At 42.5% G+C, this 144,179-nt stretch overlaps 1 long non-coding RNA gene and 1 other non-coding gene across 2 annotated transcripts; one reads left to right on the plus strand and one right to left on the minus strand.

Moving 5' to 3' along the window:
- Positions 1-39,960: 39,960 nt before the first annotated feature.
- LOC129857102 (uncharacterized) lies at positions 39,961-94,866 on the minus strand. The gene is made up of 2 exons (XR_008759873.1): positions 94,826-94,866; positions 39,961-41,041 (listed from the first exon to the last, which is right to left on the minus strand). It is a non-coding gene; the product is annotated as an uncharacterized LOC129857102 (long non-coding RNA).
- A 46,731-nt stretch (positions 94,867-141,597) lies between these two features.
- Positions 141,598-141,652, plus strand: LOC129865599 (U7 small nuclear RNA). Its single transcript, XR_008761400.1, has one exon. It is a non-coding gene; the product is annotated as a U7 small nuclear RNA (small nuclear RNA).
- Positions 141,653-144,179: the final 2,527 nt, after the last annotated feature.

A 144,179-nucleotide genomic window follows, 5' to 3' on the forward strand; every position in this document is an offset into this window, starting at 1 on the left:
TATTGTTTGGAATCACAAGATGCCTCTCTTTCAATTGCTGCAGACTATGTATTTTTCAGAAATGTTTTATGATGAGTAATTAGCTATTTGACGTTGGTGTCTGTAAATATTATGGCTGCTTTTGGTGCAATTTCGGATTGTAGCTGAAATGTAAACAATGGTTTATACATGAAATATGCAAATTTTTCGAACAAAACATATGCTATACAATAAATATGTTATCAGACTGTCATCTGATGAATTTGTTTCTTGGTTAGTGGCTATTTATATCTTTATTTGGTCGAATTTGTGATAGCACCTGATGGAGTAAGAAACTGATGGAGTTAGAAAAAGTTGTGTCTTTTGCTAACGTGGTTAGCTAATAGATTTACATATTTTGTCTTCCCTGTAAAACATTTAAAAAATCGGACATGTTGGCTTGATTCACAAGATGTGCACTTTTCATCTGGTGTCTTGGACTTGTTAATGTGTGAAAGTTAAATATTAAAAAAAAATAGATTTTGAATTTCGCGCCGTGCACTTTGAGCTGGATGTTGTCATAAGTGTACCGGTGTCGGGCTGCCCCCGTAAAAGGTTAACCGATGTTCTGTTTCTCACAGAAGGGAAATCCTTTGTCTTACATTCATAAATCAAGCCTCAAATCCATCTTCCCTCTCCTGTTCTATTAGAAGTAGCATGAAGTGTGGCCGGCGCTTACCTCGGATGGGCACTTGAGATGCAAAGCAAGGAAAACTTCCACCCACCAACTCTCCAACACACATGCACAAGCACACCACACCAAGCCCCTGCCCTCGCCCCCCACACATCGGCTGGGTTCTAGTTAGTCTGAACCAACAGGAACTATTCTGTGGTACAATCTACTGCAGAGACAGCCTGCAGAGTTCTGTCATGCTTTCCAGGTCTGTGCCCAAACAGTTCAAGCTTCTACTTTTAAAAATCCACCTTTCCAGAAATAAGTCTCTCACTGTTGTAGCTTGTTACAGACCCCCCTCAGCCCCCAGCTGTGCCCTGGACACCATATGTGAATTAATTGCCCCCCATCTATCTTCAGAGTTTGTACTGTTATGTGACCTAAACTGGGACATGCTTAACACCCCGGCCATCCTACAATCTAAAATAGATTTCCTCAATCTCACCCAAATTATCAGGGAATCTACCAGGTACAACCCCAAATCCGTAAACACGGGCACCCTCTTAGATATCATCCTGACCAACCTGCCCTCTAAATACATCTCTGCTGTCTTCAACCAGGATCTCAGCGATCACTGCCTCATTGCCTGTGTCCGTAATGGGTCCGTGGTCAAACGACCACCCCTCATCACTGTCAAACGCTCCCTAAAAAACGAGCAGGCCTTTCTAATCCACCTGGCCCGGGTATCCTGGAAGGATATTGAACTCATTCTGTCAGTAGAGAATGCCTGGTTATTCTTTAAAAGTGATTTCCTCACTATCTTAAATAAGCATGCCCCATTCAAAAAATGTAGAACCAGGAACAGAAATAGCCCTTGGTTCACTCCAGACCTGACTGCCCTTGACCAGCACAAAAACATCCTGTGGCGTACTGCATTACTATGGAATAGCCCCCGTGATAGGCAACTTTCCAGGGAAGTTTGCAACCAATATACCCAGTCTGCTAGGAAAGCAAAGGCTAGCTTTTCAAACAGAAATTTGTATCCTGTAGCACAAACTCCAAAAAGTTCTGGGACACTGTAAAGTCCATGGAGAATAAGAGCATCTCCTCCCAGCTGCCCATTGCACTGAGGTTAGGAAACACTGTCACCACCGATAAATCCATGGTAATTGAGAATTTCAATAAGCATTTTTCTATGGCTGGCCATGCTTTCCACCTGGCTACACCTACCACGGTCAACAACTCTGCACCTCCCACAGCAACTTGCCCAAGCCTCCCCCATTTCTCTTCCACCCAAATCCAGATAGCTGATGTTCTGAAAGAGCTGCAAAATCTGGACCCCTACAAATCAGCTGGGCTAGACAATCTGGACCCTCCCTTTCTAAAATTATCCTCCGCAATTGTTGCAACCCCTATTACTAGCCTGTTCAACCTCTCTTTCGTATCGTCTGAGATCCCCAAAGATTGTAAAGCTGCCACGGTCATCCCCCTCTTCAAAGGGGTAGACACTCTAGACCCAAACTGTTACAGACCTGTATCTATCCTACCCTGCCTTTCTAAGGTCTTCCAATGCCAAGTTAACAAACAGATCACCGACCATTTCGATTCCCACCATACCTTCTCCGTTACGCAATCTGGTTTCCGAGCTGGTCATGGGTGCACCTCAGCCACGCTCAATGTCCTAAACGATATCATAACCGCCATCGATAAGAGACAGTACTGTGCAGCTGTATTCATCGACCTGGCCAAGGCATTCGACTCTGTCAATCACCACATTCTTATCGGCAGACTCAACAGCCTCGGTTTCTCAAATGACTGCCTTGCCTGGCTCACCAACTACTTTTCATACAGAGTTCAGTGTGTCAAATCGGAGGGCCTGTTGTCCGGACCACTGGCAGTCTATGGGGGTGCCACAGGGTTCAATTCTCAGGCTGACTCTTTTCTCTGTATACATCAATGATGTCGTTCTTGCTGCTGGTGATTCTCTGATCCACTTCTACGCAGACGACACCATTTTGTATACATCTGGCCCTTCTTTGGACACTGTGTTAGCTAACCTCCAGACAAGCTTCAATGCCATACAACTCTCCTTCTGTGGCCTCCAACTGCTCTTAAATGCAAGTAAAACTAAATGCATGCTCTTCAACTTATCACTGCCCGCACCTGCCCGCCCGTCTAGCATCACTACTCTGGACGGTTCTGACTTAGAATATGTGGACAACTACAAATACCTGGGTGTCTGGTTAGACTGTAAACTCTCCTTCCAGACTCACATTAAGCATCTCTAATCCAAATTAAATCTAGAATCGGCTTCCTATTTCGCAACAAAGCATCCTTCATTCATGCTGCCAATCATACCCTCGTAAAACTGACTATCTTACCTATCCTTGACTTTGGCGATGTCATTTACAAAATAGCCTCCAACACTCTATTCAGCAAATTGGATGCAGTCTATCACAGTGCCATCCGTTTTGTCACCAAAGCCCCATATACTACCCACCACTGTGACCTGTATACTCTCGTTGGCTGGCCCTCGCTTCATATTCGTCGCCAAACCCACTGGCTCTAGGTCATCTATAAGTCTTTGCTGGGTAATGCTCCCGCCTTATCTCAGCTCACTGGTCACCATAGCAGCACACACCCATAGCACGTGCTCTAGCAGGTATATTTCACTGGTCACCCCCAAAGCCAATTCGTCCTTTGGCCGCCCTTCCTTCCAGTCCTCTGGTACCAATGACTGGAATGAAGAGCAAAAATCACTGAAGCTGGAGATGCATATCTCCCTCACTAACTTTAAGCATCAACTGTCAGAGCAGCTTACAGATCATTGCACCTTTACATAGCCCATCTGTAAACAGCCCACCCAACTATCTCATCCCCATATTGTTTTTTTGGCATTTTTTGCTCCTTTGCACCCCAGTATCTCTACTTGCACATTCATCTTCTGCACATCTATCACTCCAGTGTTTAATTGCTAAATTGTAAATATTTTGCCACTATGGCCTATTTAGTGCCTTACCTCCCTAATCTTACCTCATTTGCACACACTGTATATAGACTTTTCTATTGTGTTATTGACTGTACGTTTGTTTATTGCACGCGTAACTCTGTGTTGTTGTCTGTGTAATACTGCTCTGCTTTATCTTGGCCAGGTCGCAGTTGTAAATGAGAACTTGTTCTCAACTGGCCTACCTGGTTAAATAAAGGTGAAATAAAAAAAATATAGATCGTAGAATATGCATATAATTTACAGATTACAATAGAAAACACTCCAAAGTTTCCAAAACTGTCAAAATATTGTCTGTGAGTATAACAATACTTATTCTGCAAGCGAAAACCTGAGAAAAATGTAACCTGGAAGTGATATTTTTAAAAACAAATCTGTGTTCCCTGGCCCGTCTAAGCTCCATTTAAAGGGGTATCAACCAGATTCCTTTTCCAATGGCTTCCTCAGGCTGTGACCAAGCTTTAGACATAGTTTCAGCCTTTTATTTTGAAAAATGAGCGAGTTTTTTCAAAAGTAGTCAGGTGTCCTCTGAATATTTCCTGCGCACAAGAGAGGGGCACCCCATTTTAATTTTGTCTCTTAACCTGTTGAGGATGGGGGCGCTGTTGAGACTATTTATGCTAATTGTGTAATTTTTGAAACGGCTTCCCACAAAATCCTTGATCGTACAATATGCATATTATTATTATTATTGGATAGAAAACAGTCTATAGTTTCTATAGGAGTTGAAATTTTGTCTCTAAGTGGAACAGAGCCCATTCTACAGCAATTTCCCTGACATGGAGTCAGATTTCAGAAATTTTGGCCCCTGATCTGGAGTCAGTTAAAAGGGCACTGTTATTGCTATGACTATACGGACACTGCTTACGTCTTCCCCTGGATGCCTTTACGTGATGACGATTTCAATGGGGTCGATTGCGCGTTCACAGGCACTACAAATGAAAAAACCCTGTAGGTAGGAGCTCCTTTGCAGCTGCGTAATGCGCGTGGAGGACATCGACCTGCTATTTTTCCAAGCGTTAGTTTAGCCTGTTATATTTCTCCGGTCATCTTTTTACTCGTTAAAAACATCATAAGGTAGTTAATTTAAAGCGTTTTATAGCAATTTATATCCGTTCAGTGCGATTTTGGGACATTTATTTCTTTAACGCTGTGAATGGCTGGGCACGCTTTCAGTTCATCCCGAACGCAGTTGGCATTTCCACATGGCAAGAGGACAGCTTTCCACCAAAAGACGATTACAGTAATCCCTCGTTTATCGCGGGGGTTACGTTCCGAAAATGACCCGCGATAAGTGAAATCCGCGAAATAGATTTTATTTATTTTTTTACAATTAGCAACTATTACATGTATACAAATACAGTGACTCACGTGTAGGCCGTTTCACTGCTCTTCAGACTGGGCCGCTGCATCCTGACTGCGCTCTGCAGTGTTCTCTTCTTCTGAAGCCCGCGGTGCAGGTGTGTTTGTTCGGGAGAAGAACATAGTGATAGGCAGCTGTTGTCGCTCTTTTTTCTTCTTTGCAAAAAGATCCTTGTACACCGACATGCCACCATCGATTACGTTGGAGAACTGTAATGAACGGCTCATCAAAGGGTCCCATTCCTCAGCTTTTTAGCGAATCAGAATGCAGAGCACAATGCACCAAAAAAAAAAAAAATGCATTATGAAAATCCGCGAAATAGCGAATCCGCGATAAGTGAACCGCGAAGTGGCGAGGGATCACTGTACTCCCAAGAAAGGATCCTTTGCCCAAGATACTGATGGAAGAACAGCTCAAAGTAGGACATTTTTATTATGATAAATCGTGTTTCTGTCGAAAAATGTTAGTGGCTTAGGACGCCATGTTTTTTGACGTAGCTTCGCTTGGCGCAAACTGTATTGAAAAGTAAGGATAAATTAAAAAATGTAATTCCGCAATTGTATTAAGAATTAAATTGTCTATCAATCCCTGTCCACCCTATATTTTTTAGTCACGTTTATGAGTATTTATGTATAAGAGTAGATCACTGTCTAAGTGGCGCAAGGACATTTTCTGACCAGCTGAGCTACATTTCACATTGTCTAACCATGATTTTGGTGGCTAAATATAAACATTTTCGATCAAACTCTATATGGATTGTGTAATATGATGTTACAGGAGTGTCATCTGAAGAATTCTGAGAAGGTTAGTGAAAAAATTAATATCTTTTGGCGATGTTGACTTTTATCGCTCACTTTGGCTAGAATCAATGCTGGGCTGCTATGTGCTATGTGCTATGCTAATATAACGATTTATTGTGTTTTCGCTGTAAGACACTTAGAAAATCTGAAATATTGTCTGTATTCACAGGATCTGTGTCTTTCGATTCGTGTATGCTGTGTATTTTTACGAAATGTTTGATGATTAGTAAGTAGGTAAACACGTTGCTCTAAGTAGTTTTTCTATTCCATTTGTGACGGTGGGTGCAATTGTAACCTATGCCATCTACCTGAAATATGCACTTTTTTCTAACAAAACCTATCCCATACCATAAATATGTTATCAGACTGTCATCTAATGAGTTTTTTTCTTGGTTAGGGGCTATAAATATCTTAGTTTAGCCGAATTGGTGATAGCTACTGGTGTTGGTGGACAAATAAAAGATGGTGGATTATGCTAATGTGTTTTTAGGTAATAGATGTACATCTTTACATATTGTGTCTTCCCTGTAAAACATTTTAAACATCGGACATGTTGACTGGATTCACAAGATCTGTGTCTTTCATTAGCTGTATTGGACTTTAATGTGTGAAAGTTAAATATTTAAAAAAAATATTTTTTTTGAATTTCGCGGCACTGGTTTTTCAGTGGGGGTGGGGGGGGAGTGCCGCTAGCGGCACACTCATCCTAGACAGGTTAATGAATAGGTTATGGTCCGGGTGAAATATTATCGATTATGTTTATATGATTATTAAAAACATTTGACATGTTTCTACGAACATTACGGATACTTTTTGGAATTTGTCAAACGGAACACGGCTTTGATTTTCATAATGGGCAACCCAAATGACATTTTTTTTTTGATAAAAGTAATATTTATCGAACAAAAAGAACATTTGTTGTGTAACTGGGAGTCTCGTGAGTGGAAACATCCAAAGATTATCAAAGGTAAGCAATTAATTTCATTGCTTTTCTGACTTTCGTGACAAAGCTAACCAAGCTAATATAAGGCTAACTGTTGTAGCATTGAAAGCTACACTCACAAAAGCTTGGATTTCTTTCGCTGTAAAGTATATTTTCAAAATCTGACACGATAGGTGGATTAACAACAAGCTAAACTGTGTTTTGGAATATTTCACTTGTGATTGCATGATTATAAATATTTTTAGTAATGTTTTTTAACCTGTTAGGCGGGCTGTCCCGACGTCGGTACACTTATGACAACATCCAGCTCTATTGCAGGGCGCGAAATTCAAAATCTATTTTTTTTTAATATTTAACTTTCACACATTAACAAGTCCAATACAGCATTTGAAAGATAAACATCTTGTCAATCCAGCCAACATGTCCGATTTTTTAAATGTTTTACAGAGAAAACACCACATATATTTATGTTAGCTCACCACCAAATAAAAAAGTGAACAGACAAGTAGGAGCAGCTACAAGTATGATTCAAGTAGCATGCACAAGCCAACCTAACTAACCTAGAACCAACCTAAACAACCTAGAAAAAACTACCTCAGATGACAGTCCTATAACATGTTACACAATAAATCTATGTTTTGTTCATAAAATGTGCATATTTTAGCTATAAATCAGTTTTACATTACTGCTCCCATCATAGCTACAGTCAGAAATCGCACGGGAGTAGCCAGAGAAAATACAGACACCAACGTCAACTACTAATTACACCTCATAAAACATTTCAGAAGAATATATGGTGGATAGCTAATGAAAGACAAAGATCGTGTGAATAGAGCCAATATTTCCGATTTTTGAAGTGTTTTACAGCGAAAACACAATATATCGTTATATTAGATTACAACATTAGCTAGCATACGGCAGCATTGATTCTAGTCAAACGCTAGCATAGCACAGTTCGACAGATATATGAAAAAGCATCCCAAATTGGGTCCTTATCTTTGTTGATATTCCATCAGAATGTTGTAAAGGGGTCCATTGTCCAGTACAGTCTTTAGTTGGGTTCCAGAACGAACTATTTCCCTCTTGTATTAGCATGCACACTGGCCGTGCGGCGCTAATCTCTCTTTCTTCAAACAATTCTTGCGTCGCATCACTTCTAAAGTCCAGAATAAATTTCAATAATATAATTAAACTATATTGAAAAAACATACTTTAGGATGATTTTGTGACATGTATCAAATAATATCGAAGCCAGAGATCATATTCACCTTTAACGAGCGTCGTGCAGGAGCCGAGTCCATGTTCAACTTCGTGACCAGAATTTTTTTTTAACCTGTTTGGGCTGCAAGCCCGAAATCGGACGAAAATGACAACAGCTGCAGGGCGCGAAATTCAAAATCTATTTTTTAAAAATATTTAACTTTTACACATTAACAAGTCCAATACAGCATTTGAAAGATAAACATCTTGTCAATCCAGCCAACATGTCCGATTTTTTAAATGTTTTACAGAGAAAACACCACATATATTTATGTTAGCTCACCACCAAATACAAAAGTGGACAGACACGTATGGATATGATTATGAAGTATGAATTATGATTGAAGTAGCATGCACAAGCCAACCGAAATAAACTAAAACCAACCTAAAGAGCCCAGAAAAAACTACCTCAGATGACAGTCATATAACATGTTACACAATAAATCTATGTTTTGTTCATAAAAAGTGCATATTTTAGCTATAAATCAGTTTTACATTGATGCTACCCAAAAATGCTAACACATAGCTAGAGTCTGAATCCAGACGGGAGTAGCCAGAGAAAATACATACACCAACGTCGGCTACTAATTACACCTCATAAAACATTTCAGAAAAACATATGGTGGATAACTAATGAAAGACAGATATCGTGTGAATAAAGCCAACATTTCCGATTTTTTAAGTGTTTTACAGCGAAAACACAATATATCGTTATATTAGCTAACAACATAAGCTAGCATAAGGCAGCATTGATTCTAGTCAAGCGCTAGCCTAGCACAGTTAGCACAGTTAGCATACAACAGTTCGACAGATATATGAAAAAGCATCCCAAATTGGGTCTTATCTTTGTTGGTATTCCATCAGAATGTTGTAACGGGGTCCAATGTCCAGTAGAGTCTTTAGTTGGGTTCCAGAACGAATTATTTCCCTCTTTGGTTAGCCAGCATAATAGCATTGCGGCTCTACACAGCGTTTCTTCAAAAAAAAAAAAAAATCTTCCGTCGTATCACATCTAAAGTCCAGAATAAATTGCAATAATATAATTAAAGTATATTGAAAAAACATACTTTAGAATGATTTTGTGACATGTATCAAATAATATCGTAGTCAGACATCATATTCAACGTTATCTACCTTCTTCCATAAGCCGAGACCAAATTCTGCATCGCGCCCGGAATTTTTTTTTAACTGCGCAGGTCTCACAAGAAGGTGTGTTATTCAGTCCATGGACGAGATATTCGACTCCTTTCAATTCTCACTTCCGCATTACAGCCTGACGAACGCGTGTGAAGTGTCCCTATGGTCCCAAGTCAAAGGGCCTTTTATAGAGAAGGTCTTAAAGAGACACATCGCATTTTGAAAATCTCAATTCGGCTGGGAAAATGGCTGTAAAAATATTTCTGTTAGACTTAGAGAAACAATTCAAACCTTTTTAGAAACTATAGACTGTTATCTATCCAACAGTAGTAAATATATGCATATTGGAAAATAAAAAGTTTCTTAGGAGGCCGTTTGAAAATGTGCACACATTTTCCAGTTTTTTCAATATTCAGCTTGCTTGTGATTTAATGATATTTAGATGCTACTATTTAATTGTGACGCTATGCTAGCGATGCTAATCAGTGTGGGGGGGGGGTGGGGGGTGCTCCCGGACCCGGGGTAGGTGCTCGGTAGAGGTTAAATCACAAGTCCAAGACACCTAATGAAAGATACAGATCTTGTGAATAAAGCCACCATTTCAGATTTTTAAAATGTTTTACAGGGAAGACAAAATATGTAAATCTATTAGCTAACCACGTTAGCCAAAGACACCACTTTTCTAACTCCATCAGTTTCTTACTCCATCAGGTGCTATCACCAATTCGACCAAATAAAGATATAAAAAGCCACTAACCAAGAAAAAACTTCATCAGATGATAGTCTGATAACATATTTATTGTATAGCATAGGTTTTGTTAGAAAAATGTGCATATTTCAGGTATAACTCATAGTTTGCCATTGCAGCCACCATCACAAATCTCCCCAATGCGACTAGAATTACTACAGAGAGCAACGTGTATTACCAATTTACTCATCATAAAACATTTCTTAAAAATACACAGCTCACAGCAATGGAAAGACACAGATCTTGTGAATTCAGGCAATATTTCAGATTTTCTAAGTGTTTTACAGTGAAAACACAATAAATCGTTATATTAGCATACCCCATACGCAAACGTCACCCGAGCATTGATTCAAGCCAAAGAGAGCGATATCGTTATCATCGCCAAAATATATAAATTTTTTCACTAACCTTCTCAGAATTCTTCCGATGACACTCCTGTAACATCATATTACAACATACATATAGAGTTTGTTCGAAAATGTGCATATTTAGCCACAAAAATCGTGGTTATACAATGAGAATAGTAGCAAAACTGTTCTGAAAATGTCGGGCGCCATCTTTGAGAGTGATCTAGCCTAATTGATAACTAATCATAAACTTGACTAAAAAAATACAGGGTTGACAGGAATCGAAAGACAAATTAGTTCTTAATGCAATCGCTGAATTACATTTCTAAAATTATCCTTACTGTGCAATACCGGGTCCGCCAAAGCGAAGCTACACAAAACAAAATGGCGATATATGCGTTTAACATTTTTCAACAGAACAGTGATTTATCATCATAAATAGTTCTTACTATGAGCTGTTCTTCCATCAGAATCTTGGGCAATGTATCCTTTCTTGGGTCTAATCGTCTTTTGGTCGAAAGATGTCCTCTTGTCCCGTCGAAATGGCCACTAACGTTCGACCGGTACTGGAAACGTGCCCAGCGCTTCAAAGTTCATCACAAAGAAATGCCTCAAAATCGCACTAAACGGATATAAATTGCTATAAAACGGTTTAAATTAACTACCGTATGATGTTTTTAACACCTATAACGAGTAAAAACATGACCGGCGATATAGAAGTGCCTAAACTATAGCTTGGAAGGAGGCCAGTCCCGACGTCCATCGTGCGTCAGGCGCATGAAGAAAAGAACGCTACTTCCGCCTTGTGGTCTTTTATAAAGGCCCTGATTGCGCAATCGACTCCATTCAAATTGTCACATCTTACTGATATCTAGAGGAAGGCGTGGGCAGTGTTTGTATCCTCATAGCATTTACAGGGACTTTAAAACTGACCTGGGACCAGAGGCCAAGATTTCTGAAATCTCACTCCCTGTCAGGAAAAGTGCTGTAGAATGAGTTCTGTTCCACTCAGAGACATAATTCAAACGGCTATAGAAACTAGAGACTGTTTTCTATCCAATAATAACAATAATATGCATATTGTACGAGCAAGAATTGAGTACTAGGCATTTTAATTGGAGACCAATTTTCGCTAAGTCGAAACAGCACCCCCTATATCCCCAAGAAGTTAATGCAATCGCTGAATTACATTTTTTAAATTATCGTTACTGCTCAATACAGGCGGCGATAACGCAATGCTATACTGCAAGTAATGGCGTCTCATGCATTTTACTTTTAACAACAGAACAATTACTTAACAGCATAAAGACTGCTTACTATTAGCTGAGCTTCAATCCGAATCTTGGGCAAGGTGTCCTTTCTTCAAAACAATCGTCTTTTGGCTGAAAGATGTCCTCTTGTCCAGTCGAATTAGCCGCTAAACGTTAGCCACCCACTGGAGAGGTGCCCAACAAAAGGAAGCGCGTCACAAAGAAATCCCAGAAAATCGCAATAAACTGCTATAAACTGCTATAAGTCGGTTTAAATTAACTACCTTATGATGTCTTTAACACCTATAACGAATAAAAACATGACCGGAGATATAGAAATACTAAAACGAAAGCGTTTGCAGGACGCCATTCTGATGCCTTCAGGCGTCAAGCTCACTGTTGAAAAGAACGGTACTTCCTGTTCCACGGTCTAAGATAAGGTCCCAGATTGCGCAATCGACTCCATTCAAAGTCTCACTGCTTACTGACATCTAGAGGAAGGCGTATGCAGTGCATGTACCCTCATAGCTTGCATGGGGACTTATAAACTGATCTCAGAACAGGGACCTGGATTTCTGAAATCTCACTCCCTGACAGGAAAAGTGCTGCAGAATGAGTTCTGTTTCACTCAGAGAAATAATTCAAACGGTTTTAGAAACTAGAGAGTGTTTTCTATCAAATAGTAATAATAATATGCATATTGTATGAGCAAGAATTGAGTACGAGGCAGTAATTTGGCCACTATTTTTTCCACTGGTGAAACAGCGCCCCCATATTGACAAGAAGTTAATCTGATACGTTTGGAAATTTTCCTCTTCCTTTCAGGACCGAACGAGGCTGTAGTTTTCTCAGCATAACGCGCAACCCAAATGGTGTTTTTTTGTTATAAAAGTATTATTTATCGAACAAAAAGAACATTTATTGTGTAACTGGGAGTCTCATGAGTGCAAACATCCGAAGATTATCTAAGGTAAGCGATTCATTTTATTGCTTTTCTGACTTTCGTGACCATGCTAATTTGGGGCTAGCTGTTGTAGCATTGAAAGCTACACTCACAAAAGCTTGGATTTCTTTCGCTGTAAAATATATTTTCAAAATCTGACACGATAGATGGATTAACAACAAGCTAAGTTGTGTTTTGTTATATTTCACTTGTGATTGCATGATTATAAATATTTGTAGTAATATTTTTGCATTTGGCGCCCTGCAATTCTAGCGGTTGTTTAGGAAAGGGATCCCGTAAAAGGGATGTATTTTTTGTTTCTTTGTCTTTGAAATGCAAGAGAAGGCCATAATGTACTATTCCAGGTTAGAAGAAATTTAGAATTTTACCACTAGATGGCAGCAGCGTATGTGCAAAGTTTCAGACTGATTCAATGAACCATTGTGTTTCTGTTCAAGACTGCCCAAACGTGTCAAATTGGTTTATTAATACATTTTCAAGTTCATAACTGTGCACTCTCCTCAAAAATAGCATTGTATTAGTTCACTGTAATAGCTACAGTAAAATTAACAATGCAGTTAGATGAACACGAATTTAAGCTTTCTGCCCATATCAGATGTGTCTATGTCATGGGAAAGTTACTTACAACTTCATACAACCTACGTTAGCTCAACCGTAACGTGGGATGGACACCGATCCCACTGAGGTTTTAAGGAGAAGTTTATCTAAAGTTCCATGCATAACACATGTATTTTCATCAACATGTATAATGAGTCTTTCTCTAAATTAATGTGGCTCTCTGCAAAATCACTGGATGTTTAGAAAGCAAAACATTACTGAACGTAACGCGCCATCGTAAACTGAGATTTTTGGATATAAATATGAACTTTATCGAACAAAACATACATGTATTGTGTAACATGAAGTCATATGAGTGTCATTTTATGAAGATTACCAAAGGTTAGTGATTAATTGTATCTCTATTTATGCTTTTGTGACTACTCTCTTTGGCTGGAAAAATGCCTGTGATTTTCTGTGGCTATGTACTGGCCTAACATAATCGTTTGGTGTGCTTTCGTCGTAAAGCATTTTTGAAATCTGACACATTGGCTGGATTCACAACAAGTGTAGCTTTAATTTTGTGTATTGCATGTGTGATTTCATGAAAGTAATTTTTTTTATAGTAATTTATTTGAATTTGGCACTGCTACCTGTCACAGCTTTTAGGCCATCAAGGAAAACACTATGTCTGGCGCAAACCCAACACCTCTCATCACCCTGAGGATACCATCCTGTTTCCCATCCAGAATTTCCCTGAATTCATAAATTCTGACCAGTTTCTCAGTCCCTACCGATGAAAACATCCCCACAGCATGATGATGCCACCGTCATGCTTCACTGTGGGGATGTTTTCATCGGTAGGGACTGAGGAACTGGTCAGAATTTATGAATTCAGGGAAATTCTGGATGGGAAACATGTTTCAGTCTTCCAGAGATTTGAGACTGGGATGGAGGTTCACCTTCCAGCAGGACAATGACACTAAGCATACTGCTAATTCAACACTCGAATGGTTTAAGGGGAAATATTTAAATGCCTTTCAATGGCCTAGTCAAAGCCAAGACCTCAATCCAATTGATAATCTGTGGTATGACTTAAATATTGCTGTACACCAGTGGAGCCCATCCAACTTGAAGGAGCTGGAGCAGTTTTGCCTTGAAGAATGGGAAAAAATCCCAGTGGCTAGATTTGTCAAGCTTATAGAGACATACCCTAAGAGATTTGCAGCAGTAATTGCTGCAAAAGGTGACTCCACAAAGTATTGACTTTGGGGGATTGAATAGTTATGCACGTTTAAGTTTTCTGTGTGTTTGTCCTAATTATTTTTTGTTTCACCCCAAAAAATATGTTGCATCTTCAAAGTGGTAGGCATGTTGTGTAAATCAAATGGTACAAACTCCTCCTAAATCTATTTTCATTCCAGGTTGTAAGGCAACAAAATAGGAAAAATGCCAAGGGGGGTGAATACTTTCGCAAGACACTGTAATTATATATTTCATGAGTGTGTGTGTGTTGTTAACATCTGCCTAAGTTACGGCCCAGATCTTCCAGTCTAGATAACCAGAAGACAGGTCCGGAACTGTGATCCCCAACACGGACATCCCCTGGTCATTCCTATGGTGCTTTGCAGCTTCCAGAAAACCAACCAAGGTAGACCGCCAGAGGGGGACCGAAACAGCAATTACCAACTGGACATCCGCTGCTCAGCCTTAGATTGGCCTGCTTTATTCGCAGAAACCCTATCCGGGTCAACCACAAGAGGGGGACCACAATAATGATCCACAAACAGGACAACCCACAGTCATTTTTATGTTGGTTTGCAACTTGCAGGATAATCGCAAGATCGAACCCAACAAAGGGGGACTGTCATGACATTGCCCTGTTGGGTGAGGTTTATTACCTCCGCCCCTCCATTAATACCTCAGGGACATTTGGTCACCCTAGTCCTGCCTTGTGTGTGTTTAATTTCCGCTCTACAAGGGTTCAGTTGTTATTGGCAATATGTTTTTGAAAACAGTCACTTTTATCATGTAAAGTTTTGAATTGTGATTTAAACTGAAAACGTGGATTTTTACATAACAGATTTATGTGGTGTCATGACATTGCCTTGTTGGGTGAGGTTTATGACCCCCCCCCCATAAATACCTTTCCCCCTTTTCTCTCCACTCTACAGAATGGACTTGTAAAGCCCTGTGATACCACAGAGAAAGTATAGTAACGTTAAAATGTTGGGGAATTCCCCATGTGCAATTGCAAACCGTAGTCTGGCTTTTTTATGTCGGTTTTGGAGCAGTGGCTTCTTCCTTGCTGAGAGGCCTTTCAGGTTATGTCGTTATAGGACTTGTTTTACTGTGGATATCCATATTTTTGTACCTGTTTCCTCCAGCATCTTCACAAGGTCCTTTGCTGTTATTCTGGGATTGATTTGCACTTTTCGCACCAAAGTACATTCATCTCTAGGAGACAGAACGCATCACCTTCCTGAGCGGTATGACGGCTGCATGGTCCCATGGTGTTTATACTTGCGCACTATTGTTTGTACAGATGAACCAGACTTGTGGAGGTCCACAAGGTCTTGGCTGATTTCTTTTGATTTTCCCAGGATGTCAAGCAAAGAGGCACTGAGTTTGAAGGTAGGCCTTGAAATACATCCACAGGTACACCTCCAATTGACTCAATTGATGTCAATTAGCCTATCAGAAGCTTCTAAAGCCATGACATAATTTTCTGGAATTTTCCAAGCTGTTTAAAGGCACAGTCAACTTAGTGTATGTAAACTTCTGACCCACTGGAATTGTGATACAGTGAATTATAAGTGAAATAATCTGTCTGTAAACAATTGTGGAAAAATTACTTGTGTCATGCACACAGTAGATGTCCAAACCGACTTGCCAAAACTATAGTTTGTTAACAAGAAATTGCTGGAGTGGATGAAAAACGAGTGTATGTAAACTTCCGACTTCAACTGTACTGGCCATGGTCTCACCTAAGAGAGAGCAGGTACAGTGCCTTCAAACAGTATTCACACCGCTTGACTTTTACACAATTTGTTGTCTAACAGCCTGAATTCAAAATCTATTTGATTTTGAGTCACTGGCTTACACACAATACCCCAGAATGTTAAAGTGGATGTATGTCAAAAAAACAAAAAACAAATTCATTCACAAGCTGAAATGTCTTGAGTCAATAAGTATTCAACCCTTTTGTTATGGCAAGCATAAATAGGTTCAGGAGTAAAATTTTGATTAACAAGTCACATAATAAGTATGGATTCACTCTGTGTGCAATAGTAGTGTTTAACATGATTTTTGTCCGACTACCTCATCTCTGTGCACACAATTATTAGAATTTCAAACCCAGATTCAACCACAAAGACCAGGGAGTTTTTCCAATGCCAAACAAAGGGCAACTATTGGTAGATGGGTAAAACAAATACATTGACTATCTCTTTGAACATGGTGAAGTTATTAATTACACTTTTGATGGTGTATCAATACACCCAGTCACTACAAAGTTACAGGCGTCCTTTCTAACTCAGTTACCGGAGAGGAAGGAAACCACTCAGGGATTGAGGACAACGGTGACTTTAAAACAGTTACAGAGTTCAATGGATGTGATGGGATCAACAACATTGTAATTACTCCACAATACTAACCTAAATGAAAGAGTGAAAAGAATGATGCCTGTACAGAATAAAACTATTCATCCTGTTTCTAATAAGTCACTAAAGTAAAACTGCCAAAAATGTTTCAAAGAAATGAACTTAATGTCCGAAATACAGAGCGTTATTGGTATTGATATTTTATTAGGAACCCTATTGGCTGTTGCAAAGGCAGTAGCTACTCTTCTTGGGGTCCACACAAAACATGAAACATAATACAGAATTACTGTAACGACCGTCTGAAGAAGAGGAAATGGACCAAAGTGCAGCGTGGTAAGTGTTCATGCTTTCTTTATTAAAACTGAACACTAAATAACAAAAACAACAAAGAGAACGAACAATACCGAAACAGTTCTGTCTGGTACAGACACAAAACAGAAAACAACTACCCACAAAAACCATTTGGGAAAAAGCTACCTAAGTATGGTTCTCAATCAGAGACAACGATAGACAGCTGCCTCTGATTGAGAACCACACCCGGCCAAACAACAAAGAAATACAAAACACAGCCTGGTACAGTAACTCCACTGCTGATGACCGCAAGGCTCTAAAAAGGGTGGTACGCTCAGCCAACGCACTATTGGGTGGACACTGCCTGCCCTCCAGGACACCTACAACACCAGGCATAGCAGGAAGGCCAAGAAGATCATCAAGGACCTCAGCCACGCGAGCCACGGCCTGTTCTCCCCGCCTCTATGACTCATGGCAACAACTGTCAGACTGGCCAAAAGCTTCTACCTCCAGACCATCAAGCTGCTGAATTGCCACCACTAGGCAGCTACCTGCTCCTTCTAGACAGCTAACGGCTCCCCTTAACTAGCTAGCACTATCATCTTCAAGCCAAATACACTATCATGTCAAAAATCTGCATATCTAGCTTTTGCTAGCTAACATTAGCTAGTTTAAATAAAGGCATTGGACACCTTGTGGGGTTTATGCAGTTTAGCTACATGATGCTATCGTTAGATTCCTTTGAGTAAAAAACAGTTTGAATACAGAAGATGTTAGCTATTTAAGTAGCCTTTGTTAGCTAGCTTTAACATTGAACACACTAAGGTTACCAGCTAAGACTGCTAGTAGGCTAAAAATTCAACCCAAACTTTCACTCATCCACCTTTCAAAATTAATTCCAATGTTCATCCTGTTTCTGGATTGGTAATGAACAGTCTTTTTCTTGCTTCTTTTTCTTGCTTCTTTTTCTCTTTTGGCATCGAGTTGATTCAGATCCAAGAACCAAGAATGATGCTTGTTTCTGTTGTCTATGCTATTTGGACAGTTTATCTGCGAACAAGTTGGTTGGCTTCGTCTGCTCTGTGTTTGTTTCTGGTGGCTGTAACGTTAGCTTGCAAGTGACTTTCACTTCCTTGCCCAGAAGGCCAGCCCAAGTCGGCTCTGGGCTCAAACCCTTTGTTTTCGATTAAAGTGAAAACAGTACACAAGAAGTATAGAAGTATACAAAAAATATTGTTGACCTTATTTTTTACATCATTTTGCTATTTGATTTAGAATTTTAAGACCCCTTGAAGTATTAAAAAAATATATAAAAATGTATGTTGCACTACTGCTATTAACCCATACAAATACATTAATTAACTTCTTTGGGGTACCCCCCCTTCTTCTCAATTTCCGCCTTAAGACATACCCTAATCTAACTGCCTGTAGCTCAGGCCCAGAAGCAAGGATATGCATATTCTTGGTATCATTTGAAAGGAAACACTCTGAATTTTGTGGAAATGTGAATTGAATGTAGGAGAATATAACACAATAGATCTGGTATAAGAAAATACAAGGAAATAAACATACGTTTTCTGTTTTTTATTGTTGCTGCATCATCTTTCAAATGACCAAGAACAGCCAAACATACAGATAGGATGCTGTGGATGATTCGAATGAAGAACATAAGATGGCATCAATAGCTGAGCAAAGTTCTAGACAGATAACTTCAAAAATGAGTAAGCTACATGACATTGAGGATGAAGTCACCCAGGTGTCCCACACAAATGTACCCAAATGTACCCAAGTGAACGAATTGGTACAGTGTTACATTTTGAAGGAAAGCACTATATACAAAATACATAAATGCTATTCTAACACACCCCCAAAAAATAAATATATATATATTCATAAAAAAATCGTTCAAAAAATAAATACTAATAAACAAACAAATAACAAGGGTAACTATTTACACATTTTCTATTTACAATATTGTGAAGACCCTCAGTCCTCTACACAATATTGTGCTGCTGGTGCCATGGCCCATAGCAGTCTCTTTCTGCTGTAAAGCAGAGGCTTACTGAACAGGTGGTGCAGCTGATGGGGCATTTCCTGTGACGAAGGGCACAACGTCGTCTCCCCACTGTGCCCTTTTTGCCCTGAGGCACATTCATGCCTGCAGAGATGAATCTGGGCAGGTGAACACCACTGGTTGGAGCAGAAGGTGCTGCAGTGGACTTGCTGTAGCTAGCAAGCTCCTGGATGAGCAGCTCTCTGAAGGCTAGCTGTGAGATGGGGGGCTGTCTCTAACAATTTCCTCTATAATTTGGGTTAAATATGTATACCTAGACTTTGTTTTAGCTTTTCCTGATTTATTCGCCATAATTTGAATATATAACCTTGTTGAAAATGCTGTTGAATATGTACTGCTATGCGTAACACTCGTGGGTCCGTCAAGTAGGATTTGCAATGGCGAATGAACCTCTTTTACGCCAGAGTTTACGACAAAGGCTGGTCTTCGAACGTATAACCATTACATATTGCCGTTTACCTCAGCTCATTGGCTATCTTCCAAGCTAGATTTCAAGATGATCAGTGGCCATTGGGCCAAAATACAGTCAATCAACGATAGACCGGTCCTACCATTGGTGCACAATGAGGTCATTGATTGGTGTCTTCAAATCGGTTTGTTTCGGTCAATACGTCCCGGGAAAAGAACCATCATGTATAGTTGTGTTAGTAACAACCTGAGGATTGCAATGATGGGTGGTTCTGTAACGGCTGTTCTCCTCCTCTTCGTCCGAAGAGGAGGAGTAGAGATCAGACCAACATGCAGCGGGTTTAGAAAACATAATGAATTTATTAAACGACGAAGACGAACACGAAACAACACTTGGAATAATTACAAAATAACAAAACGAACGAAGACAGACCTGAACTATATAACTTACAAATAACACGAAGAACGTACGAACAGGTATAGACTACAAACCAAAACGCTACAGTCCCGTGTGGTACAAACATACATACAGACACGGAAGACAACCACCCACAAACAAACAGTGTGAACACCCTACCTTTATATGGTTCCCAATCAGAGGAAACGACAAACACCTGTCTCTGATTGAGAACCATATAAGGCTAATTACCAATGGCCTAAACATAGAAACACAAAACATAGAATGCCCACCCCAACTCACGCCCTGACCAACTAAACACATACAAAAATAACAGACAACAGGTCAGGAACGTGACACATGACTGGATAAACGTTTGTTTAGTGTGTGTAATTACCACGAACGCTTCGTCCAAAGTTGAATGAGACGGAAATCACGACGCAACTGGTTTACAAATGTTTCGTGTTAGGCTATAAAAATTGATTTTATCAAACAAAACGAACATTCACTGTGTAGTTAGGACACTTGGCATTGCAACCAGAGGAAGATCTTCAATGGTAAGCGATTTATTATATTATTATTATTTATGACTTTTGTGACGCTAATACTTGCTAGTAATACTTGTGTGTGTGGGGCGCCGTCCTCAGAAAATCGCATGTTTGCTTTTGCAGCAAAAAAAAAATGAAATCTGACACAGCGGCTGGATTAATAAGACATTCATTTTTAAATTATGTAAAATACATGTATTTACAATAATGTTTAATACAACGAATGGTGTATTTAAAATGTTAGCTCTCTGAAGTTTCACCGGATGTTGGCCTGGTGTGACGTTAGCGTCTCACCTACCCTAGAGTTAAGAGATTTTTTATCACATATTGGATTAATTCAACCGCTGTGTAAGATTTCAAAAAAGCTTTACCGAAAAAGCACACCATGCAATAATCTGAGTACAGCGCTCAGAGCCCAAACAAGCCAAAGAGATATCCGCCATGTTGTGGAGTCAACAAAGTCAGAAATAGCATTATAAATATTCACTTACCTTTGATGATCTTCATCAGAATGTACTCCTAGGAATCCCAGTTCCACAATAAATGTTTGATTTGTTTGTTAACTTCTTGCGACTACAGGGGGTGCTGTTTTCTCATTAGCATAATTGCATTACAGATTAAACGGCTTCCTACTAAATTCTTTATGGTACAATGTGCATATTATTACTATTATTGGATAGAAAACAGTCTCTAGTTTCTATAGGCGTTCGAATTTTGTCTCTGAGTGGAACAGAACTCATTCTACAGCAATTTCCCTGACATGGAGTCAGATTTCACACATTTTGGCCCCTGATCTGGAGTCAGTTTAAAGGCCACTGTGAACGCTATCAGGATACGGACACTGCTTACGTCTTCCCCTGGATGCCTTTACGTGATGACGATTTGAATGGTATCGATTGCGCAATCACAGCCCCTATAAAACAAAAACACGTGTAGGTAGGAACTCTTTTCCAGATGCGTCAGGCGCGCGGTGGACACCGACCCTGCTCTTTTTCCAAGCATTAGTGTAGCCAGTTATATTTCTCCGGTCATGTTTCTACTCGTTATAGGAGTTAAAAACATCATAAGGTAGTTAATTTAAACCGTTTTATAGCAATTTATATCCGTTTAGTGCGATTTTGGGACATTTATTTCTGAGACACTGTGAATCTCTGGGCACGGTTCCAGTTCATGCCGAACGCAATGGGCATTTCTACATGGCAAGAGGACAGCTTTCGACCAAAAGACGATTAGACCCAAGAAAGGATTCTTTGCCCAAGATTCTGATGGAAGAACAGCTCAAAGTAGGAACAATTTATTATGATAAATCGTGTTTCTGTCGAGAAATGTTAATCGCTTATGACGCCATCTTTTTAGACGTAGCTTCGCTTGGCGCAAACTGTATTGAAAAGTAAGGATAATTTAAAAAATGTAAATCAGCGATTGTATTAAGAATTAAATTGTCTATCAATCGCTGTCCACCCTATATTTTTTAGTCACGTTTATGAGTATTTATGTGTACGACTAGATCACTGTCTAATATGGCGCACGACATTGTCTGACCAGCTGAGCAACTTTTGTCATTGTCTAACCATGATTTTGGTGGCTAAATATGCACATTTTCGAACAAACTGTATATGTATGTTGTAATGTGATGTTACAGGAGTGTCATCGGAAGAATTCTGAGAAGATTAGTGAAAGAATTAATATATTTTGGCGATGTTTACGTTATCGCTCTCTTTGGCTAGAATCAATGCTCTGGTAACGTTTGCATGTGTGGTATGCTAATATAACGATTTATTGTGTTTTCGCTGTAAGACACTTAGAAAATCTGAAATATTGTCTGTATTCACAGGATCTGTGTCTTTCGATTAGTGTATGCTGTGTATTTTTACGAAATGTTTGATGATTAGTAAATAGGTAAACATGTTGCTCTATGTATTTATTCTAGTCCATTTGTGACGGTGGGTGCAATTGTAAACTATGATATCTACCTGAAATATGCACATTTTTCTAACAAAACCTATCCTATACCATAAATATGTTATCAGACTGTCATCTGATGAGTTTTTTTCTTGGTTAGTGGCTATCAATATCTTAGTTTAGCCGAATTGGTGATAGCACCTGATGGAGTAAGAAACTGATGGAGTTAGAAAAGTGGTGTCTTTTGCTAACGTGGTTAGCTAATAGATTTACATATTTTGTCTTTCCTGTAAAACATTTTAAAAATCTGAAATGGTGGCTTTATTCACAAGATCTGTATCTTTCATTAGGTGTCTTGGACTTGTGATTTAATGATATTTAGATGCTACTATTTAATTGTGACGCTATGCTAGGCTATGCTACTCAGTGTGGGGGGGGTGGGGGGTGATCCCGGACCCGGGGTAGATACTCGTGAAAGGTTAAAGTCCATCATTTATGTCCAAACACCTCCTTTTTTGGCACGTTTAGTACACAATCCAAACTGACGACGCGCTGGCAGGTTCAGTCCTCCAGGACTGTTTCCAGGTATTGCCGTTTAGATTCTTCCTTTAGTGGACATATTTCCCACAAAGTGGAGTGGTTGTTCGCAATGATGTGATGTGCCATTTCTGTTCAAGGGGAAAGTAGATTTTGAGTGGGCTTGGTTTTCAACAAATCTTTTGACCATTTTCTTCGCAACCTTTTGTTTCAGAGTCTATAGACAAAGCCTGTGGGCTTGTTTCTTGATCAAGCGGGCTCTGGATAGGGTCTTGAGTGAGAGTGGGAGAATTAAACATTTTCAAGTCTTTGCTAAGGGTGTTAAATCACAAGGCCTAGACGGGGGATTATCTTTTACCCCTTTCCTCATATTTTTCTCGCTTTAGTTCTTCACATAGTGGAACTCCTTGAACATTGGTCTATGTTTTGATCGTCCTTTAACCCTTTGTTTCCTTTGTGCTCTGACACTTTGTGTGGGTTGGGTGCAGGAACGTAGCGAACAGGTCGATTGTAGCTGTAGTCATTTCGATGGCGACGCACTTTCCAATTATTTTGACCGCGGTGGTTATTGGATTTGTGGTTTCATGGTAGAAACCATTGTTGTGCGTCATCTCTCAATGCAACAATACCTGATAATGCACCCTCTAACTGGAGTGAGTGCTCCTGGTCAAACTTCAAAACCGAGTGGTCAGGGCTCTTAGCGTTGGGAGCTTTTGATGCCTCAAAATCTGTGCTTGCAAGCTCTCTGAGTTGTAAGATGGTAAGCCAACATGGGCTCTAGGCCCCAAGTAGGTAACAAAGGATGGATACATGTTTGACAGAAACATTTGCTTGAATGGTAACAGCTCTTCCATTCCTGCTTCAGTGAGTAAGCCAAAGTAAGCTGAACGAAGCCTATGATAGTAAGCTTGTGGGTGTTCATTCCGAGCTTGTTTGACAATGTTAGCCAGTGAGCTATCGTGTTTGCGAGTCACAAAACCACTGAATTCTAATTTCAAAGCTGTGGCAAGTTTAGCATAGTCGTTTAGCACGTGTTCCTGTTGTAGATGAATGAACCTCGTCACGTGTTTAGTCGACATTCAATTCAACAGGTAAAGCCTGTCAGAACCCAATGCGTCCTCTATGTCAGCTAGGGACGTCTCAGTATCGTTTGGCTGACCTGGAATGGGATCAAAGGTGAGGAAGTTCTTGACAAGTTGGTCAAGGTGTTCCTCGCCAAGCGGGCGGAGAGGGTTGGCTTCATCCTGTGGGGAGATTGGGGCCGAAAGGCCAAGAGGAGAAACCAAGCTTTGGCTATTTTGGCGAAGAGGCGTCATATTACTCAGTGCCGAATGGCCAAGAGGAAAAGACTGAGGGACACATGAGGGAGGCAAAGTCTGAAACCTTCTGTTGTCTTCACTCGTTTGAGTGCTGGACTCCGGTTGCTTGGTTGGGTAGTAACGCTGTAGCGTGTGACCGTTCTGGAATTCGACCAGATTGTTGAGTCCACTTCTGCTATATTGCAGAGTTTCACAGTTGCTCCTTTCGGTCACAAACTTATCTGCCATTGCAGATAGAGGTCTTGAGTACGGAGCGAGAGATTCAGTGATGAGATTTCCTCCGCTTGCATAGAAATCAATATTTCCATCTTCGTCACCTGAGTTCTCTCATCATTCATTTGGTCAGTGACTTCAATGAGTTCTGCTGATTTGTCATCCAACTTAGTCATTGTGTTCACTGATTGTCTTTGGTCTGCAGCATTTAGAGTAGAACATTGTTACTTTGAGTAACGTTCAACAAAACTGCCTGCATGTTATCAAATTGCACGCTCCTGTTTGTAGATAACTCGACAGATATATCTAGTTTATAATGGACTACATCATATTTAGATTGGGCTAAATCGAGTTGTTCCTAGAGACAACGATTTTGTTGAAGAGTTTGTGCTCGTTCATCATCATAAGTATTTGCCATTACTTTTAATTGTTCAGATTTCAAACGCATTTCCTCGGCTAGCAGAATGTTTTAATTTCCTGCTTTTGTCAATAGTTGCTCGGTTCTCTCCACATGTCCCTTCATGTCAGCCATGTCTTGCACGTGCTTCAGCTGTGCACTGAGGTATTGGACCGAAGCCAATCTTTAATGAAAATACATAATGGCTAAAGTGGAGAGAACTGTTATAATACCGCAGAAGGGCGTGTTTTATAGTTCTCAAACATTGTCTGTTCACTTCGGTGTGGCCACTGACTGGGCCTACGTTTAATATGAAACAATTATCTTATTTAGGAGACTAAAATTACATTTAATCTTTTCACAAATAGTTTCATATTTAAACATTTATATTGCACAACAATTCCATGTGAATCTGATAACTATAATATGTAGACTTTCCAAGATACAATTTATGTTGTCCTATCATCAGATATAATGTCCCAGACAACAACTGATCTGACATTATATTCTTTAAGTGCCAACGGACACTTTCAACTGTTTGAGAAAGGGAAATATTGTTCCATTCCCCAACCTTTTGACGTTACTATACTTTCTCTGTGGTAACACAGGGCTTTCCAAGAGTCCATTCTGTAGTGGAGAGAAAAGGGGGAAAGGTATTTATGGAGGGGTCATTAACCTCACCCAACAGAGCAACGTCATGACACCACATAAATCTGTTATGTAAAAATCTACATGTTTTTAGTATAAATCACAATTCAAAACTTTACATGGTAAAAGTGACTGTTTTCAAAAAAAGTCTTGACAATGACAACTGAACCTTTGTAGAGCTGAAATAAAACACACACAAGGCAAAACTAGGGTGACGAAATGTCCCGGATTTTGTGGGACAGTTCCGCATTTTGGCCCTTTGTCCCACGTCCCGCAACCAAACAATCATGGCACGCTTTTTATCAACAAATTCAAAACTAATTTAGAGAAAAAGGTTGATTTGCCTCGTATTTCAGTCAGACTTTCCAACCCATCTCTTGCAGTCACATTTTGCTTCTGGAAATATGTATCATAAGGATGTGGTACTGGTGATTGTGGTACACTTCTCCAATCGTTGTTGAGATCTGATATACTGTGCAGTGCAAGAAAATACATTTGCCTATCAACCAATATCACATTTCTCAAATCCTTTTCCACTATATTCCAGCTAAACTTGGAGAGGGTCATTGAGCCTAACTATACTGAACAAAAATATGAACGCAACTTGTAAAGTGTAGGTCCCATGTATCATAAAACGTCCCAGAAATGTTCCATACGCACAAAAAGCTTATTTCTCACACATTTTGTGCAGAAATGTGTTTACGTCCCTGTTAGTGAGAATTTCTCCGTTGCCAAGATAATCTATCAACCTGACAGGTGTGGCATATCAAGAAGCTGATTAAACAGCATGATCATTGCACAGGTGCACCTTGTGCTGGGGACAATATAAAACCACACTAAAATGCGCAGTTTTGTCACACAATACAATGTCACAGATGTCTCAAGTTTTGAGGGAGTGTGCAGAGCTGTTGCCAGAGAATTGAATGTTCATTTCAAATCAAATTGTATTAGTCACATGTGCTGAATACAACAGGTGTGGACCTTACGAGCCCTTAACCAACAATGCAGTTTTAAGAAAATAGAAATAGTTTTAAGAAAATCTTCGCTTGGTGAGTGGCAATGTTTTTTGCACCTCGCTTGCTCTTAACTGTCTGTTTGAAAATAACGTGTGTGAAACATTTTTGCATTTAAACTTTAGATTACCGGTTACTTGTGTGCTAAACATGATAAAATATGTTTGCAATAGGAAGTAATAGTTGTACATTTCGATTTGGAAATGCTTAATTATTGTGTTTATGTTAGATTGGGGGCCTACTGGCCTATAATGAATGGGTTGCTTTTACCAATATGTTGTTCGTGACTGCTCTCTTTCTATCAGCCATGTCTTTGTGTTTTACAAAAAGTGCTCTCCTACACGGAGTGTGCAGATTACGGTCACGGTCTTTTCAGCACCATGAGCCTGTCACCTTTGACGTGTCACTGTTGTCATTGGCGATAGTGTGATAGTGATGGTGTTAGGCTACCACAGGTTGTTTAAGCGGTTGTTGTTGTTGTTGCTTATCACATTATTCCAAGCCGGACGTGTGAGTGACAGCCCTTTGAGTGGCTCAGGCCTGTTTGATTCATTAATGATGTCATCAAAAAGCATAGCTACTTCTGCATTACAGCCAGATATAATGTGGTTTGCATTAAGTTATTTTTTGTTGTTGTTGTTGTTTAAAGTTTGACGATTTTGAAGATTCTTTTACGCCTGAAGGCCTAGGTCCAATAGTCACGGTTCGCCACTGAGTACATGGGATAGTTGTCATCACTAATTATGTTAGTGAAAAATAATAGGACTAATTGCAGGGGTCGGCTTGCCAAACGCAGCGGAACGGTTTCAGACGCATAATTCACTGCAATTTGGGCTGGATCGATTGAGGTGTGAAACAATTAAACAATGCAATAAACAAAGATTGTATCTAAAAGCACAAAGTAATCACACACAGTCATGACAGTTGCATTATTTAGCGTGCGGCAGCAGCTTTTTTGGTATAATGATCAGTGTCATTACATGCATTCAGCAGCATTAGCCCTATTCCCCCAGTGACTGAGGATGCACACAAACGCAAAGACACACTCACATCACATTGGTTGGTGCACCCGGGCACTAGCACCGAGCGGAGTGTGTTAACGTTGCTGGTCGTTGAGGAGAGGCGAGAGGGCAAAGGGACGTGCTGCTGTAATGCATTTACTAATAACTGTTTATTATTGCTCGATCCCCAGGGTAGCACTTTATGGAAATGACTGTTTTTGTAGGGGAAGGGTCATACAGTGTGATTTGAAAATGAGCTTTGGGGATTTTCAGCCGCTGTGTCCACCTTGCTGTTTTACATAGTGTACTGTTGTTTTGTAGTGTACGTTGATGAACAACAAACGTTTCACATTCATACGGTGGGCAACATACATGCCTTTTACTCACCGAAAAAATCTGGTCTTTGCATGTGTTTTTTTTTCCGTGGAAATATTATGTGTCTCAAAAATGGATTAGTATGTGGTTGTAACACAAAACAGGGAAAAATGAACCAACAAGTTTAAGCATTTACAAATTACGGTACTGACAGATATTCAAACAAAGTCGGTAGATATATGAGGAGTCCCTGGCTTGCTTCAACACTTTTTCTTGTTTCTGACAGTCTTGATGACTATAGTTTGTTTGATTTAGGGGAGAGAGAAGACATGCTGCAATGGTGCTTGGAAACATCAGCATAACTTGGTCAACCTCTGCATATCTTTGTGCACTTGAATGACAAGCGTTGTTAAATTCGCTGACCTCAAAGTGAGAAAATCTCTGAAGCTAATCCTTCCATTCCAGATCCAAACTCCAGTGGTTTTGGCTCAAGATATGTTTTTCTGTCTGTCTGGGGTGTCTACAGGAGAATCCATGCCATGGCCAGAGGAGAGTCTCACAAACTTCGGGACTAACCTGGCCTAACCAAGAATGGCCTCACTGGACCTCATTGGAACTGTGTGGACTGCACCAGACTACCTTGGACTCCCATAGACTTCATTGCACTACCTCAGCTCTATGGGGAACAAATACATTTCCATTGTGTGTAACTGGGAGAGAGGTAGAGAGAAATAAAAAAGTGGTATTGAGAGTAGGAAAAGAGATGATCGAGAATGGTGGGATGGAGGAAGAGAGAAAGAGACATGTAGAGAGGGAAAGAGAGGAGGAGAAAGAGATGGAGGGACAGGGAAGAGGAAGCTGGCAGGCTGGTGGGGGGAGACAGCTATGGAGAGTAGTGACGCTAGGCAGCCAGCAGAACTGTAATTAATGAACAAGTTTCTAATGATTAACTTTTATTAAGCTATACTCCTGAGTCCGCCAGCCGCCAGGTAATGAGAGTGGCCTGGAGAGGAGAAAGCACTCTCCACTCACTCCCACTGCTCCACAGCCACTCATAAAACTGCCTCACACACACCCATAAAACAGCACCCTACTTTACAAGGCCTACAGCTGTGTTATACCTGCTGCTAATGAAGGAATATTGTTCAGCACTGTATGTGTAAACACTGGTATGTTACGCCGCCAGGAACCCATTGAACATGATATGCAGTAAGGTTTTTTGTATCCTGTTGTTAAAAATGTCAAAAAGTAGAACTTCGACCAGACATGGCTTCGGTGGTGACTCAGTAAGTGATTCCAAAACAAGCATTTCTTTCCCCCTTTCTCAGTATTATAATATGTTCCGCAAGTAGGCCTACTACTTGTAGGCCTACTTGAGAAAATATTATAATACTGAGAAAGGGGGAAAGAAATGCTTGTTTTGGAATCACTTACTGAGTAATAACAAAAAAGGTCAAGGTATACAGTGCATACGGAAAGTATTCAGACCCCTTAACTTTTTTCACATTTTGTTACATTACTGCTTTATTCCAAAATGGAATAAATCTTTTTTCCCCCTCACCAATCTACACAAAATACCCCATAATGACAAAGCAAAACAGGTTTTTAGAAATGTTTGGAAGCTACAACCTTGGCATACATGTATTTGGGGAGTTTCTCCCATTCTTCTCTGCAGATCCTCTCAAGCTCTGTCAGGTTGAATGGGGAGCATCATTGCACAGCTATTTTCAGGTCTCTCCAGAGATGTTCAATCGGGTCCAAGTCTGGGCTCTGGCTGGGCCACTCAAGGACATTCAGAGACTTGTCCCAAAGCCACTCCTGCTTTGTCTTGGCTGTGTGCTTAGAGTCGTTGTCCTGTTGGAAGGTGAACCTTCAGCCCAATCAATTTGTAGAAACACAAAGGATGATCAATGGAAACAGGATGCAGCTGAGCGCAATTTCGAGTCTCATACCAAAGGGTCTGAATAGTTATGTAAATAAGTTATTTCTGTTTATTATTTTTTATAAATTTGCAAACATTTCGCTGAACCTGTTTTCACTTTGTCATTATGTGGGTATACTGATGAGGGGAAAAAACTATTAATACATTTTAGAATGAGGCTGAAACGTAACAAAATGTGGAAAAAGGGAAGGGTTCTGAATACTTTCTGAATGCACTGTAGACATGCTGTTGGACTTTTGAATCTCAACCCAGATTTTTTTTTTAACTACACTACAATACACTTTACAACTCCCCTTACAAAACTTTTAAAGGCCTGTGGCCAGGGATGCATAGACCAAATGTCGTGCTCGTCCAGGCTCAAACTCACCAGGACGCACGGCTTTTAGGAATAATTCAATCACATTTCAAAATGATCTCTTACCAAAGATAATAAAGAGAAATCCTGCCTGCTAAAACCTTTCACTAGCAATATCCGAACACCTTAAGCATACAGCATGGAGTCTCATCCAGGTGGCTTTAGGCCCAGTGTGTCAGCTAGCGTGTCGGCTGGCCAACGTTATTGTTTACATGTCCTATGCTCCATAGAATATAATACCATGACAACCACCCTCTCTCTACCTCAGCAGTTCTTAGAGTTCCTCTATGAACACTGAAGATGCCTCACTCTGGAATGAGCTGTGGATGGCTACTCACCTCACACAGGAAAACAGAGAGATATTGAGGGGAGGGGTGTGGGATAATTAGAGAGAGTTAAATATAATCAGAGCGTTAGCAAGAGCGAAGGAAAGGGAGAAAGATAGTGGTCTAAATTCAGTGCATTCTGGAAGTATTCAGACCCATTAACTTTTTCCAATTTTTTTTGCATTACATCCTTATTCTTAAATTGATTCAATCGTTTTTCCCCCTCGTCAATCTACACACAATACACCATAATGACAAAGCAAAAACAGGTTTTTAGATTTATTTGCAAAAAATGTATAAATAAATATCAAATTTATATAAGTATTCAGGCCCTTTACTCTGTATACAGCCTCAAGTCTTCTTGGGTATGACACTACAAGTGTGGCACACCTGTATTTGGGGAGTTTCTCCCATTCTTCTCTGCAGATTTTCTCAAGCTCTGTCAGGTTGATGGGGAGCATCGCTGCACATGCTTTTCAGGTCTCTCCAGAGATGTTCGATCGGGTTCAAGTCCGGGCACTGACTGGGCCACTCAAGACATTTAGAGGCTTGTCCTGACGCCACTCCTGCATTGTCTTGGCTGTGTGCTTAGGGTCATTGTCCTGTTGGAAGGTGAACCTTCAGCCCAGTCTGAGGTCCTGAGCGCTCTGGAGCAGGTTTTCATCAAGGATATCTCTGTACTTTGCTGCGTTCATCTTTCCCTCAATCCTGACTAGTCTAGCAGTCCCTGCTGCTGGAAAACATCCCCACAGCATGATGCTGTGAAGTGAAGTGACGCTTGGCATTCAGGCCAAAGTGTAAAATCTTAGTGTCATCAGACTACAGTATCTTGTTTCTCATGGTCTAAGAGTCTTTAGGTGCCTTTTGGCAAGCTCCAAGCGGGCTGTCACAGGCCTTTTGCTAAGGAGTGGCTTATGTCTGGCCACTCTTCAATAAAGGCCTGATTTGTGGAGTGCTGCAGAGATGGTTGTCCTTCTGGAAGGTTCTCCCATCTCCACAGAGGAGCTCCGGAGCTCTGTCAGAGTGACCATTGCATTCTTGGTCACCTCCCTGACCAATGCCCTTCTCCTCGATTTCTCAGTTTGGCCGGGTGGCCAGCTCTAGAAAGAGTCTTGGTGGCTCCAAACTTCTTCCATTTAATAATGATGGAGTCTATTGCGTTCTTGGTGACTTTCAATGCTGCAGACATTTTTGTTCTACCCTTCCTCAGATCTGTGCATCGACACAATCCTGTCTCGGAGCTCTACGGACAATTCCTTCGACCTCATGGCTTGGTTTTTGCTCTGACATGCACTGTCCACTGTGGGGCCTTATATAGACAGGTGTGTGCCTTTACAAGTCATGTCCAATCAATTCAATTTGCCGCAGGTGGACTCCAATCAATTTGCAGAAACAACTCAATGATGATCAATGGAAACAGGAGGCACCTGAACTCAATTTCAAGTCTCATATCTGTTTTTTTATTTTAATAAATGTCAAAAATGTCAAAAAAACTGATTTCACTTTGTCGTTTTGGGGTATTGTGTATAGATTAATGAAAAAAAATGATTTAATCAATTTTAGAATAGGGCTGTAACGTTTAAAAAAAATGTGGGAAAAAGGAAGGGGTCTGAATACTTTCCGAATACACTGTTTACCTGCATTTCTGTCTTTTGTGCTTTCTATGTCAAATCAAATCAAACTTTTTTTGTCACATGCGCCGAATACAACAAGTGTAGGCCTTACCGTGAAATGCTTACTTACAAGCCCTTAAATCAACAGTGCAGTTCAAGAACAGTTAAGAAAATATTTACCAAATACACTAAAGTAAAAAAAAATAGAAAAAGTTACACAATACAATAATAATAACGAGGCTATATACAGGGGGTACTTGTGCTGAGTCAATGTGTGGGGGTACAGGTTAGTCAAGTTAATTTGTACATGTAGGTAGGGATTAGGTGACTGTGCAGAGATAATAAACAGCGAGTAGCTGCAGTGTACAAAACAAATGGAGAGGGGGGGTCAATGTAAATAGTCCGGTGGCCATTTGATTAATTGTTCAGCAGTCTTATGGCTTGGGGGTAGAAGCTGTTAAGGAGCCTTTCCCAGTCTTTCTATCACATGACCTCTTTATCCAACTGTCCATCTTTCCATCTGTCTACTTTTACTCCTCCTGAGGCCCCACCTTCCTCTCTTTGCATATACACATAGCTTCTCTGTATAACTATATGACAATGCGGTAGACCAAGCATACGGAGCACTACAGGAACCTAACGGTAGCATCAGTTATCCAGCACCACTAAGGGGATGAGGGACTGGGGAGGGTAGAGGGTTGCATGCAGATATCACTATTGCATCAGCTGCTGTGACAAAAGATCACATCAGGAACCACTGTCTGACAGCTTAACATGAATCTGAACATGGACGCTAACACTCTGTCCGTTTCACATGATTGTGCATTGTGTATTTCCAAATGTACTGTATATCTATTTTGACATCAATGATAGACAATGGTCGAATACAATGGTGGTGGTGGAATACAATGGTGGTGGAATACAATGGTGATGTTATCGAGTGCTTCCGTACCTTTATGGACATCATCTGTTTAAGCTTTTGATTACTGTCCTAGCCTGAAATCTACCATGTATTACACATAGCTGTGGTTGGTTTGTGTTCGTTTTTCTGAATATCTACGCTCTGGAGGTACTGGACTTCTGATGGATCAACCCACGACCTCCATGGATTTGTATGACACTAGTGGGAAATTGAAAACCACAGCAATGAATGGTGCGCTGCTGCCATATCCGTGTGATGCACAAGCTAAAACCGTATTTCTCATTGATGGGTTATTCCTGTGTGTCCAACGTGGAGATATGTTAAAACATGAATGAAATCTGAATGAAATCTTAACTCGGTGTAAACGTAGCACTGCCTCCGTGGCTAACCTGAATTGCACGTGCAGCGAGGAAATCACAAAAGTGCAACGTTTTTTTTTCTTTAGGGAGCTGTTCGCCACCTAACCGGTGTCTAATATAATATCCTGGATTATTAGCATCCCCCTATGTCACTAGTGGTCTGCATACAAAACAGTACATCCACTGGGTAAGCCAAGGCAGGCTATCTGTGGCTACCGCGGAAGCATCCACCTGATAGACAAATGCAGTCGGTGTGGCTGTCAAGCACACAGTTAGTGTAATATACAGGCTAGTGGATGTCTGAGTGTTGCTATCAAGAAGAGCAGCATTATACGCACCTCTAACTGACTGCTCGGTCTAATCATCAATAAAGAGTCTCACTCCCCTGTGGCCTCCGGACAGTTCTATTTCATCAGCTGGAGCTGAGAGAGAGAGAGAGAGAGGGTCCAGTGAGTTATACACCCACAACCAACACATTTATCATTGTCATGTCATTGGTGAAGACAATCACATCATAGGAAATAGGGCAATACGTTCATGAAGTGTGTGTTATGTTATTGATAGTCTAAGAAACGGAATTAAATGACACACAAATTCAACGTTTGAACCGAAAGGTCTCTTGCATGTTGTGACGATATTGCAGCCTCTCATAGACTGTCCAGGAGAAATCTAGTTTTGTAAACCGTACGTCCAAGATTGGGCCATAAGTCCAAGTTTATTGACTGCTCTTCTCATTATCACAAATCTGCTCCTGGCTTCAACAGCTCACCACAGACATGGCGATAAAGTATCCTCTTCTGTCAGGGTTTGTTTTTCTGTCTCTTTTCTCTTTTCCTTTTTTCTCTCCATCACTCTGAGAGACGATGAAAGCAATGAACCAGACCACAAGTCACACGGCTACGCTAGCTTGGCGATGTCGCTCCCATCCTCCATATTGACAAAAACAGGGATTTACACATATTAATGAATAATACACCACGACACCTAGGAAGAGGTCTGAGGAAAGAAGGAAGGATGGGAGGGATAGGGGGGGGGGGTTCACTCGGTATCAATTTAGTTGGTATTCCTCCGGGGATATGCTAATACCTCTGAGTAGCTGTGTTCCTTCTATTTTTTGTGGCCAGTGTACCTTGTTAGGCTGTGGCCTCTTCAGTGGCAGCAAGGAGAGTGAGGGGGAAAAATAGACAAATAAATAAATAAAGGAGTGAAAAGGCAGAGAGGACGGGAGAGAGGAAGAGAGAGGGAGAGGGCTCGTACGGCAGCACCTTGACGCGGATGTACAGCTGCTTGCCGCGCGCCTGTCTCACCTTTCCCCTCGTCTGTCGTCTGACGTGTTTGATTCTCCGCATTCATACATCAATGCGCCGAGCATGCTGACACCTCATCTCACGGCCTACTTTGGGTACGAAGGCCCTGTTTTGCATATCACTACCCACCACCACCACCCCCCCCCCCTCCCTTTCTGACACCCTGCCTATCTTTAAAGAGAGATGGAGAGATGCAGAGAGAGAGTGAGCAGGAGAGGATGAGGGATGGCAAGACAGAGAAATAGTTAAGGAGAGAGGGAGAGAAAGATGCAAAGCGAGAGCGAGAGGGAGAGAGAGAGGGGGAGAGAGAGAATGGGGGACATAGAGGACGAGGGATAGAGAGAATGGGAAAGCGTCAGAGGGAAATAAACACTTCTTTATTCCTGCATCCCTTTTGAAATCGTTTTTTTGACAGCTTTAGTTTGACCACCACTGGCAGCAGAACAGAATATGACATTCCTATTTTGTGTCAAATGAAGACAACTCCTCTTAAACAGCTAATTATGACCAGCTAATTAGTGAGCATTTCTTACAGTACTCTTCAGTCATGAATCTGCATTCTATAGAGGAGCACACTTATTATAATCCTGGGCCACATAGTTAGGATGGGGAGCCTGGCACATCCTCAGGACAATATGACAGCTCCTCTGTTTTGACATGTATATTTTCTTGGGCTTATTTCTCATAGTTGCATGCTTATTAGTTTTTATGGATTTTAGGGAAATATCCTTAGCTTTGAAATCATATTGGCAAGTTCTAGAGCACATCAAGAACATTGGAGTTAACTATTGCACTGTTGACTTTGAAATTAGCCTTGCCTCTGTGTTTGATCCGTGAGGAATGAATGGTAGCCTATAATGTAGGCTGGCTAAAATTGGTGTATTAGATGGTAACAGTTACTGTATATCTTCATGTGCCTGATGTCTGTATCATTGAGTGTTCATGATGAGTGCGTCAGGAGTTGATGAGGGCGTAAACTGCTCCCGTGGCAAGTTTTCTCTGATTGGCGCTTTCATCTCCGGCACCTTACCAGCCTTCCTGCACTAATTGTAAAATAAAACCTCTCATAGAGCGAAACTAAAAATTTGGTGTGAGCAGAGGTGGCAGTAGGGGGGGGGGGGGGGGGGGGGGGGTAGTGGGTGGGCACCAGGATGAGGTGATGAAGAGACAGGGATTGGGTGTGTGTGGTGAGGGGGTAAGTATGGGGGTGGGCTCTGAGGTGTTTGAGTCTGTATAGGTATCATATGGATATCTGCCAAAGCTAATGTAATAAATTGATGTTTTCCCCAGCCTTGAGAGGGGGGGGGGGTCTGCCTTTTAAGTGGCGCAGGCTGTCATCTGTGTGCATGTGTGAGCGGGGAAGAGAGTGTGAATGTCACTTTGAACTGCACACTGCTGCACCGCTCCCCCTAATGAGAGAGAAGGGCTGCCTCCATGCCAGCCCAGGGGCCAAGGAGGCGACACCTCCCTCCTGGCGCCCACCCCCCTTCATCCTACCCCACCATCCCTCCTAGGGCCTGACAGCCTCAGATAAATCAACCACTCCACACTCCTCCGCCCCTCCACCCCCCCATCCCGCTATCCCTCCTTCTGCCACCTGCAGTGGGAGGAGAGTGCAAATTTTCCACAGGGAGAGGGAGAAACGGAAGGAAGGAGAAGAGTAAAGGAGGAGGGGGGGGGGGGTTGTACACACTGGTTCGTAGAGTTCCTCCAAACTGGTATGAAGTCAAAGTTTCTGGGAGACTTCCAGGATCTGGAACATTCCATAGCCTCAAGTCTACTTCACTGTGTGTGTGTGTGTGTGTGTGTGTGTGTGTGTGTGTGTGTGTGTGTGTGTGTGTGTGTGTGTGTGTGTGTGTGTGTGTGTGTGTGTGTGTGTGTGTGTGTGTGTGTGTGTGTGTGTGTGTGTGTGTGTGTGTGTGTGTGTGTGTGTGTGTGTGTGTGTGCGTGCGTGTGTGTGTGTGGATTGCTCAATTATCAGTTGTTTTTGTTTGTTGTCCCTGCATGCATTGTGGTGTCACCATTGTGAGATGAAATCCCTCTTCTGGATGTCTCAGATGTGCGTTGGACAAGAGGTCCGGGGGTCACTGTTCTGACGATGTTGATGCTAACGCTGTTAGCTATCTGGTGCAGAAGAGTCGCTCAGACTCCATTTCCGTACTGCTAACTGGCATGCGAGGGTAATTATACTTTTGGCTGGGTTTACATGTGCTACTCAGTGTGTGAGGGTTAGGGGCACGGACAGGGGCATGAGCACAGGCAGGGGCACAAGCAGAACACCCAGGAGTGCACTGTAATTCCCCACCCTGCCTCTCCCTCTGTCAACTGGCTTAAACACCTCTAACCTGCAGGCCAATCCCAGGATGCAGCAGTCCATCCTCCATGGGTAATTGTGTTTACACACAAAATTGCATGCACTTGAACTCCCATGGTAATTGTTGTTGCATGAGATTATATACTCATTAGTTATTTCTAACTAATTGAAAATACACTACATGACCAAAAGTATGTGCTCGCCTAACATCTCATTCCAAAATCACTGGCATTACAATATGGAGTTGGTCCCCCCTTCGCTGATATAACAGCTTCCACTCTTCTGGGAAGGCTTTCCACTAGATGTTGGAACATTGCTGCGGGGACATGCTTTCATTCAGCCAGAAGAGCATTAGTGAGGTCGGGCACTGATGTTGGGCGATTAAGCCTGTCTCGCAGTTGGCATTCCAATTCATCCCAAAGGTGTTCGATGGGGTTGCGGTCAAGGCTCTGTGCAGGCCAGTCAAATTTTTTCACACCAATCTCGACAAACCATTGCTGTATTGACCTCACTTTGTGCACGTGGGCATTGTCCCAGACCCGTATTCCTCCTCCACCAAACTGTACAGTTGAATTGGGGCAGGTAGCGTTCTTTTGTCACCTGACTGCCAGAGTGACAAGCGTGATTCATCACTCCAGAGAATGCGTTTCCACTGCTCCAATGGCGGCGAGCTTTACACCACTCCAGCCATTGCTTGGCATTGTGCATGGGGATCTTAGGCTTGTATGCGCCTGCTTTGCCATGGAAACCTATTTCATGATGCTCCTGACAAAAAGTTATTGTGCTGACGTTACTTCCCGAGACAGTTTGGAACTCTGTAGTGAGTGTTGAAACCGAGGACAGACGATTTTTATTCGCTACGCGCTTCAACACTCGCCGGTCACGTTCTGTGAGCTTGTGTGGCCTACCACTTTGCGGCTGAGGCATTTTTGCTCCTAGATGTTTCCACTTCACAATAACAGCCTATCAAATTGACGGGGGCAGCCCTAGCAGGGCAGAATTTGATGAACTGACTTGTTGAAAAGGTGGCATCCTATAACGGTGCCACGTTGAAAGTCACTGAGCTCTCCAGTAAGGCCATTCTACTGTTAATGTTTGTCTATGGAGATTGCACGGCTGTGCGCTTGGTTTTATACACCTGTCAGCAACGGGTGTGGCTAAAATAGCCGAATCCCCTAATTTTAAGGGATGTCCACATACTTTTCTATATATAGTGCAGGTAGGAGCCCTATTCTGCGCTGTTCTTAAAGGGGCTGTGCAGTAAAAAAAAAACTTTTCCCTTAAAAAACATATTTCCACACTATGGGAGCAAAATAACACTCTGAAATTGTGAACATTTTGATGTTTGAGAAGAAATCCTGGAATATTAGCCTGTTCAGGTTTGATAGAGTTTTTGGCCCAGATCATTCCATTCATAGAACATTGCAAAAGTGCTGTATATGGGACAATCTTTCGCACATTTTGACAGCGAGGAATGCGGCCCACTGGGAAAAATAGACGATCCTATTCTCTGATCAGGGCTGTATACAGTTCATTCGGAAAGTATTTAGACCATTTCCCCTTTTCCACATTTTGTTATGTTACAGCCTGACTGTAAAATGGAATAACAAAAGAAAAATCTACACACAATACCCCATAATGATGAAGCAAAAACAGTTTTTTCTAAATTTTAGCAAATTTATAAAATATTTAAAACATTATTTACAAAAGGTCTTATTTATGTAAGTATTCAGACCCTTTGCTTTGAGACACGAAATTGAGCTCGGGTGCATCCTGTTTCTATTGATCATCCTTGAGATGTTTCTACAACTTGATTGGAGCCCACCTGTGGAAAAGTCAATTGATTGAACATGATTTGGAAAGGCACACACTTGTCTATATACGGTCCCACAGTTGACAGTGCATGTCAGAGCTAAAACCAAGCCATGAGGTCGAAGGAATTGTCCTAAGACCTCCGAGAAAGGATTGTGTCGAGGCACAGATCTGGGGAATGACCAAACATTTCTGCAGAGTTGAAGGTCCCCAAGAACACATTGGCCTCTATAATTCTTAAATGGAAGAAGTTTGGAACCACCAAGACTCTTCCTAGAGCTGGCCACCCGGCCAAACCCAGCAATCAGGGAGAACGGCCTTGGTCATGGAGGTGACCAAGAACCTGATGGTCACTCTGATAGATCTTTAGAGTTCCTCTGTGGAGATGGGATAATCTTCCAGAAGGACAACCATCTCTGCAGCACTCCACCAATCAGGCTTTTATGGCAGAGTGGCCAGACATAAGCCACTCGTCAGTAAAAGAGTTTGCCAAAAGGCACCTAAAGAACTTTCAGACCATGAGAAACTAGATTCTCTGGTCTGATGAAACCAAGAATGAACTCATTGGCCTGAATGTCAAGTGTCACGTATGGAGCTAACCTGGCACCATCCCTACGGTGAAACATGGTGGTGACAGCATCATGCTGTGGGGATGTTTTTCAGCAGCAGGGACTGGGAGATGAGTCAGGATTGAGAGAAAGATGAACAGAGCGAAGTATAGAGAGATCATTGATGAAAACCTGCTCCAGAGCGCTCAGGACCTCACACTGGGGTGAAGGTTCACCTTCCAACAGGACAAAAACCCTAAAGTACAAAGCCAAGACAATGCAGGAGTGGCTTCGGGACAAGTCTCTGAATGTCCTTGAGTGGCCCAGCCAGAGCCCGGACTTGAACCCGATCAAACATCTCTGGAGAGACGTGAAAAAAGCTGTGTGAAGACACTCCACATCCAACCTGACGGAGCTTGAGAGGATCTGCAGAGAAGAATGGGAGAAACTCACCAACTACAGGTGTGCCAAGTTTGTAGCGTCATACTCAAGAAGACTTGTGGCTGTAATCGCTGCCAAAGGTGCTTCAACAAAGTACTGAGTAATGGGTCTGAATACTTATATAACTGTGATATCTCAGTTTTTTTTTTTTTATAAATTTGCAAACGTTTCTAAAAACCTGTTTTTGCTTGTCATTATGGGGTATTGTGTGTAGATTGATGATGAAAAAAAACTATTGAATCTATTTTAGAATAAGACTGTAACCTTTCCGAATGTAAACATATAACATCTTGTATCAGCGCCCACACAATCAGAATGAGCATTTCAATGGCAAAAGGAGGCTCGGGGAAATAAATGCAAAACAATATATTTTGAGTTATTTTCATGTTCTAAACAAACACAATGATTTAATAGACATACATGATTTAAAATACAATTACAAATACTGCATGAGTGTTTTATCAAACCTGATTCTTGTGTGTTGCTTTATGAACAACTTTGACAGACAAATAAGATACTGCGGGGGAGGTAGTGATGCATGTGTTTTTTTTATTATTTTAATGGCCTCTATTATAATCATAATAGCTTCTTGGGTCATATGAAAGTGGAATATATTGCAACCAGATCAACAGAAAATATGTTAATTATTTTGTTTTCAAAGGAGCTGTTTTGGGGGGGAAAAGCTATTATTATAGCAAACATTAGACAGCAGACACAGCAGTATAAAAGAGGAGCTAGACACCAAATTGAGTTTAGGGATTGTAAGCATATGTAGAGGAGCAGTTGGTTTGTATGACAGCTGGTACCGAGGGATGGAGATGGAATTTGCTAGGTGGACCAGGCATTGTGAAGAGGATACAGAGGAAAGAAGAGGAGAGGAGTGTGAACTCCAGACAGATGGTAGAAGTACAATAAAGGGGAGGAAGGGAGGACAGGAAAGAGAGAGAGAACAAGAAGAAAGAAGTACAGAATAGAAGAAAAAAATAAAACAGGAGAGAAAATCCAGGAATGTGAACCACGGCGGGAGTAAAAATTGCTTGCATTGTTGTTTTCATTATCTGGCTTCTGTCATTTCATAAGCTTTGTATCTTTGAAATGAAAGAGAGAAAAGAAAAGGGTAGGGTGAGAAAAAAAGCAATGGAGAAAAAGAAAAGAAAAAAAACTGTGAAATGAATCTTTTGTGCCTGATGGAGATGCGACATGCCGTACCAAAGCCGGACCAGGAGAAGATACTGTGATTGATGAACGAAGTAAAGGTGTCAGAAGTGTATTATGTAAATTAGCAGAGCCAGAGACCATTTCGGGAGCGAATGAGAGAGCGGACGGCCACATGTGCGTGTCATGCGGGGCGATCGTCCCCGTGCGCCGTCACCGTGCCATCTTTCATCTCAGCAGACAACCTCGGCTCGACCCGGCAATCTCTGCAGCCGCACGCCTCTACAACACCATACTATGAGCCGGAGAGAGAAAGAGAGGAAGGGGGATAGAGAAAGGAGATAGAGAAAGGTTTTGAATGAATACAGTCACACTGATTGACCACTACATAATGTCTTTCTTACCCTGTAGTAAATGTACACAGTTACAGCCAGCACACTGTTCACTTTTAGGGGGAATACTGTTATTTCACTTGGAGTCATAAAAACAACTGTAAGACTCACTGTCTCATTCCCAATGGCATTACATTATACAGGCCTAGGTTTGGAGATTGAGCTGTTGTGTGATGTGATGTTGTGACATTATACTAGTGTGTATTATTTCGATTTTTTTTGCGGTAGTGTATGTTGGTTTAGGGTACGTGTACGTGTAAGTTACAGCATGTGACATTATGAGGGTTATTGTCTATTCACATTGTCTATTCACAATAGTATTTTGTAGTGTGTGGGTACCCTCTTCACCTCTTCAGCACCACATTTCTCTCCAATACCACATTATACCATAAGCCAGTGTTGGGCCTATACACTCACAGTGTCATACAGATGTAGGATCTTAATTTGAGCCAGTTTGCTACAGCAGGAAAATAATCCTGCAGCAACATTACATTATTATTATGTGAATTATAACTAATGGACATTTTTGTAGGGAAAATAAGCCTTTTTGAACCTCAAATAACATTACCTTGTACACGTCCTGCTAAAGTTCTGCTGCAAAAGGGTGATCAAGTTCAAATCCTACATATCTATCACACACACAGACACACAGCTGGCAGAGAAACCCATGGTTCACCCACCCCAGGACCTCACCGGCAGCTTTCCGCTTCAGTCAAACGCTCACGCTTTTAATAAGATGACAAAAACAATCTATCACGCATGCACCAACACAAAACAATATTAGAGGTTAAGGGAAATTTATGAAATCTTCTGCTTTAATTTGGCACCAAACTGTGGTCCTGGGTGATTGAAATAGACAAAGATATATAGGGTTACCTTGTTGAGGAAGATGTGCTAATTCCTAGCACTTGTCGTTCCTCCTAAGCTTTGTCTCAGTCACAGAGGCTAACTAGCCAGCTCTTCCCATTGTGTTTGTTTGTTCAGTGGACAGGCTGCTGAGGAAGCTATTTTCATCAAGCAGGTCGTTATTAACGGGTTCATAAGTAAGCTGGCCCTGCTATTTCTCCGTGTTAGTGTTTATTATGGGTCCACAAAGAGCCGGGCCTGTCTCTAATGAATGAAAGAGCGCCGTGTAATTGAGCCTTATTAGGCCCCAGTCGAGCACCAGTGGCAGAGATATTGAGAGAGAGAGAGAGAGAGAGGACGAGGAGAGAGAGAAAAAAGAGAGGCAGACAGAAAGAGGGAGATAAGAGATGGGTACAGAGGGATAAAAGAGAAAGAGAGGGAGAGGGAGAGAGGATTCATGTAAAAGAGGACAGTGAGATTGAGAAGAAAGGGAAAAGAGAGGGACATAGAGAGGGAGAGAGAAGGCTGGCATTATCAAACTTGTTCCGCTTCTGTGCCTCTGTTTATTAATTTCGTCACCGAGGCACATGACGGAGTAATTTAAGATCCCTTCCACTACAGTGGTTTACATATTTACACTGTAAGTATGAATGACAGTTAAAACTATGCTGATGCCATACAGACTCGTAAACATTGGCAAGCACTTTAGCTGGCGTCGTCTTAAAGGCACTCTGTCCAGGAAATCACAACTTAGACTACACGCTTGTAAAGCCTGAGAGGAGAGGAGACACAAACAGAGGACCGTTGTCAGGCACAATGGCTACTGGATAAAGTATGCCATTATTCCAGCATGTTCGAATAGATATTTCAGATTCATTTATTTATGGTTCCATCCCATATTTTGGTTCCATGAAACAATGTTATGAACAATGTATTCAACCTGGTTAATATACAGATACTAAACAAATGAAGGTGTATAGTCATAACCTTTTAAGCCCCCTATGTCCACCTTATGCTCCTCTATAACCTTCTATGTCTCTCCACTATGACAGCAGAGGTCATTGCTCTCCTCATGCTCCTTTGCCCCGCCTCTCTCTGTGTATTCTCTCTCTTCAGGGTGTTCCAAATGGCTGAGGTAGTCAAATTCACCCACCTGGCTATTTTTCAAGTGAGACATCTCTTTATTCAGCCTAGAAAAAGCTGCAAATACACACCCCCTCTTCTTCCCCTCACTCCCATCTTTCTCTCAGCCCCCTCCTTCTCACACCACATTCCATCTTTCAACCTTCCCTCCCTCCCATCCCTCCCTCCCACCTCTCCCATCTCTCCCTCTCTCATTTGCGCCCAGTTTTTCCTCTTCTACATGCAGGACTGTCATAGTGTGTTATCCCATATCGCGCTCAAGCATGCATACGTGGGCCCTCTCTCCCCTTCATGTCCCTGCGTACACACATTACTGCCCGGAGACAATACCTCCTCCAGATAATGCCATTAATGAGGGGATTTACATACACACGTACATACGCCACACTCCTCTCGTGTATAAGGTACTCATTGTGTAAGTTTGTGTGTGCGTGTGTGTGTGTGTCCTCACTGCATGTGTGAAGTGGTGCTCCAGTGGGATCATCATTAGACAGGTTCTAGAATAATGACACAGGAAATGGACTCATGCAGAGAACTTCTCAAAAGCCCAACGTCTCTCTCTCTCACACACACATAGGAACGCATACACACAGACTAACTATTCATATTTCCTGGCAGATATGTGATGGAGGAGGGAATGGATTATATCTTTCTGCTACAATGCCCTGCAACCAAATGATTTACCAATTCTGCTGATCATTAATCTGATTGATGAGATTCCATCACCTATCACCGAGGCAAACTGTTTTCCCACATCAACATTACACCCACATTACCCAGCAAATGTAGGTGTGGATATTGGTGCCTTTGTAAGATGGTGCCATGATATTTCTGTGTGCATTTTTCTGTAGATGGATCATGCAAAGTTTGAGGTGGAGCACACCCACAGGTCTGTGTAAAATGTAACCAGCCCAGGTGACAGACCCATACCGATACTGGTCAAGTTCCTGAGGTTTAAGAACAGCATGGCTGTTCTGGATAGAGCCAAGAACTTGAAAGGAACCAACATCTTCCTCAATGAGGACTTCTCTGAAGCTGTGCACCAGAGGCGGAAATAACTTATCCCAGCGAGGAAAGCTGTCAGAGAGCATGGGAATATTGCTAACATCCAAAACGATAGGCTCGTTGTCCACCCTCCCTCTCTCCCTCTCAGGAATGATAGAGCCAAGCCTCAGGGTTAGTATTCAGCCCAACATCACACACACACACATATTTATTTTTTCTCATTATTATATCCATCTCTGATAAGCTACCAAGGAAAGGGCTAAGAATAGTCCATATTAATATATGTAGCCGTAAAAAAAGGTTAATGAAATCAGTAACTTGCTTACATCGGATAGCATTCATATACTGGCAATCTATGAAACTCAGTTAGATAATTCCTTTGTCACAGCAGTAGGGATTTCACATTAACATGAAAATACAGGAATGCCTATGGTGGAGGTGTTGACGTATATGTTCAGAGCCATATTCCTGTAAAGCTTAGAGGATTTCATGTGGAATTTAGTTGAAGTGGTTGCAAGGTCACCTGCCTCATATAAAGCCTCTTCTTTTGGGGTGCTGCTATAGACCACCAAGTGCTTACAGTCAGTATCTGGATTGGGTTATATTAGGACAGCTAGTTGCAAATATCAAATATTATGAGGTATATTTTCTGCGTGACATCAATATTGACTGGTTAGCAACTAGATGTCCTAATTTGACCTAGATGATCCCTTAACCAACATCCACCTGTATTGATCATACCTTCACTAATGCTGCAGAGCTTTGCTCAACATGGATATCTGCTTCCATTGGCTGTAGTGACCATAACATTGTGGCATGGTAAGTTGGTGGTTGAAGATATCCCTCTAGTGATTTGGGGCCTGTGGGTGGGGTTATATCCTGCCTGTTCGGCCCTGTCCGGGGGTATCTTCGGATGGGGCCACAGTGTCTCCCGACCCCTCCTGTCTCAGCCTCCAGTATTTGTGCTGCAGTAGTTTATGTGTCGGGGGGCTAGGGTCAGTCTGTTATATCTGGAGTATTTCTCCTGTCTTATCCGGTGTCCTGTGTGAATTTAAGTATGCTCTCTCTAATTCTCTCTCTCTTTCTTTCTCTCTTTCTCTCTTTATTTCTTTCTTTCTTTCTCTCTCTCTCTCTCGGAGGACCTGAGCCCTAGGACCATGCCTCAGGACTACCTGGCCTGATGACTCCTTGCTGTCCCCAGTCCAACTGGCCGTGCTGCTGGTCCAGTTTCAACTGTTCTGCCTGCGGCTATGGAACCCTTGACCTGTTCACCGGACGTGCTACCTGTCCCAGACCTGCTATTTTCAACTTTATTGAGACAGCAGGAGCGGTAGAGCTACTCTGAATGATCGGCTAGGAAAATCCAAAAATCCATTTACTCCTGAGGTGCTGACCTGTTGCACCTTCGACAACCACTGTGATTATTATTATTTGACCCTGCTGGTCATCTATGAACATTTGAACATCTTGGCCATGTTCTGTTATAATCTTCACCCGGCACAGCCAGAAGAGCACTGGCCACCCCTCATAGCCTGGTTGCTCTCTAGGTTTCTTACTAGGTTCTGGCCTTCCTAGGGTTTTTTTCCTAGCCACCGTGCTTCTACACCTGCATTGCTTGCTGTTTATGGTTTTAGGCACAGTTTCTGTACAGCACTTTCAGATATCAGCTGATGTAAGAAGGGCTTAACCTGTTGGGGATGGGGGCGCTGTTTAGACTATTTATGCTAATGTGGCTAATTTTTTAAACGGCTTCCCACAAAATCCTTGATCGTACAATATGCATATTATTATTATTATTGGATAGAAAACAGTCTATAGTTTCTATAGGAGTTGAAATTTTGTCTCTAAGTGGAACAGAGCCCATTCTACAGCAATTTCCCTGACATGGAGTCAGATTTGAGAAATGTTGGCCACTTTTCTGAAGTCATTTAAAAGGGCACTGTCGTTGCTATGACTATACGGACACTTCTTACGTCTTCCCCTGGATGCCTTTACGTGATGACGATTCCAACGGGCTCGATTGCTCGTTCACAGGCCCTACAAATGAAAAAAACCTTTAGCTAGCAAGTCTTTTCTTGCTGCGTAACGCGCGTGGAAGACACCGACCCTCTCCTGTTCCAAGCGTTAGTTTAGCCTGTTATATTTCTCCGGTCATCTTTTCACTCGTTATAGGAGTTAAAAACATCATAAGGTAGTTAATTTAAAGCGTTTTATAGCAATTTATATCCGTTTAGTGCGATTTTGGGACATTTATTTTTGCAACGATGTGAAAAGTTGGGCATGCTTTTCAGTTCATCCCGAACTCAGTTGACATTTCCACATGGCAAGAGGACAGCTTTCCACCAAAAGACGATTTCTCCCAAGAAAGGATCCTTTGCCCAAGATACTGATGGAAGAACAGCTCAAGGTAGGACATTTTTATTATGATAAATCGTGTTTCTGTCGAAACATTTTAGTGGCTTAGGACGCCATGTTTTTTGACGTAGCTTCGCTTGGCGCAAACTGTATTGAAAAGTAAGGATAAATTAAAAAATGTAATAACGCAATTGTATTAAGAATTAAATTGTCTATCAATCCCTGTCCACCCTATATTTTTTAGTCACGTTTATGAGTATTTATGTATAAGAGTAGATCACTGTCTAAGTTGCGCAAGGACATTTTCTTTACCAGCTTGTCTACATTTCACATTGTCTAACCATGATTTTGGTGGCTAAATATAAACATTTTCGATCAAACTGTATATGCATGTTGTAATGTGATGTTACAGGAGTGTCATCGGAAGAATTCTGAGAAGGTTAGTGAAAAAATTAATATCTTTTGGCGATGTTGACTTTTATCGCTCACTTTGGCTAGAATCAATGCTGGGCTGCTAATTGCTATGTGCTAAGCTAATATAACGATTTATTGTGTTTTCGCTGTAAGACACTTAGAAAATCTGAAATATTGTCTGTATTCACAGGATCTGTGTCTTTCGATTCGTGTATGCTGTGTATTTTTACGAAATGTTTGATGATTAGTAGTTAGGTAAACACGTTGCTCATTGTAATTATTCTAGTCCATTTGTGATGGTGGGTGCAATTGTAAACTATGCCATATACCTGAAATATGCACTTTTTTCTAACAAAACCTATCCCATACCATAAATATGTTATCAGACTGTCATCTAATGAGTTTTTTTGTTGGTTAGGGGCTATAAATATCTTAGTTTAGCCGAATTGGTGATGGCTACTGGTGTTGGTGGACAAATAAAAGATGGTGGATTATGCTAATGTGTTTTTAGGTAATAGATGTACATCTTTACATATTGTGTCTTCCCTGTAAAACATTTTAAAAATCGGAAATGTTGACTGGATTCATAAGATCTGTGTCTTTCATTAGCTGTATTGGACTTTAATGTGTGAAAGTTAAATATTTTAAAAAAATATTTTTTTTGAATTTCGCGGCACTGGTTTTTCAGTGGGGGGGGGGGGGGTGTGCCGCTAGCGCCACGCTGATCCTAGACAGGTTAATAAATACATTTGATTTGATTTGATAACAAGGAAAGCAAACATGCCCCCTGGATTGATGATTAACTGAAAAAATGGTATGGTTCAAATAAATTATACAAAAAAAGTGGCAAACAAGTCAGGCTGCTTAGCTGATTGGTTGACATACTGTACATTGAGAAATTATGTTACTAAACTTATCAATAAGAAGAATTTGAAAAAAAGACAATGGTAGTACAAATCCAATGCTCTAACCACTAGGCTGCCTGCCACCCCATTGTAAGATGATAGTTGCAGCTGTATTGTTAGATTTCAGTGCAGCTTTTGATGTTATTTATCATAAATTGAATTGTTTTGATAATACTCACTTGTGTATACATCACCTGTCATCACATGGTTGGAGAGTTATTTATCCAATAAAACCTAGAGAGTGTTCTTCAATGGAAGCTTCTCTAACTTCAGATATGTACAATGCGGTGTCCCCCAAGGCAGTCGCCTTGGGCCGTTACTCTTCTCTATTTTTACAAAAGTATTGCAACTGATCTTACAGGAAGCTAGAATGCATATGTGTGCAGATGATTCCACACTCTACTCCATGTCAGCACCAGTGAGCTCACTGAAATTCTATACTGATAAAAAATATACATAGGCATGAGCTGAAATAAAAGATCCCATAAATGTTGCATACACACAAAAAGCTGATTTACTCTCAAATTGTGTGCAGAAATGTGTTAACATCCCTGTTAGTGAGCATTTATCCTTTGCCAAGATAATTAACCCACCTGATAGGTGTGGCATATCAAAAAGCTGATTAAACAGCATGATCATTACACAAGAGCACCTTGTGCTGTGTACAATAAAAGGCCAATTTAAAATGTGTAGTTTTGTCACACAACGCAATGCCACTGATGTCTTAGGTTTTGAGGGAGTGTGCAATTGGCATGCTGACGGCAGGAATGTCCACCAGTTGGAGAGCATGGCCCCCAATGGGTGAACCAATGCCCTTCCAGGCCCACCCATGGCTGTGCACCTGTCCATTCATGTGAAATCCATAGAATAAAGCCTAATGAATTTATTTAAATTGGCTGAATTTCTTATATGAACTGTAACTCAGTGAAATCATTGAAATTGTTGCATGGTGCCTTTATAGTTTTTGTTCAGTATAAATAAGGAGTAGCAGTCAGTATCAGAATGGGTGATTAATAATATCCCTGTCTTAAATACATCTAAATCCAAAAGCATTGTATTTGGTTTAAAACATTCTCTAAGAACTAAACCTCAAAGTCCTCAAGGTTGTGACCATTGAGAACGTTGATGAAGCTATACTCCAAGGTGCAACATTGGATGGTTAATTATCATGGTCATGTCATAGTGACACAATGGCTGTGAAGATGGGGATATATATATATATATATATATATATATATATATATATATATATATATATATATATATATATATATATATATATATATCTGTTATTAAAAGACACAAAAATGAACTCTACTAGTTGTTCAGGCTCTAGTCTTGTTACAGCTTGATCACTGTCTGATAATATTGTCAAGTAGAGCAAAGAAAGACCTAGCAACGTGCAGCTGGCTCAAAACAGAGCAGCATGTCTTGTCCTTAACGGCACATACTGAACAGAACAAATATCAACAACATGCATACCAGTCTTTCCTGGTTTAGGGTTGACGAGGGATTAACTGATTCTCTTCAAATTCTTAGGAGAAATAATTCTGCGACAAAAATTCCAGATTGTCTGTATAATCAAATAACATTCAGCTCAGACAACCATATGCCACAAAACATGCCACCAGGGGTCTCTTCACAGTCCCCAAATCCAAAACAAATTCACGGCAATGCACCGTTTTATACAGAGCCGTGATTGCATGAAACTCCCTCCCTCCAATTTACTCAAGCAAACAGCAAGATTACCTTTAAAAAACAGATTAAACAGCAACTCATGAAATGGCGGGGACTGTGAGAGGACACACACACACACACACATAAACTCTCTAACACACATTATTTTAGTTGTTGTACTGTTTATATCATTTTTTGTTGTATTGATTGTATGTTGCTGTATTTTACATTTGTGTAAAATGTCCTTGTCTATCGTTGTATCAGTGTTTCGTTACTTGCCATGATTAATTTTTTTGTGTGGACCCCAAGAAGTGTAGCTGCTGCTTCTGCAAAAGCTAATGGGGATCCAAATAAACAAATAAAACATTTCCATGCTTTCAACTCATAAACTGAGTGGTATATAAAAAACAGAAAACAAAACAGACGTTTTTACACAAATGCCTACGGAATTAGTCTCCCCTCATGCCTCTAAAGACCTGATGAATTAGCTCAGTGGCTGATTGCACTAGCGTTGTTGACTCTCCAGGTCACAGCCAGACAGGAGTGAGCTGTTTAAAACACTCTACTCTCGCTCTCAGTTCCCTAATGGTGGGGATTAACTTGGCCTGAACTGTGGCTGGCTGATCTGCAAGCGGCCATTTTTGATTCCGATGTTTATTTTTGTTTTAACCCTCTTAGCGACGGGGTCTCGGCCCACAGCGAACCGCTCGCAGTGCCCCTCAATTGGAGCCGTAGTTACACAACAGATAAAAACACCCTAAAAACACTCTGTTTATGGAACAGGTGCGTTATTAGTCATATGCAAATTCTTCTTCATCTATTGCCTTCACTGATAACATTTACTGCGGTGATTGATTTTGTTTGGCTTTGTTGACCGACCATTTTAACAATTTTCTGTGCTCAAATACGTATTTTTGCTAGTTCAAAAGTAAACTTTTTAAGATACAGGCTTACTGATACTGAACACATTGGACCACACAACCAACAGCAGCTCTCTATTATTATTGCATTGATTTTGCGACATGTATGAATCATTAGGGATGTGTGCTGGAGATTACTACATCCATGGACGTACTAGCAGTGTTGTAAAGTACTTAAGTAAAAATACTTTAAAGTACTACTTAATTACTTTTACTCAAGTATGACAATTGGGTACTTTTTCCACCACTGCGTATTAGACAATGGGCCATGTTAAATACACAAGGCCTACACAATCTAAACAACCTAACATCAAAGCTTAGGACAGCAAAGGCCATAAACACTTATATATATTTGAGGTATAAAGGAGAGACAATGGGGATTGTTCAAAAACAGATATCGTGCTTTTATTGGGTCTTGAGATTCATAATGCAGATTGTTTGTGTCACCATGATTTATGGCAATACTTTCAACCCACCCCACCCCCCCATTTCAGGATTGGTAAATCATTATAGTGATTCATAAGACAAAGACGTCAAGGTATATTTCTGTCAATATTATATACTGTGAGGAGCTAAATACTTTAAAGGGAATGAAATGTAAATATTCACGTTTGTGTCTATGTCCTTTCTAGTTATGATAAAAGATAGACAGCCGTGAAAGAGAGCGAAGGAAAACCACGTGAGTTAATCCTTTACTCAAGCTTGCTTTTCAAAGTTCAGTCATTTAACAAACAATCAGGACATTGGAAACTACAAACAAACACCAGACCAATCTGGCAATGAGCCCTCGTACTCTTTATTATCCTCCCTCTCTTTCTCCGCTTTCAATCTCATTTATCTTTTATTGTTTTCTTTTTAATTAATCACGCCGGTTCATTCTAAACATGTCGGGAATACATCATATTTTATTTCTGTGATATCGGCCGCAATTTTGTTATTAATGCTGTGGAGAATTCAGGCACTGTTTGCAAATAATATCCTCAAATTGAATCATTGTAGCATGAATATATGCAAAATATTCTGGTGGTGTGAGGGTTGAGTGCTTTTAAATTGGAGAGATCATTCATGGCTTCACCTTCTCAGGCGAGATAAAGTCGTGTGCAGTAACATTACAATGTCACTGACGAGGGGAGAGGGGAGAAGAGGAGAGAAGAACAGAAGAGAGGGATGAAGAGGGGCGAAGAGAGGAAATGAAAGAGAGAGGAGAGGGGGGTATCATTGTGTTTCTGTGTGAGTTCATCAATGATGTGTTTGCGCATGGTCTATATCCCAGGTTCCCGTTGAGGTGCTCGCATGCAGACATGTTAACTCTGCTCACTGGGCTTTGTTCAATGCACCTGATACTGGGAAGCCACATCAGGAAATGAAATAAACCAGCCCACGTAACCCCCTGTTAAACCACTGTGTGATAATGTGTTTGTATGGTACAGCTGATGACATCCACTTTAAAGAGATACCTTTTGTTTATTTGTTTATTTGGCTAATGTGCTCTAGTATGAAATGTTTGGCCACATATGTTTGAGGAAGGATTGTATGTGAAATTGTCAACCAAATGTGTCAAATAACTAAACAGCCATTAATGCCTGCAGAGGCCATGCTATTTTTTAGAAAAACATGTAGTTATTAAGCCTCCTAGCAGTTATTAAGCCTCCTAGCAGTTATTAAGCCTCCTAGCAGTTATTAAGCCTCCTAGCAGTTATTAAGCCTCCTAGCAGTTATTAAGCCTCCTAGCAGTTATTAAGCCTCCTAGCAGTTATTAAGCCTCCTAGCAGTTATTAAGCCTCCTAGCATTTTTCTATGTGACCCAGTTCAATTAGTCGGTCTCTACCAAACGTCACATATGACTATTAATGCACTCTATTTGGATGACTGTCATACCTGTCCTACTCTTGCCTCCCTGTCATTCAGCTATATTGGAGAATGTCTAGTTTGTTCTCTTATTGTTTGTCTTGTTTCCAGCCAACCTTTTCTCCTCTACCCAAACTCCTGGTGAAGAAGCCATTTTTTTAAGCGGCATGAGTACAGTCATCCATCAGATACCCCGCCCAGGTGATTTGCATGTTAAGAGGTTTACTCCCCCTCCCTCGCCTGTTATTGCAAAGTTTCTCCGTCCTGTCGCAGAGGAAAACTAATATCCAAAGCAAATATTTTTTTTCCTTTTATTCATGTAACCAAGATTAACAAGTATAAGCACTGCATAATGGCTGGTAGAATCAAATTCCTGGGATATGACTTTCAATGCAATATGCCCAATATTTTATGTTAATACAATAAAAATGTAAAGTTGAAATTATGGTCTTATTTTTATGTAAAAGGTATGCTGAAGAGTAGTGTGGCACACTCGCACACATGGCCGAGCCCCCGCCAAGGGATAGGCTGTTGCTAAGAGACGAGGGAAGGGAACGGACCATTGCCAATGACGAATTAACTGAGGAAGGTGGGTGACAGTAATCTTTGTCACTAGATGCACTGGCTGTCTAAGTCCTGTCATTTTATGCATCTCATGCAAAACAGATGTACCCAGATACTAGGAGGGAAAAAATAGTAAAATTCACCAGGAGAGGAAAAAAAAAATTATACACTGCTCTGGTTTGGAAGGATGTCACAAAGAATGTCATTATTTTTCATCCCAGAACGATAAGGTGGATTAGAGCATATTGTACATTTCCCTCGGACTCTAAATAATTTGGGAAGTTTGTGGTGGGGAAGTTTTCTTCCCTCCGTTGTTTACTCATTACAATGGGATCAGGGCAGAGGTGCTCAATCACCTCCAGAGAAGGATATGCTTACACACAGAAATGCCCCAAAATTGCGCCCCTCCCCCCAACTCCCTCTCCTGCTCTCCTCCATCTGTTCCATCACTCTCTCTTCTTCCACTTCCTTCACCTCTCCTCCTCCCTTTTCTTTGTCCATCTCTCTTTCTCTACACAATCGTATCTTCTCTCCTCCTCCCCTCCCTTTTTCATCTCATCCAACACTCCTCCTCACCCTCCCTTTCTCTCTTGTTCTCCCTTAGTCATCTCACTCTCACGCATCTATCCATAACATTAGAATGGCCTGAACGGAAACCAGTCCTAGTAGCAGCCTATGTCTGCAGATGACTTACTAAGTGTTGTTTTGTTGGTTATGCTACGGAAATATGTGACTGATCATTATGTTCTTCAATCACCATTCCTGCTCATGTAAGTGAAAATCAAATGAAAAAAAATTCTTCACAGGATTCGTAAAAAACAGGTGTAGAGTAACAGTGAAATGCTTACTTACAGGTCCTTTTCCAACAATGCAGAGTTTAAAGATAAAGATGAATTTTCAAAAATAAAAATTGAAATAGTGACACGAGGAAAGAATACAAAGTGAATAATGAATTACAATAACGAGTACACATTTTTATTAATTTACTCAATGTAATAATACCTAATTACTGAATAGAATAAGTATATTCCTGTTGTATTTGTGTAATAAAGTCTTTCATTCGGCTCGTGTGTATTAATTACACTCTATCCTCATTATAATATCATAATCCACGCAATAAACAGTATGTTGCTCTTATTCAGTTTCTTTATGTTTTCCTTCAAATTTACATAAACTTAATGTGTTATACTGAGAGAAAACAAAACACATATTTTAGACACAAATGATGGCAAGAAATCTTCTACTTTGAGGTAAAATCTATGCCTCTCTCGGCACTTTGTGCAAGCATTCTCCAGGATATCTGTGAAAGTAGACTAGAGAGAGAAAAGAGGGATAGAGGGAGAGAGTAAAGAAAGATAGAAGGAAATGAGTGAGAGGGACAGAAGTGAGAAATGGGTAAAACTGAGTGAAAGGGGATTGGGAGAGAGAAAAAGAGAGAAATAGAGAGAGATGTAAGTATGCTCCATGGAGGCCCCTCTCCGATTTCCATTCATTGTAAAGATTGATGAGATCCCGGCCGGACTGAGTGGAGACTGCAGGATTTTGGGGGGTATTATTCAAAACAGGGCTTATTTTTGGAGGCCATTATGCATGCACACCTGATCAGCATGTCACCAGGCCTCCCCGTGCCGCATGATGGAACGGCCCAATTTAACTCTTTTCACCTGCCTTGCATAAAGGCGGCTCACACGGGCAGACACACACAGGCTTTTTCTCTCCTTCTTTCCCTCTTCTGAACATGCACACACATGCACGCACAAACCCAGGTCTCCCATGCAGTGGCCTATCCGTGTCAGTTATTACAGACACACAGGGCTGTATTCATTAGGTATGGGGGATTACACGCACACACACACACACGGTGCGAGGACTTGGCAGAGTTACATACACAGGGAATTGGTTAAATTAAGATTTAACAAAGTGGAAGTGATGCGTTTGTCCCTCTCATGCTCATATGGACTTCCAGGGGTCTCTCCTTGTCCCTCCCTGGGGTCGTTAACCTGGAACGGAGGTGTGCGTGCGTGCGGGTGTGCGTGCGTGCGTGCGTGCGCGCGTGCGCGCGTGCGGGTGTGCGTGTGTGTGTGGATAGGTGAAAGGGTAGCGTAAAAGTGTTTCCCCTCAGCCGTGACAAATGTGACATGGCCACAGAGGAATAGTGGCGAGCAGAGCATGACTCCAGAGCAGGACAGGACAGGAAGTTTCAGTGTGTGTAATATCAGCTCCAGGCTCTTACCTCAGCCCTTGTAAAGAGGATAGAGGCTTTTATTTGAAGTGGCTGACAAAGTCTTAGTGCCATACATACAGGACTTAATAAAACAGTGGGTTGTAAATCATATATATATATTTTTTTTCTGATTTATTATAACAAGGAAATGCTGGTTGACGTAAGCAGGATGGCAATTGCGTGCCTTTTGTGTTTTGCGTGCGTTAAACAGTTCATTAGGAAAGTATTCAGACCCCTTGACTTTTTCCACATTTTGTTACGTTACAGGTTTACTTTCATGTTTTATATCAACCTACACTCAATACCCCATAATGACAAAGCAAAACAGGTTTTTAGAAATGTTTGCAAATAAATAAATAAATAAAATATATATATATGGATACCACATGTCTATAAGTATTCAGACCCTTTACTCAGTACTTTGGCAGCAATTGCAGCCTCGAGTCTTCTTGGGTATGACGCTAAAAGCTTGGCACAACTGTATTTGGGGAATTTCTCCCATTATTCTCTGCAAATCCTATCAAACTCTGTCAAGTTGGATGGGGAGCGTTGCTGCACAGCTATTTTCAGGTCTCTCCAAAGATGTTAGATTGGTTCAATTCTGGCCTCTGGCTGTGCCACTTAAGGACATTCAGAGACTTGTCCAGAAGCCACAACTGCATTGTCTCTGCTGTGTGCTTAGGGTCGTTGTCCTGTAGGAAGGTGAACCTGAGGGTCCTGAGCAATCTGGAGCAGGTTTTCATCCAAGATCTCTCTGTACTTTGCTCCGTTGATCTTTCCCTCGATCCTGACTACTCTCCCAGTCCCTGCCACAGAAAAACATCCCCATAGGGATGGTGCCAGGTTTCCTCCAGATGCGACGCTTGGCATTCAGGTCAAAGAGGTCAATCTTGGTTTCATCAGACCAGAGAATCTTGTTTTTCATTGTCTGAGATTCCTTGAGGTGCCTTTTGGCAAACTCCAAGCGGGCTGTCATGTGCATTTTAATGAGGAGTTGCTTCTGACTGGCCACTCTACAGTACCATAAAGGCATGATTGGTAGAATGCTGCAGAGATGGTTGTCCTTCTGGAAGGTTCCCCCATCTCCACAGAGGAACTCTGGAACTCTGTCAGTGTGACCATCGGGTTCTTTGTCACCTACCTGACCAAGGCCATTCTCCCCGATTGCTCAATTTGGCCAGTCGGCCAGCTCTAGGAAGTCTTGGTGGTTCCAAACTTCTTCCATTTAAGAATAATGGAAGCCACTGTGTTCTTGGGGACCTTCAATGCTGCAAAAATATTTTGGTACCTTTCCCCAGAGCTCTTGACTCAACAAAATTCTGTCTCGGAGATCTACGGACAATTTCTTCGACCTCATGGGTTGGTTTTTGCTTTGACATGCACTGTCAGCTGTGGGACCTTATATAGACAGGTGTGTGCCTTTCTAAATCATGCCCAATCAATTGAATTTACCACAGGTGGACTCCAATCTATTTGTAGAAACATTTCAAGGATGATCAATGGAAACAGAATGCACCTGAGTTCAATTAGTTTTTAATCCTTCCCTAGATCTCTGTCTCGATAAAATCCTGTCTCAGAGCTTTACGGACAATTCCTTTGACCGAATGGCTGTTTTTTGGGTTCTGAATCTTTACATAACTGTGATACTTAGTTTTTTTTTATACATTTGCAGACGTTTCTAAAAACCTGTTTTTGCTTTGTCATTAGGGTGTATTGTGTGTAGATTGAGGATTTTTTTAAATGTAATACATTTTAGCATAAGGCTGTAAAGTAACAAAATGTGGAAAAAGGGAAGGGGTCTGAATACTTTCTTAATGCACTGTAGGTCTTATGATCTATGGATATAGAACATATCGATGAATATACCATACCAGTAAAAAGTTTGGACACACCTACAGGGTTTTTCTTTATTTTTACTATTTTCTACATTGTAGAATAATAGTGAAGACATCAAAACTATGAAATAATACATATCATGTAGTAACCAAAATAAGTGTGAAACAAATCAAAATACATTTTATATTTGAAATTCTTCAAAGTTGTCACCCTTTGCCTTGAGGACAGCTTTGCACACTCTTGAAATAGTAGGTGTGTCCAAAACTTTTGACTGCCACTGTATGTGTACCAGACTGTCTCGGCTCTCTTGCCAACTCCTCATGGAATTGTCATACAAAACATGTCATGACATGACAATGAAAATGGAGTAGATAAAAACCCAAACAGATCTGGGACCAGGCAGCTATGAATATATATCAAGAATAACACAGAAATGTGATATATTAAATTTTTTGGATAAACTGTATCATAATATTCTGCAGTAGTTTTTCGACTGCAGACCTTCAGATAAAGTGTTACTGCAGCACAGATGTTCCCAATCTCTTTTGGCCGGTGACCCCATTTTGATATCACTTATTTCTTTTGCGATCCCACCACGTAAAAAAAGGTGATTTAATCAACAGCCAATATTGACTTTTTTAATTGGGGCTATTAAAAATGAGTCTGACTATAATTTTGGCAGTATTTCAATCAGAAGGAAGAATATAACTGACATTTATCAGAAAGGTACTCTATTTCCTCCAGTCTGATTTAGTGCCTGGTTTTGTCCACTCTATTCTTATGAGTCCTGAAACAGAAGACACATACAGTTGAAGTAGGAAGTTTACATACTGTGACGGCCCTCCCACTCTGTCTGCCGTATTCTCTCTTTGTTCTTGTTTCCTTATTAGGATGCCGGTGGGCGGAGTTGGGAGGGTCGTCAGCTACATGGGAAACACCTGGGCCCGCTGTGTCATAGGATAAATACACCACTTCCCCATTCATGGAAGAGACTCTCTCCATGCAGACACCTTTACAGATTTTGTTGTGTATCTTGGTGGTTTTTTGCTTTGGCACCTTTCAACACCCTGCATTATCACATTCATGCATGCTAAACACTCACTTACACTACTGATTACACACACCATTGTATATTGTACTTAGTAAATAAATATATTTTGTTATTCCTTATCTCCACGTTGTCTCCCTTTTGTTACAGGCTTTGAGCCGGTTCGTGACAATACACTTAAGTTGGAGTCATTATCTCATTTTTCAACCACTCCACACATGTCTTGTTAACAAACTATAGTTTTGGCAAGTCGGTTAGGACATCTACTTTGTGCATGACACAAGTAAGTTTTCAAACAATTGTTAACAGACAGATTATTTCACTTATAATTCACTGTATCACAATTCCAGTGGGTCAGAAGTTTACATACACTAAGTTGACTGTGCCTTTAAACAGCTTGAAAAATTCCAAGTCTGGTTCATCCTTGGGAGCAATTTCCAAACGCCTGAAGGTATCACCTTCATTTGTACAAACAATAGTAAGCTAGTATAAAACCATGGGACCACGCAGCCGTCATACCGCTCAAGAAGGAGACGCGTTCTGTCTCTTAGAATTGAACGTATTTTGGTGCAAAAAGTGCAAATCTATTCCAGAACAACAGCAAAGGACCTTGTGAAGATGCTGGAGGAGATGGGTACAAAGTATCTATATCCACAGTAAAATGAGTCCTATATCGACGTAGCCTGAAAGGCCGCTCAGCAAGGAAGAAGCCACTACTCCAAAACCACCAAAACCGCCATAAAAAGGCCAGACTACGGTTTGTATTTGCACGTGGGGACAAAGATCGTACATTTTGGAAAAATGTCCTCTGGTCTGATGAAACAAAAATATAACTATTTGGCCATAATGACCATCGTTATGTATGTAGGAAAAAGGATGACGCTTGCAAGCTGAAGAACACCATCCCAACCGTGAAGCACGGGGATGGCAGCATCATGTTGTGGGGGTGATTTGCTGCAGGAGGGACTGGTGCACTTCACAAAATAGATGGCATCATAAGGTAGGACAATTGTGTGGATATATTGAAACAACATCTCAAGACATCAGTCTGTAAGTTACAGCTTGGTCACAAATGGGTCTTTCAAATGAACAATGACCCCAAGCATACCTCCAAAGTTGTGGCAAAACGGCTTAAGGACAACAAAGTCAAGGTATTGGAGTTGCCAACAAAGCCCTGACCTCAATCCCATAGAAAACTTGTGAGCAGAACTGAAAAAGCGTGTGCCAGCAAGAAAAGCCTACAAACCTGAATAAGTTACACCAGCTCTGTCAGTAGGAATGGGCCAAAATTCACCCAACTTATTGTGGGAAGCTTGTGGAAGGCTACCCAAAACGTTTGACCCAAGTTAAACAATTTAAAGGCAATGCTACCAAATACTAATTGAGTGTATGTCCACTTCTGACTCACTGGGAATGTGATGAAAGATATAAAAGCTGAAATAAATCATTCCCTTTACTATTATTTTGACATTTCACATTCTTAAAATAATGTGGTGATCCTATCTGACCTAAGACAGGGTATTTTTACTAGGATTAAATGTCAATAATTGTGAAAAACTGACTTTAAATGTATTTGGCTTAGGTGTATGTAAACCTCAGACTTCAACTGTATGTGTTCCTGAAAGTCTTATATTTCATTGATGGGGTTATAATATTTTGTAGCTTAAACGGTTCAATAGATAGAGCAATATTTGTAGGAATTTTACAGAAACCGCTCTGTTTATTACAACCACATCTAGCGGCTACTGGAGGTTACTTATGTAACCCCGGTTCTATGAACCAAGCAAAATATTTTCGAATCTTATTTCAGAATTTCTCTCGCAACCCCTAGTTTGGGAACTCTGCTTAAGCTCTTATGCAAGACCTCCCTAACCAATGTGTGATGTATGGAACCAGAGCATGAGCCACGCTATCTGCCCTGATGTTGGCAAACTCTCTGGGAAAGCCTAGCTACTCACAGGTATTTATACCACTGCACTCCTGCCCAGCCTGTACTTCCTTATGTGTAGATGCATCTGTGAGTAAACAACAGGTCTGCAGGTTTGAAAGAGAGCTAAGGAAGATTTCTCTGGTCAATGTTCCGGATAGGTCCCGAGGCAATGTGAGGAAAGAGGAGAGAGATGCGAGAATAAGATAGGAGAGATAGAGAAAATATATGATAGAGAAAAGAGAGCTGGACAGTGAGGGAGAGAGAGGAGATGGAGAATGGAGTGAGCAGAGTAAAAAATGGAGAGGGAGGTAAAAGAGAGAGAAATGAGACTGAGCGAGAAGAGAGAGGGAGGTGAAAGTGAGGGAAAGCCAGATATTTGCAGCATGTGACTCCATCTCTGGCCAAATTCATAATTTGCTCAAATTGAGCTGTAATTTAAGATTTCTATACAAAAAGAATTAGAAGAATATTTCCATTTTGATTTGGTCCAAAATAACAGTTAGCAAAAATCAGGTACATTTATCACACTTTTTTTAACCTCAAAGTCAACTTGTTTTGACATTGCATTGTTGATTTTAGCTGTATAGATTATGCATTTTGGACGCGTTCAGTGTATTTTGCTTTCAGACAATGCGGGAAAAAAGGATGTTCACTAAAATAACAAAAAGTTAACTTGAATTAAATGATTAACTAAATGATTGACAGCGCTAATATTAACATGTTAAAAAGGAAGTTATTTTCATTGGCTTTCCTCAGTCACTGACAAACTTATGAAGAAGAGAGGCGTGCGCCTGCAGCAGTACCACTCCGAATGGATGAAACACAGTGCATTTGGAAAGTATTTAGACCCCTTGACTTTCTCATCATTTTAATACTTTACAGCCTTATTCTAAAAAAAATGCAAATGTATATAAAAATAAATATTTTTTTTAATGTATTTACTTTAGTATTCAGACCCTTTTGCTATGAGATTCGAAATTGAGCCTAGGTTAACCTGTTTCCATTGATCATCCTTGAGATGTTTCTACAACTTGATTGGAGTCCACCTGTGGTAAATTCAATTGATTGGACATGATTTGGAAAGGCACACACCTGTCAATATACGGTCCCCCAGTTGACAGTGCATGTCAGAGCAAAAACCAAGCCATGAGGTTAAAATAATTGTCCGTAGATCTCCGAGACTGGATATTGTCGAGACTCAGATCTGGGGAAGGTTACCAAAAAATGTCTGCAGCATTGAAGGTCCCCAATAACACAGTGACCTCCATGATTCTTAAATGGAAAAAGTTTGGAACCACCAAGACTTCCTAGAGCTCGCCGCTCAGCCAAACTGAGAAATCGGGGGAGAAGGGCCTTGGTCAGGGAGGTGACAAAGAACCTGATGGTCACTCTGACAGAGCTCCAGAGTTCCTCTGTGGAGATGGGAGAACCTTCCACAAGGACAACCATCTCTGCAGCACTCCAACAATCAGGCCTATATGGTGTCCAGACGGAAGCCACTCCTCAGTAAAAGGCACATGACAGCCCGCTTAGAGTTTGCCAAAAGGCGTCTAAAAGAACTCTCAGATCATTAGAAACAAGATTCTCTGGTCTGACGAAACCAAGATTGAACTCTTTGGCCTGAATGCTAAGTGTCACGTCTTGAGGAAACTTGGCACCATCCCTACTGTGAAGCATGGTGGTGGCAACATTCCTGTTGGGATGTTTTTTAGCGGCAGGGACTGGGAGACTAGTCAGGATCGAGGGAAAAATGTACGGAGCAAAGTACATTGAGATCCTTGACTGGGCGGTTCACCTTCCAACAGGATAATGACCCTAAGCACACAGTCAAGACAACGCAGGAATGGCTTCAGAACAAGCCTCTGAATGTCCTTGAGTGGCCCAGCCAGAGCCGAACATCTCTGGAGAGACCTCAAAATAGGTGTGCAGCAACGCTCCCCATCCAACCAGACAGAGCTTGAGAGGATCTGCATTGAAGAATGGGAGAAACTTTCCAAATACTGGTGTACCAAGCTTGAGTCATACCCAAGAAGACTCAAGGCTGTAATCACTGCCAAAGGTGCTTCAACAAAGAACTCAGTAAAATGTCTTTGTATTAATGTGCAAAAATGTCAAAAAAGCTATTTTTGCTTGGTCATTATGGAGTAATGTGTGTAGATTGATGAGGGGAAAAAACAATTGAATCCATTTTAGAAAATGGCTGCAATGTACTGTAATAAAAAGTGGAAAACGTCAAGGGGTCTCAATATTTTTCGAATGCACTGTAATTATTTGTATGACAATTGAATTATTATACTCACCTAGGCTAAGTTACCTTTTCACAGAATGGTACTAGAGAACTTGCGATTTAGATTTTCACATGTGCAACTGCAATTCACATGTGAGGTGAAAACATGTTTTTCTTCTCACATGTGAAAAGGTGGTGTCAACATATCAATTCAAAATGTAGTACACGTGAAAATGTGATTTCTAATGTGAAAATGCGATTTGATGTGTTTTTTTGGTTTGGTAAGGGCTCATACGGACGGACAGTCAGACACACATAATCTCATGCATGAATTATTTTTTCTCTTTCTCACACACAAACACATTACAATGCTCCCCTCTTTCAGTTCAGCTCAAGCCAGGTGTGTATATATGTGAGTGTGTGTGTGTGTGTGTGTGTGTGTGTGTGTGTGTGTGTGTGTGTGTGTGTGTGTGTGTGTGTGTGTGTGTGTGTGTGTGTGTGTGTGCGTGTGTGTGTGTGTGTGTATGAGTTGCTCTGACTCAGTGGACACACTCCTGGCTGCCCGACCCATTGGCCGACCACATTAATCAAAGCTCTCACCACAGACCCAGCTCCCACCCTCCACTCTCAAAGAGAAACACTCTGAGTGACTACAACATCACCTCTGAGAACCAATCCTAGTGTCACCTCCTTTCTGATGCCCAGGCAATGCCCCTTATTCCCCGTACTCCACCCCCACTCTAGCTGGACTGACGCTGCCATCATGAGTGATTCTGCTGTTCATTGCCTGCCCACATAGGCCATGTTAGCCTCTGTTCCACCATTAAAGACATATATTACATTTACATTTATTACATTTACGTCATTTAGCAGACGCTCTTATCCAGAGCGACTTACAAATTGGAAAGTTCATACATATTCATCCTGGTCCCCCCGTGGGGAATGAACCCACAACCCTGGCGTTGCAAGCGCCATGCTCTACCAACTGTGCCACACGGGACCATTCAGTTCAGCTCAAGCCAGGTGTGTATATATGTGAGTGTGTGTGTGTGTGTGTGTGTGTGTGTGTGTGTGTGTGTGTGTGTGTGTGTGTGTGTGTAGACCCCACTCCAACCAGGCAGGCTCGAGAGAGAATCAATGAGGGAGGGAGGGAGGAGGATATTAAAGCGCAGTGTTCAGGTACCAGAAATAGGGCCCCGGTTTGAGGCGGTAGCCATGCAGCTTCAGGTGTCGGCCGGAGTGTTGTGTCGGGTGTTGTGTCACCTCACCGCTTGGTAATTGGTGGCAGTTTGAGGTGTAAACATGGTGATGGCGCAGCTATAGATCACTACCTGTTTGTGTGACCGGAGGGAGAGAACGATGGATAAGGTGGAGGGGGATGCAGGGCATTGAGGAGGAAGGGGGAGGTTAGGGGGGAGGGGGTGTATGACAGGGTGTGAGACCTAACCCTCACTTCGCTCGGCTCCCCTTGAATTAGAGACATCGCCGGGAGAGAGGTGACACACTCTCACTTAGTGGTGCGGAGGAGCTGAGACATGCACGCACAGGCACGAACGCATGCACACACACACACACACACAGACACACACAAAGGCTGACACCCATCTTCACATCTCAGGAGCAGAAACCCAGGGTGTCACAATTAGAGGAGTAGAAGGAAATGGGAAACTGTTACATAGCCACTTAGCAGTGGCCAGACAAACACTCACAGAAACACACACACTTGTCTCTGCGTGTGTGTGTGTGTTTATTCTGGTGTGCAAGTGTCCAGTTATTTATGCGTGTATGTTGCAACATGGCTGTGTGTGTGTCTATCACCCAGAGCACTGGGCCTTGGCCCTGCATTAGTGACACACCACATTACCCTCATGCCCGTCTCTCCCCCCTCAGCCCACCAGCCCAATGCCCACAAGTGCCAACGACGGGGAACAGTGACTTTACGCGACGTGACAGCCCACAATAGCCCACTCTGCTTTCTCTCCCTCTAATTGTCACCACTCCTTCCATCCGCACTCTGTGGGGCTCGCAGCACAGCCTGGCAGTGAAGCCAGGGCACTGGACACAGAGAGCTGGGATGGATGGGTGGGGTGTGGTGTGGTGGGTGTAATTAGCACTGTTTACGTTGTCACTGCTGCTGTCACTTATAGGAATTACACACACAGAAGGTGTGAGGTGGACACAAGCAGGCTCTCTTTTCTGTGTTATTGCTGAAATTGACGAGGCCATTCAGGACTAGGGTTGCAATGGGAGGGTATATTACTGGAATCATTCTAAGTTTCCCAGTAAACTAACAGAATGTTGGTAAATTTCAAGGATTTCATGTAATTTATCACAAGACATCTATTGGCTCTTTTGGGTACTTTAATTTTCTCTGGCTCTCTCTCTGGCCTTTATCACATATATAATATATGAACTAATTAAATAAGATGATTTTAAAATATAAAAACATATGACAAAGCTGTAAAACATTATCCTAAATATAACCCATCAACTAAGTGTTTAATACTGTATGGTTTCAGCATGAAATATTCTTTATATAATTTTTTTTTTACTCACTTTTATTTATTTTAGTACATCAATATGAATTTGCTGTCAATGTGTTGGTGTCAAACTCATGGCAGTTGAGTAAATAGTTCATAAATGGACGAGTTACAGAGGTAATTGAAAATAAAGCTATTGTTGATTATAAGATTTTTTTGATTAATTAGTAAATTTTCTCTTGAACCATCTGGTCTATCTACTAGAAACTCATGGACAATATGGACACAGATGTAAAAAAGGACTGCTATGTATGAATATATTTTTTTAAAGGTATTCAAGTATAAATTACCAAAATAATGATAGATTTTCATAGCTATTCTGGTAATAACCAAAATTACTGAAGATTCCGGTAACTTTGGTAAATTACGGGTAGCTTTGCAACCCTGCTCTGGAGATATTTTAAACATTTTCCTTTTTAACTCTCTTTTAGCTTAAGAAACATTACTTTTCAGCATAACCTCTCTCTGTGTTGCTTTAAATATTTATCTCATTTGCAACTTACCATACACAATTTTTTTCAGTTTTCTCTTTCTTCTCTATCTTCCTGTGTTTTTCTCTCTCCCTTTTATTCGTCTTATTTGGGTTCTCGTGTCAGACACAGTTGAACCACTCCATGTGGTGAACGCCAGGGACAGTATACATACAGATGAACTATTTCTGTTCTGGAGGAGCCAAGCCTAGGAAGACATAGAGTCACGTTAGCATCATAGAACACATCTCACCCTCATGCCTCTCCCTGAATTATTCAGGAAACCAACCCCGCATGCGTCAACGTTTTCTGTCCTGCTCTGTTCCAAGGCCCACTTTTGTTGCCTTACTTTATTTATTTATTTCCCTTTTATGTTAGATAGCTAGGCTAGAATGGACATGTGTTAATGTCCTTAGAACTGACGAGCAACATGAGGTTTTTCTTCTTAGGGTCAAGGTTAGTGACAAGGCTCAGGGAAGAATTCAAATCTACTTTGTGATTAGAAGGGATTATACTTACTGTATGGCCAGACCAGTTGACCTCTCACTGAATGAGGTTCCCTCTACATTCCTAGCATGTCACTCAACATGAAGAAATGTGAATCCTCATGGATAGTCCATTCTTAGAGGTTGAGTGTGTCCTCAGTCTCACCTGAACCTTGTCAGTGTTCCTCATTGTCTTTTACTTGGACCATTGTATCTGTGTGAATCTGTGCTGTGTGTCTGGCTAGGGAGTGAGGGATGAGAGGAAAGAGAGAGAGGGGGAGAGGTCTGTTTAGGGTTGGGTCTATATTAAGTTCTCCCTGACACCCAGCGGCCTAATCATCCGCTATGATCCAGCCTCTGATGCATCGACCTGAGCCAAAGTCCCACATCAATAAATCCATTCCTCTCTCCTCTCCTCCGTCCATCCCTCTCTTCTTCAGCTACAGCTCGGTGTCGGGAGGGTTCTGAGAAGAGACACAAACTAGTAGTCTATCATGGCAAGGTCGAGCTCTGTCCAAAACTCTGCACCTCTGTGAGAGGGAAAGAGAGAGCGAGAGAGAGGGGAGGAGGGGGGTTGGTGAGGGGGAGATGAGAGAGAGACACACATGCAACCACGCACGAGCACACACACACAGCGGGCATAAGGTGGGATCTTAAACAACTTCTGTGAGTCTCTCACTCTTTACCTCGTGCTCCAGACTGGACTTAATATTCTGGAGGGGTTGCAGAGCCTGTTCTTCTGCGTGACCAATCCTGCCGTCAAGTCAAATTTGCATTAGCAAATGGAAAAGCATCGTTGGCCTATTTGTTAATCTGATCTTTGTTTACCCAACACTCTTGTAATCCACTTTTAATTAAATATCCTCCCAAATATGTGCAAGCAGCAGTTTGACTTTGTCTGTGCTCACAGTGCCAGACTGAGACAGCAGACGAGACATGAGATGGCCTAACGCAGCGCTACGGCCCTGTTCTCTCCCAGGACTTTTACTTCGTACGAACACACACACACACACACACACACACACACACACACACACACACACACACACACACACACACACACACACACACACACACACACACACACACACACACACACACACACACACACACACACACACACAAGCAGACACAGAGACACACGGGAACACACACGGAAAAACACACACACAAACAACCTGACCTCATCGCCCAAAACACAGGGCCGGGGAATGAGGAGATTGAGGGTCTGGTTGGGTCACTTCTGGTGATCACGCTCTGCTTATTGTCTGGGGAAATAACTCATTCCACGCTCACAATGTATTTGTATATCTCATCAGTCAGACACACACTGCATATTTGTATATGCCTATATATATGGTCTCACACACAGACACACACACACACACACACACACACACACACACACACACACACACACACACACACACACACACACACACACACACACACACACACACACACACACACACACACACACACACACACACACACACACACACACAGACACCGCAGACACAATATGGCTGCATAATGTCCTTTATCTATTTGCAGTTACTGCCATAGCCACTGATAATGCAGGCAGATACCTGGCAAGCAATTACTTCTCCTGGGCTAGTTCTGCAATAAAATACACTGGTAGTAGAAAAGGGTAAATAACATTACCATGAACATAACATTGGCCTGAACTAGACTACAGATAATTCATCCAACCCTGCCTCTCCTTCCATTGTCATTCAAATGTACTGTATGCTGTTCATACATGTCAAGAAATACAGGGACATTGTGTCTGTATCAGTCTACTAAATGTGACATCACAGTATTCCTGACCATACGATATCTAAAGAACTCCACTTGGACCAGTCCAAGGCGTGGATGTAATTCTACACTTTAGCGCTGGCTATATTTACACAAAAGCAACTCTGGCGTGCCAAGGTGTCGTGAATGCTCAAGGGCCAACTCAATTAACTTGGCAAGCCAGGCTCAATTCTGTGCCATGGTCGGGATGTATTGGATATTTACTCAGGACAAGGCGATTTTGTTTAGCATTCTGTCGCACGCATTGTAACAAACCAAGACATGGGGCAAAAAGTGTTCGTATTCTATAGCTGCCTCCAAGCTGAGGTTTGGCAGATATGTAAAGCTAATTGTTGACATGTGTAGCATTATTAGCATTCATTCCTTTCTCCAGGAAAATCCTAAATTGCTTGCTTAGTCAACTTACACACACACTTACCCCACCAGACATGTCACAAAGGGTCTTTTCACAGTCCCCAAATCCAGAACAAATTCAAGAAAGCGTACAGTATTATATAGAGCTTATTATTGCATGGAATTACATTCCATCTCATATTGCTCAAGTGAACAGCAAACATGGCTTCAAAAAACAGATAAAGCAACACCCCACGGCATAACGCCTCTCCCCCGTTTGACCAAAGTAGTTTGTGTGTATGTATTGGTATTGATATGTAGGCTACGTGTGCCTTTTTAATACATTTTTAATTGATGTCGTTCTGTCCTTGAGCTGTTCTTGTCTATTGATGTTCTGTAATATGTCATGTTTCATGATTTGTGAGGACCTCAGGAAGAGTAGCTGTTGCTTTTGCAACAGTTAATGGGGATCCTAATAAAATACCAAATACCATCAAAAGAGATGTACCTTACCTATTAAAATAAGTACACAAAATACAATTTACATTTCCAATTTCCTATTTACATAAAGTCTCATTAAACAATGGACAATACTTATGGCATGATTACAATACATTCTAAATTCTTGATTGCATGTATAGCGAGAGTAAGTTCACTAACACTTGTTCACAGAGCACCTATATATTTCAATAAAATCTAGGTTACAATAACCTTTTATCTTAACATACTTCTCATAAAAGCGGGTCTAATACACCTCTTCTCACAGTCCCCATCTTTCCGATGAGAGTATTAGGAAGTGATTTAACAGAGGGTTAAGACTGCACTGGCTCATTATCTGTCCATTAGCCAGGGCTGTCTGGGCTCCACTGGCTTCGTATTGGTTTCTATTGGGTTAGTGCTGAGGTACACACAAAGCCAATATGGTTAATTTAGTCACCTCTACTCCCAGACAATGGAGGAGGAAAACCACTGGCCTCCCAGGGCTACCATTACTAAACATTTGCACCTGTTCTCGTCAGAAGGAAGAAAAAAACATATAGTACATCGAACTGTATACATTTACACTGAAGAACATTCATTTCTTAGTATTTCTGTACCATATATGTTTTAAAATCTCTTGAAAATACCAAGTGCAAAAGCTTTCCATATCTGAAGCTAGTGCTAGCTGCTATTGCCTTTGTTTTGTCTTTACCAGTGAGGCTGTGCATAGACCCAGACACATTACCAAGCCATCAATAGGTATAGGCTTGTATCGTAAATCTAGCCCTATAGATTTTGACACACTTATATCGGCCCTAATTGAATCATAAATAGATGTATATGTATATTATCCATTAATAAATAAAGACACATTCCTTATTAATGAAGTGGAAAACGCGGTATGGTACGACATCAATCATTTACCATAAACCGCCGTATTAGAGCGGTGCTGATACAGTGCGCTAAAATTAGACGTTAAATTGGGAGCGGAGCGCATTAGTGTACGTTTTTATATAAGCAATTATGAAACCCTTCAACGTTAATTTATGTGTGATCTGTGAACAGAGAGAGAAAAGGAGAAAAAGGGGGAGGCAGAGAGAGAAAGGGGAGAAAAGGAGTGGGAGTGGGAGATACAGGAAGAGGCAAAGAGAGGGGGAGGAAAAGAGAGAGGGAGAGAGATAGAGATGTAGAGGCAAAGAAAGAGGTGAAGAGCGAGGGAGGGAGGGAGAGGTGGTGCGAAGATGGTGTGAACATGCATATTAATGAAGTTCTATGAATCAGACTGATTGCTGCAACAGTTAAGATACTGTCGTCATCTACCATGTGTTGGAACGAGGGAAAGAGAGAGGAGGAAAAAATGACAGAAAAGGAAGAGGTATATGTGTTTGCTCAACCCTTTTAAAATTGTTGCTTCATTTTATAATAATAAGATTATTTATTTATATTATTTATAATATATAATAAAAAAGTTTAAGTTGTCTCCAGGATAGACATTTTAGAACAGGTGATTTTAAAGAGGACTATAAAGAAATATGACTATTTTGAAGATCCTAGAAAGCAAAACGAGAAAAAAAGAGAGGGAAAGAGAGGAATAGAAATATGAGAAGATCAAGGCCAAGTCAGATGTCTGCCTTTGTGTCATGGACAGGAAGTGTCCCTCTGCTCCACTGTCCTGTGTGTGTGTGTGTGTGTGTGTGTGTGTGTGTGTGTGTGTGTGTGTGTGTGTGTGTGTGTGTGTGTGTGTGTGTGTGTGTGTGTGTGTGTGTGTGTGTGTGTGTGTGTGTGTGTGTGTGTGTGTGTGTGTGTGTGTGACCTGCAGATGCTCCTAATCTGTACTGTGGTCATGGCCTGTACAGAGGGTCAGCTGCAGTCTGTCTACTGGGGAAGAACTCTTCCTGTGTGTGTGTGTGTGTGTGTGTGTGTGTGTGTGTGTGTGTGTGTGTGTGTGTGTGTGTGTGTGTGTGTGTGTGTGTGTGTGTGTGTGTGTGTGTGTGTGTGTGTGTGTGTGTGTGTGTGTGTGTGTGTGTGTCTTTATGTAGCAACACGTATGCCCCGCCCACCTGAGGATCTGTCTTTTTCAGCCATCTATTTCCTGTGTTTGAGGGGTGCAGAATTCACTTGTCACTTAAATCTCGCTGGATTAATTGCATTCATTTTCCTCCTGCAACTCTTTCGTACTCTTGCATGTCCATGTCGTTTTTTTCCGGTTAACATTATGTTTGTAATGTTCCGTCAAGCCCACCCCGGTAATGGCTGAAATGGGCTCAATGGAAAACATTGTCTTTCCGTTGAAGCTATAAGAACGCTAAAGTTTCATCAGGGATGTAACGCATCGTCCCAACACTCACATCACAAGAAAGAGAAGAAAGATAACTTTATTTCGATGGGTTGCCATTTTTTGTGCAATTAAAAAAAGTTCAAATTTTGAAAGGTTTACAAATTAGATGCGCTGAAATGAAAGCAACTTCCGAAAATGGACACTCGGATTACAGTGATATTATCACTGATCTTGTAAACAATGTAAAGTATGTTTAGATGTAATCTAGAGCTAAGTGTGTTAACCTTTAATCCGAGGGCATCCTGCTACTGACACACTTGTTGAATTATGCAAGAGAACGTGACATTAACAGTAAATAATGATGCAGTCTAGACAGCGCAGGTGAGTGCAGGTAGGGTAGACAGAGCAGGTAGGGTAGACAGAGCAGGTAGGGAAGACAGTGCAGGTAGGGTAGACAGAGCAGGTAGGGTAGACAGTGCAGGTAGGGTAGACAGAGCAGGTAGGGTACCAGAGCAGGTAGGGTAGACAGAGCAGGTAGGGTACCAGAGCAGGTAGGGTAGACAGAGCAGGTAAGGTAGACAGTGCAGGTAGGGTCGACAGAGCAGGTAGGGTCGACAGAGCAGGTAGGGTAGACCGAGCAGGTAGGGGAGACAGTGCAGGTAGGGTAGACAGAGCAGGTAGAGTACCAGAGCAGGTAGGGTAGACAGAGCAGGTAGGGTACCAGAGCAGGTAGGGTGACAGAGCAGGTAGGGTAGACAGAGCAGGTAGGGTAGACAGAGCAGGTAGGGTAAACAGAGCAGGTAGGGTAGACAGAGCAGGTAGGGTAGACAGAGCAGGTAGGGTAGACAGAGCAGGTAGGGTAAACAGAGCAGGTAGGGTAGACAGAGCAGGTAGGGTAGACAGAGCAGGTAGGGTAGACAGAGCAGGTAGGGTAAACAGAGCAGGTAGGGTAGACAGAGCAGGTAGGGTAAACAGAGAAGGTAGGGTAGACAGAGCAGGTAGGGTCGACAGAGCAGGTAGGGTAGACAGAGCAGGTAGGGTAGACAGAGCAGGTAGGGTAGACAGAGCAGGTAGGGTCGACAGAGCAGGTAGGGTAGACAGTGCAGGTAGGGTAGACAGAGCAGGTAGGGTAGACAGAGCAGGTAGGGTAGACAGAGCAGGTAGGGTAGACAGAGCAGGTAGGGTAGACAGAGCAGGTAGGGTCGACAGAGCAGGTAGGGTAGACAGAGCAGGTAGGGTAGACAGAGCAGGTAGGGTAAACAGAGCAGGTGTTTGGTGGTTGCAGCCCTGTTCTACCCCTTTATGTTAATTTATTCTTATACCCAAATCAGCATATTTATGCAAAAGAGGGACATAGAATTGTATTTGTTTTAACGCAACCTGTACAAAAAATACCTGCTGGAATAAGAAAATGTCCTCTATATACATATTTTTATGTATATTATGTATATAGTTTTAGGTGCTATAAATCAATCAATATCTGATAGATTATAAAAATTCCCAAAAAATTTGAGTATCTTCATCCATTGTCCAAGTGTCATTTATTAGCATTTATTAGAAGAAACCTTTTAACAATTTCAATGTCCATTGCTAGTTTGTCTATATCTGTGTGTAGCCAATTTGCTGGATGTGCTCTGTAATCGAATTACAGTCTAACTGGGCTTGACATGATCCCGCTAAGCTGTGAAGTGCCCGTTGCTAACTCTGCTGTAGCACAGGGTCTCCTGTCAGAACTGATATGCTCACAAACACAAACACGCAAACGCACGCACACGCACATACACACACGCACTAGCTGACAGGGCCAGCAGATCCAACGGCACAGGCATGCCTGTTTTTGCTGCAATCAGATCAAAATCAATTTAAACCGTATCAAGCATGTAACAATTTACTGCTACATTTCGTGGCATCAAGTAGTGATATTGGAGTGTTGATAAATCAACAAAAACATATGATGTCCTCATGAGGTTTATGGATGACATCCCGCCTTTGTCCCGTGTTTTATAAGTCAATGAGAGCAACACAATATTGTTGTATTTAGCCAAAAAACTACCAGAACTACTGTTTTAAATTGTTATTTTAAGCCTTGTATATCAAGATATCTACGGAGCTAGCAGCACAAGCTAGTGTGAGACCGTTGTTGTGTGTTTGTGATGTGGTACGTTTATTTTGATATTCATTTCTGGAACTTGGGAAAAGAGCAAGGCTTCGTGGGTATTGCTTGAGTCTTGTATTTGGAGTGAGAAGGTGCCAAACTCACGGCTACATTTTATAATGTTGTCCCTCTCGAAACTGTGTAGCATTGATATTTATTTAACCTAATATCAGAGTGTGTGTGTGTGGGGGGGGGTTCTACTAAAATAACATATGGAATTGTTTAAGATGGTCATACCATGGATCATTCAGCTCTTTGATTTTGAATTTGAGGACCCCTGTAGGTATAACCAAATCCCATGAAAACGCATTGAATAACACATTCATAAATGGCAAACAGACAGTCAAAAATAAATCATAAGGAATAAGGTTTTGAAGTGTCTGTCTTATACCTATGAGATATTAAACAAAGGGGGCTCCCGAGTGGCGCAGCGGTCTAAGACACTGCATTTCAGGCTGCATCACATCTGGCTGTGATTGGGAGTCCCATAGGGCGGTGCACAATTGGCCGAGCGTCGTTCGGGTTTTGACTGGGGTAGGTCGTCATGGTAAATAAGACTTTGTTTTTAACTTACTTGCCGAGTTAAATAAAGGTTAAATAAAACAAATATACATATTTAAGAAAGCTCAGGAAATATTTACGTTTTTTGGACACATACAATGCTTTCAAAAAGTATTCACGCCCCTTGACTTTTTCAAATTTCTGTTGTGTTGCAGCCTGAATTTAAACTGGATTAAATGTAGATGTTTTTGCCACTGGCTCACACACAATAACCATTTGATGTCAACCTGGGATTCTCTTTTCAAAATTTTGACAAATTAATTAAAAATAAAAAGCTGAAATGTCTTGAGTTAATAATTATTCTACCCCTTTGTTATGGCAAGCATAAATAAGTTGAAGAGTACACCTTTGATTAAAAAGTCACATAGTAAGTTGCATGGACTCACTGTGTGCAATAATAGTGTTTAACATGATTTTTGATTGACTTTATTATTTTTGTACCTTTATTTAACTAGGCAGGTGAGTTAAGAACAAATTCTTACAATGACGGCCTACCCCGGCCAGACAACACTGGGCCAATTGTGCACCGCCCTATGGGACTACCAATCATGGCCGGTTGTTATACAGCCCGGATTCAAACCAGGGTCTGTAGTGATGCCTCTAGCACAGAGATACAGTACCTTAGACCACTGCACCACTCGGGAGCAGAGATGACTACCTCATCTCTGTACCCCACACATAAAATGAGCTGTAAGGTCCCTCAGTCAAGCAGTGAATTTTAAACACAGATTCAACCACAAAGACCAGGGAAGTTTTACAATGCCTCGCAAAGAAAGGCACCTATTGGTAGACAGTTAACAACAACAAAAAAGCAGACATTGAATATCCTTATGAGCATGGTGAAGTTATATATTGCACTTTGGATGGTGTATCAATACACCCAGTCACTACAAAGATACAGCCGTCCTTCCTACCTCCACTGCCGGAGAGGATCCGTTAAACATTAGGTCTGACACTGAAGTGGCCCTGGTTTACCATTCCTCAAGTTAAACATTTTAATGTCACATGCAAGTACAGTGAAATGCCTTTCTTGCAAGCTCTAAACCCAACAATTAAGTAATGTCAATCAATATCAATGTAGTACTAAAAATAACAAAAGTTAGAACAAAAACACACGAGAAATAAAAATAAGAAATGAGAAGAACACGAGAAAGTAAGAATCTATATACAGGGTCAGTTCCTATTCCATATTTACAACGTGCAGGGACATTGGAGTTATAGGGGAAAGGTGACTAGGCATCAGTATGCACGCTTAACAGAGCAGCAGCAGCTTAAATTCAGATTGTATGTGAGTGTGTGCGCGCGTGTGTGTGTAGAGTCAGTATAAATGTGTGTGCTTGTTATGTGTGTGTTGGAGTGTCAATGTGCGTGAGTGTGCAGAGTCCTGTGAGTGTGCATAAAAACAGTGCAAAAATAAAGCTATTTAGCAGTCTTATGGCTTAGGGATAGAAGCTGTTCAGGAGCTTGTTAGTGTCAGACTTGATGCACCGGTACCAGAAGTAGACAGAACAGTTTATGGCTTGGGTGGCTGGAGTCTTTAACGATTTTCCTGGGCTTCCTTTCACAACGCCTGATATAGAGGTCCTGGATGGCGGGGAGCTTGGCCTCAGTGATGTACTGGGCTGTCCTCACTACCCTCTGTAGCACCATGCAATCAAGGACGGTGCTGTTGTTGTTTACCAAGCAGTGATGCAGCCAGTGAAGATGCTCTCAATGTTGCTTCTGTATTACTTTTAGTGCAACATAGTGCAACATTTTTCAACCTCCTGATGGGAAAGTGGAGCTGTCGTGCAATTTTCACAACTGTGCGCGCATGTGTGGACCATTTGAAATCCATAGTGATTTTGACCTCGAGGAACTTGAAGCTCTCGACCCTCTCCACTGCTGCCCTGTCGATGTGGATGGGGGAGTGCCCTGCGTTTACTGTAGGCCACACAGTCATGGGTGAACAGGGAGTACAGGAGGGGACTAAGCATACATCCCTGCGGGGCCTCCGTGTTAAACTTGGTGACAAGCTTGGAGGGTACAATGATGTTGAATGTTGAGCTGTGGTCAATGAACAGCTTTCTTACATAGGTTATCCACTTATCTAGGTGGGTGAGGGCAGTGTGGAGTGCAATTGAGATTGCATCGTCTATGCTACCTACCAAGCAAAAAGGCAGTAACTGCTCATAGCGTGGAACTGAGAAAAATAGCTTTTATTTACCTTGGTTTCACAGTAACTTTATGCAGTTACTACTAACATGACCCCCATTTTCTCCAAAACACAATACGAGGCAGGATACTTGTCCACATGATTAAGCATGTATTTAATGTAGCAAAATGACATTAACTAATTTTCGACCAAATGAGCAGTTACTGCCTTTTTGCTTGGTAGGGCAGTATGGATCTGTTGGAGCGGCATGCAAACTGGAGCGGGTCTAGAGTGTCTGGGATGATGGAGTTGATTAGTGCCATAACCAACCTTTCAAAGCGCTTCATGATAACCGATGTGAGTGCTACAGGGAGATAGTCATTGTGGCATGAAGCCTTAGAGTTCTTTGGATCAGAAATGACGGTAGTAATCTTAAAACATGTGGGGATTACAGACTTGGACAAGGAGATGTTGAAAATGACTGTGAATATGCCTGCCAGCTGATCTGCGCATGCTCTGACAACGCGCCCTGGAATATCGTCTGGCCCCATGGCCTTGATAATGTTGACCTGATTAAATACCTACTCAAGTCGGCCTCGGAGATCTAGATCGCTGGCCTTAAACGGGACAGGCAAAGGTTTCCCTGCTTTTGAAAACTTTTCTTTATTCAACAGTTAAATACATCAGGAAATAATCTGAAATAACATTTTGGTAAGCGTAGATGTTGTACTCTTGATATAACACGCTTAAGCTCCACTGTACGCATCTCTCTCTCTCTCTCTCTCTCTCTCTCTCTCTCTCTCTCTCTCTCGTTCTCTCGTTCTCTCGTTCTCTCTTTCTCTCTTTCTCTCTTTCTCTCTTTCTCTCTCCGCCTCTCCCTCTCTCCTGGCAACACTTTGTTCAATTTCCCTACATGGCAACTCTCCGCAAAGGGGCCAGACGATTATAGCTCTTCACTTCTCTTATTTATTGCCCAAACCAGGAGAGCATTTAAAATATCTAGGACAACTAATCATGATTTGTTCTCTTATTTTATGAATATTTTTCTTCTTCATGATTTTGTTATGGAAAAAGAAGGGGAGATGTCTTGATTTGACCGTTGACATACTTCTTGTAGGTTGTGTGTCTAAGTGTGTGTGATGGAATGATGGTTTGATTATCTCTAATCCTGACTGTATCTCCCGGTTGTCAGAGTGAGGACACAGCTGCATAGCTTACCATAGAGACACAGTATAACCTGGGGTTTCTTTCAATGGCCTTGACACACACAAACACACACACACACACACACACACACACACACACACACACACACACACACACACACACACACACACACACACACACACACACACACACACACACCATCCTCACACAGAGCTTAGATGCGTACACACACTCACACACACACAGCTTACTGAGCCAGCACGGTACAGCAAAACCTGGGGGTGGAATTCACTGGCCTTAAATTACATTTCTCAACATGACAAAAACAGAAGTTTTAGTGTTAAAACGCCCTACGGCCGCCTGATGCCAACACGTGTTAGGAGCAGCATCTATATAACAATAAACACACACACAGCTCGCTCTTATTCATTGCCTATATTGCTTCTACACTATTTTTTCTAAAGTATTAATTTCGTTAACAATTCTTTGTGGTATTTTATCACCGTCTTTCTTCCCTTTTCATAATTTTGCTCCCTGGTTTGAAAATCTAAATGATAACCTTAATAATGTGAAGATTATTATACAGTATATGAATGTGCCTCTCGCTATTCTCCTGTCTCTTTTCTGTTCTCTGTTCTCCTTTCTCTTCCTCTCTCTTGGCATTGCAAGCTGGTTTTCATTAAGGGACCTCAATGCTTATGGCTCCAAATGCATTTTTTAAAGCCATCTGTACCACAGTACTCTGTTGCTGCACTGTGTGTGTGTGTGTGTGTGTGTGTGTGTGTGTGTGTGCGTGCGTGCGTGCGTGCGTGCGTGTGTGTGTGAGTGTGAGTCGGTGTGTGTATGTGTGTGTCGTTGTGTGTCTTCGTATAAAAACATACCACATTGGGTAAAGGGAGTCGTCGGCTAGCTTGGCTCTGGTGTTACGTCTCTGTGGTTCCATGGCACTCCTGTAAATGCCAGCTGAGAAAGGCCACTGTCTGACACAGAAACACACACACGCACACACAGTTCTGAGGGGTTACTCTTAATTTAGTGTATTCTCCCTGGCCCAGCCTCACACCCAGACTGTCATCACTGCTGCGACTGACTGGACAGGCTGGTCTGTACCATACGTGGCAGAGCTCTCTCTCACTCTGTTTCACCCTCTATCAGTCTCCTCTGGTCTGTCAATGTTTTAAACGTAGATTGCTTTACAGTGTTTATTTTCTTCCGTTTGCTCTTCTCGTCTCAGTATTTATCTCCGCCGTCTGTGTTGACTGGTCTCTCTTTCTTTCTTTCTTTCTTTCTTTCTTTCTTGCACTCTCCCTCCCTCTCTGTCTTACATTGGCCAAAGTTGGCACAAAGAACAGTGCCAGTTATCTAGCACGCTGGTGCACTGGCTGGGCTTGTTGGAGCATAACAGAGGGACAGAAAGGACGCTGGCTAAACTGGCACAGAGATCACAGGGCCTGGATAGAGCCCCTCATGCCCAGCATACATTCCCTAATAAGTAATTCATCTAAGAAGGCCCCATGATCAAGGCCCTACGGGGCTCTGCCCCTTTGAATAAGCCAAGGCCTATCCTTGTCCCCTCTTTTTGTCTTCCATAGACTTCTGAGGCTTTACTGTACTTCTCAGATCAGACCAGAGGAATTTTATATATTTCGATTAGACATTCCGTTAGATATCTAATATTGATTTTAGTCCCATTGAGACAAATAATGCTTTTTCCGAGGGAGACCTGGCAAAACAACAATTACATTTTGCTTTTTACTTCACGCATTCACAGTCTGTGCTGCACCCTCATCTCAAAGTTATCCGAGGTCCAATGGAATGTGTGTGTTAGTGACTAAATCTGTGGTTAAATGGCAGTGTTTGTTGTGGTTGTCAGTGAGGTGTGGAGGTCTTGACTGTGACAGCACTTAGAGCCCAAGGCCCTCTCTTGTCATAGAGGCCAAATGTTCCCTTACAGTTCAGACCTCAAATCGGCCCCAAAGAGCAGCCAGATGTACTTTCTCCCATTGTTGAGAATCGTGATTATTTGTTCAACGTTTGGGGGCATGATATTTCAACGCATTGGGAAAGAGCTAACACTTTATGACACAGCTGTGAGATTGGTGAAAGGCTTCTTTTTGCGTTTGCAATCTCTCTTTAGACCCTTTGGCACGAGGTGCGTTGGGAACGCTCACATTCCACGGGAGCCTCTCTTTCTCGCCTTTTACCTTTCGCCTGACTGACTCTGTGTCTCCGCTAAGGAGATAAAACCACTATAGTGTATCACAGGACAGGAGGGTAGATAACATAACACATTTCCTAGATTCACCTTTTTCAATTGAATGTAAAGTGCAATGTTTTAGAATGAGGACGATGGGACTTGTATGTGTTCAGCATCCCATGCATGTGTGTGTTTGTTTGGAGTGAGGAAAGCATCTGCGTCTCTGGGAAGGAAAAGTTGTTTAAGGCTGGCAGCCATATTTCACAAACTGGTTCATCTCCCTGCAAACACAGAGAAATAACAGAGAAAGGAAATTCAGACGAAGAGACAGAGCAACAGGGAGACAGAACAACAGAGAGGCATATACACATAGAGGCAGTGATACATGTACAAATCCATAATCTGGGAGGTGCATGATATTGTTCACTTAAATTTAAGCCCAAAGTATATTTTTCATGCAAGAAGCATGCCATAAATTAGCTATAATTCTCTCTCTCTCTCTACTTTACACTATTAACACTTTAGTGCTGCTCACACACACACAGACATTTTTCACTCCAGGACCAGGATGCATCTGTGCTCTAGAGGAATGTCACTGGCCTGAATGCCCTGATCTGTCATGAGCTCGCTGCAACATACGCACACACAGACACGCACCCACACACACACACACACACACACACACACACACACACACACACACACACACACACACACACACACACACACACACACACACACACACACACACACACACACACACACACACACACACACACACACACACACACACACACAGGATTCTAGGGTTACTGACTGGTGGTACACTTAGAAAAAAGGGTTCCAAAACGTTTTTTTGGTTGTCCACATAGGAGAACCCTTTTTGGTCCCGGTTAAAAGGGTCCTACATGGAACCAAAATGGTTCCACCTGGAAACAACAAGAGTTCTTCAAAGGGTTCTCCTATGGGGACAGATAGCACCTTTTTTTCTTAAGAGTGTAGTTGGACCGAGCCAGTTCTGAACAACGGTGCTTGGCTGGGCAGCGCCGTAACAGTGTGTGTGGGAGCGAGAGCCTGGCTTAGTACAGTCTTACTATAAGGAGCCGTGGACAGGCTCAGGAACCTCCTGGAGTCTGCTGTTAAATCAAATCACAATTTATTTACAGTGCATTTAAGCAACGCCTCAAAACAATTCACAAAGATAATAAAAAAATAAACAAACACAGAGAATTCAAAAACAGAAAAACAGCTTGGCATACAGCAGATAGTAAACTAAGTGGAACATGGGGCGGGGCACTATATGGGGTTAGGACACACAGGACAATAACACACCAGTGGGGCAGGAGTGACAGTTAGTGCAGTGGGCCCAATGACAGTCAGGAAGTAAGGTGGACGGATGGATGGACTTATGGCGTGTGGATGGAGGGTGGATGGATAGTTGGATCCTGGGTCGGGTGGATGGGGGGCTCACAAGCTCATGGGAATGTGGGAAAAGCAGGGTGTTAGAGAAGCAAGTAAACAGACTCAATTAACATTTAAAGTAACTTAAAAATAGTCCATTTAAAATCATGAAATGTACTATCTATGACTGACATTAATTAAAAAGATGTCTTGTAGCCTAATATTAAAAGAGAACTGCACTTCTTGTTCTGGCCTCATTTTTCATCATTGCTCAATAAGCGAATGCTAGTGGCCAAGACTGAAAGCAAACCAGAGTTGTCTTCGACGAGTGGTTTTATGTGGGTGTGTCTTTACCATTCAATCACAACAAATAAGGGCTAATTCAGTAACTCGTTTTGCATGGCCCGGGGCGCCGGGTGGGTGGGGTTTGCTCATTTTCAACCATTCCATTGGTCTTCTTAAGGAGAGGTCTCCGCCCGCCCGGGGCACCGGGCCATGCAAAGCAACCTCGCCAAGCCTTTCCCAGAAAACAATGTGTCACCATGTGTTAAATAGGAAAAAGGGGGAATTAATTGTTGACATAATTGTAATCCTAACCAAACTCTCAAGTAAGTCAGGACGCAGTCACAACTCCGTTTTGGACCATACTGACTTTATGACCCAAAATATCCTATTTACACTTTGTAGTCAATTTTGACACTAGAAAAAATGTTTATGACTTGTATCGATGCCACATAGGCTGTTTTTACAATGAGAAGTTGGGCTTTAACAATTTTGACTGAGTCTGCCTCCTGGACATGGAATGCAAGGCTGTTCAACAGGGATGGTGCACTATGGGAGAAGGCCCTGCACCCAGCTGTGTTTTTTTATGGGATGACGAGAAGGCTGGCATCTTGAGATGTGAGGGTTCTAGTGGGTTTGTATAGTATTAGCATTTCATCTTAATTTGACATTTTTTTCACAGCAGGAAAATAATCCTGCAGCAACAGGATTTTTTTAAATTATTATGTGGATTATAATAAATATACATTTTTGTAGGGGTGGATACTATTTTCATTAGGGCAAATCAAGTCCAAATTTGTAACCTGTAGATTACTAACTTTATATGCCTTTTTAAACCTGGAATACATTACAATTTGCAGTTCCTGCTCCCCGGGATACATTTGAGTGATCAAATGAAGATAGTACATCTGTAGCTGGGAGTGTGTCCGTGTAAAGCTTTGTATGTTTGAGTTGGAACGTGTCATCTGTACGGGACCGTATGGAGAGTAGGTGAAGTCAGACAAGAATCGGAGTGACGTGTACATACTTTTTGGTTCCTGTTTGGACTCTGCCAGCAGCATTTTGTACAAATTGGAGATTTTTCAGATTGGTAGTGGTACACCATGATAGAAGGACATTACACTAGTCTAGACGGGATGTAACGAAGGTATGTATTCTTGTTATATTCCTTAGATGGAACAATGTCAACGGCAAGCTGGAATATCAGGCAGAATATCAGCCTTCCAAGGCATGGAAACTGGATCCAAGGCTCTGGGAGAAGAGATTTACATACTGTACAGCTACCAGGGAGACCAGAGCAAAGTTAGGGGGGGGGGGGGGGGGGGGGGGGCGATGTCATGGGGCGTTGTAGGGGGAGCAGTGGAAAGTTTGGTGGTCTGTTTAATGTTTCATGGGCAAACACTCAGGCAGCGTTACCCAACGGGCCCTGTCCCTGCCACACTGGACGGGAGAGTAGGGGGAGGAGGTGGGGAATAGAGAGAGAGAGAGACTGTAATAATTAACATTTACACGGTGTGCTAGACATGCGTTGACCCAGTTGATGGAGGAGTGTGTGAGAAGGACTCAACACTCCAGATAAACACTACTGGCATTCCTCCCCAAACTAAAGAATCAAATAGAACCCAACCATCAGACAACAAGTATTGTACAGTATGGCATGTACAGTAGTGTTATGCATTGGGAGTGACACACACGTGTCATGAGAGATAGACAGAGCAAAAGAGAGAGAGAGAGAAAGAGAGAAAGAAAAATATAAAAAAAAGGGAGAGAGAGAGAGAGTAGAGAGGGGGCATGTTTAGAGGTTCTGACTCCTGCATTGCTCCACAGCTGCGATCCTAAATCGGGTCAACAACTAATGGGCAAACCCAGAACCCCAGGTGACTACACCACCCAGCGCAGTCTGTCTCTCCTCTCCTGACCTCTCTTCTCCATCCATCCCTTTATCCCATCCCTCTCTCTCTCTTCTCAACTGTCTTTTTTTTATTGATGCTAAACACAAAAATTGTAATTAATTAGTGTTCATCTTGTCAAAATGCTTTTGTTTTTTGCGTGCTTTCTATTTTATTTTTCATGGTCATATTTCACATATAGTACGATACTAAAACTCTGTAATGTAAAAAAAGTACCTTAATTTGCTTTATTTCATGTTGAATATTCTCCAGACCTCTTTGATATCATTACTTTGAGTGGCCTCTTGAGTGGACCTGAAGGTGTGTGTGTGTTTTATGTCTCTTTTCATTCCGGTAGAGATAAATGCCTTGATTTGCCTTGTGTCTGTGTGTTACGTCCTCTGTACTCAGCAGGGGATTTGGTCCATTAAAGTTCCCTGGTTTTCCTGGGCCCTTGTTCACCATTGCCTGTTCTCTTCTTGATCTCCACACGACGCTCAGTCAAGCCACATCAAACGAGCTGCCGAGGTCCCCACTGGTGTGCATACGGAGATCACTCGAACTAGAACCACCCAAGTCTGGCATAAGGCATACTTAAAACAACTTTTTTAACTGCTCACTGGAAAATGTATGCATTAAAGAAGAAAATATTATATATTGATACAACGTGGGTCTAAACCTGAATGCTGATTGGTTACTTTTGCAAATGAAAATATGTCAATCAATATTTGAAATGGGCGTATGTCGCGAGTCAATACTTCACAGGAGAGCCATTTGAACATAAACTTTTTTTTTTATCAAAATGCTTTTTTTTTTGGCAGAAATGCCTTCTGGAACATGTGAACTTTCATGTTCCTTAATAAAAACTTGTATGCCATCTGTAAATACGAATACAATTGTTAAATTATGAGCCAAGTTGGTTTAGTCACCGAAAAATACAAGAGCCTTCCCGCTCGCTATGATTAGCTGAGATAATGAGATGGCTGGACATGCCGATTTATAATTCAAGGCACACTTGACCAGTATGGCTACCACAGCATTCTGAAGTGATACGCCGTCCCATCTGGTTTGCGCTTAGTGGGGCTATCATTTGTTTTTCAACAGGACAATGACCCAACACACCTCCAGGCTGTGAAAGGGCTATTTGACCAAGAAGGAGAGTGATGGAGTGCTGAATCAGTTGACCTGGCCTACACAATCACCGACCTCAACCCAATTAAGATGGTTTGGGATGAGTTGGACTGCAGAGTGAAGGAAAAGGAGCCAACAAGTGCTCAGCATATGTGGGAAATCCTTCAAGACTGTTGGAAAAGCATTCCAGATGAAGCTGGTTGAGAGAATGCCAAGAGTGTGCAAAGCTGTCATCAAGGCAAAGGGGGGCTACTTTGAAGAAGTATATTTAATACTTTTTTGGTTACTACATGATTCCATATGAATCATTTCATAGTTTTGATGTCTTCACTATTATTCTACAAAGTAGAAAACAGTAAAAATAAAGAAAAACCCTTGAATTAGTAGGTGTGTTCAAACATTTGAATGGTACTGTGTATATTATTGTACAGGAAGCTAGGGCTGAAAGAGCTAGTACATATTTTGGATCATAATTTGAGCAGTTTGCTACAGCAGGAAAATATTTCTGCAGCAACAAGATTCATTTTTCATTAGGGCAAATCAAAACATTTTTAAGTGGAAATTACAAAGTCTTTTTAATACAGTAAAAGTTTGCACTTCCTGCAGTACAGGACAATTCTCAGCAACAAAAGAGTGATGAAATGAAGATCCTACGTCTGTAGCAGTGTATGTGTGTTGCCAGGTGTGTGTCGTGTCTGTGTATGTTTGCTGTGGGGTTGGTGGAGTTTACCTGCTTTTCCATATCTGCCAGAGCTCTCGCTCTGATCTTAGCTCTCTGGGATGGTTGTTTAGGACCTGAGCTCTGGGAAGGTTGTGTCTGCCCTGGGCAGTTGTTCCGTCAGTGAGGCGTGTCAGTAACAGCTGTAACACCTACTCACAGGTGAAGTGACAGACTGCCACGACAGTGATGTCACATCAACTCCATCAGAATGGGTTTGGACATGGTTTGTGAGTGTGTATGTCTGTGTGCGTGTGTGTTTGTGTGTGTGTGTGTGTGTGTGATTGCGTGTGAATGCGTGCGTGCACGCACGTGTGTGTGTTTGTACCTTTACACTGCTCCTTGTCACAGTGTATTTCACCTCCATTCAGTCACTGTCAGAGTGGAGTATCTGTGTTGGGGCATCTGTTTATCAGAAGAAGCCCGTTACAAAGACTAGTCCAAGCAGGGAGGATCCTATAGACTGAGCGCAAATACCAAATACCGACCAATACCGTCCTGACAACCTACTCAAATGTTTCCATTATTTTGCTAGTTACCTTTAAAATGTTCTAAGCTAATTGTTGGACTTATTGCAACCGTTACTGATATGGTTGTTCCCGTTTAAATGCTTGAGGTAGTCTCATTTATACATTTTCCCTAACTTGGCAGTCATTTTAAATGCAGCTTGCAGGTGATAAAAAAGGTCACATTTTTGGATATCCTAACTCTGGATTTCAATATCACTTTGAGTTTCAGACCACTGTGTTGGAGTACATCTAGGCTGTCAAAGGCCTTTTGCTGTATGTAATATATTGTCATAAAGAAATTAATTGAAATTATAAAATATTCACTTAGGCACTCACATGGTGAAGGCTACAGGACTGAAAGCCATTGAATCCAACAACCATGTCTCTGTCACGAGCGCAAACAGTTATTGGTGTTACTGGTAACTCAAAAATTCACTTGAAAGGCACCCTGAACAAACAACTTTGTCAATGTGGTGGTACGCTAAAAAGGCAAATTTGTACCTATTCTTACGCGTTTGTACCCCTTTAAGTACAATTCTAAAGCTTTTGTTCTGAGAGTGTAAGGTGTGGGTAGAGGATGGGTCTTGTATTCAGAAACACATTCAACTATAGCCTTTACTTTTACTCTTCATAACAATCTACATTTGAATTAATTTCCTCCATTTTGTAACAAGCTTCATTCCATCAAAAAGTGCTGCTGTTTCCGTTAACATGAGTCTATATTAGTATTAATGCTTGTTTTTCCTTTATTATGCGTTTCAATCACAGGAAGTTGGTGGCACCCTAACCCTTTCACATGTGAGTTCCAAATATCTCTCTAATGATCGCCCCAGCTTCAGTTGTTTTATGCACGTGATGTCAGAATGCACTCGCTGTTCCAAAATGTGATTGTTACGCAACAGGACAGTTAGCCCACGGCGCCCTCAAAATGTAAAAAAAAAAGTGTTTTACTCAATTATCTCAATCACTGGTGAGGTCACCTGTGATGTGATGAATTGTAAATAGTAATTGCTGTTAGCTAATTCATATTATGGCTTCTGTCAGCCGAGAGTTAGCTAAATATGACCGCATGTGTTAGGTCACTCTTCTCTCAGTTAGCGCTACGACTAATGTAGCCTACATTCTCCTGGTTTGGATGTGAACTGTGTTATGCTGTCACTACTTCTGTGAATGTCTGAACATTCCATCCAACAAATAATCTGCTCGTACTAAGGATATAACATTATAAATCCTGCGTTTGTGCAAAATGATTCTGTGGAAAAAACAGTGTTGGCAGCCCAAACGCTGACTGTTGCGTCAATCGTAACTGGACGTTCAAAATAAGTGTTCTAATCACACTGGTTTACGCTACAGAGACCACTGTAGAATGATCCCACACAGGTTTCCGTATTGTCAAAGGGTTAATTGGGGATGATGGGCTTGTGGTAATGGCTGGAGCGGAATTAGCAGAACGGTATCAAATATATCAAACACATGGTTTGATGCCATTCCATTTGCTCCGTTCCGACCATTAATATGAGCCGTCCTGGGTTGTCGATGGGGTGTTTTATGTTTTAACAGCCTTCCCATTGATTCTCTGCCACTTTAAGGTTCTCAATTCTCCTGGTGGGATCACAAATTTGATGAGGTGAGATTCTTATGTTCTTTTCGAAGCTAAGACGCGATAAATACTTCCAATAATGCAACTCCTCTAGGAAGATGTGTATTCCCAACAGAGTCTCTTTTAGGATGTGAATATTTCAGCTCTACACTCTTCGGGAAAAGGGGCAATTAAGAACATAAAAGGGTCCTTCGACTGTCCCCATAGGAAAACCTTTAGAATAACCCTTTTTGGTTCCAGGTAGAACACTACTGGGTTCCATGCAAAACCCTTTCCAAGGGGTTCTACGTGGAACCCCAAATAGTCTTCCTGTAACCCTTTTGGAACTCTTTTTTTAAAGAGGGTACTGTGTTGATGGTTTCTCTTTTTGAGACAGAGGTGAAAGAGTTTATTATTTGAAGACAAAATCGAAAAAGAGGCAAAAAAGTAAGGTAACGAGATGGTAAGTGTTTTTAAGAATAAAAAGGAGAAAAGTACAGAGTGATTTTGTCTAGAGTAGATAAAGCCTGATGGTACTATGGACAGAACTGTGTTTGGGTTTAGGTTTTGGCATTGTAGACAAGCCGAGGAGTGAGAGAGTAGGTACGGCAGAGAGGGGGACAGATAGAGAGAGGGGTCAGGGTAATGACAGGAGACAGGTCTGGAGGAGAGTGCTGTAAAGCTGTGTGTTCCACCACTAATGGGATTAAGAGCAATCCCCCCGTAGTCACACACACTCACACACACTTGAGACGGCGGCCGCTAATGACATAGCAGCCTCAAGAGTATGTGTGGGTGCGCATGTACGTGTAAGGATGGGATGGAACAGGGAATCAGCTTTAGGAGTTGGGGGACCATATTGGCCAGATTTAAGTCTTATGAAGTGTTCTCCTCTTTCATTCATTTTTTTCTCTCTCAATCTCACACTCTTTCTCACACTTTCTCCCATCGGCCATCGGAGTAAAGTCTCTCGCCCCTGTCCAGAGTGATAGTACAATGTAGTCCTGCAGTAGTGCTTTGCATACCCAACCTCTCTCCCTGCATCCCTGCCTGGCTCTCCACTTGAAGCCTAGCAATGGTGACACAGTGAGCTGCCTGGGAGCCTCTTCACCCGTCTGTCCTCACATCGCACCGAGCAGCAGCCCACAACTAGCCGGCCCCTGGCACTCCCCATTCCAACTGTCCCTCCAACTGTCCCTCCCACAGCCTACTACTTTAGTAGCATATGCTGGGTGGGTCTTGCCACTTAGACTGGGGCTGAGGCCTGTCGCAACCAGGATCGAGCGGACAGCTGATGGATGACCCCCTATGGGAGGGAAGGGAAGAGGGGTGACACTCGCTACTGAAGTCACAGCGATTAGATACGAGGAAGTGGGTGAGGTGGGGGTGTTTCGTCGCTGCGGACGACCAGTGTTCAAGTTGGACTTCTCTAATCCATTATCGCCTGGCAACATTCCAGGAAGTGTTCTGGGTGTTGGTTGGGATGTGACAGTGTGTGTGTGTGTGTGTGTGTGTGTGTGTGTGTGTGTGTGTGTGTGTGTGTGTGTGTGTGTGTGTGTGTGTGTGTGTGTGTGTGTGTGTGTGTGTGTGTGTGTGTGTGTGTGTGTGTGTGTGTGTGTGTGTGTGTGTGTGTGTGTGTGTGTGTGTGTGTGTGTGCGTGTGTGTGCATGTGTATGTCTGTCTGTATGTGTATGTGTGTGTACGTGTGTGTCGTGTATGTGCGTGCGAGATGATGTGATTTGTGTGTGTGTGAGTTGGTTGCTGCAGTCACTGTGTATGTTTGTGTGTATCTGAGGAAGAGGGTCCTTTCCGACACACATCAGATGTGCTGTAATTGCTGTCTCCTCTGCTGACTGTTACAGCTTGTCTGAAGAAGGGCTGTCTCTGTTCACTGTTCTCTCTGTACTGGGTTAGCAAAGGCTGAGTACAGAAAAGGTGGCCCAAACACATACAGTTAAATACCGGCAGAGCAAATTAAAATCTGATATTTGTGCAGAACAATAATTTGGTCTACAGATGCGTACTTGAGGCCTAAATAGTAGGCCGTTCGGGTTTATGAAAATAGAATGTTTTATAGTATGTGATTTAAAAAAAATATGTAGTACGTTTTAAATGCAAGGATATCATACTCATTTTGGCTTTTCATTTAGTACGGATTCACTGCATGTAATTGAAGAAGAGAATAGAATTCAGTCTCATTCAATGAGTAAACATGAATGTTATTATATTTCATTATTGACAAATGTGCACATCTCTGTTCTATCAGAGCTCTGATCCATTCAGCTTTGTCTTTTCAAAACAATTATTGAATGTTAGGCAATAATGATATAACGTGTGTGGTAGCTTTTTGCAGAGACTATTATATGTATTCACTGAGTATACAAAACATTCAGAACACCTGCTCTTTACATGACATAGACTGACCAGGTGAATCTAGGTGAAAGCTGTGTTCCCTTATTGATATCACTTGTTAAATCCACTTCAGTCACTGTAGATGAAGGAGAGGAGACAGGTTATTAAAGAATGATTTTTAAGCCTTGAGACAGTTGAGACACGGATTCTTTACGTGTGCCATTCAGAAAGTGAATGGGCAAGACAAAAACTGCATGTGCCTTTGAATGGGGTATGGTAGTACAGTGCCTTGCAAAAGTATTCCCCCCCTGCAGTTTTTCCTACTTTGTTTTATTACAGCCTGTAATGTAAATTGGGGCTGCAAGTAGCCTAGTGGTTAGAGCGTTGGACTAGTAACTGAAAGGTTGCAAGATCAAATCCCCAAGCTGACAAGGTAAAAAATATGTTGTCCTGCCCCTGAACAAGGCAATTAACCCACTTTTCCTGGGCCGTCATTGAAAATAAGAATGTGTTCTTAACTGACTTGCCAAGAAAAATACAAATTGATTTTTATTTGGATTTCATGTAATGGACATACACAAAATAGTCCGAATCGGTGAAGTGAAATGAAAACAATAACTTACATTTTTTTATTTTTTTTTTATACAAAAAATGTAAAGTAAAGAATGTATATGTATTCACCCCCTTTGATATAAAGGCCCTAAATAAGATCTGGTGCAACCAATTATCTTCAGAAGTCACATAATTAGTTAAATAAAGTCCACCTGTGTGCAATCTAAGTGTCGCATGATCTGTCACATGATCTCAGAATATATACACCTGTTCTGAAAGGCCTCAGAGTCTGCAACACCACTAAGCAAGTGGCACTATGAAGATTATAAAATATAGCCGAAACTTTGAACATCCCACGGAGAACCATTAAATCCGTTATTTAAAAATGGAAAGAATATGGCACCACAACAAACCTGCCAAGAGAGGGCCGCCCACCAAAACTCACAGACCAGGCAAGAAGGGCATTAATCAGAGAGGCAACAAAGAGACCAAAGATAACCCTGAAGGAGCTGCAAAGCTCCACAGCGGAGATTGGAGTATCTGTCCATAGGACCACTTTAAGCCGTACACGCCACAGAGCTGGGTTTTACGGAAGAGTGTCCAGAAAAAAAAGCAAATGCTTCAAGAAAAAAATGTGCGAACATGTTTGGTGTTCGCCAAAAGGCATGTGGGAAACTCCCCAAACATACGGAAGGAGGTACTCTGGTCAGATGAGACTAAAATTGAGCTTTTTGGCCATCAAGGAAAACGCTATGTCAGGCGCAAACCCAACGCCTCTCATCACCCCGAGAACACCATCCCCACAGTGAAGCATGGTGGTGGCAGCATCATGCTGTGGGGATGTTTTTCATCAGGGGGACTGGGAAACTGGTCAGAATTGAAGCAATGATGGATGGTGCTAAATACATGGAAATTCTTGAGGGAAACCTGTTTCAGTCTTCCAGAGATTTGACACTGGGATGGAGGTTCACCTTCCAGCAGGACAATGACCCTAAGCATACTGCTAAATCAACCCTTGAGTGGTTAAAGGGTAAATATTTAAATGTCTTGGAATGGCCTAGTCAAAGCCCAGACCTCAATCCAATTGAGAATCTTTGGTATGATTTAAAGATTGCTGTACACCAGCGGAACCCATCCAACTTGAAGGAGCTGGAGCAGTTTTGCCTTGAAGAATGGGCTAAAATCCCAGTGGCTAGACGTGCCAAGCTTATAGAGACATACCCCAAGAGACTTGCAGTTGTAATTGCTGCAAAAGATGGCTCTACAAAGTATTGACATTGGGGGGGGTGAATAGTTATGTGCGCTCAAGTTTTCTGTTATTTTTCCTTATTTCTTGTTTGTTTCACCCCCCAAAATGTTGTGCATCTTCAAAGTGGTAGGCATGTTGTGGAAATTAAATGATACAAACGCCCCAAAAATCTATTTTAATTCCAGGTTGTAAGACAACAAAATAGGAAATCTGCAAAGGGGGGTGAATATTTTCGCAAGCCACTGTAGGTGCCAGGCGCACCGGTTTGTGTCAAGAACTGAAACACTGCTGGGTTTTTCACACTCATTTTCACGTGTGTATCAAGACTAGTCCACCACCAAAAGACATCCATCCAATTTGACACGACTGTAGGAAGCAGTGGTATCAACATGGGCCAGCATCCCTGTGGAACGCTTTTGACACCTTGTAGAGTCCATGCCCCGACAAAAGTGTATTAAGAAGGTGTTCCTAATGTTTGGTATACTCAGTATATACAGTATGTATATTATTTGTTCTGTTGTAGTGTGGCTATTGTCTCAGTAGTAATTACTTGTAGTTATAATTAAGGCCACAATTTATTACCTGGTAGCTAATAAGCTAGTTGTGTCTGCTCCACTCTCCTCTGGCCCAAAACTGTCAGAGGACATGCCATCTCTACATTACTCAACACTTTCCCGCAGCTCATTATCTACACACAAATACACACATGCAAGCACTCATACACACACAAACACGTTAATGACCAACTGCACACAAATGCACACACACACACACACACACACACACACTACCCCCTCCGCGTGCACACATCCTCTGCAAACGTACACAGACATTACCCCCTCCACTTGGCGCACACACACAACATTATACACATACACACATAATAATACTCCCCCCCACATACACACTCATACACACTCCCCTGACCCTTAGCACCCACTCCCCCCTTCTCATAACTCAACAATAGCAGAGGGCAGCTGTAGCTAATAATAAGTATTGAGTGGTTCAACTTGGGATGAGCCAGGTTCACCATTGGATCTCCAAAGCGCCCCGGGTCACACACATACACAGAAAACGTCTCACTGGGCCCAACAGGAAGAGAAGACATTTTAAACTTTCATGACTTCTCTGAAATTGTGGCTGTTCGCCTTTCAGGGTCTAACTCTTTGTTCTCGAGCGCTCTCCCGATCAATATCCAAGCAAGAGAGCGGGAGAGAGAGAGGAAGAAGAGAGAGAGCGAGAGTCCAGACATCTTTATCTCAGTGGATTGTGCGCTGGTGTTCACGCACACACACACACACACACACAGTAGATTGCACAATCCTCACAAAATGTGTGTTATTTGGTGAATCTTTGAGTTTGGAAAAAACACACACACACACACAAACCTTGTGATCTGCCCTGAGGTAAGCATGGCAGGGTTTTCTCAATGGAAGACAGATACTTATACTCACTTAAGATGTAAGACATATCTTTTGTAAGGTCTTTGTTTTTCCCCAAAAATGTAATTTAGGCCAACCAAGAGCATCTTCGGCTGTAAAGTGATTTCCTAATAGGACCTTCTACATTCAATGTATTTGTGACTGAGACTTTCGCCTTGGCTCTCAACACGACCCATTGCATCCTTCTCCCCATGTGTGTATTTGTGTGTACTGTATATCTGTGTGTGTGTGTGTGTGTGTGTGTGTGTGTGTGTGTGTGTGTGTGTGTGTGTGTGTGTGTGTGTGTGTGTGTGTGTGTGTGTGTGTGTGTGTGTGTGTGTGTGTGTGTGTGTGAATGCCTTCAGGTATAGAGTGTTTAAATGCTGTGTGACTCCAGCTGCTGCAGAGGTAACTGAATACCCAAGGCAGAGGACACATACGGGAAGAGGGGGGCACAGGTTCACTAAGAGGGGCGCAGTTGTGTGTGTGTGTGTGTGTGTGTGTGTGTGTGTGTGTGTGTGTGTGTGTGTGTGTGTGTGTGTGTGTGTGTGTGTGGTGTGTGTGTGTGTTTGTGGTGCGGTTTACAGCTGCGGCCCTCATGACAGGACAGGAAATGGTACACACACACACACTGGCTTAGTCATAAAGCTAGATGGCTAAGAATCTGTATGGGTGTGTGTGTCTGAGACACAGAGAGAGAGAGCATGAAAGAGAGAGAGAGAGCATGAAAGAGAGAGAGAGAGAGAGAGAGAGAGAGAGAGAGAGAGAGAGAGAGAGAGAGAGAGAGAGAGAGAGAGAGAGAGAGAGAGAGAGAGAGAGAGAGAGAGAGAGAGAGAGAGAGAGAGAGAGAGAGAGAGAGAGAAGTGAATACTACAGGTCAGCTGTAAAGACATCAGCTCATGAGCAGTGGTTACTTCCACCATGTGTGATAGCCATTAGCCATCACACAGTCTAACACTGTAAATTAAACCTGCTTTAATCAGATCAGATCAAAGAAACAAATGAAGACAGCTGCTCTCTGCCAACTCAAATGGCCGAATATGACCACTGATTAAAGTTATGTGTTTATTTATATTGTACATCTGAGGGAGTGGTTTAGCAGTGAAACATAGAAGGGAAAATACATTTCACTGTGTTTACTTCTTAAAGTACAGTCTGGATTTGTGTCCAATGGATGAATCCAAATCCTGAGTGCATGTGTGTCGGCGCGTGCGTGCATGGCATGCATGCATAGGTGCTTGTGTGTGTGTGAGAGAGATAGTGTGTGTTTCTGTGTGTGTGTGTGTGTGTGTGTGTGTGTGTGTGTGTGTGTGTGTGTGTGTGTGTGTGTGTGTGTGTGTGTGTGTGTGTGTGTGTGTGTGTGTGTGTGTGTGTGTGTGTGTGTGTGTGTGTGTGTGTGTGTGTGTGTGTGTGTGTTTATGTAATAAAGAGGACATTGTTTCACAAAACGTAGCCTAATGTCCATGGATATGTCCCGAACCATCCCTGAACACTGTGTTTTACCCGGTAATTCGACACCCTGTCGTATCCATCCCATGATGGTGTGCGAGAGTGTCCCACAATCAGCATAATCCCCTCAATGAACTGCACTAACCACATTTAATATGCAAATGAGATTAGCTCAACTTTGGTAAACATTGGCCGATACTGCGACACAGGGAGAAGAGTTGTTTCAGAGGGATGGATGCTCCCTCGAAGACATTGTTTCGATCATATATCCAGAATAATCGAATGGTTTATTATATTATTATAATGATGTTGCTATTACCGGTGCTCAAAGCAATTTACATTGTAGGTGTGTGACACCTAGGTCTGTTAACATATCTCCATAAGCATTCCAAATCTGATGCTACAGTACATTCCGGAACATCTATAGTTCTGCGTGTACATAATGGATAAACACGGGTCTGTCTACAACGAAAGGGGTGACCTTACCAGTTTAACATTGTGGTAAAGTCCTCAATTCAAAGTTGTCAAGTTATCATATCAACTAATTTGTACGAAACATGCAATCTTTTCATTTCATCTTTGTGTGTGTGTGTGTGTGTGTGTGTGTGTGTGTGTGTGTGTGTGTGTGTGTGTGTGTGTGTGTTCTCTCATTGAGTGGATATTCTCTTACTGAGATGAAACTCTGTCTCTCGTTCTCTAATTATTTCCCATCTGTGCACTGACAGTCTCTTGAACTGTTGACAATAAGTTGATGGGCTAAAGCCCCCGATAAACATCACTGGTGCCACCTCTGCCCAGCTGGATCTACTTAGAAGTGGAGCGGAGACTGGCCGGAGAACACACACAGACACAGTCCTCCCAGGCCTGACTGTTATTATTCTGTGTGTTTATGTCTGCGTTTATGTGGCCTGGCCAGAGCTCTGTTCATTTCATTGCATTCTTGGGTTGCCTCTGTAGGAATCCCACTCTGCGATAGAGAGAGAATGAGAGAGAAAGAGTATGTCACACAGTACAGCCTGTTCTCATGCTTGACCCCACCTCCCCAGACCTTTGCCATACTGCCATCCTGGGTACTTGGTGCAGATGGCTTGAGGATATCTGTGTGTGTGTGTGTCCGTCCATGTGCACAGCCCTTTATCATATGGAGGGAGACTGACCCTTAGTTCACCACCCACAGACAGGCTTCATTTTTTCGGAATCTCCTTTAGACAGGAAGGGGCTGTCATATGCACACTGCAGGCCTACACAGACACACACACACACACACACACACACACACACACACACACACACACACACACACACACACACACACACACACACACACACACACACACACACACACACACACACACACACACTTCTCTGACTAGCGCGGATGCTGGCCAGCAGTAACCTTATCTCTGTGTGTGTGTGTGTGTGTGTGTGTGTGTGTGTGTGTGTGTGTGTGTGTGTGTGTGTGTGTGTGTGTGTGTGTGTGTGTGTGTGTGTGTGTGTGTGTGTGTGTGTGTGTGTGTGTGTGTGTGTGTGTGTGTTTAAAAGCAAGTGACTATGAGGGGATTAGATGGCAGAGGGGATTACAGAATGGTCTTTACCTCACAGGAACCAACAGGACACATGGCTGACGTGTCCACTCTGGACAGACGGGAAGGAGAAAGAGAAAGAGAAGAACAGAGATAGGGAAAATGTAAATGTCAACTGACTTTTATTAGCATTTACTATCAGGACACCCATCCCAACCATGCCCTCATGACACTGCTCACATGACGTTCCCTCAAACTTACAACAATTATTTAACAAAAACTTTTGCTTTATGTGTGTACCATCTGTATGTAAAGAGACATATTGAGAGGGAGAACATGAGAAACAGAGAAATGTAAGGGTGGAGAGAGAATTTTCCCCGATGGAAAATTAGCCCCAGCCCCTGGTCTAGGTCTACTGGGCTCTTAATTTATCGATGCTAAGCAAGATAACCATGGCAACCACCCCGGCAACCACTATAGTGACCACCATACCATACCTTCCTCCATCCTCATTTGCGTAAAGATAATTTGTAATCGAATAAGTTGACACACAACTCAACCTACTGTAGACCACAATTACCGTTGGAACATTACACACACACACACACACACACACACACACACACACACACACACACACACACACACACACACACACACACACACACACACCAGAGTGGTCCATCGCAAAGAAGGGTTAGAATGTTTTTTTATATCTTGCTATTCATAGTACATTTATGCTGTTAATGCTTCATAATGAGTGTTTTCAAAGTTCTACAGTCAGCTTGGTTAGTGAGTGTACGTGTCATCTCCCTATCCGATGCACATTTCACACTGGTCTACAGAATGAGACAGAGAGCATGTTGTACTGACAGGGCCTGTAGGGTCAACATCAACCCAAATCAACTACACAGGGGATCAACCACTACTGTGGGACTGTCAAATTAGGACACATCTCGGGCACACACACACAAACACACACACACACACACACACACACACACACACACAGCTGTCAGACACACACATACCCCCGTGACTGCCCACTGCCCCGGAAACAACAACAGAGCACATCTCTGCCCTGGGGTGAGCATTGCACCATGTGTGTGTGTGTGTGTGTGTGTGTGTGTGTGTGTGTGTGTGTGTGTGTGTGTGTGTGTGTGTGTGTGTGTGTGTGTGTGTGTGTGTGTGTGTGTGTGTGTGTGTGTTTGTGTGTGCGTGCGTGCGCGTGCGTGTGCGTGTGTGTCACGATGGGCAGTCACATGGTCTTTCCTGATCGCGAGAACATGGCGAGGGGCACTGTGTCCGTCCACGGAACTGTACGTGTCAGTCGCAGCAGGCAGTTACAGGAGTGTGGGGTCTGCACCGATGGATTATGCTGGCTGAATTGCAAGGGGCATGGTTTATGTTTATATGCGTGAGTGTATGTAAAATTGAAGTATTTATCTGTGCGTGTGTGTGTGTGTGTGTGCAGGCCCGGGGGTCTCGTCAGCGGGGCAGTAAATGGGCATCTGTGTGTGGTCCAGTGGGTCCCAGTCTGAGCCAGCAGGCTAACTATTTCACCTCTGCCCGCCTCAGTCAGCTGCAGCACTGGGTGTCCATTCTGCGCTTTATCCACATCATCATTATTTCAGCTTCACACCCTGCCCGGCCCAGCCTTGACCGGCTCCTCTCCCCCTCCATCCATGCCTCTTTCCATCCTTCCCTTCGACAGCCCATCCTCAATCACACACGTGTGTGTCCATGTGTCACATTCCCAACCAGGCTGCGCACAGAGAGTATGTAACGACAGAGAGGTTAAGAGTGGCAGACGAGCTCTAAGAGTTCATTAAGACATAAGACAACAACAGGCATAAAGCCCATAACGTTCTCTCTGTCTTTCTCTCCTCACGTGCAGATCAGCCTTTCTGTTCCAGTCTTATGGTGCGGGGTGGGTGAAGACCAGGTCATGAATGGATGAGTCTACAGGTCATGGATCTATCTAGGTCATTGCACATTGACCAGGACTGGTCCTTCTGTCTGAGAGGTCACAGGTAGTGGGTGACATTTCCTGTCCACTAAGGGGAAAAAACTGTATTACTCAAAATGACATGCAGCAAGATCTTTTCACAATGTCCATGATATCTCAGGGTCATTCTAATTGGTTACAATAGATGAACAGCATTGTAATTATATTGTGATTTAATTGAACCTCTTTATTGACAAGGTGTATTACTCTGTGACCTGATCCCTCTAAACTAAAGAGCTTATTAGTAATCCAATGATGGCATTATTATATATGCCCTCTATGGTCACACAGCCCATTAGCTACAGATTAGGTAGCATGCATGTGTGTATGTGGTTTTACATTGGCCATCTGTATGTAAGACCCTGCAGTGTGCTATGGCTTGTCAGATTTCCCAACTCTAAGATGGTGTGTGTGCGTGTGTGTACTCTATGTGTGTGTCTTGTATGTATGTGCGTGTGTGTGTGTGTGCACTGTAGCCTATCTCTGTATGTGTGTGTGTGTGTGTGTGTGTGTGTGTGTGTGTGTGTGTGTGTGTGTGTGTGTGTGTGTGTGTGTGTGTGTGTGTGTGTGTGTGTGTGTGTGTGTGTGTGTGTATATGTTTGTGGGTGCGTGTCTGTGTGTGCGTATGTTGCAGCGAGCTCATGACAGATCAGGGCATTCAGGCCAGTGACATTCCTCTAGAGCACAGATGCATCCTGGTCCTGGAGTGAAAAATGTTGCTTGGCCACCGCACTCACCCGTAGATGAATGGACCGATCCGTGCACTCACCCGTAGATGAATGGACCGATCCATCTTGTCATCGGAGGTCGGCAGAGAGGTTTCAGCTCCAGTGTACCTGTGTGTCTGTGCTGGCTCTGGCACAGAGCTCCTTCACACACACACACACACACACACACACACACACACACACACACACACACACACACACACACACACACACACACACACACACACACACACACACACACACACACACACACACACATACACTGGCCTCATCAAACATTGCCCTAGTCCCCCCGAGCCCATCTTACACACTCTCATACACCCACACACACACACCAGCGCTCATACACACATACACATCTCTCAAACACACACACACACAATCTTTCACACCCTCCCAGCCCATCTCCTCAGCCATCAGCCCACAGCCCTGGCGCCCAGAGCACAGGCTCTGACACGTCTATATGTTTTTTCTCCTGACCTTTTAGCGTCCTTTCTGCCAGCGCCTGTAAACCATAAGCTGATATATGAAGCCAATTTTTAGCGGTGCCACTTGTATCTGAGTGATTGCGTACACTTTACGTTTGGGCCTGCCACCTTGCCACCTCCTCGAGATCTCTCTATTTGGATAGGATGGGAGGGAGGACAGGAGGGGAGGGAGAAGGGAGGCAAAGAAAGAAAAGCAATGAAGAGAAAAAAGAGGGATGTGGTGGCCAATACCCATCCACCACCTGGGGCAAGGAGTCTGCCGTCCACCAACCCAGTGTGAGATGCTGTCTGACTTCTCTGGACCAATCAGATGAAAGGACCACACAGTAGCAGGAAATATAGGTTTTCATTAACACTTTTAGAAGCTCTGAATATCGCTGCATGGCTAAAATGGAGAGAGAGAGAGAGAGAGGGAGAGAGGTGAAGGAGAGAGAGAGAGTGAGAGAGCAGTGAAGGAGAAAGAGAGCGAGAGAGAGAGAGAGAGAGGTGAAGGAGAGCGAAAGAGAGAGAGCGAGAGGGTGATGTGCTGTCATACACTAGACTAGAGTTGACGCCTCACAGCACTGCTATCCAGTTGACTTCAAATACATTCATTGATTAGCATTAGCCTGTGTTACAGTAGTGGAATGGAACCCTATCTTTTAGTTTGTTAGCATAAACTCATGTTAAACGGATAGAGGCTATGTGTTACTCCCCCCCTTCGCCAAGAACACTTTTCAATTACATCTGCTCATTGTCAGGTCCTAAATGGCTGGGTCAGCTGGCTGGGCTTTCCCTTTGAAAGCTAGGCTGACATCCCCACAAAGACATCATTACAGAGACGCTCCCTGTGCCAGACAATCTCCATCTCTACACCCCCGGGACTACAGGCATAATGTACCAAGGAAGCAGAGGGCTAGGGGAAAATTAACAATATTACCCCCCCCCACTCCCCTCCCCTAAAAATCCCTGAAAAACGACTTACTTTCAATACACTTCTCTTATTTTTTGTCTCCTCATCTTTTCTTTCTTTCTCTTCTTCTTTCTCCCACTGTTCTGTCCCCATGGAAAATCCCTCGCGTCTGCTTTTTAATTTCATATCTTTACAATTTACTAATACGTCGAAACAACTTAAAAATAGCATTTCTCATTTTCCATTATCTTAATATGTGATGACGTCATTCCCCAGAAAATAAAGTATATTCCTTAGTAGGTGAAAACTAATACAAACAAAACTGGAATTACTAATTATAAAGGGAGATTGAGAGGGGGGAAAAAACCGACTGCATTTTCAATGTGATTTGCATTTTGATTCCAAGTTAGATTTTTTTTGCAACTTGACTGTTTTTTTTCTTCTTTCTCTCTAATATCTTTCAGGATCAAAGGCTTTGATTCATTTCTTTCGTTTCACTTTCTTCCTCCAAGCATTGTTTGCCTCCCAGGACTACAACAAATGTGTGTGTGTGTGCCAGATTGGGGGAAGAGAGAATTAGTTATTCCTGGACTAATTTTACATCAAAAAGGAAGATCCGGAGAGGGGAGGAGATAAAAGTGCCTGTTGTGACCTACAGGATTAGCCATGTGTCTCCAGCAGACATGTTAGCTAGCACCCAGGGCACCACACCCCCACACCCCTACACACACACGCACACGCACACACAAACATGAACGCTCGCAACTCAACCTCCCATGGCCTAGAAAAACACTGGCTTGCTGTAACGATATAGAATTATTATTGTAGTCAGTAGTATAACATCAATAGTGGTAGTCGCTGTAGTATCTTTGTAGCATAGAGGGAGCTCACCTAATCATTCTTTTTTTTTACCCCCTAAAGACAGCTGTCTAAATTAAATCTTCATAAACTCAAATAATAATAACTGAAACTTAAATGACGGACTTATTGTGATATAAATGAATTGAGGTTCTCAACGTTTAATGTGTTTATACAAGATTACAGCTTAATTATCTTCTATCGTTAGGTTTTTGCAGTCTACTCAGGTGTCTCAGACATTGCATATGCAAGCATGTGTGTGTGTGTGCATGCATTTGTGTGTGTGTGTGTGTGTGTGTGCATTTGTGCGTGTGTGCGTGTGTGTGCATTTGTGTGTGTGCGCGTGCGTGCATGCGTGCATTTGTGTGTGTGTGTTTGTGCGTGTGTGTGTTTACAGTTAGGTCAAAGCTGGAAAAAGTGGGGCAGTCTCTCTCTCATGGCTCTTGCCTAGCCTTGAGGTCTCTGAGTGTTCAGTTGAGGTAGTCACAGTATCCAGGTCTCACCTTAACTCTCTGTGTCAGCCCTCACCTGGCACAAACACACAAACACACACACGTGCATGCACACACAGATTCTCACACACACACACACACACACACACACACAAATACACACACACGTACTTGCCCAACAAATATCTAGACACAGACACGCAAGCACATAGAGTGGCATTATTACAATGCAAATATACACAGAACCAAAGCCATGCATACGCTTATTGAACTGACTTCATTAGAATGAATCATCATAACCAGGTGACACAATTAATAAGGGTAAATGCAATTATGTCCCCTCCACTAGCTCATCCCATCCCTTCTACCTCCACCCCCACCACCCTCCACCCACCACCGTCCGTCCGTGAATAGGGCTCTGCTCACCAACACATCCTAGTCTGCATAGCCTACATCCTCTCCAGGAGTGGAAAGGGTTGAGAGAGGGGTGATTTGGGGAATAATTGCCTGAAGACTGTAGTAAAATAAGCCCTAATGGTCAGTAATCCGGGCCTGGAGTGCCGGAGAGCCCCATCCACTGTGCACAACACTGAATGCCGGTAAAGGGCTTCTCTGTCACTTACATATGCATAGATCTTTTTCCATTAAGGGCTGAATGACAAATAGACAATACAGAAAAGAGAAAACGGCGGGGGTAAATTTCCCCCTATGCTGGCAGTAATTTGGCAGGAGACTGAGCCTTATCCTTAAATCTCATTAGTCCATTGTTCTGATGCCGTTCATTCTGAGGCCCGGCTTGGAAATGCTACTCAAACTGATGATGACAGTGTGTACCCGCTCCTCTGTGCCTCTATGGCAGGAAGGGTTCTCCAACTCCACTCCTGCAGAGCTCCTGCGTGGGCAGGCTTTTGTTCCCGCCTAGCGCTAACTCACCTGTTTCAAATAATCATCTAATAATGGTCTTCAGTCTGAACCATGGTTAGTTGAATCAGGACATGTTACTGCTAGGCTGGAACAAAAGCCTGCAAACCCAGCTAGGGGTTGTTGAACATTGAAGGTGATTGAAGATGAGGATTGGATGTGTGAGTAGAACGGAGAGAGAGTGAGGAAGATGAGAGGAATGTTAGAGACGTGAAGGGAAGAGACGAGGGTACTGGGATGAGAGGGTTTGGAGTGGGGGGGTAAGGAAGGGGCACAGGGGTGTAGGCATGGGGGCGGGTTAGCTATCAGGACGGGCAGCAGCCAGCCCCCTATCCCTGTGAGCTTCCAGATGGCACAATGTCAAACCCCTAGTGGAGGGAACAAACACACAGTCACACACACACACACACACACACACACACACACAGTCACACACACACACACACACACACACACACACACACACACACACACACACACACACACACACACACACACACACACACACACACACACACATACACAGTCAGTGACAGAGGCCCAGTGAGACGAACACACACTCAAACGTACAGCGTATAATTAAACAAATATATTTTAGGGGGGGATCTTTTATTAACAATACAAAACATACACACGCAAACCGACAACATCATATAAACATCAACTACTGCACACCTACCTAGACCCACTAGCACACGCCCCCATCTCCAGCGCCCACTTTATCACTTTCTAGAGTACAATCATGTCTTCACGTCGATGTACTGCTCCTCCTGTACTGCTGCTTGTGATGATCTGAAGTCCTCATGTGAATTAACATGTGAGGATCCTACATTGTAGTGTTTCCCATATTGTGTCTAGGGATATGAGTGGCAGTGCTACCGTACCAGAGGATATAGAAGGGGTTTTACAACCAGGGCTTTTAGTTATAGCAGTTCAAGGACACTTGGCTGAGCACGGCTCTGTCTGGATAAATGCTCCCTGAATCATTTCCGTGTGAAACGGGATAAGATACTTCCACTGTTGGCCATTAGAGAGCAGCGGTTCTAATGGAGGAGATGTTTCTGCATGATATGAATATGAGTTACACCACTTTTTTTCTATGTCCTCTGTGTATTGCGTAGCATGTATGTGTCTACTGTATGTATGTCAGCTGTGATGAATATGGAACGATTTGTTCATAAGGCGGTGCACACCACCTTTTGAACACACACACACACACACACACACACACACACACACACACACACACACACACACACACACACACACACACACACACACACACTGTAGATTCACCTAGCATCCCCTCTTTCCCCACCTCCGGCAAACACACATCAACATACACACACACACACACAAGGAGGTAATAGATACGCTGCAGCCCTGAGCTCAGGAAGGCCCTGTTACATCTGTCGGCGAGTTCAGATGCTATCGCTGCTCCGCCTGCATCCAAAGATTTAATGTCCACCCCCGAGGAGGGCTCTGTGGCACAGTCCGCAGGGGAACACAGCAAGGCGGGGGGAGGAGGCAAAGCGGGAGGCGGGGGAGATAAGAGGGAGTCGACGGCAATATCAGCCGGGGGGGTTGAGGTAAGGGGAAAGAGGAGGGGGTAGAGGAGGTTAAAATAAGATGAAGACTGGAGAAAACCAAACATGGTGGTGGCACAGTGGCCAAGCTCTTGGACTGGTGTCCCCTCGTCTCACCATTGTTGACTCAACTTGACACAGTTTAGCTAATCACTGCACCAATTGGTCAAATTGAGGGGGACGGGAATCACCAATTTAATATCACTATGCAGTAACATATGCAACCCTCTTGCCCTGCCCTGGCAACCAATTGGCACAGCGGGTACTGTATATTGGCTGGGGCAGGAGGGGTGAGTGTGGGAGGGTTGTGGGGGTGAGGTGGATGGGAGGGGGGTTGGATCTTAGACTCCTCTTCATCCCTGTGGGTCAGCTGTTAATCAGAACTCTCCAGAGATTTAGTACCCCCCCCCCCCCCTTCCTCGCTCTCTAAAACCCTGATTCTGCTCATGAATAATCTCACCGAAGGCAGCGGAAAATGGGGCAAAGCAACCGCCTTATTTAGAGAGAGTGTGTGAGAGAGTGTGTGAGAGAGAGAGAGAGAGAGAGAGAGAGAGAGAGTGTGAGAGAGAGAGAGAGAGAGAGAGAGAGAGAGAGAGAGAGAGAGAGAGAGAGAGAGAGAGAGAGAGAGAGAGAGAGAGAGAGAGAGAGAGAGAGAGAGAGAGAGAGAGAGAGAGAGAGAGAGAGAGAGAGAGAGAGAGAGAGAGAGAGAGAGAGAGAGAGTCTTTTGATGCCTTTTCTTCCTAAATTGGCGGTGGGGGTGTCGAGGATTTCTCCTGGATGTGGGGAGAGACCCAGGGATGTCAGCGAGGCCCTGATTAAATGCTGAAGCCGTCATGCCTGCGAGCGAGCCAGGAGATTAATATCGCCGTAACCTGTTACTTAATTCATTATGGGGATACAGGCTAATTTGATTTGATATTATTTTAATAAAGTTCTGTGATGATTTAGAAGATTGTTTCAGGCTATCAAAAATAATTTCCCAGTTATTACAGCCATTCAGGCGAGTCCTTTGATAGCAGCGGTTGGTCGTGCCTGTCCTGAATACATTAGAGCCTCTCTCTCTCCCTCCCACTACCTCTTTCTCTCACACACTCACTCTCTCAGTGGCTCAGACCAGCTGAACAATGCATAGTCCAGGCACTAGGCGTCTATGGAAGGGAGAGCGAGAATAGAGCAAGAGAGGAGGGGAGAGAGGGCAGAATATATTTTTGTATGCGGGTAGACTTACATGTGTCGTCGACTCCGCATCTCATTTTTTGGGGATAATCTTTGAAGGAACACAGAGACCATGGCGAAGAGAGGAGAGGAGGACAGTAGCTCTCGCTCTCTCCATTTCTAGTTTCATTCTTTCATTATTAAAGCTCTCTCTCTCTCTTTCTTTCTGTGTTCAGCTCTATTAGACCCTGTGTATCAGCCGCCACAGGCAAGAAAAAAATCTGACATGTCTTGTCTTCACAGGGGGCGTGTAAGTCGTCTGTCAGAAGGCAATCACAGAGTCCACAGCACTATATGGTAATTCATCTCTCTTGCTGGCTAAGGTCTTTAATATAAATGAAATGCATATGATGATATTCAGTTTTTTTTTTATCGCTTTGGTACTATTTTCACAAGTGTGTGATCAAATTTCACAACTCTTAGTACAAAACTCAAATTGGCTAAACCTATAGATCTTAAACTGGTTTGTCTACTATATACGGATTTTGAGAACTACACAAATAAAGTGTGTTTGTATAGTAGGGGCGTAACTTTCACTGGGGATGGGGGGGGGGGGGGGGTTCATGTCCCCCCAACATTCTGAAATTGCATTTTTGTCCCCCCTAGGTTTATCATTGCAATGTGTACAAAAAGCGGAAGGAGTGTGCTTTAGGACCATGCGAACGCCCCCGAGTGATCGGGTAGGCCGCTTGAAGTGTCCAGCGGGCTGGATTTAGGACTGTGCAGACACCACAGAGCGGGCTGACAGGCTGTGTGAAGGCAAAGCTTCTGGAAGGCTGGCTGAACCAGCACGGGAGAGCTGAGCATAGTTCAGTGTGAGTTTTAAAAGCAAGCAGAGCAGAAACTGGCTGCTCTTAAGTTCACTGATATAGCTGGCAAGGTAACTGCTCTTTAACTTAACAGAAAAAAATGTGTTTTTATTCGCAGTGCTGAACTAGTATTGTAACTGACATGTACAGTTACTGACATGTACAGTAATCCCCTCTCGATTGAGGTGAATGAATAAGATATGCTAGCTATTAGTAGCTACCACAGCCAGGTCAGCTCTAGTCTGTAGTTATCTGTCAGATAGCGATATAGGTTGGCTGTTATTACTATCTAACAGCTGTTGTTTGTAGGTAAATGTTTTGTAGCCTTTGTTTTGTCCCATTTCAGAAGTAAGTTAACTTGGCTGGCTTTCAAGAGGTTTAAATTCTTTCTGAAGGCACTGCATATGGAGGATTTGCTTGTTTCTGTGTGTCATATTTGAGGTGTTTGTGTTTTTTTTGTTTCCAAACCTTTTCCCCGGGAATAAAAAAAAAAGGTGTGTGGTGTGAACTGGGAAGGAAATTGTGTTGGGAAAAAGGTGAGTTATTGACTAGTCTGGTGGGGGTCGGGCGTGCAGGCGGCTCGGGCTGGCTGGTCTGTCTGGCTGAAATTTCATATAGAGGATGTCTTAATAAAGACAATCAGAAATATTTTTACATTTTCAAGAGTTATTAATTTCTGAAGCTATTGGTTAAAGGTGCAACACATGATTTATTATTGAAGTATCTTTAATCTAGTTCAGTCTTCATTTTTTATCAATTTGCCAACCTTTCTATAAAACAGTTTTTGCTTTGACATGTTGGGGTATTGTGTGTAGATTGATGAGGGGGAAAAAATATTGTATCCATTTTAGAATAAGGCTGTAACGTAACAAAATGTGGACAAAGTGAAGGGGTCTGAATACTTTCCGAAAGCACAATATACTAAGTTACCGTTACTATTTAATACACATGCTACTTCACAATATAATTTGGTAAATATGCTGTAAAAATTTAAAAAACAAATTATATTTTTTAGACGGTTATGGTGCTTGATGCTGCTGTGAAGTATATATTTGTTGATGAAGTGGTCTTCAACTTGGCCAAAACTTGGCTCCGTGGGCAGAGCCTCATTGGCCAACGGGCGACCATCCAAGTGCCTGGACAACATGGGGAAAACATCTCCATGTGCGCAGCTGTCTCTGAAGATGGTGTGGTAGGATGTAGGCCATTACTTGGATCCTACAACGCTGCACATATCATTGTGTTTCTCATTGAAATTGGTCAGGACTGTAAAGGTGAAGGGGTCACCTATGTCAGTGTGTGGGACAATGTCAGGTTCCATCATGCAGAGGTGGTTCAGGCATGGTTTCGGGCCCATCCCCGATTCAGGAACCTTTACCTGCCTCCATACTCTCCTTTCCTCAACCGTATTGAGGATTTTTTTCAGCATGGAGGTGGAAGGTGTACGATCGCCATCCTTTTGAGCGTGCCACCCTCCTTCTGGCCATGTATAAGGCATGTGACGACATCAATGCAGACCAATGTCAAGATTGGATTCACCATGCCAAAAGGTTTTTCCTGCGCTGTATGAACAATGAACATGTGGATGAGAATGTATGGGCAAATGCTCAAGACTTATAATGTGTTCTAAACGTTATGTTTTATTTTCATTCATTTAATCTGTTTCGTTTAATTTGTTACATTTGATTACAGACAGTACACCTATGTTGCAATTATATCTGAAAAATAAAATGTTTGTTTTTGAATGAATGATTAGAGGGTGTCTGTATTGATCACGTCTTTGATCACACATGGCAGATATTATGGAAATTATAGATTGTCAGTTAACCTCTACAGAGTACCTAACCCGGATCCGGGAGCACCCCCCACACCCCCCACACTGATTAGCATCGCTAGCATAGCGTCACAATTAAATAGTAGCATCTAAATATCATTAAATCACAAGTCCAAGACACCCAATGAAAGACACAGATCTTGTGAATTAAACCACCATTTCAGATTTTTTAAATGTTTTACAGGGAAGACACAATATGTAAATCTATTAGCTAAACACGTTAGCAAAATGACACCATTTTCTTACTCCAACAGTTTCTTACTCCATCAGGTGCTATCACCAATTCGGCTAAACTAAGATATTGATAGCCACTAACCAACAAAAAAATTCTTAAGATGACAGTCTGATAACATATTTATGGTATAGCATAGTTTTTTTTTTTTAAATGTGCATTTTTCAGGTATAAATCACAGTTCTACATTGCAGCTGCAATCTGATATAGTGCTGATGCAGCTAGAACAATTACAGAGACCAACGTTATATAACTAATTACTTGTCTTAAAACATTTCAGAAAAAATACACAGCGTACAGACATTGAAAGCCCAACATCTGGTGAATCCAAACAATATTTCAGATTTTTTAAATGTTTTATAGCGAAAACAAAATGTATCGCTAATTAGCATAACCAGGCCAGCCAGAACCGGCTGGACGCGCCCGACCAGTTCACATGCACGACAGATATATGAAATAACATCGTAAATTGGGTCTTACTATTGCTGGTCTTTCATCAGAATGTTGATCAAGGTGTCCTTAGTCCTGATGAGTCGTTCAATCCATTCACAATGGCAACCTCCCCTCTTCATTTAGCCTGGGTACTGGTCGACTGGCACGGTCAATTCCCAAAGTTAAAAAACTCAAAGAACGGAACACGGCAAAACTCCCGAAAAAATTCTAATAATCTGATTAAACTATATTGAAAAAACATACATTACGGTGATATGGTCACATGTAGCAAACAAACTTCGACACGGAGATAGTTTTCATCCGTAACGTCAGCATAACAAAAGACAATGCCACCTCTGAAAACGCGCATCTCAGAAACCGGAAGTTGTCGGTCACGCTAAAGAAATAAGTCTTATTTCACGTCAGTACAAGATAAACAAAAAATTTCTCCTCTGACGTCTTCCAGACACCCGGAGGAAGAAGAAGGAAGTGTCATTCGGGTCATAGGTGGCGTGACCATATATAGGCAGAGCTTTGAAGCGAGCATACACATCTTGCAATCTTTTTCAGGCTCAGGGAAAGTGCTGTGAAATGACCTGTGTTTGACTCAGAGACTCAATTGGAACGGTTTTAGAAACCATAGCTTGTTTTCTATCCAATGCTATATGGTTATATGCATATAGTAACAGCAATAATTGAATAAGAGGCAGTTTAGTCTGTAGAGGCAATTATGCTAATGCGAAATAGCACCCCCTGTATTCTCAAGAAGTTTGTTGGGCAATGTGTATTGCCTAATGTGAAAACGGTGTAATCTACTGTAATGTGCAGTACTGTAGCATATTACTTTCAGCACTTCTAAGGGTTATTTGAAACAGTATCTTGCATTGTTTGCTATTGGATTAACTGGTAGGTAAAACGACTACTGTGAAAAGAGATCATTATGTTGTTTGGGTGATTAAACCAATGTTCTCATTATATTTCACAATAAACGTATATGTTGAAACAATGGTTGTGTGGTGAGAGATGTTTACAATCCAAATGAATGCACAATGACAGGTTTTGAATGAAAGACTGGCTGCATTACAAGTGTGACCAGTTTGGAGTTTTGTACTAAGAGTTGTGAAAATGTACCAACGTGATTTAAAAAACTGTAAGATCGCAAGAGTGTATCACACAGTGGGTCATGCACTTCATGTGACCAGGATCTTGCCTTTTTTCTACATGCACATGGTCACGATTATAGAAAATGATGGTGGCCAAAATGTTCTAGCTACCTTCAGAAATACTGTACACTACATGACAAAAAGTATGTGGACAGCTGTACGCCGAACATCTCATTCCAAAATGATAGGCGTTAATATGGAGTTGGTCCCCCCCTTTGCTGCTACAACAGCCTCAACGCTTCTGGGAAGGCTTTCCACTAGATGTTGTTGGAACATGCTGCAAGGACGTGCCTCCATTCTGCCACAAGAGCATTAGTTAGGTCGAGCACTGATATTGGGCGATTAGGCCTGGCTCGCAGTTCGCGTTCCAATTCATCCCAAAGGTGTTCAATGGGGTTGAGGTCAGGGCTCTGTGCAGGCCAGTCAAGTTCTCCCACACCAATCTCAACAAACCATTTCGGTATGGACCTCGCTTTGTGCACGGGGGCATTGTCATGCTGAAACAAGAAAGGGCCTTTCCCAAATAATTGTATGCTGTAGCTTTAAGATTTCCCTTGACTGGAACTATGGGGCCAAGCCCGAATCATGAAAAACAGCCCCAGACCATTTTTCCTCCTCCACCAAACTTTACAGTTGGCACTATTTTTTGGGGCAGGTAGCGTTCTCCTATCGTACGCCCAACCCAAATTTGTCTGTCAGACTGCCAGATGGTGAGGCATGATTCATCACTCCAGAGAATGCGTTTCCACTGCTCCAGAGAACAATGGAGGAGAGCTTTACACCACTCCAGCTGACGCTTGGCATTGCGCATTGTGATCTTAGGCTTGTGTGCGGCTGCTTGGCCATGGAAACCCATTTCATGAAGCTCCCAAAGAACAGTTATTGTGCTGATGTTACTTCCAGAGGCAGTTAGGAACTCGGTAGTGAGTGTTGCAACCAAGGACAGACGATTTGTATGCCCTACTCGCTTCAACAGTTGCCGGTCCCGTTCTGTGAGCTTGTGTGGCCTAACACTTCGCAGCTGAGCCGTTGTTGCTCCTAGATGTTTCCACTTCAAAATAACGGCACTCACAGCAGCTTTAGCAGGGCAGAGACTTGACAAACGGAGATGTTGGAAAGTTAGCATCCTATGACGGTGCCACGTTGATTGTCACTGAGCTCTTCAGTTAGGCCATTCTACTGCCAATGTTTGTCTATAGAGATTGCATGGCTATGTGCTTGATTTTATACACCTGTCAGCAACAGGTATAGCAGAAATAGCCGAATCCACAAATGTGAAGTGTCCACATACTTTTGTATATACAGTGTATATTTGGATATTTGGAAATGTGGGGGCAGGTGTGTGTGTGTGTGTGTGTGTGTGTGTGTGTGTGTGTGTGTGTGTGTGTGTGTGTGTGTGTGTGTGTGTGTGTGTGTGTGTGTGTGTGTGTGTGTGTGTGTGTGTGTGTGTGTGTGTGTGTGCATGCGTGCGTTCGTGCGCTTGTGAACATGCACATACGTGTGTGTGTGTGTGTGTGTATGTGCGTGCGTGCGTGTATGTGTGAGACGCCCTCTCTTGGTCCCTCCCTATTATGAATGAAACACCCCTTTCTTCCACCAAAAGGAAACCAAACACAGCAGCTAGTGCAGTGACCTTTACTCAACATTGTTTTCTTTCACTTTTTTCTGTTTTGGTTAAATTATAGTTCGGATTACGGGGATAAAAAGAAAGGAAGCAAAGACAGAGGAACAGGGGCACTAATCTGTTGAGTCTGAAATCTCTCATGCACTCTATCTCCCTCCTTTTCTCTCTGCATTCCTCCTTCTCACTGTTTGTTTTTCCCCAGTTTACCAGCCATGTTGAGCCTCAAGGTCAAAGGTCATCAAATAGAACAATTATTGGGGCCAGAGTTCCTGGGCGTGTCTCAAGTGAATGGCCACACACTCCTTCATAGAGGTTACGTTTTGGGTGACTACATTTCACAACTTTTTGGACATTTTATTTTTTTAGTGGGGAGGACTCCCCCCTCCTTTTTTCTCCTTTCTCATAGTTCGAGTTGCATGTATATTTCTGTTATAGGGCCGACCTGGTTGTTCAGTCCAATAAAACAGGCTTTGGGAAACAGAGATCCTAGATAAAGCAAGGATCTAAGAGAGGAGTAGACTACAAAGCTTTATCTTGATTAAAGATAATTTCTAAACAAAATAAAATGCAACGAAAACACCTTCATCTGTGAAAAACATGAAAAAGCGATAGCTGGTTCTTCTATCCTACTCAGAGGAGAAAGCAGTCTTTGGTAAGGAACATTGATATTGCTGTCCACCATTTTGGATTGAATCAAAATTGTGACTGGCCACAAAATCATAAAATCCAGCTTATGTCTTGCACCAATACATTTAAAATACCACAATAATACTTAATTTTGAAAGTAATTTACTTAAAATACATCTTAAAAAATAATTTACTGACATGCGTGTAGCTAGCAGATTTCCAGATCCAGTCATTGCGTTAACGCCAGTTAGCATTGACTCTCTAAACTAAACTCTCTAAACTACCTCGAGCTTCCTTCATACTGGACACAGAGACATAAAAATGGTATCCACGAGTTCATCTGACTCTAGGGAAGTAAAGAAAGGGCCTCATTGCCAAAATCCCAAAGTACCCCTTTAAATAAATCGTCACTAAAAATACATTTTTAACCAAAGCGACCATACTTATTTAATTTGTATGTGAAAACTATTTCTAAGATGCATACTTTCAGTTTTTTCGAACTCCATTCACTCATACGGGCAGCAGCGATCTGGGGGGGGGGGGGTGCCTGTTTTGCATGTTATTTTGGCATTAATACGTGTCACAAATCAGTTTGCGAACAATGTAAAACATTTTTTATATCATTGAGTAAATAAAGCTGCATACAAACATTATCTCTTTTTTGTTTCCTTGAGTAAGGCAGCTCCAAAATGCAGGTGTTTCAGCCTAGCTCAGTACTTTCTGTGGTGGTGGGGCAAGCCAGCAGAAAATACGGAGCGCTGCACCTTGATTGGTTCAGTATTCTGTTACTCATGGGGAAACTACGTCACTGCGAAGTGTAAGGGGAAACCTCGAAAACTCTAGCCCTTTGGCTGCTGACATTAGAAGTGCCCATCCAAGAAGGCTCAAGTTCATTGGCCACAGATAAAATTACGTCAAATTACATTATATCTACAGTAGCTTTGATTTTACTGATCATGTCAACATCATACTTTCAAAATCTTAGCTAGCAGTCATCATCATGAATCAGGTCGACAATCTACTGGCAAATCCTTTACAATACTTGACATATGAAGAGAAATATTGAAGAGAAAGTATATAGATAATACGTAACGGTTCTCATTGGCCATTGGACATAAACATTACACAAGACGGAAATTAGTGGTTTGTGTTGTTTGCTGCTGCATAAATGATGTAATATGCCAGGGAGATATCTATACTGTGGCTAAGAAAGTAATAACGTTACTAAGTGTATGTTGTGTAGTAAGCTGTTAGTAGCCCATGTGTCTCACGCTAATAACTTGGTCCCTTTTCCCCTCTTCATTAGCCTGTTTTAGAAAATGTAATCATTTCATTGTCTGCTTATATGCCCCCGTTGTCAGGCATACTCCCTCTCCGGCGCTCTAGGTCACCAGACTGCTCATTATTACGCACACCTGTCACCATCGTAACGCGCACCAGCGCCTCATCAGACTCACATTCCTGATTACCTTCCCTATATCTGCCACTCCCTTTGGTTCCTTCCCCAGGTGTTATTGTTTCTGTTTCATGTCTGTATGCTGCTCGTGTTTCTTGTTTTGTCCATGTTCATTTATTTATTAAATTATTCACTCCATGTACTTGCTTCCCGACTCCCAGCGTACACGTTACACCCGTTATTTATCCTAGGGTTCTGACTTGGTGTACAGGGAGAAAACTGGAAAAGTACTGAACAAATAGTTATATTGACAACGTCCGCCCTAGCTCGCTCATTAATGTCTTAATTGAAATTACGGATTGCCTCTTATCCGCTCGTCGTCCCCTTATGCCATAGTTTGGCATAAATGTCCTCTCACTGTCAACTGCATTTATTTTCAGCAAACTTAACATCTGTGAATATTTGTATGAACACAACAAGATTCAACAACTGAGACATAAACTGAACAAGTTCCAAAGACATGTGACTTGAATTTAATTTTTAATTTTTTTATTTCACCTTTATTTAACCAGGTAGGCTAGTTGAGAACAAGTTCTCATTTGCAACTGCGACCTGGCCAAGATAAAGCATAGCAGTGTGAACAGACAACAACACAGAGTTACACATGGAGTAAACAATAAACAAGTCAATAACATGGTAGAAAAAAAGAGAATCTATATACAATGTGTGCAAAAGGCATGAGGTAGGCAATAAATCGAATAATTACAATTTAGCAGATTAACACTGGAGTGATAAATCATCAGATGATCATGTGCAAGAAGAGATACTGGTGTGCAAAAGAGCAGAAAAGTAAATAAATAAAAGCAGTATGGGGGTGAGTTAGGTAAATTGGGTGGGTAGTTTACAGATGGACTATGTACAGCTGCAGCGATCGGTTAGCTGCTCGGATAGCAGATTTTTAAAGTTGTTGAGGGAGATAAAAGTCTCCAACTTCAGAGATTTTTGCAATTCGTTCCAGTCGCAGGCAGCAGAGAACTGGAAGGAAAGGCGTCCAAATGAGGTTTTGGCTTTAGGGATGATCAGTGAGATACACCTGCTGGAGCGCGTGCTACGGGTGGGTATAGCCATCGTGACCAGTGAACTGAGATAATGCGGCACTTTGCCTAGCATAGCCTTGTAGATGACCTGGAGCCAGTGGGTCTGACGACGAACATGTAGCGAGGGCCAGCCGACTAGGGCATACAGGTCGCAGTGGTGGGTCGTATAAGGTGCTTTAGTAACAAAACGGATGGCACTGTGATAAACTGCATCCAGTTTGCTGAGTAGAGTATTGGAAGCTATTTTGTAGATGACATCGCCGAAGTCGAGGATCGGTAGGATAGTCAGTTTTACTAGGGTAAGTTTGGCGGCGTGAGTGAAGGAGGCTTTGTTCCGGAATAGAAAGCCGACTCTAGATTTGATTTTGGATTGGAGATGTTTGATATGAGTCTGGAAGGAGAGTTTGCAGTCTAGCCAGACACCTAGGTACTTATAGATGTCCACATATTCTAGGTCGGAACCGTCCAGGGTGGTGATGCTAGTTGGGCGTGCGGGTGCAGGCAGCGAACGGTTGAAAAGCATGCATTTGGTTTTGCTAGCGTTTAAGAGCAGTTGGAGGCCACGGAAGGAGTGTTGTATGGCATTGAAGCTCGTTTGGAGGTTAGATAGCACAGTGTCCAGGGAAGGGCCGGAAGTATACAGAATGGTGTCGTCTGCGTAGAGGTGGATCAGGGAATCGCCCGCAGCAAAAGCAACATCATTGATGTATACAGAGAAAAGAGTCGGCCCGAGAATTGAACCCTGTGGTACCCCCATAGAGACTGCCAGAGGACCGGACAACATGCCCTCCGATTTGACACACTGAACTCTGTCTGCAAAGTAGTTGGTGAACCAGGCAAGGCAGTCATTAGAAAAACCGAGGCTATTGAGTCTGCCGATAAGAATATGGTGATTGACAGAGTCGAAAGCCTTGGCCAGGTCGATGAAGACGGCTGCACAGTAATGTCTTTTATCGATGGTGGTTATGATATCGTTTAGTACCTTGAGCGTGGCTGAGGTGCACCCGTGACCGGCTCGGAAACCGGATTGCACAGCGGAGAAGGTACGGTGGGATTTGAGATGGTCAGTGATCTGTTAGTTGACTTGGCTTTCGAAGACCTTAGCTAGGCAGGGCAGGATGGATATAGGTCTGTAACAGTTTGGGTCCAGGGTGTCTCCCCCTTTGAAGAGGGGGATGACAGCGGCAGCTTTCCAATCCTTGGGGATCTCAGACGATACGAAGGAGAGGTTGAACAGGCTGGTAATAGGGGGTGCGACAATGGCAGCGGACAGTTTCAGAAATAGGGGGCCCAGATTGTCAAGCCCAGCTGATTTGTATGGGTCCAGGTTTTCCAGCTCTTTCAGAACATCTGCTATCTGGATATGGGTAAAGGAGAAGCTGGGGAGGCTTGGGCGAGTAGCAGCGGGGGGGGCGGGGCTGTTGGCCAAGGTTGGAGTCGCCAGGTGGAAGGCATGGCCAGCCATTGAGAAATGTTTGTTGAAGTTTTCGATTATCACGGACTTATCAGTGGTGACCGTGTTATCTAGCCTCAGTGTCCCTGTCCCTGAACAAAGGGGAGGGTCAACATCAAAAGTAACAGTCAGTATCTGGTGTGGCCACCAGCTGCATTAAGTACTGCCGTGCATCTCCTCCTCATGAGCTGCACCAGATTTGCCAGTTCCTGCTGTGAGATGTTACCCCACTCTTCCACCAAGGCGCCTGCAAGTTCCTGGATATTTCTGGGGGGATTTGGCCCTAGCCCTCACCCTCCGATCCAACAGGTCCCAGACGTGCTCAATGGGATTGAGATCAGGGCCCTTCGCTGGCCGTGGCAGAACACTGACATTCCTGTCTTGTAGGAAATCACGCACAGAACGAGCAGCATGGCTGCTTGAGGGTCATGTCAGAATGAGCCTGCAGGAAGGGTACCACATGAGGGAGGAGGATGTCTTCCCTATAACGCACAGCGTTGAGATTTTTTGCTATGACAACATGCTCAATCCGATGATGCTGTGACACACTGCCTCAGACCATGACAGACCCTCCACCTCCAAATCAATCCTGCTCCAGAGTACAGGCCTCGGTCTAACGTTCATTCCTTTGACGATAAACGTGAATCTGACCTTCACCCCTGGTGAGAAAAAAACACAACTCACAACTTTGCCAGTCCTGTCTGATCCAGCGACTGTGGGTTCATGCCCATAGGCGACGTTGTTGCTGGTGATGTCTGGTTAGGGCCTGCCTTACAACAGGCCTACAAGCCCTCAGTCCATCCTCTCTCAGCCTATTGCGGACAGTGTGAGCACTGATGGAGGGATTGTGTGTTCCTGGTGTAACTCGAGCAGTTGTTGTTGCCATCCTGTACTCATCCTGTTCGGATGTACCGATTCTGTGCAGGTGTTGTTACACGTGGTCTACCACTGCGAGGATGATCAGTTGTCCATCCTGTCTGCCTGTAGCGCTTTCTTAGGCGTCTCAAAGTACGGACATTGCAATCTATTGCCCTGGCCATATCTGCAGTCCTCATGCCTACTTGCATCATGCCTAAGTCATGTTCACACAGATGAGCAGGGGCCCTGGGTATCTTTCTTTTGGTGTTTTTCAGAGTCAGTAGAAAGGCCTCTTTAGTGTCCCAAGTTTTCATAACTATAACCTTAATTGCCTACCGTCTGTAAGCTGTTTGTGTCTTAACGACCGTTCCACAGGTGTGTGTTCAATAATTGTTAACGGGTCATTGAACAAGCATGGGAAACAGTGTTTAAACCCTTTACAAAGAACATCTGTGAAGTTAGTTGTATTTTTACAAATTATATTTGATTGACAGGGTCCTGAAAAAGGGACGTCTCTTTTTTTGCTGAGTTTACATCTCAATTGTCAGTAGATACCACATTTGTTTAAACAAGTCAGCCATATCAGCTATATTTTTTAAAAAGGCAGTAAATGAGGCTGAATTAACTGTTTCACTGCCAGACACGGCTCCGCTGAAAGCCAGGTGTAGCAATTGTAAGGTTTTGGGACTGCTGTTGGGACTCCTTTATGATTTCTGCCGTAATCAGTTTAATTTCGAATTATAAGTGTGCATGTAAACATACTCAGTGAGACCTAAAGGTGCCCGCTTCTAGCAGAACTCGACTCGGGAAAGTGAACAGCTCTGCCTTACATACTCCCTTAAAAAGACTAGCAAAAAAGCTGCAATATTAGTTCGTCCCTCCTGAGACCCTATACAAGAACATAGCCATTACACTTCCTCAAAATAGTTAGAATGAATCTAAAATATATCAAGAAATCAATAATTAAGGTTGTAGTTTTTGCTGAGGAGGTCTTAGTCGTGCAATTTTACATCTAACTAAGATGTTTGGTGCAGTATTTCTCAAGTGAAAAAATTTGCATGAAAACTTACAGAAAATGTTGCCTCTCCTTGATTGACAACAAACACTTCATTGAACAATCCCTACTCTTGACTAATCACAGACGAAGGGGACGTAGACATCAGCTACCGAACTTTGTCTTCCCTCAAGAAAAAATGTTGTGTACTCGAAACTGCCCTAAAAAGAGCTGTCGAATGCTGACAAACTACAAAACGAACAATAATAATGATATTATAATGTATGTGTGCAAACGTTTTGACTGGGAAGCATACGGTAAGCTTTAGGTTAAGTTAAGTTGTGTAAGCAGTGTGGTTGTTGTTGCTGGTAGTGTTATCCGTGCGGGTGCTGTCTCTGTGTGAATGGCAGAGGAAAGCGTGGCTCATTCGACAACAACAACGATAAGACAGCCTATAGGTAGGAGGTACGAGACCTGACCGTGTGGTGCAAGGACAACAACCTCTCCCTCAACGTGATCTAGACAAATGAGATAATTGTGGACTACAGGAAAAGGAAGACCGAGCACACCCCCTTTCTCATCGACAGGGCTGCAGTGGAGCAGGTTGAGAGCTTCAAGTTCCTTGGCGTCCACATCACCAACAAACTAACATGGTCCAAGCACACCAAGACAGTCGTGAAGAGGATACGACAAACCTATTCCCCCTCAGGAGACTGAAAAGATTTTACATAGGTCCTCAGATCCTCAAAAGGTTTTACATGTGCACCATCGAGAGCATCCTGACTGGTTGCATCACTGCCTGGTATGGCAACTACTCGGCCTCCGACCGCAAGGCACTACAGAGGGTATGCATAGTCACTTTAATAACTCTACCTACATGTACATATTACCTCAATTACCTTGACACCGTTGCCCCCGCACATTGACTCTGTACCGGTAACCCCTGTATATAGCCCCGCTATTGTAATTTACTGCTGCTCTTTAATTATTTTTTAATACTTATCTCTTACTTAAAAAAAAAAAGTATTTTCTTAAAACTGCATTGTTGGTTAGGGGCTTGTAAGTAAGCATTTCATTGTAAGATCTACACCTGTTGTATTCGGCACATGTGACAAATAACATTTGATTGGATTTCTCAGGCCTGTTTGATTCAGTTGTGCGCATTAAGTCATGCTATGTTTTTGTTATTTTTCTATATTTTTGAGTTTGGTACAATGGGTAAAGCGCGTATCTCCACACACAAAAACAAAACATGTCCCCAGGGTAATATGGTAGTGTTGTACAGTGTGTCATTCTTTTCTCCCTGTGCGTGTAGTGGCAGGTCATAAAGCAGTTTTTACAAGAGGCTGTAAAGCACCACTTCCATGCCGCTGGCCGTGGAAAGATGGCTGTGGTTTTTTATGTATTATTATAATATAATTTTTTGGTTTTGCATCCATATTTATCGCTCTGTTTTGTCCTTCAGTGAGAGGGCTGTGGTGAGGACAGGAGAAGGATTATGTATGGATTGCACGGATTGAATTGTAAAATACTGTACTTTGACTGTCTGCTCAAGGGACTCTCTCATATCGCTCATGACAGTCGCTGTCTGAAGCCAGGAGATAGTCAAGAAGGACGAGACAGAAAGGACCTGTGTCCCGATGCTCTTAAAGACTTCCTTTCCTCATCTCCTTTGCTCGTCTCCTTTCTTTATCGCCTTTCCTTGACCACCACTGTTAGATGGAAGAACTGGTCAATACTGTTTGTTAAACCACATACTGTACTTCTAGATAGAGAACTCCAGGTAACGGTCTTCAGCAGGTACTTGGGGACTGTCTTTTCACAGTCCCAATGTCCAAAACGAATTCAAGGCAACTCACAGAATTATACAGAGAATGATCACACGGAACTCCCTTCCATCTCCAATTACTCAAGCAAACATCATGATGACCATTTAAAAAAGAGATGAAGCCACATCTTGGAACCGTGGGGACTGTGAGGGGACACACATACAAACACACCCATACACAGACACTCTAACACACACAAAATGTTTTAGTTGTATTGTTTGTGTACTTTTTTTTGGTATTATTTGTATATCGTTGTATTTTACATTTGAGTGACTATCCTTGTCTATCAGTGTATCAGTATTTGCTTCTGCAAAAAGCTAATAGGGGATCCAAATAAATGAATAAATACCGGTAAACAAGTAAGAGAGATGAAGAATTATTGCTATACATAAAAACATCACATGAATACAGTAGGTTTTCTTCAGGCTTTGCCTTGGGTAGTATCTATCATTTTTCACTGTTTGGTATGAATTTGAAAGTTATTTTATGAAATAATCATGTTAATTTGGGTCAATAAATATGCAAGGCATTAAATATGCCAAAAATGTTTGACATTTGGAATATAAAATGAGAATGAAAAGATCATATGGTCACAGATCAATTCCAAATTTGAGCACAGGATGTTGAAACATAGAAAATCATGCATTAGAATAGCTAAACAGTGATTTGGCTTTTATGTGACGGGACCTTGCACTTAGTTGGCACACGGTTCAATATTTGAACACTATTTGCGCCCCACAAAATCCCCCAGTTTAAACTCCAAAATAATTTAGCTGGGAGTGATACTGTAATAATAAAGAAATAATTGACCAATGATATTGATCGGTGGGTCCTCGGGCAAAGAGAGCTGACCTTAGTCTCCCTCTGTGCCTCACCCTCCCTCCTCGCCCCCCTCCTTCGTAGCCATTTCAATAATAGATTATTTTACACTTTTAAAGCAGGACAACAAATAGTTGCACACTACAAGGTGAGGAAATGATGGTAAATGTTTCATGGCTATTTGCCTGCTGGAATTTGGTAGGGCTGTGTGAAGGGTGATTAGGGGTTGCCATTCAGTCAAGGCGTGATTAGGGGTTGCCATTCTACAGAAGAAAGAAAAAAAGGAGAGCGGGAGAAAAGAAAACGAGGGGAACGAGAACAGCTGTGTTTTTCGTTTTTCAGATAATGACCTTGAAGGTAGAGAGAGAGGTAGGAGAGCAGGAGCGGTAAGCTTTGGTTGTTGTTTTTTTACAAGGTCAATGCGGGGAATCAGCGGCCATTGATTTGGCGCAGGAAAGGTCTGGGCGATTACTGAATTGGACCTTTGTTCTGAAGAGGAGGGAAATGCGAGGCCATATTATAAGACGTTTATGGTGGTACAAAATAGTCTTAAAAGCAAGTGCAAGGGTAGACGCTGAATCAGTGTCACTCAGTCGTCGACGTATTCTCAGGTGGATGGATTTTTCCATAATGCTATAAAACTGTGTGCGCCAATGAAAAAGAGGACATTACATTGCTCCCAACATGGACATTATAGGCGACACAATGCATTCAAAACCTCCATCACCACATGTCCCCTTTCAGGAATGAAAGGTTACTTGGATTGAATTGATGTATTTCCAGTGTTATCACAGGTATAAGGTCCATACATAATCAAATGGGGCCTAAAAAGCTTGCCTACATCAGAGCTTCAGAGCGAGGGAAGAAGAGGGAAAAAAGTAGAAGGATCACGAGGAAGAGTGTGCTATCTGTTTTAGCTTAATTGTTCTCTAAGCTCGTGAAATAGTCCTGTTCGTTTGCATGTCAGAGATGTTGAGGTGGAAGGAGCCAGGTCGTGGTTAAGCTTCGTGAAAAATCCATCCTGCTTTGAGTTCAGTCAACTAAAACATCTACTTGACAGACATTTAAACAGAAAAGGGATTGCATCTATTATTGACACACAGGCATGTTATCAATTCATAGAGGTCAATGAGGAGGATTTCAATTTGTCTCTCTGTCAAGATGAAGATTTTCACCTCTCTCTTTCTCAGTGTTTCTGTTTCTCTCTCTCTCGTTCAATCTCTAGCTCTCCTCAACCTACTTGACTAGTCATCTTCTACAGAGTGTTATGCCTATTCCTGCTCTAATTTGATATTCATACAGCAAACATTCCGCTCGTAGAACGCATGTAGGCCTATGATGCTTTGAAGGCATTTTTCCATATTCCCTATATTTCCTATGTTTGTTTCTAAGGCAGTACCAGGCCCAGATGCATGATGTTCCAGGAAGTGACCCAGACTCTGCTATATCTTTACTCTGGCCCTTGTTTCCACCCTGTAACACACACACACACACATACACACACACACATCCTGTCGTGGGAGAACTCCTCATTTACATCAATTATGAATATAGCGATCCCATCCGCTCCCCTCATAACGGCCAACCACTGCATTTTTCATGGAGAGCGGCTATTTTATGAGTTAATGTGTCCAGTTGACATGCCTCTGAAAGCATTGGCCTGTCCCTTACACCAAGCACATGGTTGAAGAGAGCACGCTAACACATACCGTCACCAGCCAGCAAACCAACCCCAGAGCCCTGCTGTGTGTTTGTGTGCATCTAACTCAGAAATGTGACTACATTTTCCGAAGGGAGTGGGAATACATCAATGATACATGCAAGTGGCTATGTTTGGTTGAAAGAGAGTTGCATTTCAACATTAAAATGGCTTCTTTTTCCCCTCGCTGGTAGGTTCTTACCCACCTGCGCATGGGTGTTTTCTCTCTAAATGTTTAGGTTTACCAAACACAGACACATATGGATCTATTATTTCTCCTGTGACTCATCTGTATCTTTAACCCTGTCAGTTTGTTCCAAGTGTGTAACATACCAGTTTAACTACCCTTCTACCAAGGTGTCTATCAGAAATACCAAGACTGAAGCACACCCATCGTAAACAAATCTGGCTACAACAGCACAATGTACAGTAGTAGGAAACAGGTTTGCTGTAATTTACTTGCTTGCCTAGAGCAAAACTTCAGGTTCACTTTCCCCCACAAGGTCGGTAACTAAATAAATCAGATAAATGAAATGCATTCATTATGGCTGCTATTCTTTTCTCTCACCCCGTCGCCAGCCTGTTGGGGAGGTGTTGCCGGCAGCTGGTGATTTTGCATAATGTGTGAGGTGTGTATGGAAGAGGGGCCGTTCTTGGATGGTACAAATTGTTTTTTTGACCCGGTAATTAGCTAGAGAAGACGTTCTGAAGGGCCTCATGATGAAGCTCCGTGGCCACATTTAAACATGGATGCATAAATTATCATTTATGAAACCGTAATGGACTGTTGAGGTGTCCTTTTATACAGCTCATAGCAACAAAGTAGAGTAAAAGTCTGTGGCCATCTTTGATGTTTCAGATCATGGAATCAGTTTGTTATGGAGATAAATATACAGATACTGTGTACAGCATATGTTCTTTGCATTATTTAATTGAGGGAAAACATGTACAGTATACTGAAACAGACGGCCACAGATGTACAGGCGCACGGACACATAGAACAGCATAGACCCATAGGAAGTAACAGTATTGCTTCCGTCTCTCTCCTCGCCCCTACCTGGGCTTGAACAAGGGACCCTCTGCACACATCGACAACAATCCCTGTCCGAAGCATCGTTACCTACCGCTCCACAAAAGCCCGGAAAACGACTATTTCGATGTCTCAGAGCGAGTGACGTCACCGATTGAAACGCGACTAGGGCGCACCGCTAACCAGCTAGCCATTTCACACCGGTTACACTCACAGGCCGAACATGAAACTGATATGGTGTGTGTGGGGCGGATATGGAAAGTGTGTGAGATTGCCCTCAGAACAGCTGTCATTACAGAGGAGTAAGAAAGGGATGCAATTAGAAACGTCAGATCTGTGATCCATCACCGTGCATTATGGGCTCTGCAAGGTGAGGAGAGAAGTACACACACACACACACACACACACACACACACACACACACACACACACACACACACACACACACACACACACACACACACACACACACACACACACACACACACGTAAACATAAACACTAAGCATTTGTAGGACAATGCACGTAACTTACCCACCATAGAATGCCAACGTCTACATTGTGCCAAAGCCTGTCCCTCCACCCCATCGTAACTTCAGCCAACGCTTAGCAGGAAGAGAGAGGAGAAAAAAAGGGAAGAGATGGAGGTGGCGAGAACGTGTGTTAAAACCAGGTCTCACCGCCGTCTGAAACTTTTAGTAGTGAGAGAGAGAGAGAGCGCGAGAGAGGGAGCGAAAGAGAGGAAGAGCGAGAGAGAGAGAGCGAAAGAGAGGTAGATAGAGAGAGAGAGAGCGAAAGAGAGGAATATAGAGAGAGAGAGGGAGAAAGCGAAAGAGAGGAAGATAGAGAGAGAGAGGGAGAGACAGGAGGTGAAGCAGACCTAATGGAACGTCCAGCACCTCCTAGTCTGTAGTAAACCCCCCCCCCCCTCTTAAAGAAGTCCTCTTGTCTGTTGAGATCCCAAAAGAGGGCCAGCAAGCCGGGATTTCGCCAGTATGTGCACTTTTAATTGCACTCCCATTGCTTGCCCCCCAGCTCCTCTCCTCCTTTTCCCTCTCTCTCTCTCTCTCATTCTGTCTTAGCCCTTCTCTTTCTATGTCTGGCCTTCAAAGGGAAACTCATTCACTTTATTTTTAATTTCATAGAGGAACCCGAAGGGATGAAACTGGAGACACTAGTTAGAAAAAAAGCTCTTCTTTATTTTAGGCTGATGGTGCTGCGGTATTACGAGGTCTTTGATACTTCAGAGGGCCAACCATGAACGTTCCATTTAATCCCTGAAAGCAATGATAACCAAATCATGTTGATGGGTATATGTTCTGTGTTCATGGATACACAGCTGTATGGATTTTACTCCTGACCTTGCATTGGTAAGATGCGCTCTATGGATGTCTCAATGGAATGCCTGTGTTTCTTGTGCTTACATCCGTGTATGTGTGTTTGTGCATATTCGTATACCTCCGTTTGTGTATGTGGGTGTGTGTGAGGCCTCTGAGCATTGGCCACGTTCCTGATAAACAGCTTTACGTCTTTACTGCAGGAATCGACTTGCCCCATTTGATTTAGATTTCTTCTCCCTCCACTTTGTCTAGAAAGGCTTTGGCATAGGTGTGTGTGTGTGTGTGTGTGTGTGTGTGTGTGTGTGTGTGTGTGTGTGTGTGTGTGTGTGTGTGTGTGTGTGTGTGTGTGTGTGTGTGTGTGTGTGTGTGTGTGTGTGTGTGTGTGTGTGTGTGTGTGTGTGTGTGTATGTGCGCCTTCTTTCATTTATATGTGTGTGTGTGTGTGTTGCTTAACTCACAACTGTATGGGCTCGGTGAAAAGATGAGCTCATGCGAGGGCCTGTCCACCTTGCCCTTTGGCTATTTCTGTTCCTGTAGCTCGTTGCGGTGCGTAATGATCTGGGAGATAGCGATCGCTGCTCCCTTTGTTTGTCGTCTCTATTTCTCATAACAGTAGTAAGTGCCAGAAGGTCAAGCGTACAAAATAAGACCAGCTTTACAAGACAGGAAACACGCACCTCAGAAACAAGACAGGTGTACCTCTGTTTTCACACCTGGTCCCTTTCAGATGATTTTTGTGAACTCAGTACGGTTCTCTTCATTTCTTGTGCAGTGTGAACACTAAGGAACTCACACCCCTCGAGAGGTAGTCTGAGTTCGGGTTCGCTTCAATTCCGCTGCCCGGTTCCCTTTTTTAGGGCAATGTGAACACAAAGCTCCCCAGGTTCACTTGTCATTATTTCCTGCACCACACATTAGATTACTGACACACAGTTTCCTCTGCCATAACCCTTCACATTGGCGCCACAAAAGAAAGAAGATGATGATGTGTAGGGGCATATTCATTATGCCGATTCTGTTGCAAAACATTTCTTTAAAGGAAGCAGATGGAACGAAACGGGGGAGGAACCGACCTGAATTTGTCCAAAAGAAACTCTCGTTTTAGTTGACTGTTTGGCTAATGATTACACACCAGGTTTGTGTTAAAACCTTGTGGTGTTTTTGGATATTGATTGGCGATTGTCAAAGATGCACAGAGTTTTTAATAACATTCTTTGTTTGCAATATGTGACCAATAGGCTAAGAGAGCTTCTTCATAAGCTGTTTATTTGATTATGGAGTTTGATTAGTGTGAGAAGACAACATAAACTCAGCAAAAAAAGAAACATCCCTTTTTCAGGACCCTGTCTTTCAAAGATAATTCGTAAAAATCTAAATAACTTCACAGGTCTTCATTGTAAAGGGTTTAAACACTGTTTCCCATGCTTGTTCAATGGCCCATAAACAATTATTGAACATGCACCTGTGGAACAGTCGTTAAGACACTAACAGCTTACAGACGGTAGGCAATTAAGGTCCCAGTTATGAAAACTTAGGACACTAAAGAGGCCTTTCTACTGACTCTGAACAACACCAAAAGAAAGATGCCCAGGCTCCCTGCTCATCTGTGTCAATGTACCTTAGGCGTGCGGCAAGGTGGCATGAGGACTGCAGATGTGGCTAGGGCAATAGATTGCAATGTCCATACTGTGAGACGCCTAAAACAGCGCTACAGGGAGACAGGATGGACATCTGATTGTCCTCCCAGTGGCAGACCATGTGTTAAAACACCTGCACAGGATTGGTACATCCGAACATCACACCTTCAGGGCAGGTACAGGACGGCAACAACAACTGCCCGAGTTACACCAGGAACGCACAAACGCATAATTCAAGAATATTGTCAAAAGAATGAGCGTTACACTGAGGTCTGTACTCTTGAGCGGGATCAATTTGGAGGAGGGTCCGTCATGGTCTGGGGAGGTGTGTCACAGCATCATCGGACTGAGCTTGTTGTCATTGCAGGCATTCTTAACGCTATGTGTTACAGGGAAGACATCCTCCTCCCTCGTGTGGTATCCTTCCTGCAGGCTCATTCTGACATGACCCTCCAGCATGACAATGCCACCAGGCATACTGCTCGTTCTGTACGTGATTTCCTGCAAGACAGGAATGTCAGTGTTCTGCCATGGCCAGCGAAAAGCCCAGATCTCAATCCCATTGAGCACGTCTGGGACCTGTTGGATCGGAGGGTGATGACTAGGGCCATTCCCCCCAGAAATGTCAGGGAACTTGCAGGTGCCTTGGTGGAAGAGTGGGGTAACATCTCACAGCAAGAACTGGCAAATCTGGTGCAGCCCATGAGGAGGAGATGCACCGCAGTACTTAATGCAGCTGGTGGCCACACCAGATACTGACTGTTACTTTTGATTTTGCCCCCCCCCCCCCTTTGTTCAGGGACACATTATTCAATTTATGTTAGTGGAACTTGTTCAGTTTATGTCTCAGTTGTTGATATTTACACATGTTAAGTGAGCTGAAAATAAACGCAGTTGACAGTGAGATGACGTTTCTTTTTTTGCTGAGTTTATTTGATGAAAATCATAACAAAAGGTACAAAATCTATTCTAGCTCTTAAAGGGACAGTAGCCTACATTTTGTGTACAATTGTGACTCGTTTCAGGAAACTAGGCGTATGTCTTGGGTCACTACTTCACAGGAGAGCCATTTGAAAATATTTTTGGGGCATAAATGCCTTCTGGAACATGTGAAATTTCATGTGCCTAAATAACAAACATGTACGCCATCTGTAAATACAAATAAAATAGTTAAATTACGAGCCTAGTTGGTTTAGCCACAGACAAAATACCTTCTCGCTAGCCATGATTGGCTGAGATAATGAGTCTCCTGGACATGCCGAGAGATGAGTTTAGATTGGTCATATAGAATAGAATAAAACTTTACCCTACATCCAAGATGGACATTCTTCTTTGGCATCACCTTCTATTAAAATGATCACATACACATGTAAACCAGTCAGTCCATCATGTTGCATACACAATAATTTTTTCAAATAATAATCGACATTCCACTGTCTATTTGAGCTGGTCAATATGTGTTGGTAATCCTGTCTATGCAGATGGTTTTATATATATTGCATAGTAGAACTGCATAAGTGTTGACCTCCACTTTCTGAAGGACCAAGTTTTTAAATCAATGGAATTAGGGTATGATAGCTAAGGGTACGGAGAAAACACCTCTTTCCAGATCTTCAAACTAAGGGCAACCACGGCATCCATGACAGGGAGGAGCGGCCATCCATGATGTACACTACCATTCAAAAGTTTGGGGAAAATTAGAAATGTCCTTGTTTTTGAAAGAAAAACAAAAATGTTGTCCATTAAAATAACATAAAATTTATCATAAATACAGTGAAGACATTGTTAATGTTGTAAATGACTATTGTAGCTGGAAACAATTTTTTTATGGAACATCTACATAGACTTACAGAGGCCCTGTCACACCCTGATCTGTTTCACCTGTCCCTGAGCTTGTCTCCACCCCCTCCAGGTGTCACCCATCTTCCTCATTATCCCCTGGGTATTTATACCTGTGTTGTCTGTCTGTCTGTGACAGTTTGTATTGTTTTGTAAAGTCAACCTATGTGTCACTCCGTGCTCCTGCTTTTTCCTTTTCTCTGTTTTTTGCTAGTCCTCCCGGTTTTGACCCTTGCTTGCCTTGACTCTGAACCCGCCTGCCTGACCATACTGCCTGCCCTGACCTCGAGCCTGCCTGCCACTCTGTTCCTCCTGAACTCTGACCTTGTTATGATCGCTTGCCTGCCCCTTGGATTATAATAAATATCAGAGACTTGAACCATCTGCCTCCCGTGTCTGCATCTGGGTCTCGCCCTGTGCCCTTATAAGCCCATCAGCAACCATCACTCCTGTGATCCAATGGCATTGTAACGGCATTCCTCCTCCTCTTCATCTTCGGAAGAGGAGGAGTATTGAGGGAACCAAGGCGCAGCGTAGTGAAATGACATATTTTATTAACGAAAACACGAACTTGATTAAACTAACAAAAACAACAAACGGTGTAGACAGACCTAGACGACGTACTTACATAAAACAAGAAAACGCACGAATAGGAAACATAGGCTACACAAACCAAACAAACCGTAAACAGTCCCGCGTGGTGTACAGACACAGACACGGAAGACACTCACCCACAACGAACATTGTGAAAACGCCTACCTAAATATGACTCTTAATTAGAGGAACGCCAAACACCTGCCTCTAATTAAGAGCCATACCAGGCAACCCAATAAACCAACACAGAAACAGAAAACATAGAATGCCCACCCAACCTCACGTCCTGACCAACTAACACACATAACAACTAACAGAAATAGGTCAGGAACGTGACATAACCCCCCCCATAAGGTGCGAACTCCGGACGCACCAGCACAAAGTCTAGGGGAGGGTCTGGGTGGGCATCTGACCACGGTGGTGGCTCAGGCTCCGGGCGAGGTCCCCACCCCACCATAATCAATCCTAGCCTCCATCTCCCCCTAAGAATGTCCACCCTCATTTTACCCCCACAAAATCCTCTTAGTAACATCAATGACAGGGACAGCACCGGGACAGAGAGATAGATCAAGACAGAGGGATAGATCAGAATATAGAGGTAGATCAGGATAGAGAGGGAGATCAGGATAGAGGGGCAACTCCGGACTGAAAGGCAGCTCCGGACAGAGAGACAGCTCTGGACTGAGGGGCAGTTCTGGGTATATAGCCGTTTCTGGCTGAAGGGCAGCTCATGGCTGACTGACGAATCTGGACACTCATGGCAGGCTGACGGCTCTCGACGCTCATGGCTGGCTGATGGCTCTCGACGCTCATGGCTGGCTGACGGCTCTGGACGCTCATGGCTCGCTGACGGCTCTCGACGCTCATGGCTGGCTGACGGCTCTCGAGGCTCATGGCTGGCTGACGGCTCTCGACGCTCATGGCAGGCTGACGGCTCTCGACGCTCATGGCAGGCTGACGGCTCTCGACGCTCATGGCTCGCTGGCGGCTCTGGCAGATCCTGTCTGGCTGGCGGCTCTGGTAGATCCTGTCTGGTTGGCGGCTCTGGCAGATCCTGTCTGGTTGGCGGCTCTGGCAGATCCTGTCTGGTTGGCGGCTCTGGCAGATCCTGTCTGACGGACGGCTCTAGCGGCTCCTGTCTGGCGGGCGGCTCTAGCGGCTCCTGTCTGGCGGACGGCTCTGTAGGCTCATAGCAGACGGGCGGCTTTGCAGGCTCATGGCAGACGGGCGGCTTTGCAGGCTCATTGCAGACGGATGGCTCAGACGGCGCTGGGGAGACGGATGGCTCAGATGGCGCTGTGGAGACGGATGGCTCAGATGGCGCTGGGGAGACGGATGGCTCAGATGGCGCTGGGGAGACGGATGGCTCTGGCCGGATAAGGCGCACTGTAGACCTGGTGCGTGGTGCCGGAACTGGAGGCACCGGGCTAAGGACACGCACCTTCATACTAGTGCGGGGAGCAGGGACAGGGCACACTGGACTCTCAAAGCCCACTCTATACCTAGTGCGTGGTACCGGCACTGGTGGCACCGGGCTGAGGGCAAGCACATCAGGATTAGTAGGGGGAGAAGAAACAGTGTGTACAGGGCTCTGGAGACGCACAGGAGGCTTAGTGCGTGGTGCCGGAACTGGAGGCACCGAACTGGATACACGCACTACAGGGAGAGTGCGTGGAGGAGGAACAGGGCTCAGGAGACGCACTGGTAGCCTAGTGCGTAGTGTAGGCACTGTAGGTACTAGGCTGGGGTGGGGAGGTGGCGCCAGAAATACCGGACCGTGCAGGCGTACTGGCTCTCTTGAGCATTGAGCCTGCCCAACCTTACCTGGTTGAATGCTCCCGGTCGCCCGACCAGTGCGGGGAGGTGGAATAACCCGCACCGGGCTATGTAGGCGAACCGGGGAAACAATGCGTAAGGCAGGTGCCATGTATGCCGGCCCGAGGAGACGCACTGGAGACCAGACGCGTTGAGCCGGCCTCATGACACCTGGCTCAATGCCCAATCTAGCCCTACCAGTGCGGGGAGGTGGAATAACCCGCACTGGGCTATGCACTCGTACAGGAGACACCGTGCGCTCTACTGCGTAACACGGCGCCTGCCCGTACTCCCGCTCTCCACGGTAAGCCTGGAAAGTGGGCGCAGGTCTCCTACCTGCCCTTGGCCCACTACCTCTTAGCCACCCCCCAAGAAATTTTTGAGTGTTACTCACGGGCTTTTTGGGCTTCCGTGCAAGACGCGTCCCCTCATAACTCCGGTTCCTCTCTCTCTTTTCCTCCGCTCTCCGAACTGCCTCCAGCTGTTCCCATGGACGGTGATTCACTTTAGCCCATGGTCCTTCTCCGTTAAATACTTGCTCCCAACTCCACAAGTCCTGTATACTCTCCCGTTGCTCGAAATTCCGCTGCTTGGTTCTGGATTGGTGGGTGATTCTGTAACGGCATTCCTCCTCCTCTTCATCTTCGGAAGAGGAGGAGTATTGAGGGAACCAAGGCGCAGCGTAGTGAAATGACATATTTTATTAACGAAAACACGAACTTGATTAAACTAACAAAAACAACAAACGGTGTAGACAGACCTAGACGACGTACTTACATAAAACAAGAAAACGCACGAATAGGAAACATAGGCTACACAAACCAAACAAACCGTAAACAGTCCCGCGTGGTGTACAGACACAGACACGGAAGACACTCACCCACAACGAACATTGTGAAAACGCCTACCTAAATATGACTCTTAATTAGAGGAACGCCAAACACCTGCCTCTAATTAAGAGCCATACCAGGCAACCCAATAAACCAACACAGAAACAGAAAACATAGAATGCCCACCCAACCTCACGTCCTGACCAACTAACACACATAACAACTAACAGAAATAGGTCAGGAACGTGACAGGCATGTTGTGTTAGCTAATCCAAGTTTATCATTTTAAAAGGCTAATTGATCATTAGAAAAGTCTTTTGAAATTATGTTAGCACACCTGAAAACGGTTGTTCTGATTAAAGAAACAATACAACTGGCCTTCTATAGACTAGCTGAGTATCTGGAGCATCAGCATTTGTGGGTTCGATTACAGGCTCAAAATCGTTAGAAAGAAAGAACTTTGTCCTGAAACTCGTCAGTCTATTCTTGTTCTGAGAAATGAAGGCTATTCCGTGCTAGAAATTTGCAAGAAACTGAAGATCTTGTACAACGCTGTGTACTACTCCCTTCACAGAACAGCGCAACCTGGCTCTAACCAGAATAGAAAGAGGAGTGGGAGGCTCCAGTGGACAAGTATATTAGAGTGTCTAGTTTGAGAAACAGACGCCTCACAAGTCCTCAACTGGTAGGTTCATTAAATAGTATTCGCAAAACACCAGTCTCAACGTCAACAATGAAAAGGCGACTCCGGGATGCAGGCCTTCTAGGCAGAGTTGCAAAGACTGGGGGAAAAAAAGAAAATATTTAGATTGGCAAAAGAACATAGACATTGGACAGAGGAAGATGGGAAGAAAGTGTTACGGACAGACCAATCTAAGTTTGAGGTGTTTGGATCACAAAGAAGAACATCTGTGAGATGCAGAAAAAATGAAAGGTGCTGGTGGAATGCTTGACGCCATCTGTCAAGCATGGTGGAGGCAATGTGATGGTCTGGTTGTGTGTTGGTGGTGGTCTATAATGGAGTGGCCAGGACAGTCACCAGATTTCAACCCTATTGAGCTGTTGTGGGAGCAACTTGACCATATAAGAAGTAAGAAAATATAAGAAGTGCCCATCAAGCCATTCCAACTTGTGGGAGGTGCTTCAGAAAGCATGGGGTGAAATCTCTTCAGATTACCTTAACAAATTGACAACTACAATTCCAAAGGTCTGCAAGGCTGTAATGGCTGCAAATGGAGGATTCTTTGTTTGAAGGACGCAATTATTAATTCAATTAAAAAACATGTTTTATATGTCAACTTCTTGACTATATTTCCTATTTATTTGGAACTAATTTCATGTATGTTTTCATGGAAAACAAGTACATTTCTAAGTGACCCCAAACTTTTGAACGGTAGTGTAGCTAGCAAGCTACATTTTTAGATATTACACATTTCTAATTTTGACAGAAAGATGTATTCATTTCAAGTTAAAGTGTACTGTTAGCTAGCCAGCAAACGTTAGCTGGCTGTCTCGCTAGCTAACATTATGTGTATGATCTGTGTAGTAATATTATTCGTATCTCAGAGCCATTTGCTTTGCCAGTTATAACCTAATGTTAGCTAGCTGACATTGAAACTGGTTGGTTAGCTTCCTGCAGATTCATGCAAAGTAGTGACGTTATGAGTTGGGATTATTGTTCATTGTTTACCTAAATAGCTAACTACATGTTTTAACAAAAGACTCCAATATGCAAGTAACCATTTCAATAGAATGTCACTCCAACAACTGTTGATAGACGTAGCTAGTAAATTCGCTCTGGTATCTACTCCGATTTCAGAGCACTCTGGCCTGAGTGTGCTAGAGTGCAGAATAACTGACGAATTTATAGACGCTCAACACCTGTTGGATATGGCCGGTGTCAGTAAATGTTGGCAAAAAAAGTGTAAATTGTTGCCAACAACACAGTTGCAGTCACCAACGCTCTGGATAACATAAAAACAGCCTAACTAGCTCTTTTAGTGTGAGTAAAATGGTCAGTGAGCTGTTTTCTCATTTGTGTCTGGAAGTAGCTAGCAAGCTAGCCAACGTTAGCCAGTTGTATTGGTTGATTGACTGCTGTTGTTAGGACAGAATGCTCGGATCAACCCTTAAAGAGATGGGTGAGGCTCAAGCTTAAGAGGGCGTGAAAAATTCTGAATAGGTGTAGACAAAGAAGAGCTCTCCAGTAGGTACCAAAACATCCAAAGGTGAGGTTACAAGTTTATCAACTTTCAAAGCAGAATTATTTTTCCATTGTTTTCCATTCTTATTGGCAGGTGGGACGGTAACGTCCCCACATTCGGCCAACATCCGGTGAAATTGCAGGCCGCGAAATTCAAGCTACAGTGTTATAACTATTTAACTTTCATAAAATCACAAATGTAATACATCAAAATAAAGCTTAACTTCTTGTTAATCCAGCCGCTGTGTCAGATTTCAAAAAGGCTTTACGGCGAAAGCAAACCATGCGATTACCTGAGGACAGTGCCCCGCATACAAACACATGAAAAACATATTTCAACCAGGCAGGTGCGCCCCCAAAGTCAGAAATAGCGATATAAAAAATGCCTTACCTTTGATGATCTTCTTCTGTTGGCACTCCAAAAGGTCCCAGTTACATCACAAATGGTACTTTCGTTCGATAATGTCCTTCTTTATATCCATAAAAACTCAGTTTAGCTGGCGCGCTTTAGTCAATAATCCACCCAGTTTCCCTCCATCAAAATGCATACTCAATGAATCCCAAACGTTACTAATAAACTTTTCCAAACAAGTCAAACAACGTTTATAATCAAACCTTAGGTACCCTAATACGTAACTATATGATACAATTTAAAATGGAGAATCGTTATTGTCTTTACCGGAGAAAAATACCAAAGAACGCGCTCTCTTCCATACGCTTGGAAACACTACAGCCAAAATGGGAGCCACCTAGAGAAACTACAATTTCTGGCTCATTTTTCCCAAAACCAGCCTGAAACTCTTTCTAAAGACTGTTGACATCTAGTGGAAGCCCTAGGAACTGCAATCTGGGAGGACTTGGCTTTATAATAAAAGTGATAGTCATTGAAAATAGTGGTAGGCTGACATTTTTTTTTGGGGGGGGGGGGGGGGGGGGGGGGGTTTGTCCTCAGGGTTTTGCATGCCATATCAGTTATGTTATTCTCACAGTCATTATTTTAATAGTTTTAGAAACTTTAGAGTGTTTTCTAACCAAATATACCAATTATATGCATATTCAAGCTTCTGGGCCAACAGGTAACAGGTAGTTTACTTTGGGCACGCTTTTCATCCGGATGTCAAAATACTGCCCCCTACCCACGAGAGGTTAAAATGTAAGCGATATATCTAGTTACACATTCTGATAACACATTCTGATCAAATGTTTTGTACTGTACTTTGTAAAAACCCAGAGTGTATTGACTGAATGTTGGGAAAATATTTTGGTTCCTTTCATAGAGGACTCGGACCACAAAATTGGTGAAATAAACTGCCAAAATAATTGAGTCCTCATTCAAAGGCAAAGGCATCGTAGTACAAAGAGAAATGTGTCCTTTAACTTTTTTTATCCTAGAGTTCACTTTAAAGAGGACTGAGAACTGATCACCATAATCCACAGAAGTGGAGACAATTTAGACCCCAATAACTACCGTGGGATTTGCGTCAACAGCAACCTTGGGGAAATTCTCTGCATTATCAGAGACTCTTAATTATCAGCAGACTCTTACATTTCCTCATTGAAAACAATGTCTGAGCCAATGTCAAATTAGATTTTTACCAAATTATGGTACGACAGACCGCGTATTCACCGTGCACACCTTAATTGACAAAAGAAACAAACCAAATCAAAGGCAAAGTCAAAATACGTACCTCGGCCTAAACATCAGCGCCACAGGTATCTTCCACAAAGCTGTGAACGATCTGAGAGATAAGGCAAGAAGGGCCTTCTACACCATCAAAAAAAAACATAAAATCTGACTTAACAATTAGGATCTGGCTAATAATTCTTGAATCAGTTATAGAACCCATTGCCCTTTATGGTTGTGAGGTCTGTGGTCACAAAATGGGACAAACACCAAATTGAGACTGTGCATTCAGAATTCTGCAAAAAATATCCTCTGTGTTCAACATAAAACACCAATTAATGCATGTATAGCAGAATTAAGCCGATACCCGCTAAATTCTAAAACCACCTAAAAGGAAGCAATTCCCAAACCTTCCATAACAAAGCCATCACCTACAGAGAGATTAACTTCGAGAAGAGTCCCTTACGCAAGCTGGTCCTGGGGTTCTATTCACAGACACAAACACAAACAGAGCTCCAGGAGAGCAACATATTTAGACATAACCAATAGATAGCCCTAACAGATAGTACACAGTGGCAGAATACCGGACCACTGTGACTGACCCAAAATTAAGGAAAGCTTTGACTATGTACAGACTCTGTAGGCATAGCCTTTCTATTGAGGGGCTGCCGTGGGCAGACCTGGCTCTCAAGAGAAGACAGGCTATGTGCACACTGCCCACAAAATGAGGTGGACACTGAGCTGCACTTGCTAACCTCCTGCCAAATGTATGACCATATTATAGACATATTTCCCTCAGATTACACAGACCCACAAAGAATTCCAAAACAAATCCAATTTTGATAAACCCCCATATCTATTGGGTGAAATAACACAGTGCGCCATCACAGCAGCAAGATGTGTGACCTGTTGCCACAAGAAAAGGGCAACCAGTGAAGAACAAACACCATTGTAAATATAGCCCATATTTATGGTTATTTATTTTGCCTTTTGTACTTTAACTATTTGTACACCGTTACAACCCTGTATATAATATGACATTTGATATGTCTCTATTCCTTTGGAACTTTGGTGAGTGTGATGTTTCCTGTTAATTTTTGATTATTTTACTTTTGTTTATTTTCTACATCCCTTTCTTGGCAATGTAAGCCTTTTGAATTGAATTGAGAGAGAGAGGGAGAGAGAGAGAGAGGGAGAGAGAGAGGCAGAGAGAGACAGAGAGAGAGGCAGAGAGAGACAGAGAGAGAAAGAGAGAGAGAGTGGCAGAGGCAGAGAGGCAGAGAGAGAGATAGCGAATAACAAGAGGTGTAGACTGTGTCCGCTAGGAATAGAGTAGCGCTCACCAAAAAACAAGGCCTTTTGTTTTTCTTTATCATTCTTTTTAATTCCTTTTGTTAGAGGAACTCCATGCACAGGACTTCAGAGGATGCTGGGATGAGCACATAAAGGAGCTTCAACAGATTGTGGCCCAATGGACACACTCAGAGTGGGCAATAATTTGTTTGTTGAAATGGAGAAAAGCAGCAAAAAAGCAGGAAATGAAAGCTCTATCTTTTGTTTGCCTTATTTTCTTTTCATGTATTTTCCCACTCTTCCTCTTCTTCTTCTTCCAGAAGTTTCCAAATGTCAAAGGAGCAGGAGTCACTCTGGCACCTTGTTTCTTGTAAAGTTCTTGTTTGCGGGTTCCATCTCTCTTTGACTCTCCTGAAGAGCTCCTTGAGTACATTCACATGGCTCTGGGTGAAAATCAATGCACATACTGTATGTGTCTTCTTCAGCTGCTTTGTACAGGAGTAATGAAGGTTAGGAGAGAGAGAGAGATGCTCATACCTGCTGATTGCACACAAAATATGAATCAGTACCAAGGCAAGGCTTGCATCTGTTTACTGCTATAATGGTTTAATAATTAAAAGTGATGCTCTCAGACTTTTACCCCCCAGGTGCCTTTCGGACAATGATGGATCTGTGAGGCCCACTAATTGCTTAAAGCGTTAGAGCAGGAATTAAACATTACGACCGACCGGAGCTCCATACATGAAGGTATATAAAAGACACATGCACATTTGTGGCCTGCTGGAGGTCATTTTGCAGGGCTCTGGCAGTGCACCTCCTTGCACAAAGGCGGAGGTAGCGGTCCTGCTGCTGGGTTGTTGCCCTCCTACGGCCTACTCCACGTCTCCTGATGTACTGGCCTGTCTCCTGGTAGCGCCTGCATGCTCTGGACACTACGCTGACAGACACAGCAAACCTTTTTGCCACAGTTCGCATTGATGTGCCATCCTGGATGAACTGCACTACCTGAGCCACTTGTGTGGGTTGTAGACTCCGTCTCATGCTACCACTAGAGTCAGAGCACCGCCAGCATTCAAAAGTGACCAAAACATCAGCCAGGAAGCATAGGAACTGAGAAGTGGTCTGTGGTCACCACCTGCAGAATCACTCCTGTTTTGGGGGGTGTCTTGCTAATTGCCTATAATTTCCACCTTTTGTCTATTCCATTTGCACAACAGCATGTGAAATGTATTGTCAATCAGTGTTGCTTCCTAAGTGGACAGTCTGATTTCACAGAAGTGTGATTGACTTGGAGTTACATTGTGTTGTTTAAGTGTTCCCTTTATTTTTTTGAGCAGTGTATTATTGCCCTGCTTTTCTTTGACGGTAAGTTGGCAGTGGTAACCAACCTTTTCTGAGTCAACATCACTTTTTTTTTTTAAGCATGACTTAAAAAATGTAAGCCTTTGCAACATTAGCCTAATTAAAACAGTTATACAAGAATATGTTTTGTGTAGTACAATAGAATACCTAATGCATTATTACCGCATTTTGGCTAAATGCTTGGCGTGCCAATATTGTTCTTCTCAGACCATATTATATTTCAACAAAAAAAAAACGAAAGTTGAAGCTTGCCATTTGGAGAACAGCAAAAACAAGCAAAAATGGCCACAGTCCATATCAACTCGGCTGCTGTAGGTTAATTCATCTCAGTGGATTTACAAACACACAGCCTATTAGCTATTATGGTAATGTTATTCCCCTGAAAGGGGGGAAATCTGAAAAAGTTCCACACTGACACGTAGCATCAGCGACGTAATGAAAACGTCTGACATTTTCAGAACTGTATTGTTTGCATTTTGGTTGTATTTTAATTTCGGCCTACAGGGAATATAGAGTATGTGGAGGTGTTCATACTGAAACAAATCCTAGTTTTATTAAGTTCTTAACATATTTGATAAGTTTAGTGCATATTTTCTCAGAGGACCCCACATAGGGCCCAGACTCCAAGTTTGGGAACCACTGTACTGACCTCTCTCTCTGCTTGCTTCTTCTCTCTCTGTCTCCTCTGCTCCCTCCTGGCTCCAGCGCTCCACGTCCTTTCCAACCGCTCCGTTAAAAAAAACGTTCCCAGATATAAAAAAAAAAACAGATGTTCCAAATTTGCTCCATTCATTGAGATCACCATTTAACCAACACACATCTATTTTTGTGACTACCTGGACCTACCATTTGGTTTTGAAGTATTGAAACCAAACTATGGGATTTGAATGCAAAACATTTTAGAACTTTAAAAGGTGACTGTATGAAGTATTCATCATTTCAAATAGGCTACATGTCGTTTTAAACTGCATATAAACATTCTAAATAGGTCAGGAGCCAGACAGGGAGACTAAGAAGGAACGCAAATGAATTATCTAGGCTATATTGTTAGCATATTATTTCAATTATTTCAAGGCTATAGCCTACAAAGAAATACATTGTGAAGTATTTGCTCGTGCACACTTGGCTGGCAGGAACATTAACCTCTCAGCTTTTAAACAGCATTTTGTTTTATTAAATCATTATAGTCTATAAATTGCTCATATAGGCTGTGACTTAGAATTCAATTCAAATTTAACGAAACATGCCTTATTAGACTCAGTCTACAGTGTTTTTGAATTCACTTTCAGAAATGCAAGTTTGGCCAGAGTCTATGGCTTCAGGCTCATGCAATGGTGCCTGGAGAGCAGGCCAGCAAAAGAAAATACCCTCTCCGCGCTTGCAAAGCCACTGGGGATGCTAAACACCCTTTGGGCCACTCTTGCCAGGCTATGCAGGGATGCGGAGTTGTTGTTTTTTTCTCTACAGCTAGGCCTAAAGGTTTTTGGCAAAATAACGGAAAGCTCCTTGAAAGGCTTATTGAGCCAAATGATAGCCTATTGTATAGACAATGGAACAAAACTTTTTTTGTTACATTTTGTGTTTAGAAATACTTTGCTTGATTGACACACTTAGCTATTGAATGATGCAGTAAGAAGCTAAAGCTAAAGTTAAAACGGAGCTTACCTCAGCAGGAGTAAGAAATACACTACGAAGTTATCATAATACATTTGCAGACAGTGATGTGGCACTTAGTGGTGAGCAGAGTATGTGAGCAGAATGGGGGTGGAGCTGGAGAGAAGCAAGGAGCGGAATGTGCCCAACATGACTGGAGGCCGTGAGCTAGTTTCCCAAAGGCTGGAGCGTCAGCCTTCTAGCCCACTCCAATTTCGCTCCAGTACTGCGCCAATAGAGCTCACTTCACTTCACCAGCTCAGGTTATGCCTGGCCCAGCATGCCTTTGTAGGCTTCTTGTGTGCTGCTATAGCCCCTTGTTTTAGCTACTGTCATGGAGTTCGCTAAATATTTTCATAAAGAAACTGATAAAACATACAGGTGCAAAATCAAGATGACTTACAAAGATGAGGAGGACCAAGAGAGGGAATAAGGTGATGTAGTGTCCACAAATAAAGTGTATTGTGTAATCTGTGTAATCATTGTGTAATCTGAAAATTAGCATAACCCGAAAGCATGATGGGTTCTATGAGCATGTGCTAACAGAAAGGAACGAGGTGGATAGCTAGCTATTACTGTAATAGAAAGTTATCTACTGGCAGCTAGCCACCTCACTGACTGGCATACTGTATCTATAAGGGACTATTTACCAGTCTTACACTCATTCACCCTCATTCGGGTTTTTTGTTTGTTTGGGGATGTCTGTAGACACGACAGGAGTCTCGGGACTGTCTTAAAATTGCTTTTTCTCCAGCATCTAGCAAACACACTGTCAGCAGAGTCTCAAGTTGTCTACTTGAGCTGACTGCGAGCTGTGGTATTTTGTTTCCTGTGTCAGACCCTCGGTCTGTGCCACGAGAGAGCGGAGTTAGCCATTTGAGAGAGTGGTGAATGAGCTGCTAAAAATGAAAATCAGCGAGGCAAATCTGGGGGACGCAAGCGAACATCACCTTTAATGTGTCCGGACTTCGCTGTCCTCATACATAGTTATGGCCATGCCACAGCTGAGCATACATTTTTATAATTTGAATAAACTAATGGTACCTGCATGTGATGGTCAGTCTCAGTGGAGGGAGAGAACAGCAGATGGTCCTCCGGTGAGATTGACCAGAGAGAGGGGACACTGTCTTCCACCTGATGGCGAAACTTTAGTCTTTCCTATGACCAGAGAAAGTGAAATATTGCTCAATATGAAAAAAATCGACACAATGAGCTGCTGATAGTAAAAAAGCAGGCCTATCGATACACTTGGCTACTCATTCATTGTAGCTGCAGTGTCAGTGGAAGTAGGGAGAAGGGCATTTTATGTTTTGTCAAAGTCTTGAATACAAACAGTTTTGACAGTGCTGAATAAAAACGTAATCATGAACTCACTCATGAAAACAGTCGCTTTATCCTGTGTTCTTTGATTCTCTCGCTGGTCATGGTTTTAAAAGTGATTAAATCTCACATAGTATCAAACTTTGCTGTGGGGTTGTGGAAGCTGTAGGCACAGTGATTTGAGCTATCCGATTGGCCAGCGCAGTAGGCACACTTGATTTAGCCATAGCTCTCCTGGTCCGCAGGGTAGGCGGAGTTTGTCCGTTACAAAATGGGAACAATTTGCCTACCCAGCATGCATTGCTTCTGAATCAACTGCACCTATTGACAACAGCGCAATACAAATATAAAAAATAGGAGGGCAAGCCTTTATCATTGGCTTTTCTACAGAAATGTTTGGTGATCGACTTAGGAATGTCTGAAGATCGACCACGATCGACTGGTTGGTGACCACTACTGTACTGGAAGTTCACTGACCTTGACTAGGGAATCACAGACATTCTATTGATTGGAACTCGATCTATTGTTTATACGTACATAGATTCCACGATTTGGTTTAATTGTATCTGGCTGAAATCTAAAACAATGAGTGTGAGGAAATGTGGCAATTGGTGGTTTGTTTACATTTTGAAGCTACATCTTCATGGGTAAACTTGATAAGATGTTTTGGTTGACAGTCCTGTCTCAACTTGCCTTCATTTAACATATACTAACCATGTGTATGTGACCAATAACATTTGATTTGATTTGATTATCTATAGGTCTTTGCTAGGTAAAGCCCCGCCTTATCTCCGCTCACTGGTCACCATAGCAGCACCCACCCGTATCACGCAATCCACAGGTATATTTCACTGGTCACCCCCAAAGCCAATTCCTCCTTTGGCCGCCTTTCCTTCCAGTTCTCTGCTGCCAATGACTGGAACGAACTGCCAAAATCACTGAAGCTGGAAACACTTATCTCCCTCACTAACTTTAAGCACCAGCTGTCAGAGCAGCTCACAGATCACTGCACCTTTACATAACCCATCTGTAAATAGCCCATCCAACTACCTCATCCCCATAATGTTATTTATTTATTTTGCTCCTTTGCACACCAGTATCTCTACTTGCACATTCATCTTCTACACATCTATCACTCCAGTGTTTAATTGCTATATTGTAATTATTTTGCCACTACGGCCTATTTATTGCCTTACCTCCCTTATCCTACCTCATTTGCACACACTGTATATAGACTTTGTTTTGTATTATTGACTGTATGTTTGTTTATTCCATGTGTAACTACATGTTGTTGTTTGTGATGCACTGCTTTGCTTTATCTTGGCCAGGTCACAGTTGTAAATGAGAACTTGTTCTCAACTAGCATACCTGGTTAAATAAAGGTGAAACCAAACAAATAAAACAACTGTATAATATAGAATGCTGTAATAAATGCTACAGTATTATCTGTAAAAAAAATAACTCTGTAGCAGATACTACAGTTTTTAATGTGCATATATCCTGCCCATTCCCCTCCCCCATATCCCAATTTCTGCCACCCATAAGTGAGAAACCTATATGCCAAGTATAGATAGTATATTGTGTTCTATCACACCCTGGCCTTAGTTATCTTTGTTTTCTTTATTATTTTTAGTTAGGTCAGGGTGTGACATGGGGGATGTATGTGTTTTGTATTTTCTAGGGTTTTTGAATGTTTATAGGGCAGGGTTCAGTCTAGGTGTTTGTATGTCTATGGTTGCCTAGATTAGTTCTCAATTAGAGACAACTGTCTATCGTTGTCTCTGATTGGGAGCCATATTTAAGCAGCCATAGTCATTAGGTAGTTTGTGGGTGATTGTCTATGTCTTTACGTTAGTTGCTTGTGTCTGCACTTTCGTTTTATAGCTTCACGGTCGGTTGTTGTTTTTGTATAGTTTGTCAGTGTTCGTTTCATGTTCGTCTTCGTTAAATAAAGAAGATGTATTGTTATCACGCTGCGCCTTGGTCCTCCTCTCTTCCACAATACAACAATCGTGACAGTGTTCCATGTTGGTTATTTTACATTTTACATTTACATTTTACATTTTACATTTTTAGTCATTTAGCAGACGCTCTTATCCAGAGCGACTTACAGTAGAGTGCATACATTTTATTACATTTTTACATACTGAGGCAAGGATATCCCTACCGGCCAAACCCTCCCTAACCCGGACGACGCTATGCCAATTGTGCGTCGCCCCACGGTTATAGAAAATAGCAGAAGCTCTGAACTGTCCATTCAAACCCCAGTCCTACCAACCTTCAGGTTATGGAGAATGTGCTCTTTTAGTATTTGTCCAGTAGGTTTCCTCAAGGAGAAAGCCTCCACTTCTATGTCAAACATAATAAAACAAAAACACTATAGTAAATACTACAATAATGTCTGCAGAACACGAGAGTAAACACTACAGTATATTACAGTCTGCAAAAACACTATAGTAATTACTACAGTATTCTACAGTCCTCAAACAACTCTACAGTAAATACTACAGTATACTACAATCTGCAAAAACAATACATTAATTACTATAGTATATTCCTCAGTTTTCTTTTACTACAGTATTTGCACTAGAGTTAACTGTATAATACAGTATACTACAGTGAATACTACAGAAAATTCTGTAAAAACACTACAGTGAATACTATAGTATTTATACCATAGTATACTATAGTATGTTTTCATGTGGGTGGCTGGGTTGGACTGGGGGTCATGTCAGAGGGAGATTATTGGTGATTTTAACATGTATAAAGCTGCAGTACTTCGAATTTAACTGCACCTTCAGGTACTTTAAACTGGGGAGGAATGGTGAAAACAGATGTGGAAACTGCTAGAGGAAATAGTTGCAGAGAGATCACCCGTAAATGGGACTGATGCTGTCAAATTTTACAGAGAAATAATAGGTGAGGAGAGAACGAATGAACAAATGGAGATAAGTTGTCTTATTATTCTTCCTTACTCTGCATTCGCTGTGTGTGTGTGTGTGTGTTTGTGTGTATGTGTGTGTTGATCTGTGCTTGCCTCTGTGTGCTAGTGTGCATGTGTTTGTGTGTGTGTGTGTGTCCTTCAGCCCCTCACTCGAAATGGCTGTGTGAGCACAAGGCTAGTGGGCCTTATCTACACTACATGGCCATAAGTATGTGGACACCTGCTTGTCGAACATCTCATTCAAAATTCATATGCATTAAGACAGAGTTGGTCCCCCTTTGCTGCTACAACAGCCTCTACTCTTCTGGGAAGGATTTCTTCTAGATCTTGGAACATTGCTGAGGGGACTTGCTTCTATTCAGCCACAAGAGCATTACTGAAGTTGGGCACTGATGTTCGGCCGATTAGGACTGGCTCGCAGTCTGCATTCCAATTAATCCCAAAGGTGTTCGATGGGGTTGAGGCTACGGCTCTGTGCAGGCCAGTCAAGTTCTTCCACACCGATCTCGATAAAACCATTTCGGTATGGACCCCGCTTTTTTGCACGGTGGCATTGTCATGCAGAAACAGGAAAGGGCCTTCCCCAAACTGTTTCCACAAAGTTGGAAGCAAAGAATAGTCTAGAATGTAATTGTATGCTATATCGTTAATATTTCCCTTCACTGGAACTAAGGGGCCTAGCCCAAACCATGAAAAACAGCCCCAGACCATTATTCCTCATCCACCAAACTTTACAGTTGGCACTATGCATTCGGTTAGGTAGTGTTCTACTGGCATCTGCTAAACCCAGATTTGTCTGTCAGAGTGCCAGTTGCAGTATAGTTTCTCATACCCTTAATTCAGAAAATGTATTTTTGGACTTTACTGAGTGGATAAACGTCTCTCGTCAACGTGAGCCCAAGCACTTATCGAGTGTTTCCCCAGATCAAGTATGAAGACATTGCACGAACAGGCCGTGCACAAACATTTCCCCCCAGCACAATTTCTGGCTGGCGCCCACATTGCCTTCATGTTTGTTTGTCTTACAAATTGGACTTTGGACATTTGTGCGTTCTTATCAAAGTAAGTGGTTTATTTTCTGTATATCGTGTTGTCGTTTTTGCTGTAGCACAACGATATATGGATCATAATATATTTACTGTTTTATTAACATGTTTTCAAGTTCTGGTGACAAATCATGCATTTTGAATCTTGCATAGATTGTAATGGACACATATGATGTGTGTAAAAGACTTGAAGGTTGTACTGAATATGATGAGCTAATGCTAAGCTATTTGCCGGCTATGTGTGGCGCCATGTTTGTTGACATCATACAATGCATTCTGGTTGTCACGTTAGAGTCTGACAGACCAATGATGTTACACCAAGGGAAAGTTCCCTCAACTGACTTATAGTGCTTTCAAGACAACTGTGAACTCGGAAAAATACTAGGTAAAATCATGATGTCAATGATCTTCATGTCGGAAAGTTGGAGCTCTAGAAAGAGGCCCGAGTTCCCGAGTTGGAATTCCGAATTGGATGACCGTTCCCAAAATTGTTTTCCCGAGTTCCCAGTTGTCTTCCACGAGGCATCAGATTGTAACTTTGGTACCTCAGGGTTGCCAGCTCAGACCTCCCTTTCCAGGGGGTTAATTTTTATTTAGCGTATAACCTTCTCTTGTGTTTGCCCCTCATTTATTGATGCATCCCCCATCATAGTAGTATTTCCTGCATCATATCCCCCCAACGATACCTTCGCCCATTACTACCCCCCACGGACTAGAAAACCCCCCACAAATGAAATTAACCCCCCCACAAACCCCCCTAAAATGGTTTCATCCCTGTTTAGCTTTTGTGCTACGGTTAGGCAAGGCAGTAGGGTTGTATTTGATGTGATGATCTGTGAGGGGAAAGCATTGTATTTGCTTTATGATTTGTCAAAAATGTTA

The sequence above is a fragment of the Salvelinus fontinalis genome, chromosome 1 (assembly GCF_029448725.1).
Source record: "Salvelinus fontinalis isolate EN_2023a chromosome 1, ASM2944872v1, whole genome shotgun sequence".
In the NCBI taxonomy this organism is placed as follows: domain Eukaryota; kingdom Metazoa; phylum Chordata; class Actinopteri; order Salmoniformes; family Salmonidae; genus Salvelinus; species Salvelinus fontinalis.